Source organism: Mytilus californianus, unplaced genomic scaffold (genome assembly GCF_021869535.1).
Source record: "Mytilus californianus isolate M0D057914Y unplaced genomic scaffold, xbMytCali1.0.p SCAF_2, whole genome shotgun sequence".
NCBI classification, from domain to species: domain Eukaryota; kingdom Metazoa; phylum Mollusca; class Bivalvia; order Mytilida; family Mytilidae; genus Mytilus; species Mytilus californianus.
In genome coordinates this window covers 102,467,252-102,611,430 of record NW_026262668.1, presented here as the reverse complement: position 1 = coordinate 102,611,430, position 144,179 = coordinate 102,467,252, and the positions used below count along the sequence as shown (strand labels likewise).

At 32.6% G+C, this 144,179-nt stretch overlaps 4 protein-coding genes and 2 long non-coding RNA genes across 6 annotated transcripts in view; 3 read left to right on the top strand and 3 right to left on the bottom strand.

Moving 5' to 3' along the window:
* The window catches only part of LOC127730610 (testis-expressed protein 10-like), a 36,891-nt gene extending 24,162 nt beyond the window's left edge, over positions 1 to 12,729 (bottom strand). The window contains exons 1-6 of the mRNA XM_052239074.1: positions 12,649 to 12,729; positions 8,696 to 8,898; positions 5,058 to 5,728; positions 4,343 to 4,488; positions 1,565 to 1,749; positions 256 to 375 (exon numbers count right to left, since the gene is read on the bottom strand). Coding sequence (XP_052095034.1) covers positions 256 to 375; positions 1,565 to 1,749; positions 4,343 to 4,488; positions 5,058 to 5,728; positions 8,696 to 8,887 — 1,314 coding nt within the window. The 5' untranslated portion in view covers positions 8,888 to 8,898; positions 12,649 to 12,729. The remainder of the gene's footprint in view (positions 1 to 255; positions 376 to 1,564; positions 1,750 to 4,342; positions 4,489 to 5,057; positions 5,729 to 8,695; positions 8,899 to 12,648) is intronic.
* Positions 12,730 to 12,947: 218 nt separating this feature from the next.
* Positions 12,948 to 33,790, top strand: LOC127730630 (sugar transporter SWEET1-like). Its single transcript, XM_052239132.1, has 7 exons — positions 12,948 to 13,053; positions 15,839 to 15,948; positions 16,253 to 16,330; positions 17,281 to 17,404; positions 25,355 to 25,516; positions 27,625 to 27,744; positions 29,248 to 33,790. The coding sequence occupies exons 2-7, from the start codon at positions 15,881 to 15,883 to the stop codon at positions 29,353 to 29,355; spliced, it is 660 nt and encodes a 219-aa protein (XP_052095092.1). The 5' UTR covers positions 12,948 to 13,053; positions 15,839 to 15,880; the 3' UTR covers positions 29,356 to 33,790.
* A 150-nt stretch (positions 33,791 to 33,940) lies between these two features.
* Positions 33,941 to 39,967, top strand: LOC127730637 (uncharacterized). Its single transcript, XR_007995206.1, has 2 exons — positions 33,941 to 34,419; positions 39,278 to 39,967. It is a non-coding gene; the product is annotated as an uncharacterized LOC127730637 (long non-coding RNA).
* Positions 39,968 to 60,891: 20,924 nt separating this feature from the next.
* LOC127730624 (uncharacterized oxidoreductase YjmC-like) lies at positions 60,892 to 80,104 on the top strand. The gene is made up of 12 exons (XM_052239118.1): positions 60,892 to 61,117; positions 62,570 to 62,680; positions 63,297 to 63,377; positions 64,280 to 64,341; positions 64,781 to 64,834; positions 69,130 to 69,228; positions 69,655 to 69,720; positions 70,656 to 70,716; positions 73,009 to 73,127; positions 77,060 to 77,155; positions 78,566 to 78,673; positions 79,681 to 80,104. The coding sequence occupies exons 1-12, from the start codon at positions 60,952 to 60,954 to the stop codon at positions 79,726 to 79,728; spliced, it is 1,071 nt and encodes a 356-aa protein (XP_052095078.1). The 5' UTR covers positions 60,892 to 60,951; the 3' UTR covers positions 79,729 to 80,104.
* Positions 80,105 to 84,511: 4,407 nt separating this feature from the next.
* LOC127730632 (uncharacterized) lies at positions 84,512 to 87,396 on the bottom strand. Its single transcript, XR_007995201.1, has 2 exons — positions 86,004 to 87,396; positions 84,512 to 85,093 (listed from the first exon to the last, which is right to left on the bottom strand). It is a non-coding gene; the product is annotated as an uncharacterized LOC127730632 (long non-coding RNA).
* A 259-nt stretch (positions 87,397 to 87,655) lies between these two features.
* On the bottom strand, positions 87,656 to 143,677 carry LOC127730611 (elongator complex protein 2-like). Its single transcript, XM_052239075.1, has 20 exons — positions 143,472 to 143,677; positions 134,463 to 134,556; positions 127,311 to 127,384; positions 124,461 to 124,614; positions 121,633 to 121,713; positions 120,723 to 120,787; positions 111,409 to 111,475; positions 109,583 to 109,747; positions 106,856 to 106,951; positions 105,581 to 105,681; positions 105,186 to 105,308; positions 101,112 to 101,267; positions 97,235 to 97,426; positions 96,554 to 96,710; positions 94,802 to 94,932; positions 93,865 to 94,054; positions 90,876 to 90,997; positions 89,884 to 90,008; positions 89,016 to 89,120; positions 87,656 to 87,813 (listed from the first exon to the last, which is right to left on the bottom strand). The coding sequence occupies exons 1-20, from the start codon at positions 143,595 to 143,597 to the stop codon at positions 87,693 to 87,695; spliced, it is 2,445 nt and encodes an 814-aa protein (XP_052095035.1). The 5' UTR covers positions 143,598 to 143,677; the 3' UTR covers positions 87,656 to 87,692.
* Positions 143,678 to 144,179: the final 502 nt, after the last annotated feature.

Sequence of the window (144,179 nt, the reverse complement as noted above, 5' to 3'; positions counted from 1 at the left end):
AAAGAGATATCTAAACTTGATATGACAGTACTGATTAAAAGTATTTAATACTTATCTGATCTTTTCCTTTCAGTTTTCTCGTTTCTATCATGTACCACTTTCTGCTATCTTTGTGATACTTAATGTGAACAGTCATGACAGTTGTGCAGGTCTTTGTGGTATATGTGGACTTGTATTTTAATACTGCTTCACCCAAAAATTGATGGACATTATTCTTTCATTTCTAATCTGTTTTCAAACTATAACTATTCTTACCTGCATAGATTGATTGTCTAGCTTTTCTTTTTTCTTTGCTACGATGTGTACAGAATAAGGAAAGTCTTTCATTAAATGATTTTTTAATTCTGTGAAGTAGCATTTCCGCAACCAGCCTTTCTGTAATATAAAAATAAACTAAATTTTGTATAAAGAAAAGCTTTCTCTCAATCACTGATGTCTATTTCCTGTAACCTTAGCAGCAATCCTGAAAGAGACTGATGATATCAATTTGTAACAGTTATAATGTAACGTTTTTTTCTACAGAAAATAGTAATATCTAATTTTAAAACATGGAATTGTCTAATTTCAATCATGTTCATATTATTTTAATCTAGTATAGTAGATTTTTTCTGCTTTTCACGGTTGTTTAAATTGGTAAAAAATTGTCATTGAAGGGCAATAACTCCTATAATAAGAAGTAATTTGATGGTAATAGGCATACTGGCATTGTTGTACATCTTCTACTTCTGATTTTGTTGTTGTTCAAAGTTTCTGTCCATCTAGTATGGTTTTGAAGAGAGGAGACAAAAACACTATAATTGGTAAAATATTTTCATTTAGAGATTTAAACTCTGTACATTTTTTAATGCTAATGCAATTTTTATGCAAGAATGAAAAAAAATCATCAACATGAAACCACAAATAAAGTGGAAAACCCAATTCAATGTACCCTTCCTATTACAATGTAGTATTATGAACAAGTAAAATATGTGTATGTTTCAATGTTTAAGTTACTGAAATTATATCTGATAACCATGCAGTACTCTCAGATCTGTACTTAGTGTCTTTTTGTTGTGGGGATGTTTAAGTACCTGTCCACTTCCACTCTGTGTTTTTGTTAGATGTATTTCTATTTGTATCCATCTGATGAGTTAAGCCTTTTTCAACTGATTTTTATAGTTTGTTCTTATGTTGTATTGTTACACCACTGTCCCAGGTTAGGGGGAGGGTTGAGCGCTCACAAACATGTTTAACCCCGCCACATTCTTTATGTGCCTGTCCCAAGTCAGGAGCATGTAGTTCAGTGGTTGTCGTTGGTTCCTGTCTGTCATATTTGTTTTTCGTGAATTATTTTGTTATAAATTAGGCCGTTAGTATTCTCAATTGAATTGTTTCATATTTTTCATGACAGGGCCTTTTATAGCTGACCATACCGTATGGGTTTACTCATTGTTGAAGGACATACGGTTGCCTATAATTGCTTATTTCCACTTCATTTGAACTTTAGTGGATAGTTGTCTCATTGGCAATCATACCACATCTCCTTATTTTTATAGTGTATATGTTGAATTAACTAATAAAGCACCTGTGCCTTATTTGTGTTGTTTAAACGGTTGTCTGATTCACACTGGTTCTCCATTGAAGGGTTCACTGGCACATTGGTCATAGAACTTGGGTATTTCTTTATAACATACTGACATAATAACTGTATCACATTCACTACACTGGTTCTTAATGGCAGGGAATCAGCTGTAACCAGGGCATTCAAACCTAAAACGACATAATAACATAATAATGACATATTATTCACTACCAGTCAGGGGTTAAACTTATACAAGTCATGATTATTTACTTGAAGGTGTAAGTAATATTTACCTGTAGAAGTAAATTTATAAGATTTTAATTTTCATTTCAAGATTTGAATAATGTCCCCTTAATCTTATCCAAAAATTTACTTATACAAGTAATTTGTTTTTACAAGGTCTTAAATTCTCAAGTTTTGGTAGGTCAAAACATGCTTATTCATTTTTTTCTGGTTTGTTTATATGTATTTAATTAGAGTTCAACCTTTTATCTCAAGAACTAAACAAAGATATCTACTGGGCATAGATGTTAAGTAACTGTGCACGGCCTTCAAAAAGGGGACTTGTAAATTAAATGAACAGTGTTTTCACATCAACAGACAAATGAGATTTTCATTATCCATGAAATTATACATTTATGAATAGTAAAGACAACTATTAATGACAGACAATTAAACACTCATTTACAGCAATGTAATCAAAAGAAATTCAAGAAAAGAAGAAACTATGACTTTTTTACTTGTACAAGTTTTAAAAAAAATCTGAATGCCTAAAGAATATAACTCTCCTTCAAAAATAATTTACCTGTACAAGTATATAAAGAATGTGTCCATAGTACACGGATGCCCCACTTGCACTATCATTTTCTATGTTCATTGGACCCTGAAATTGGGGTCAAAACTCTAATTTGGCATTAAAATTAGAAAGATCATATAATAGGGAACATGTGTACTAAGTTTGATTAGACTTCAACTTCATCAAAAACTACCTTGACCAAAAACTTTATCCTGAAGCGGGACAGACGGACAGATGGACGGACGAACGAACTGACGCACAGACCAGAAAACACAATGCCCCTACTACTATAGTAGGTGGGGCAAAAAAACATTTGTTTATGTATTACCCCTGACTGACTACATTGATTCTTAGTGGTAGAGAATCAGCTGTAACCATGGCTCTCAGTCATAAAACTTTACTCAGTACTCAAGAGTACAAAACAAGCACTCAAAACACCAAATTAATATAAACCAATAAAATGCTCCACTGCGGCGCAGCTTGATATGACCGCAGAGGTCGAACCCTGAACAGTTGGGGCAAGTATGGACACAACATTCAAGCTTGATACAGCACTGAATTTGGATTGTAATTAAATATTTGACACAGCATAGGTTTCTGACACAGAATGAAAGTGGTCTAAGAACTTAAAAATTTCTAATTTACCTATTCAAACCATATCATTATTATTTGCTTTTATATATAAATCAGAAATAACCAATTTAAAATGGAAAATTTTTAAAGAAAAAAAAGAAAAAAAAAATCCCCCCCCAAATTTTTTTAACCCCCTTATGATTCATCACCCCCAAACTCAATCCCAGCCTTCCCTTTGTGGTATGGTACCTTGCAGTACAATTTCAGAGAGATCCATACACTTGAACACAAGTTATTGTCTGGAAACTAAAAAAAATGCTTGTTTTTTTGGCCCATTTTTGGCCCCAAATTCCTTAACGTTTAGGGCAATTACCCCCAATCTCAAACCCAGCTTTCCCTTTGTGATATGGAACCTTGCAGTACAATTTCATAAAGATCCAAACACTTACACACAAGTTATTGTCCTGAAACTAGAAAAATGCTTGTTTTTTTTGCCCTTTTATGGCCCCTCATTTCTAAAATTTTGAGGGAATTACCCCCAAAATCAATCCCAGCCTTCCCTTTGTGGTATGGTACCTTGCAGTACAATTTCAGAGAGATCCATACACTTGATCACAAGTTATTGTCTGGAAACTAGAAAAATGCTTATTTTTGGCCCCTTTTTGGCCCCTTCTTCCTAAGCTTTTTTGGTCAGTTACCCCCAAAATCAATTCCAGCTTTTCCTTTGTGATATGGAACCTAGTAGTACAATTTCATAAAGATCCATACACTTACACACAAGTTATTGTCATGAAACTAGAAAAATGCTTGTTTTTTGCCCCTAATTGGCCCCTTATTCCTAAAATTTGGAGGCAATTACCCCCAAAATCAATCCCAGCATTCCCTTTGTGATATGGAACCTTGTGATACAATGTCAGAGAGATCCATACACTTACACACAAGTTATTGTCATGAAACTAGAAAAATGCTTGTTATTTTCCCCTTTTTGGCCCCTAATTCCTAAAATTTGGAGGCAATTACCCCCAAAATCAATCCCAGCATTCCCTTTGTGATATGGAACCTTGTGATACAATGTCAGAGAGATCCATACACTTACACACAAGTTATGTCTGGAAGTTACAAAAATGCTTATTTTTGGCCCCTTTTTGGCCCTTAATTCCTTAACTGTTGGTACCATAACCCCCAAAATCAATCCCCACCTTCCTTTTGTGGTATTGAACCTTATGATTAAATTTCATTGAGATCCAATCAATTAAACTAAAGTTAGAGTGCGAAAATTAATGTGTCTTCGGACGACGACGCCGCCATTGTCATACCAATATACGACCACAAAAATTTTTTTGCGGTCGTATAAAAAGCAGATAAAAAGCTTTACAAGATATAAGATACATGTATAAAGATATTCAAGTTACCTTTTCCAGTAAATGCTCCAATACTGCTCGACTCTATCCAACATTCAATTAACAGTGGTATAATCAACTGAACAAATCTTTTCAAACCAGGCTCATCAGATAGTGACACTCCTGGGTTCTTCTGTGACACTGTGTTCACCTGCGACCTGAATATATATATACAAACAAAATGTCTAAATAAATCAATTATAACATGGTCAAAAGAAAACATCATATCATGTTAGTGTTTATATAGGTTTATTGTAATGAATGTTTGTATGGATATTTAGATATATATCAGCATGCAAAATTGACAATAGACCAACATATATTTTATTTTTAAATCAATTCATTTGTTACAAATTAACTGCACCATATTTATTATAGTACAGGGGAACAATTGTTCACTTTATGGTATTAGCATGAAACTTGGCAAATTGAAAGATTAAATGGAATAGACAATTTTCAGATATGGAACCATGTAAAAACAAATCCAATAAGGCCACCAAATTAAAGATGGCTAACATAAGGTACTGGGAATAACACAATCTATATGAGCCATTGCAGATAGCATCATTTGCATCATGTTCAAGCAATATATCATTACATTTACATAATGTTAAAAGGCCATGGGGAGAATATATTGATACTGATACTGCACATTTATATGTGTACAAATTCATTATAAAATAAATACAGATTTACCTTCATAGAAATGCCAATGAATTAAGCTTACCTTTGAACAAATGCTGGCTGCTGCCATCTTGATATAAAATGCTTTGGCCATGGCTGGATCTGAGTTATCACATCTTTCTTCCATCTAACAGATTTTATGCCCTGGTTGACAAAAACTATGGATGTTTTTCCACTTGCATCAGCATCATTCTCTAAAATAGCTGACAGTAATTTGTGCAATCTTGTCAACACTTTAGCTCTCCACTTATGAGATGCCATTTTAAGATTTGGGTTAATAGATAAAGCTGATGAACCAGATTTTGTGTCCAACCTTTGACGTGATATCTGTTCAATAAAATTTGGCAGAATTTGATTACTGTTGGTGATAACTAGCCTGGGGAAGTGATCTAGTAACAGATCCAAGATCTGCAATGAATCGGATTGAATATCCTCAAAAATATGTGTCATAGCACAACATAAATGAGCTCCAATGATGTGGAAGAAAGGGGAAATGTATTTTTCAGTCACCCCCTTGAAAAGGACCTTTAAAAGTTTGATATTTGCCTGTCTGACAACAGGATCTTTATCCACAAACAACTGGGCTGTTCTTTCCATCACTGTTACTAGGTTTTGGGTTACGACCTCTGGATGCAATGACAACAGCTCTCTTAAACCCATAACTGCATCATGTCTCGTGGTTGTACTGTAATGCTGAAACTGGTTTAATAATTCCTAAAATAACAACAAACAAACAAATAAATAAATAAAAGAAGTGTTGGTATAATATAGAAATTCATGCTTAAAAAAGTAAAATGTGAACAAGGCCTGGATAAATTTAACCACAAGAATAAACAAACCTGATTCGGTTTGGAAGTTTGGTTGTTACTGAAGAACACTTATTACAAAAGGGATATCGTATCCTCTTTTTATTGGTAATGTTATTTATATAGCCCATAAATTTGTTTTGAGCCATAACCCCCCAAAGCAAATCCTAACCATCCCTTTGTGGTATGGAAACTTGTAGTATAATTTCAGAGAGATCCATACACCGTTCCACAGTTATTGTCTGGAAACTAGAAAATGCTTATTTTTGGCCCATTTTTGGCCCCTAATTCCTTAACTGTTGATACCATAACCCCCAAAATCAATCCCCACCTTCCTTTTGTGGTATTGAACCTTATGGTAAAATTTCACAGAGATCCATTCACTTAAACTAAAGTTAGAGTGCGAAAACTAATGCGTCTTCGGACGACGACGCCGGACGACGACAACGACGACGACGACGAAGATTTTTTTTGATAATTTATAAGCTACAAACTGATACTAAAATTGTGTTTAGTTCATTGTAAGCAAAGATAAACTGTTATCACAGAGATATGTCTTGTCTTTTTGTAATTTTGATAATGCAAATGTTGAAATTAAAATAGCAATACTTTAACATGTAAGTTATGAAAATATTCAAAGTCGATGAACCATGACTGAAGGTACATGGCTAAACAATCTCCATGGAATGAGATGTGCCAATGCTAATACAACTGCATACCAAATACCATTGACTTATTATAAGTCGTTCCCTTTAAACAAACCTAAACACAAACATTAACTTGTAAACTATGTAAAAGTTTCAAAGTCAATAAACCATGGTCAGGGGTGGGGCTATATAATCTCCATGGAAACGATACTTGCAAATGCAAAAATCATTGACTTAACATTAGCAGTTCATCTTAAACTGATCCAATCACAAACTAATACATGTAAACTAAGCAAAAGTTTCAAAGTCAATAGACCATGACTGAGGGGGCGGGACCAAATATTCTCCATGGAAATGAGATGTGCTAATGCTTATACAACTGACCACCAATTAACATTGGCCTACCACTAATGGTTCCCCTTGAACTGACTTAATCACAAACTAATACATGTTAACTAAAGCAAAATTTTCAAAGTCTATAGACCATGACTAAGGGGTGGAGCTAAATAATCACCATGGAAATGAGATATGCCAATGCTTATACAACTGCATACCAAATATCATTGACCTACCACTAGTGGTTCCCCATAAATTGACCTAATCACAAACTAATACATGTAAACTATGAAAAGTTTCAAAGTCAATAGACCTTGACTGAGGGGGCGGGGCCAAATAATCTCCATGGTAATGAGATGTGCCAATGCTAATACAACTGCATACCAAATATCATTGACCTACCACTAGTGGTTCACCATGAACTAGACCTAATCACAAACTAATCCATTGTTGATGCTGCCGCTGCCGCCGCCAGAAACAGCATACCTATGTCTCGCTTTTTGACTCCGTCAAGGCGAGACAAAAACTGAGCGGTCAAATTACAGATTCAATCCAGTAAAATAGTACAATCCATGCGATAGTTAAATTCTATTTTATGCATTGTTCTGCATAAAGTCAGTTCCTTTTTTTACAATATTACATAAAGAACAAGAGCAAACATTGCATCAATATATTTAAATATAAAGAATGGTGATATTAAAAAACAAAGGAATTAAAATATACAAAAAAAGTTTGCAATGTCCTTTTTAAATCTGTATAATGAATCTGTTAGGCTCAATAAATCTGTATAATGAATCTGCTAGACTCATTAAATCTGTATAATGAATCTGTTAGGCTCATTAAATCTGTATAATGAATCTGCTAGGCTCATTAAATCTGTATAATGAATCTGCTACGCTCATTAAATCTGTATAATGAATCTGCTAGGCTCATTAAATCTGTATAATGAATCTGCTAGGCTCATTAAATCTGTATAACGAATCTGCTAGGCTCATTAAATCTGTACAATGAACCTGCTACGCTCATTAAATCTCTCTATATAATGAATCTGCTACGCTCATTAAATCTCTCTGTATAATGAATCTGCTATCTCATTAAATCTGTATAATGAATTTGCCAGTAGGTTTTTACCAAGAAAGTTGAGATCTGAGTAAATCTCCGGAACAATATGAGAATGACACTGTAAATGTTAATGTGCTATCATTTGTCAGTAGTTACATTGATTCATGTAACTAAATATAATATCTCCAAATTAGTACTCAAGTCTGTCTTATTGCTTTTCCAGAGTTGTTCAATCATTTAAATACTGTTTATTCATTAATATTCAATGGATACTAATTTTCGTGGATTTCGTGGGTACAGGGAAACCACAAATTTAAATATTCAACGAATTGCAAATGTTCTCAAGGAATGTATGCAGACTTTGTCAAAACCACGAAATTCAATATCCACGAATATGCAAGTTTTCCTCATACCACGAAAATTGGTACCAACGAAAATAAATGAATCCACCGTACACCATATATATATTGTACCCCCCCCCCCCCCCCGTATTAACAGCAAATGCTGTGAGAGAATTTAGCCGATTTAATGACCCATATACTCCATTGAGGAGCATAAAATAGTTTAGATTTCTTCATGAGAATTTTACAATGAGAGCCAGATGGTCCAAGTGATAAAATTCTAGATCTGTAGTTTATGTTTCCAAAAGGAAAATGCCAATATGACTGAATAATTGACAATAATCTGATCTGACTAAAAACCAAGTTCAAATTTTGGTAAATTGATTTGGCCTGTTGTAATAATATCAAGGGTACCAATTTGACTACACCAGATGCACATTTTAAGAAAAAATGTCTCATTAGTGATGCTCGAGGCCAATGTATACTTACTCCAGCATTCAGTTTACGTTTAGTGCTTGGCTCTGTGGATGTAGCAGTTTTTATTTTTTGTGTCACTTGTATTGTCCTTGTGTGGAAGCTTGTGTTGGTCACATTGTCAGCCTTCTGTATCTTCTTTCCTACTTTAAACTTGACTTTCTGAAAATCTTTTTGAGAATTTCTCTTTTTCCTACTCTTTGGCATTGTTTAATGATCTGCAAATAGATAAGTACAAATATTTAGATCTTTTAACTGGTACTGTATATCTGTAGTTTAAGCTTTTATGAGCTTTATCGGGCTACTACAAATCATCTTCCCTTGAAATTTTGAATGAAATTTCATTTTTTTCTCTCACTTATTTAAGTAAGTCTAATATCTAATATTTTGCTGACATGATAAAGAAGTACTGTTGAATATATTTAGCAATATTTTTTTGTGTGAACACATACTGGTGAGTTCTGATAGCTTCTATGGGCCATTCAGATACCCTCAGAAACAAGATTCCCGGAACGTCTCGAGAAGGATTGGCTTCATCTTAAAAAAAATATATATATATACATATCATGCATATAGTATTTTGAAAATTTATTTATACAGAATAACAAATAAACCTACCACTAAGTTCTTCAAAAAATTTCCAAAAAAAAAAATGAAAAAACAATTTCCAAAATATCATTCATCATTTGTCATTAATACAATGTCTTTAAAAAATCTATGAAAATTACCTTTTACCTTTAATCATCTTTCCAAATATTTAATAATGGACAGTCAATTACAAACTATATTTATATATAATTTTTAAAGTTAGAATTTAATGCTATATCTATTTTTGACTATGAATGTACTAACAATTTCTATCAATTGTGCAAAACAACTCGAAATTTGGATTGTGATAAAATATTTAACATGGCATAGGTTTCTAACACTGAATGAATGTGGTCCAAGAACTTAAAAATTAGAAATTTGACATTTAACTATCATGGTCCAATATCCAAAATCTAAATACATGGTTAGATATAGCATACAAAGAACCTCAAAAATTAAATTTTTTGCTGAATTCAAACAAAATTTAGTTTTGAAGCCTTTGGACCTCAACATGGACCAATCTGATAACGAGACCCAAAATCCAAATCTAAATACATGGTTAGATTCAGCATATAAAAAACAGAACCCAACAAATTCATTTTTTGTTGAAATCAAACAAAGTTTAATTTTGGACCTTGATTTGAACCAACTTGAAAACTGGGCCCAAAGTCAAAAATCTAAATACATAAAATTGAGAATGGAAATGGGGAATGTGTCAAAGAGACAACAACCCGACCACAGAACAGACAACAGCAGAAGGCCACCAACAGGTCTTCAATGCAGCGAGAAATTCCCGCACCCGGAGGCGTCCTTCAGCTGGCCCCTAAACAAATATATATACTAGTTCAGTGATAATGAACGCCATACTAAACTCCAAATTGTACACAAGAAACTAAAATTAAAAATAATACAAGACTAACAAAGGCTAGAGGCTCCTGACTACATGTTTACATTCAGCATATCAAAGAACCCTTGAAATCAATTTTAGTTAAAATCAAACTAAGTTTAATTTTGGACCCTTTGGACCTCAATGTGGACCAATACAATACGGGTACAGTCTTGTTACTATGGATGCCTTAATTGGACAAGATGTCAGACTGGTCCCACTGTTGTCAGAGTGTGATTAACACCTGCTCATCTGTGATATTACCTGTGCAATACCTGCTGGAAGGACGTAAATCAATCTGTACCTGCTCAATTAAATTTAACTTTACAGGTACAGATATTTAAGTATTTATGGAGTATAGATACCTGTAAAATATTGTATTGTCTTAATGACAAGAATTACAATAAATAAATTGCTTGGCCCCTAATTCCTAAACTGTTAGAACAATAACCCCCAAAATCAATCCCAAACCTCCCTTTTGTGGTATGGAACCTTGTGGTGCAATATCATAGAGATCCATACACTTATACTCAAGTTATTGTCTGGAAACCAAACGTCTTCGGACGACAATGACAACAATGACAACAATGACAACAATGACGCTAACAACATCATAATATCATACGACCACAAAAAATTAGTTTTTTGGCATAGGTTGAATATATATATCTCAAATGTTTTCATACATTAAGGTTGTGGACACCAGGCTTAATTGTCTTCATCTCCTTCTTCTTCAGAGTTTCAGCTTAGCTTCATATCAATGAAGATTACGAACTGTTACATTTTGTATATATATATATAAAGAGTATGTGATCAAAAAATAATTTTTGTAGATTAACTTTGATTAAGTGATATAATCAAGGTAACAAGTGATTAAAACATTTTTTTTTCATTGATATTGTTTCATTTAATTTGCGTTGAGAACATTTGGTGTCAACTGATCCTGTAAGGATTCATCTGTTGGACATGCTACAACATCATATGATTTCTCCCAAATTTGTTGTATCTGATTACCAAATAAAAACATTGAATCCAGGTCTGTTTGCCCAAAATCACCTTCGCTCCCATTTCACATTCGCACCCCACACGTTTGCAACCTGGGTCTGTTCGCACCGTACATGTTCGCTCCCATTTTAAAGGTTATGTTTTGAATAATTTTTAAATCATGCTTTAGTTAGTGTATTGCTATAAAATCAAGAAAATAATTATTTTATTGTATAAAGTGACATTCTAAAAACATAAACAGGTTTTGTTTTGTGAATTATTTTGACGAAATGAATAATAAATATTGTCATTATGATCAAAGGCCAAGTCGTTTGTCTCTAAAACTTGTAAAAGATAGGTGGAAGATACCAAACGGCTATCAAACTAATCATCATTACATTGCTACAACAACATCGAATAAAACAAAAACCATGCTACAAAGCACGTTTATTAGGTGCATTTCCATGAGGGTCTCAATGGGGTTTACAGAGAGAATAGAGGACTCATACTACAGAAAAATGGGCCCAAAAAAAAAAAGAAAAGATAAATAGGCCAAAAAAATTCCATTTATAAAGAATAATGGGGTGTTAAAACATAAAGAATACAGAAATGAAGGACCCAACATCCAGACCCTCTACCATGATTGGCGTTGTTGTATATATCATACATGTCTAAACACACACGAGATCAAAGAGGCCAAGCTGTTAAAACAATTATCTTTCATATTTTCTATTTAAAATCTTCATTGTGTTTATTCCTTCCAAGCTAACTAGTTATAACAGCAATCATGATTTTCAAACATAACACCAATAAATACATTGTGTACCAATTAATAGCAATCATAATTAACATTTAATTATCAATCATTTAATTACCCAAAAAAAATATTTCATATAAAAAATTCGTTATTTATAAAAAAATTATTACTTTGAAAAAACATCTAATAATTCAACCTAAATTTGTATAAAAATAGGGTGCACACAAACCCAGGGGGCTAACGTGTAGGGTGTGAATGTGTCTTGGGAGCGAACGGACCCAATACCATAAACAATATTGAGTCTCAAACATTGGCTGATAAACAAAGAAAATAAATTATGCATCATTTTAAAATGAGTCCAACTGCTTATTCAACATAAGATTTTATAGCATTCAAAATGAGATCTAATTAGGGGAAGCTCATCTGAACAATAAGGCAGATTTTGTATCTGATAAGGAATCAGATACACAAATGAAGATTAACCATGTTAACAATAAATAAGCTGACTTTCAATCATTATCGTGTATGGCTTTTTTTTATTAAATAAAATTATAATTTAATCATGTTAAATTATACATGTAGATTGTAGTACAACTGTATATATTAATGTATAATAATTATAAAGTATAAAGAGGCGTTTTACAATCCAGGTAGGAAAATGAACAAAAAACAATTACATTCTTGTGAAATAGCGTTTCTCTGTAATTTAAACTGTTAAATATTTCCCGACCGTGTAAATTGTCTCTTACGTACTTCTTTTATTCACTTTTTGTTAGAGGCTTATCTACTTTTCTTCATCTCCACGTGGGTATGATAGGAAATGGAAATGTCAAAATAAATTGACAAAATTCAGAATCGGTAAAAAAACGAAAGACTTTTTAATGTTCTTGTTGAAGAATTCACTAAATTAAATAGGAAGAATATATAATAAGAAGATATAGGTTAATTATTTTATAATTAATATCATATATGTATTTTATTATTTAAAAAACAGAAAGATATTTGTACTCAAATTCGTTTTATAAATTAGAGCTACAGTTTTAACTTTAACCACATAAACAAATGTTGACGCGGCACTTCCACCAGTTGCTGTAGCCAAACTATCACCCTATAGATATTAAGTTTGTCAAAATTAGACGATCATTTCAAGCTACAGAGGTATATTTTTTTAAGAGTTACGGTTTGAGGGGGTCTTTTAGGTGTTCTGATGAATAGTCGGAAACGTTCTTAGAATGTCAGGCTCGCTAAAAAGCCTAAACTGCTAAAGTTTAAACTATGATTAAGACAGTATTGATTTATGTAAACACTTAACAGGACATTCTTGATCATAGGTACGGAAACCTGATCAGACAAGTCAACATCATCAATTAACGTCTTCCCAAGCAACCTGTTCAACAGATATACATGTACTAGCTATGTTTCTTACATCGAAACCTCCACATCAGCCCATAATCCATCAAAGATCATGCCTATTAAATATTCAACTTGCCAGAATATTCATCATGTTGAAGGTGGGCAGTATTTGAAAGAAGAAGAAAAAGAGCTACCTTTATTTGGATCATTCTATCTTATTACCAGGGGTGGATTCAGGAGGCATAGTGGATGTACCTCCCTTTTGATTGAAAAAATATGTAATTTTTTAGGGTAAAATTGTTTTTTTAGCCTCGGCCTGCTCGGCAGTATATATTACACTTTCCAGAATTATGACCCCTTTCAAAATCCTGGATCTGCCCTTCATTACATGTATGTATTTTTATGCCCCACAAGGGCTCTCTCTGACAGCCTCTGCAGTCTGCGACATTAAGCTGTAGCCGGAAGCCCCTGTCTAGTTAAAGTTACCTAGAACTAGTGACCATAGTCCGACCAGTCTAGTGCATATCAGTGTGCACTTTTTAAACCTTTACCGTAACTGCAGGCCATGTCACACCATCAATATCAATGAATAGGTTGACATGTCTTCTTGCGGACGTTACCTTGTGAACTAGCAGTAAAGAATCCAGCTCAGCGTGTTGGTCTAGTACAAAGCAGGGTTAATATTCATAATACATTAATATGTTCTCATCCTGAATATGCATATTAATTTGCCGCTGGACGTTAAGCATCCATCCATCATCATCATCGATATCAATAAACTGATATTCCCTTCCTTGTAACAATACCATAAACCAGTTTTGAAGGTCTTCCTAATTACCAATTGTCCAAAATAAAAATAAATGGCTCGAAAACGGTCAGTACCACATGTTTTCCAAATGTCAAATTTTGGTATTCATTAATTGATTTTTGTTGCATTGACCAATAAAAATAAATTCACAACAGAAAATTTAAAATTTTCGAACAATTTTGATATGAGCTTTCTTCTTTTCTTGGTCTGCAGCAGAAAGGATGATCTCTTAAACTGAAGTCAAATTTGAATGAGAAATTAATTTAAGCAAAATGTAGCAACGAAATTTATAAACATTTAATTTACATGTACCCCGCGCCGGTACATGTATGTCTTAAATTCAAAGAAGAGAGTGAAGGTTTTTATTGAAGGAAAGGAGAATTTTTCACCTGTCCTGGAGAAAAAAAACACATTTTTTATTATTTATATACACTTCCAGATTCAAAAATGTAATCTCAGAATGCAGGATTTTACAACTAATTTTCCAAAATTGTCATGGGAGGGCATACCACCAAACCTCCCTAGCAGGTTCGGATAACTTCATGATCCTCATAGGTGACACAGGTTCTTTTAGGTCTAGTACACATGACTTCGTGGTAGTTTTTTTTTTATTCCACTAGCCCTATGGACAAGTGCTTCAAAAATTTTTGGCACAGACTGTCTCTGAATTGGAAATAAAATATGTTTAAAAGTAATGATAAACCAACAAACAACAAAAACCCAATTTAAAACCATGGTGGTCACTGGTGTTTTAATAGATCTATCACCAAAGATTTCATCATAGATCTAAACAAACTGTGAGATAGTGGCTTAAATATACGTAGGATATAGGAACAAATAGTTTTGTAAATTGAAAGATTCAGATGCACAAAAGCATTAATAAACCAGCCAATAGAATAACTTTTGTACTTAGTTCAAATTTTTATTCACCAAAAATTGGTTCAATAGCTACAAATTAATACAAGGAGAGCACAATACAGATAAACAATATGATTAAAATTATTTGCAGAACAATAATATATTCAATCTAGACAATAAATATGTAATAAAAAAAACAAACAAAAAAAAAACAACAGCATATTAATACAGATAAAATTGAGAATGGAAATGGGGAACGTGTCAAAGAGACAACAACCCGACCATAGAACAGACAACAGTAGAAGGTCACCAACAGGTCTTCACTGCAGCGACAAATTCCCGCACCCGGAGGCGTCCTTCAGCCGGCCCCTAAACAAATATATATACTAGTTCAGTGATAATGAACGTACACATTATTTTGTAATAAAATTAGTATTATGTTGACATTAACTCAAGTCCACCTAACAAGTGTATTGTGACTATTTAATTAACTAAAGCACATGCATAGTTGGTGCCTTAAAGAGTCATTAGCTGTCAAATTCATGTTCACCAATTCGACTCAAAATCTCATACAAAAAAAAACATTGTTTTGTCACTCTAGCCACTGGTAATGCTGTAACCATATGCAGTAACAAACAGACAATAGTAAATCAATATGCACATAGCTTATCTTAATGGAATAAGAATAGTCACTTATATTGATGGATTTGTGAAGTTACCAATAAAGAAATTTTCCAAAGGGACATTTGTATGCATTCAAAATTGATCAGTATTCCTTTAAGACATAGTATCAATGTTTTTGATGTGTAATGTAGTGTCAGTTGCCCACATTAGGTGACTAATAGTAACATGTAAACCAGGTAAGCATTTAATGCTTCTTTGAACATTTTAATTTCATATTTATTTCTTGTTGCATTTATCCAGTGAAATCATAGAAGTTGCAGTTTAATATATCCTAAGTTATTGATGGAAGTTGTAGAAGTTTTTGTATGGGTGACTACTATATCTACATTTCTTGTACAGCTGATGGGAATGTAAGTATTATGGTACAATAGTTTACTTTTTATCATCTACTTTATTTTAACAGTTTGAGAATACTTCAATTGATTATTTAATGTATTTGCATATTGCTGATTATACACAAATGGAACAACATCTTCTAGTACATGCTATTATATTTATCAACCTCTGACACAATTTTAATAGGAGCTCCATAATGTTATATTCTGTACATGTATCCTCTCATTAGCTTGGTAACGGAGTCGCTTACTTGGCTGTTACTCTAGCTTATATTAAAAAAATTCTGTTATTCATCTATAAGTATATTTTCCTTTGCAGAGATATTTGTTTTAAGATATATAAGAAAGGTTCAACAGGGGATATTTCAGCATTTCCATTTATAGCTAACTTTACAGCGTGAGTATACTGTACATTTTCACTTAATATATATAGCAAACAATAAGAAATAACGAAATTGAACTTTTATATGAGGTTTGGCATCTTAAGATATTATGTTGTTCATAATACGAAGTACATTTAGCACTTAGTGTTTAAAGTTTTGCTTTCAAAAGTCCAGATCTAATCAACTACACATGGTTCGTCATTAACTTTTTTAACCATTTGAAGACAACCAATGATAAGATGTCTGACTTGGAACAGGCACATGAACATGTGGAGCTAAATTATTTTTTAGCACTATTCAACCCTCCTCCTTTTGTACTGTATAAGCATCAGAGCAAACATTTGATTTAAATAGCCCATAACACAGTTGAAGAATTTGTTGCTCTCTAAATTTCTTTGGGTTGCTGTTTCATTGGCATATACATGTATCCTACTTCTTCTTTTGTACATAACAAAAATGAGAATACATAAAATGCACAAGTTATGTATTATAGAATGCTCTTCGTTACTAGAACAAATTAAGTGGTAAAACAGAAATAATGCTGCCCAACACTCTAATTGAAGACTACACTTCAGGAAGTTGATATCATTCCGACAGCAAATTATGTGGGCTATATGAAGAACAGCTACTTCTTTTTGGATAAATTAGTTATTTCTGAGTATTTAAAGCAACTTTTGAATATCCACGATTTGTGTGATCCTTCTATTAAATAAAAATGAAGTTAAACAACTCTGTTTGTACATATTTTGACTTTGCATTCAATTTTGGCTTACAAATTTCAACCACAACAATCAGGAAGAGGTGATAATGCTTATAATGTTATGAACAAGTTTACCTAAAAACATTACCACTAATTCTTATGTATGTTTACACAAAAATTAAAGATATCATTAAGGCATGGAGACAAATTTGTTCAACTGATAAAAATTTATGAAGCATGGTAAATTTTGTTTTTCTATTGTAGTGCCAGTTTATGGTTACGATATGGAATTCTTCAAAGTCTAGGGATGCTGATTTTGACTAACACTTTTGGTGTTCTTCTTAACTTTGTTTACTTGATGTTATTTTATTATTTCACATCTAAAAAGGTAAATATTATTGATTTTCATATCCTGTATAAAAAGATATTTATATTTGTTTAATTGGTACATGTAATTCATCAATCAAATTTAATTATGTTTGGTTTTAGTCACTTTTTGACATGAGAACTTCATTGACGCTGTACTTTAATTTTGTTTTCTGCAAATACAAATAATGAACTAATTATTTTATATAGTCGTAAGATTAACAGCTACGGATCAAATTTAAGTTTGTCTTGATTGAATAACCTTTTTCGTGACTCTGTTGAAGTCAGCTAATTATGTGAGTAATAATTTCTGTCTGTGCATGCATCATGGCATCTACATTTTAGTTTTTGGACATTAATATAATTTGAGTAATACACTAATATACCTTCACAGGTTGTCAATGTCTTTTGAGGACAAATAAATTCATAAATCTGGTTTTAGTTGTTTGGTCAACAATTTAGGTCACTGCAGCTCTATATGACTGAAATATTTGGAAAAATTAATATACACAAGTATATATACCTTCATGATATTATTGTTTGTCAAAGGGAATACAATTTCGGCACAGACATAAACTATTTGTGTAAAGCTTTATATTTCTATAGAAGACTTGCGTTTTAGTCTGTTTCTCAGATACTTTTAGCAATATATATTTGATGTATCGAATGATTGCAAGGTGTGCATATCTGTCTGGCAGAGTTCATCTCACCTCATTTTCATGGTTCATTGGTCAATGTTATGTTTTCAAGGTTAAGTCTCTTTCTAACATACTGTAAGCAATATGTTAACTATATGCAGTGTAAGGAATGTTTGCAAGGTATACATGTCTGTCAGGCAGGGTTCAAATGGCCTAGACCTCATTTACATTTAACATTGACAATGTTAATTGAATGTAATACTTGTTGTACATGTTTAACCCTTTTCTCCAAAACTTTCAATATAAATTCAATCATGTTCAGTAATGCACATTTTAGTGTATGCACTCTTGCGTTATTCATTCATGCAGTTTTCACTAAGCATGGAGAGATTGTATTCCTTGAGAAAAGGGAAAGATTCCACGATTCGAGATTTCTATATCAACAGTCAATTGACCTATTAAAAATTGCTAAAGACATTGGTTTTCAGGCTAGATATTTTTAATTTATATATACATACTTTTCTTAACTGTTTGGAATAAATTCTTTTACCTGTGATTATTTTAAGATCACATGGTCAAACAATCAAGTTGGGATCATCTATGTAACTTGTATGATCTTTAACTCAACATGTTTTTTTTAAGCTTCATGGCATTTGTCATGTGTGTGTATTTCTGTTAGGAAATGTGTCTTATACAATTTCAACTTTCCTTTTTATGCTGCTTATACAGCCTGATGGTCATATTTGGAAAACAAAATTGGAGGGGTAGGGGGGCTGTTTGTTTTATTTTATTTACCTCAACATTTTAAAGAACAGAATATTTTTTTACCTACTAATCAGACTTTTTTAAATAATGATTTTTATAATGTTCTGGTGGCAGGTTTGTCAATGCTAGTCCAGTGGTTTTTTTTTGTTATTTGGTGGCATCATGTAACTGTTCAAAGTAGATGACATTGGCCATAAAAAGTTGAATTTCTTTCTTATAATAATAACATTAATTTAATTTTTTTTCCATTTATATCACTTTATTTTATTTACTTACTTTTTTTATATTTTTTTTATGTACATATAAAACTTTCTCATATTATTTTTCTTTATTCACAAACACATATTTAGGCCTATTTGGGTTTATACAACACATTTGACAACTGAATTCACATACACAATTTGGCATATCAAATTTGTCAACTCTTTACCCTGCTGCTGGTGTAGACAATATTTGTGTTGCTTTGTCGTTTGTTTGGCTTTTTCTCCTGTTCTGGCTTTTGGTGGCATATATATTTTTTTTTCTTTTTTAAATTTTTCATTTTCTCTTTTTTATTTATTTAAGTTTTATTTATTTTCATTTTTTATTATTTAATCTACCAATTATTATTTATCAATTTATTTATTCATTTATTTTTTATCAAATTATTGTGCATTTTACTTTTTACTCTTGTTTTTACAATATCTATGTTATGTTTTTGTCTCTCAAGATTATATTAATTACCATAAGGTAAAAATGAATTATTTGAATGCCCAAAAACTTGTAAGCCAGGGCCGACCATGCGAGACCCTCTTAGTCAGCAGTATGAATGTGCAGAATATATAATCAACAAATACATATACCTGATGTTGCCTCATTTAAACAATACGTTATGTGTCCCAGATGTGTAAATAATATTAATTTTTTTAACCATCAATGTGCTTTTCTTTAATTTCAATCACATTCATATATTTTTAAAAGCTATAGTTTTTAAATAAATTTGTAAAAAACAAACATGCTGTTGTAGTTGATAAATAGTATAAGTCAATGTTTTGCTGAATGATAATTGGTTTGATCCGATTTAATTTAACAAGGTTTAATAGATTATAGACACATTATAAAACATGATCCCCATTATCATATCAAATAACCTTTACTGAATAAAGAAAAGTTGCAGGGGGATCTACATTGTCATCTTTTAAATTTTGTTAAGGAGTGTCATTTTTCAACAAAATGTGCACCTGCTATTATGGAATCGTTTTAAATGGTATGGTGATGTCTGTTGCTGTAGTCAAAAAACATTTGGTTTCCAGACAATAACTTGTGTATTAGTGTATGGATCTCTATGAAATTGTAATTTGAGGTTCCATACCTCAAAAGGAAGGTTGGGATTGATTTTTGGGGTTATGGCCTGAACCATTTAGGAATTAAGGGCCAATATACAGGGGTTTTCTGGTCTGGACAATGACTTGAGTATAAGTCTGTGGATCTCTATGAAATTGTACCACAAGGTTCCATACCATAAAAGGAAGGTTGGGATTGATTTTGGGGGTTATGGCCTTATCCGTTTGGGAATTAGGGGCCAATAACAATTGTTTGGGTTTAGTTGGTTAGTACCTCTCTTTGTGTAAATAGAAAGAAGTGTTTATATTCAAACTCTGTTTACTATACTGACTAGAAACATTATGCATACAATATAGCTTAATAATGATATGACGTTACAATATGTTCCTCAAGATAAGTTACAGTCTTTGAATAAAATTGAAAATTTCAAACATTAACAAGGAATAATAATCACTTTAAAGTCCATACATCTATCTACCTCTTCTATCTTGTGTTGTACCAATACATTCAACATGGTAGTTGATAATGTTGATCCTCCTGTTATTGGCATTGGTCCAGACAATAAATATCCCAGTTTTGACTTTACTGCAGTGATTTTTTCCTCGTATTATCTGGTTTTTGACAATGTCCCAGTAGTAATCTGCTCCAGTCAGCATAGATATTTCAAAATGTTCTTCCTCACTCACAGGATGGGCCAATTCTATACCATTGTAGATATGGCAACGATGATGCTTCGTAATGGATACAATTTGATAGCGGTGCTGCGATTGTTGGTACTATTAGAACTTCCATTGATATTTTACCTCCATATAGAGTCTCCAAATTGACAATGGCTTTTTCGATGCTCCTTACATTATGATTAGTATCTTCTATGGCAGCTAGACTGAGTGTAGTGACTCCACAGGGTTTTAGCTGTAACCTTTTTGCTAGATCCACTGTAATAAAAGATTTTTGGGACCCTTCGTCTAAAAGAATATTTGTTACAATGATATTATAACACGACTGAAACTGGTGATACAGCTGTCTTCAAGAGTACGTCGATTCTCTGTTTTACCGGATATTCATAGGAAGTGTTAACTGTAGCTGTGTAATTAGGACAAGTAGTGACCAAAAGTTATCCTGAGATTGTCCTAGTGACTTTAATCCCTGTATACTGGTTTCCAATTTGTCGTAAAAATGTCTTAAGGTTGGTTGGTGAGAGTGACAGATTTGGGAATTCCAATAAGTTTTGCATTTATGCGTTGATAATGTGTTATTTTTGTCCAAATGCTTCATTAATAGATGAATTGCTTGTTCATAGTTAACGCTAGTAACAGCTAGTCCTGAAATACATTTCTCGGTTTCCTGAACAATTTGAGATTTTAAGTAGCAGTCCAGCTAAGAATCATGCAAGGGGTGATACATCCATAGTGTAGGATACTTATCTGCTATAGTTAAATTGATTCCACTTGAAGCAGAATTTATATAAATGGCAATTAGCACACAAAAATTCAAGCTGTTGCTATGGAAACAGCTCTACCTAGCAACAAGGTGTTAAATGGCCATAAAAAGCTTAAATTTGTAAATTTTTTGTAATCAAAATGATACAATTATGATGAACTGTTTAGAAAATATATACTACTGGTAGGTCTTACAATCTATAATGCTCACCTTAAATAGGAAACATTTGAAAAAATGTATGCAAGCAAGGAAACTTGGTTACCATGGCAACCAAATTATCAAATATTTTCATGTTGGAAAAATGTCAAATATTGGAAGTTTTCAAACTTTATTATCTCCCTAGACAAGGGGGATAGAATTAATTTCTTTGACCATACTATTGCAGTTGACTCTTGTCTAAAATATATCAAAAATAAAAATATGTAGCCTAGTACAGAATTTTCAAAAAAGTGTTGATCATATCTTAACGCTTTTTTACAATATTTATGATCTTTTATCTCTTTTGACGTAAACTATAAGAGTATCATTAGTTAGTGTTTCTGTATTGCAGATAATTCATTATAGCAACATTTATTTAATACTTTGTATAAATTGCTTATTTCTTGACCAATTCCAATGGGGTTTAATTCAAAGTCTTGAATTCTTGGGGGTTCTTTAATATGCTGAACCTAACTGTGCATATTGGATTTTGGGCACACTTTTCAAATTGGTCCACATTAAGGTCCAAAAGGTCCAAAATTTAACTTAGTTTGAATTTAACAAAAATTGAATTCTTCGGGTTCTATGATATGCTGAATCTAAACATGTATTTAGATTTTGATTTTGGGCTCAATTTTCAAGTTGGTCCAAATCGGGGTCCAAAATTAAACTTTGTTTGATTTCAACAAAAATTGAATTTGTGGGGTTCTTTGATATGCTGAATCCAACTGTTCATTGAGATTTTGGATTTTAGACCCATTACGAAATGGGTCCAAAATTAAAGTTTGTTTGATTTCATCAAAAATTGAATTCTTGGGGTTCTATGATATGCTGAATCTAACCATGTATTTGGATTTTGAACCATATAAGGTAAATGTCCAATTTAAAATTTTTAAGTTCTAAGTTTAGTGTTATAAAAATATTACTCAAGTTGAAAGGTCAGATATTAATTGAAGTATATGAAAACATTTGAAATGATGATAGTATTTTATCAATTTCATTCTTTTGGAAGCTCTTCAGTTCTATGTTTTTATTAAAAGGTCATTTTCAGCATTCATTTATTTATAACAAAGAATGAACATGAAGATAGGGTAAGGAACTTTGGGAAGTTTTATCATAAATTGGAATCTGCTTACTGTTATGAATCAATTGTTATATATCATATGCATAGGATTAAAGTTTGATGTTCCCAGCCTATACATAAATTTTATATGCATGTTTAAAACCAATGTATGTTGTGTGTAAGTGTATGGATCTTTAAGAAATTGTACTACAAGGTTCCATATCACAAAGGGAAAGCTGGTTTTGAGATTGGGTAATTGCCTTAAACGTTTAGGAATAAGGGGCCAAAAATAAGCATTTTTACAGTTTCCAGACAATAACTTGTGTTCAAGTGTATGGATCTCTCTGAAATTGTACTGCAAGATACCATACCAAAAAGGAAAGGCTGGGATTGAGTTTGGGGTAGATGAATCATAAGGGGGTTCAAAAAATTGGGGGAGGGATTTTTATGCCCTCGCCGTAGCGGTGGGGGCATTAAGTTTTACCCTTGTCCGTCTGTACGTACAAACGTACGTCCTCCCGTACGTCTCAAAATTGGTTTCCGTTCTCTAATTTGAGTTTGCCTCAACCAGATGTTATGAAACTTATACACAATGCTTATTACCACAAAACACAGATCAAGTTTGAATTTTGGTGGCGTCACTATAACTGTTCTAGAGTTATGCCCCTTTATAAATGGAAAAATTGCTAAATTTTTAGTTTCCATTCTCTAACTTAAGTTTGCCTCAACCAAATGTTATGAAACTTATACACAATGCTTATTAACACAAAATACAGATCAAGTTTGAATTTTGGTTGTGTCACTTTTACTGTTCTAGAGTTATGCTCCTTTGTAAATGGAAAAATTGCAAAATTTTTATTTTCTTCTAAATATCAAGTAATTTTTAAAATTGGAGTTATCTTCCTTTGTCCATGATTATAGTTGAATCAACTACAATCAATGCTTTATACAATGCAATGTTTAATTTTGACTTCCACTGATAAAACACAGATCAAGTTGAATTTGGGTAGTGTCACTTTAAACATTATTGAGTTATGTCCCTTTATAAATCGAAAGATTGCAAAATTTTTAGTTTCCATTCTGTAACTTAATTTTGCCCCAACCAAACATAATGACACCTATACACAATATTCATTACCACAAAACTAACATTGACCAAACTTTCTTTGTCATTCAATTATTACTTTGTAATTACACTTAACCTATCCAAGCTGACTGCTGACTGGAAGTAAATGTGACTTGATTGTCTTGCTGGGGAGTTATTAATGGCAGGTCTGCCAAAATGTCTGTTTTTTTTTTCAGATTTCTGACAAAACAGTGACATATTCTTTACAGACCAGATCTTTTTTTGGCCATATAATACCTCCTTGTGTTCTTAACTACATTTGCATGCTTTTAGGATAATATTTAATATCTACAGTGGATACCATTAAAGTGGCCATCAAATGACTCCCACCCCACATGATTTTCTCTACTTTTCCTATTTTTAACTCCAAGAAGGGCATTAAGGTTGTCATATTTTCATAACAACACATCCGGAAAGAGTTTATGGACCATGTGTTGCAAGATTGAACTGCTGTCAACACTATTCAGCTGGGGCAGTTCTAAAAAAGTATGGAGGGTCATATTGGCTTTGAAAGAATGGTTGTTGTAATCACGACTACAAGAGGGATAAGGGGCGAAGGGGTTGAATGGAAATATGCTAAACAAAGGGGTAAGTCCTGTAAGGGCTGATTTTGGCCTCAAATTTCAGGTTCATCTGACGAAAGATTTTGGACACTTTTTAAACACTAAAGTGTCTATTTCAGTTGATTCAATTAGTTTATGTGAAAGATTTTAAATGATTTAGTCATTAAAACCGCTCCGATTCAAGCTTAAATATGAAAAATCTATCAAATATGCCAAAAAATGTCACTTTTCAGATGATTTTTGTCAATAATGAAAGTGGCCGCATCCGTGTTTATCCTCAACCTTTATCTATGTTATGTATTATCATCAAATACAACTTACATTTCAATATTAAGAATGAACACAAATGCGGCCACTTTCATTTAAGACGGAAACCGTCTAAAATTTAACTAAAATGCTAAAATTGTGAAGATTTCAGTAATTTAGCATGACTTAATGATGCTAGTACCTGATATATGTGCATTGTATTGTAAAAAAACAGCCCATATTTATGTAGCAGAAGCATTCTTCTTTCCAATAAATAACTAAAAGTTTACATTTTAACGATTTTGTAAAACTGCTATATTTTGAGGCCAAAAAGGGGTCTTACTGGACCTACTCCTTTAGCTGGTTGAGTTCATATTTCAATCTAGGAGCACTTTAAGTTTATCATTTTCTATACAAAGTTTTAATGGTAATCAATAGTAAAATCTTATCTTTTTAAATAAAAATATTTACCTTTACCCTACAGATATCATACAACAATGTATATGAGATTCATCTATATTACAATCACATCAGCATAAAACATTCTTTTAAAAAACACACAAAAGCTATTCCATAGAAGTGTTTATTTTCTATTTTTTTCTAATTTCAGATTCATTTTATTAGGACAATATTTATAAATATGACATTCATATTTTCTGTCCTGTATTATGTAAAGTATCAACAAATAGAGCTTAAATTAGCAGCCAGCCATCTGGGAAAAGTGTGTGCCTTATTATCTATATTAGCATATGGAGCACCATTAGCATCTTTAGTAAGTACAAAATTAATAAATTATAAGAACAAAAGGAGATTATGTCTGATCATTTTAAACTCCTGTAAAAATTGCTGGGGACCATACAGTTGTTGATTTGTCTGTCCATTAAGAAACAAATGTTTTCTGAACAGTCTTCCATGTATTCAGATTTTGAATTTTGGGCCCTGTTATTTAGTTGGTCTACATTGAGGTCCAAAGGACCAAAAATTAAACTTTGTTTGATTTCATCCAAAATTGAATTCTTAGGGTTCTTTTTTATGCTGAATCTAACCATGTATTTAGATTTTGGATATTGAACCATAATAGGTAAATCTCTTTGAAATTGATTAAAGAACAGTCAATTGATTTGTTTTTACAACGATAAGACTTCCTAATTGATATTAAATAAGAGTGTGATAATCCGGATTAAACGATTCAATGAGTATCAACAAACAATGAATACAATAAACAAAGATGATATTTATTTCAGCACTAATTTATCAACATAGATATTACAATTATTTTATTATTCAGAATATTTGTAATGGTTCTGTATTCCGTACAAGATTCACAGACTGCGATTTGCATTTAAACAACTTCCTGTTGCTCTCAATCAAACACATCCAACTTCCTGTTGTTCTCAATCAAACACATCCATGGAAACGTCCTTTGCTAACTTTATTATTCTGCAACAATATTTTCATTATCCTGTAATCAACCAGGACTGGAGTTTAATTTGTCTCTGAAAAAAATCACTTTTCAATGGACGCATTTTACCAAGTTTCAAGTTGGGATTTTCCCAGAAAGTCCCTGCGTGTGAAGTTAAATGCTTTGCAATTTTATTTAGATAGACCTGTAAACTATATAAACAAACCATACATTTGTAAATATCGTATATCAGCTCATAATTTAAGCATAGAAACAGGCAGATATTATAATGTTAATAAAAATAATAGACAATGTACAAATTGTAACACTACCTCTATTGAAGATGAATACCATTTTATACTTGAATGTCAAAAATAAAGTCAAATCCAAGAAAAGTATATTAAAAAGTATTATCATATACTTGTAGAAAATAATGGTATAATTTTACCCCTTGATAAAACTAATTTATACATATATTTATTCAATAAATTTGAGGAATTGTCTTAGCCGTGTGATATGACTTTTGTTATCAACTGCTTCTGGTATATATCAACTGTTTCCGGTTTATATCAACTGCTTCCGGTTATTATCGCATGCCTTTCTTTAAAGTAATCGCAAAGCATTTCGACGTCATTCTGCAAATTCCAGAAAATAAACCTCAATGGTACATTTAAGTGAAAAACATAGCTAAGTAGAATAACAGAAGGAATATTAGGAAACAGGAAAATATATTATTAAAAAACGCTAAACAAATAATACAATAAATGAATTTTATAAAGTTTTAAAAAAGTTTTCATGTCTGTATGGCTTCTGCTGAAGTATATGATAAAAAGAACATAACATGTCATTTTTCATATCAGACCCCTTATCAGCCCATGGTCAAAATCAGGACCTAGGGCTGATAAGGGGTCTGATATGAAAAATGCCATGTTATAATCTATATTTATTGGAAAAATCCATCTGCATACAAACTTATCCAGTTGTTATCTGTCAGAAATATTAAAGAATTAAATAACTTACATATATTTTTTAAATCTGCAGAAAAACTTAGAATTTAATTGCATTATATAGTATATTTGTTCTTATATATTTTGTTTATTAAACTATAACATTCTCCGATCGTATTTCGTAATTTGTATAAGGTATTATATTTTATTTCATGTACATCTTTATATTTATGTATTGTGTAACACGAATATTTTGTAAAAATTCTTATTATTGGTGCATATAAGATTATTATCATTATGTGTATGTATCCTGTAAGCTGTATTGCTTATGGAATAAAGTATAAGAAGTAACTTTTTTCTCAAGTTTCAAGGGCTAAAAAGGGGGTGCGTACTATGCATGACCGCATTTTATACACACTTGAGATGGTAACTTATGATTTTAAAAAAAATGTTTTGAAAATTTTTATGAAAGTTGTCGATTCTCTTTATTATTTCACTAAGATAACAAATTGTTAATGGTTATATTTACAGAAAGTGGTGATGCATACCAAGACAACAGAATGTTTATCATTTCCATATATCTTCATGAATTTTGTGGTTGCATTAGAATGGGTGATATATGGACGTATATTAAATGATATTTATGTGCAGGTAAGGGCACTTTTGGAATTACCAATAATACTGCTACACATATTCTTGAATTATTGATTACTGGTATGGGATGGCCGTATTAAGTCTTTGTATTCTCTGCACTTTTTAATTTTTTACGCCCCACCTATGATAGTATGTTTCTCGGTCTGTGCATCTGTTCGTTCATCCGTCCATCTGTCCTGCTTCAGGTTAAAGTTTTTGGTCGCTTCAGGTTAAAGTTTTTGGTCAAGGTAGTTTTTGATGAAATTGGAAGTCCAACCAACTTGAAACTAAGTTCACATGTTCCCTATGATATGATCTTTCTAATTTTAATGCCAAATTAGAGTTTTGAACCCAAATTTCATGGTCCACTGAACATAGAAAATGATAGTGCAAGTGGACTGTGGGGCATCCGTATACTATGGACACATTCTTGTTTCTTTAAATTTACAATTTAATATGTTTAAACTTAACTTGTAGATGGAATAAAGTTTATTCCTTCTACAAGTTTAGTTTAAACATATATTTTATTGTCCAAAAACAATGACAAAAGTTTTTAAACTTAGAAAGTTTTTCAACAAGAAACCATTTTAAAACAAACAAAAAGAAGACTCAGCATCACACATTGCTTGAATAAATATATCTACAATGTTTTATTGGATTATCCTTTATGCCAATGTAGACATATTTTAATGATTCATTAATAGAGAGCATCAACATGGGGGGAAAACATGAACTTATTGTCATTATTGGAACTCAAAAGAATTTTTTAACCCTCATTGAGGGTGATGTTCCCTTTGTGGAAACATTTTAAAGAGAAGGTTTCTCACAGCACATATTGTGTGTTGTTTTTCTTTGATATTTTTATCTTTCCATTTTAAATCTAACATATTTGGTTTCATGAGTAATTAAATCAGTTAACATGTCAAATAGTTAAGACACTCTGTATAGCTATATTGTGTAAGCAAACAGTGTTTTAACTGTCAGAATGGATTCAAGTAATAGGAAATAATTTGAAGCAAACAAAATACTAATTTATGCTAAAAGATTATTTTGATTTACAAAACAAGATCAAATTATAACTCATTGATAATGTGAATTTTGATGATTTGAATTATGATATATATGTTCTATTTATTGTTTTCCCAATCATTTAAAAAATTTAAGATTACAGCCATTTTCCAAATGCTTGTTTTACCTTGACCTCATAGACTTTCAACATTTATTTCTGTCATTTATAATCAATATTATTCTGCTATATTCTGTCTAAAAAAGGGGGAGATGATACCAAAATAAAAAAAACCAAAGCAAAACAGACAAACAGCAGTCCATGAAAAACTACTCTCAGAACTTTATGAAATTAGCAACACAAACCCTGTGAAAAGTCCTGGATTAAGTCAGTTTTAAATTATTTTAATAACTTCCAAATACTTGAAATTGTAAATATGTTTCATATGTTAATCTTATCATGTATGCAGAATATATGTTCATTTTTGATACAGATACATTTTTTTTATTTTTCAGCTGCCAAATTTTTTAGGTTTTTGTTTAGCAGTGATACAGCTTGCATTATTTTGTAAATATCCATCAAAGAGTACATCATTAGACAGGACAATTACAGTGACAGCATAGTTATTGTTTACAGTGAAGTCATTTTGTATTGTAACATAGACATGTTTACAGTGAAATCATTTTGTATTGTAACATAGACATGTTTACAGTGAAATCATTTTGTATTGTAACATAGACATGTTTACAGTGAAATCATTTTGTATTGTAACATAGACATGTTTACAGTGAAATCATTTTGTATTGTAACATAGACATGTTTACAGTGAAATCATTTTGTATTGTAACAGAGACATGTTTACAGTGAAATCATTTTGTATTGTAACATAGACATGTTTTATAATATAAACTTGCTTTAGGTAGTATGGGAGTATAAAAGAAAACTGTTGAATTTCTTTATTCTATGCAATAATGAAGTTAATATCGTGATAAATAAAAAGTAAAATGAAAAATATTATATTATTAAGCTTGTTTTAAAGCTAGAGGTCTTGCAAAATTTTCATAATAGGAAGGATTATATATCGTGAACAACACAATTACTAGAGGAAAAAAAATAATCTTAAAATAAATATTTTGAAATAAAGTATACGTAGGAAAGAGATTTTACTACAAGCTTATGAAAATTTAAAGAAATAAAAAAGGAGGTTACTATACTAGTTCTCTAGCTACATAACAAAATTGGTAAATTTACAGCAATATCATATAATTTAATTATCTGGATTAATTCCCTTCAAAGTTCAAATTCTCTATATCTTTAGCTCTTCTGACCCAAAGGGCCAAGTGAACTTTTCTCATCACTTGGTGTTCGTCATCGTTGTCTGTTAATTTTGAGAAAAATCTCCTCTGAAACAATTGATCCAAATTTAACCATCTAGTTTTAAAAATGTGTCTGATTTCCCTGTGCGCCAAAAAACATGGCAGACATGGCTAAAAATTAGAACATAGGGATAAATTGCAATTTTTTTCTATTATCTTGAAAATCACTATAAATAGAGAAATTTGAGGGCACAAATGTTCAAAATGTTGAGATCTACCTACTGTTCATTCTTGTATGATGAATTTTATCGTTTTTTTTTTCATTTTTGCCTATAATCATGAAAACTATAAAAGATATACAGAAACTTTATATAGCAAAAGTTATCAGCAAGTCAAGATCTACAAATAAGACAACATGGCAGAAATCATCAGACAACTCATTGGAATTATTGCCCTTTAATGACATTGTTTGTAGTTTTGCCTAATATCATACTATAGTAGATACATGACACTTTAAATTGCAAAATTGATCAGCAAGACAAGATCTACAAATATCAACATGACCTAAATTGTCAGTTAATTCCTTATTGGAGTTCTTGCTTTTAAAATGCAAAATATGGCAATTTTTAATATATTTGTCTGTAATGGTGAAACCATGATATATAGACTCTGTAAGTATAAAAAATGATCAGCAAGGTAAGGTCTACAAATGACTCAAAATCATTAGTTGACCCATTATAGGGGTGATTGCCCCTAAATGACAATTTATTTACCCTTTTTTATGTGTTTTGGGCTAAAAATATAGAGAGAAACTGTAAATAAAAAAAAATGATCACCAATAAAAGATCAACGAAAAAGAGATTTTTGTCATGAATGCTTTTCTAGTCTACAATGTTGGAGAGAGTCCATTGTTGAAGATGCACATAGACCTAGGTGAGCCACACAGGCTTTTTAGAGTCTCTAGTTGATGGGTAAAAGATTTTCTGTTCATGAAAAAGGTTTTGTATAAAATATAAAGATATAAATGTTTTCATTCCAAAGAATAATCATAAAAATTATTTGTATTTCTCTTTAAGAATGGTAAATTCAGTATAAATTTATACCAATTCTTTCAGGTTTAAGTTGAATCATTTGAGGTATAGATGGTGAAAATCTATACCAATCTTTTTAGGTTGAATTTAGAAAAGATCTTTACCAATCCTTTGAGACTCAAGATTGTAAAAATTTATTCCAACCTGTGAGATTCAAGATAGTAAAAATGTATACAAACCTATGTGGTTGAGGATGGTTAAATTCTATACCAATACTTTGAGGTCCAAGGTGATAAAAATCTATTACCAATCCTTTGAGAATAAAGATGGTAAAATCTATACCAATCTTTTGAGGTTCAAGATGGTGAAAGTTTACACCAATTATTTGAGAATGAAGATTTGGAAAGTCTATACCAATCCTTTGAAGTTCAAGGTGGTAAAAATCTATACCAACCCTTTGAGTTTCAAGATGGTAAAAATCTATAACAATCTTTTGAGGTTCAAGATGATCAAAATCTATACCAATCCTTTTTTGAGATGGTAAAAACCTATCCCAACCCTAAGGATCAAAGATAGAAGTTACAGTTTTTACTTATACTCCTGCATTACCTTAAGAAGAGATCTTGCCAAAATTAGTTCACACTGTGAATCCTTATCATAACACTTTCATATATTACTTCTTTTTTACAATAATTTAATTTAGAGAATCAATGTTTTTATCATTTTGTCTCAATTTCCACATGTGTAGCATCACTACTAGATATAGGTACTCCAGAATTGGTGAAAAGCAAAAAGTATCTATTCCTTGTACAGTAAAACACTATTTGCCATTCAATTTATCCTCTTTATTTACATGAATTTCTTGTGGAAACAATAGTATATTTCGGAAAACAGTGTTGTTCAAGCTTAAATATGATATAACTTTGTTCTGTGGATTGTTTTAAGTTGATGATAAGACACGTAAGACAGTGAAATAGAACTATTTTTGTATAGCTTTTCTTTTTCAATGTTTATATTTACATCGCAAATAGGCCAAAAGTAGAGATTTTTCTGAAATTTTACACAATCTTCCTGATTTCAACCAAATATAGGCCTAGGAAACATAGAGTGCAGGCATCGACAAACTAAATATTCAAGTCAGATATGTAAAATGTTATAACAAATTTTATATTAAAAAATCTTGTTTGTTGACCCCTGAGCTCTATGTTTCCTGTCCAAAAAGCCAATGGAAATTTACCAGTTTTCATTGAATTTTAGTGGAAATCAAAATGAGTGCTATTAGTGACGTCATGAAAAAAGTTTGTATATTATCAACAAAAAGACATATTTCCTATCTAGTCATTGTATTAGCTATGATTCATTGTGATATTGGTAATATAATCCTTATTTGAAATTAAAGCTAGAAAAAGGGGCCATGAATTTAAAAAATCAGTGCTAATTGATGATTTTATTGGTAGCTATTCTCTTTGAAATTTAAGTGATATTAAGTTCTCTGTAGCAGTCTTGTTTCTTAGGTTAATCCGAAGAAACTGTTCTTTAATTTTTATTCCTTTTCTAATTTTTGGTGTTTTTTTTATTTTTCATAAGAGTTTTGGTCTGACAATATGGAATTACCATAATTGACATTCTTTACTAAGAGATACTGACAGCCTGTCAGACATCATCATACATCATATGTTTTGCAACAACAAAAAACCAAATGTACACTATTCATTTAACCTTCAAATCTAACTCTTTTATATTGTTTTATTTAGTCCCCTTCCAGATATTTTCTTAATAAAGACATTGTATTTTTAAGATTGTGTAAATATTTTTGTTGTGCCATATATTTGTAAATGTTGAGGATGATTAGTTTTATAATGCCAAGTTGAAGATGAGATTTTTCTCAAAGGTCCATTGATCACCTTGTATAAATATATTAATGAATAATGCGTCTTTCACAGAAAAGCATTTATAAGTGCAGAAACATAATGTATTTTTTTAATCATAACAATCTGTTTTTATTAAAGGCACAATACAAGTAAAGGGATGATGTAGAAATACCTACAAACTTAACCCGTTTTGGTTATAAAACTCCAAGCAGATATAACTGAGCTGTAGGAATACTGATTGAAATAATTTGGGGAAATTTTTATTTTATTTATGCATTTTTGTCTTGCCTTGTTGGCTGCGGCATCAACAATTTGTAATTAATTGTGATTAGGTCAGTTTAAGGGTAACCGCTTATGGTAAATATATAACAATTGGTATGCAGTTATATAAGCATTTGCCCATTCATTTCCATGCAGATTATTAAGCCCATCTCACTCAATCATGGTGTTCATTTTTAATTTCAACATTTGCATTTTGCTATCAAAATACATACAGGTGAGACATCTCTGTGTCAACAGTTTATTCCTTTCAATTCCTCACTATTTCCCTACCTCTGTCTCTAAATCAAATTTCATATAGCTTTGATTGTAATTTAGAATTGGTTATAAGAGCCTAAAGGGACTGCGACCTGAAATAGTAACTTATTTTTTACTTTAACTCAGATATTTATGTGTTTTTCCATAGAATTCATACTTTTAAAAATTTTGTTTTGAACAGTTTGGATTTAGCTCTTACTGTTCTTAGATGTAGTGTTGTGTCATGGTATTAATGTTTTCTCCTCGGTCTTTTAGTAAAATGTACTAAGTATTCATGTAAGATGTAATAAACTTCTTTCTTTTTTTTGCTTCGATATCTTCTTCCCCAATTGTGGCAAAGATTTTTTTACTCAGATTGATGATATTCCTGCTTTTTATTGAAGACTTGTTTATAATTTGTAGTTATTATCAAATAATTGTTTCCAATTCTAGTCAGGAAGAGTTCTTCTAGTTATACGACCGCAAAAAAAATTTTGTGGTCGTATATTGGTATGACGTTGGCGTCGTCGTCGTCCGGCGTCGTCGTCGTCGTCGTCGTCCGAAGACACATTGGTTTTCGCACTCTAACTTTAGTTTAAGTGAATGGATCTTTATGAAATTTTACCACAAGGTTCAATACCACAAAAGGAAGGTTGGGATTGATTTTGGGGGTTATGGTAATAACAGTAAAGGAATAAGGGGCCAAAAAGGGGCCAAAAATAAGCATTTTTGTAACTTCCAGACATAACTTGTGTGTTAGTGTATGGATCTCTCTGACATTGTACCACAAGGTTCCATATCACTAAAGGAATGCTGGGATTGATTTTGGGGGTAATTGCCTCCAAATTTTAGGAATTAGGGGCCAAAAAAGGGGCAAAAAACAAGCATTTTTCTAGTTTCATGACAATAACTTGTGTGTAAGTGTATGGATCTTTCTGAAATTGAACTACAAGGTTCCATATCACAAAGGGAAAGCTGGGTTTGAGTTTGGGGGTAATTGCCCTAAATGTTAAGGAATTTGGGGCCAAAAAGGGGCCAAAAACACATTTTTTTCTAGTTTCCAGACAATAACTTGTGTTCAAGTGTATGGATCTCTCTGAAATTGTACTGCAAGGTACCATACCACAAAGGGAAGGCTGGGATTGAGTTTGGGGGTGATGAATCATAATGGGGGTTCATAAAATTTTTGGGGGGGATTTATTTTTTTTTCCTTTTTTTTATTTTTTCCTTTTTTGTTTCTTTTAAAATTTTCCATTTTAAGTTAGTTATTTCTGATTTATATTTAAAATCAAATAATAATGATATGGTAGGAGATACACACCAAACAGGATGTGTAAATTATTATATAATAAGTATTGTGCAATAGCAAGAAATTTTCAATTGCACAGTATTGCACAATAGCAAGAAATCTTCAATTGCACAGTATTGCGCAATAGCAAGAAATCTTCAATTGCACAGTATTGCGCAATAGCAAGAAATATCCAATAGCACAATATTGCGCAATAGCAAGAAATTGTCAATTGTACAGTATTGCGCAATAGCAAGAAATATTTAATAGCACAGGATTGTGCAAAAGAAGATACTTCCTATAAATTGCTTATTTCTTGACCAATTTCAATGGGGTTTTATTCTTGATTTCATGGGGTTCTTTAATATGCTGAATCTAACCGTGTATTTAGTTTTTATACGACCGCAAAAAAATTTTGTGGTCGTATATTGGTATGACGTTGGCGTCGTCGTCGTCGTCGTCCGGCGTCGTCGTCCGAATACATATTGGTTTTCGCACTCTAACTTTAGTTTAAGTGAATGGATCTTTTTGAAATTTGACCATAAGGTTAAATACCACAAAAGGAAGGTTGGGATTGATTTTGGGGGTTATGGTACCAACAGTTAAGGAATTAGGGGCCAAAAAGGGGCCAAAAATGAGCATTTTCTAGTTTCCAGACAATAACTGTGGAACGGTGTATGGATCTCTCTGAAATTATACTACAAGTTTCCATACCACAAAGGGATGGTTAGGATTTGCTTTGGGGGGTTATGGCTCAAACCGTTTAGGAATTAGGGGCAAAAAAGGGGGAAAAACAAGGTTGTCCTGGTTAATGGACAAATACTTTAGTACAAAACATAATTTAAAGCAGTGTAAGGGAGATAAATCAAATACATCATTGAAATTATCTCCCTTACACTGCTTTTAAATTATGTATAAAGTAATGGTTAATGAACAATAAAGATAATCTAAAACAGTGTAAGGGAGGTAATCCAAATACAACGTTTTGGTTACTTCCCTTACACTGCTTTTAAATTATGTTTAAAGAAATGCATATTTATAAAGGAAGACCAGTAAAAATATCTGCAAATATTTTCATCTTTTTTTTTACAAAAAAATCCATATGAAAGATTTGACACTATATTTTTATTAATTCTATTATAAAATAGATTAAGTTAGCACTATGGTAAATTTAAATGGGTAATTATGGTTGCCAACTCCATTGGAAATTTGAATTGAGATTATGACCATATCTTGAGGGAAAGAATTTTTTTGGGGGAAAAAGGGGGGGGGGGGATAAAAAGAAATTGTGGGGGGCCAATTTTTTCTCATTTCAGATTTCAGAAATTAAAAAGAATTATTCTTCAAATATTATTTTTTTTCAAATTTCAAATATTGAAAAATTTCAAGAAGTAATCTTTAATTGCACAGTATGGCGCATTAGATTTGTAAAATTTTTGATCACATTTATTTATTTGTTATGCCGAATCTAACAATGTATTTAGATTTTTAATTTTGGGTCCAGTTTTCAAATTGGTCTACATTAATGTCCAAAGGGTCCAAAATTAAACTTTGTTTGATTTTAGCAAAAATTGAATATATGAGGTTCTTTGATATGCTGAATCTAAACATGTATTTAGATTTTTGATTTTTGGCCCAGTTTTCAAGTTGGTCCAAATTGGGGTCCAAAATTAAACTTTGTTTGATTTCAACAAAAATTGAATATATGGGGTTCTTTGATATGCTGAATCTAACCATGTATTTAGATTTTTTATTTGTGGACCCCGTTATCTAATTGGTTCATATTGAGGTCAAAAGGGTCCAAAATTAAACTTTGTTTGATTTCATCTATAATTGAATTATTGGGGTTCTTTGATATTCCAAATCTAACTGTGTATTTTTGATTTTTGGCCCAGTTTTCAAGTTGGTCCAAATTGGGATCCAAAATTAAACTTTGTTTGATTTCAACAAAAATTGAATATATGGGGTTCTTTGATATGCTGAATCTAACCATGTATTTAGATTTTTTATTTGTGGACCCCGCTATCAAATTGGTTCATATTGAGGTCAAAAGGGTCCAAAATTAAACTTCGTTTGATTTCATCAAAAATTTAATTATTGGGGTTCTTTGATATGCCAAATCTAACCGTGTATTTAGATTTTTAATTTTGGGTCCTGTTTTTTAAATTGGTCTACATTAAGGTCCAAAGGGTCCAAAATTAAACTTAGTTTGATTTTAACAAAAATTGAATTCTTGGGGTTCTTTGATATGCTGAATCTAAACATGTGTTTAGATTTTTGATTCTGGTCCCAGTTTTCAAGTTAGTCCAAGTTGGGGTCCAAAATTAAACTTTCTTTGATTTCAACAAAAATTGAATATTATGGGGTTCTTTGATCATGATATGCTGAATCTAAACATGTATTTTGATTTTAGATTTTTGGCCCAGTTTTCAAGTTGGTCCAAATTGGGGTCCAAAATTAAACTTTGTTGGATTTCAACAAAAATTGAATATATGGGGTTCTTTGATATGCTGAATCTAACATGTGTTTAGATTTTTGAGTATGGGCCCAGTTTTCAAGTTGGTCCAAGTTGGGGTCCGAAATTAAACTTCTTTTGATTTCAACAAAAATTGAATATATGGGGTTCTTTGATATGCTGAATCTAACCATGTATTTAGATTTTTTATTTGTGGGCCCTGCTAACAAATTGGTTCATATTGAGGTCAAAAGGGTCCAAAATTAAACTTTGTTTGATTTCATCAAAAATTGAATTATTGGGGTTCATTGATATTCCAAATCTAACCGTGTATTTAGATTTTTAATTTTGGGTCCCATTTTTTAAATTGGTCTACATTAAGGTCCAAAGGGTCAAAATTAAACTTAGTTTGATTTTAACAAAAATTGAATTCTTGGGGTTCTTTGATATGCTGAATCTAAACATGTGTTTAGATTTTTGATTATGGGCCCAGTTTTCAAGTTTGTCCAAATTGGGGTCCAAAATTAAACTTTGTTTGATTTTAACAAAAATTGATTATATGGGGTTCTTTGATATGCTGAATATAACCATGTATTTTGATTTTGGACATTGAACTTATAATAGGTAAATTAAAAAAATTCAAGTTCTTAGACCACATTCTTTCTGTGTCAGAAACCTATGCTGTGTCAAATATTTAATCACAATCCAAATTCAGAGCTGTATCAATCTTGAATGTTGTGTCCATACTTGCCCCAACTGTTCAGGGTTCGACCTCTGCGGTCGTATCAAGCTGCGCCCAGCGAATCATTTTATTTTTATTTATACAAAGGTAGTGCCTATTTCCTCTGTTTCACTCATGGCCTCACATTTAGAACGTTGTTAAAAACCTATACAATGTATATTATTATTACAGGGTCTTTATAATATACTTAAAAAATCACCAATTTTATAGCACACTTCAATAAAATCAAAATGTTATTCAGGATTACATATTGCTGTTGATGACAACATTGCAAATTTTACATATTTTTGTAAAATATTGCTTCAAAGGACATCTTTAGCCAAAATGAATTGTGTCAGAAAGACATAACAGTAATTGCTTCATAAAGAATTTTAAGAAAGTCTTTTTATACATTTCCTGGGTACTAACTTAGATTTTGTGCCAAAATTTGTAAAAAAAATTGCAGTTTTGAACCAGCTTTAGGCATTTATGATTTTCAAAATACACTAAAATGTTGAAACATGAATCTATGAGTTCAGAATTAAAGTAACGATTGAATCACTTTTTATACGACCGCAAAAAATTTTTATGGTCGTATATTGGTATGACATTGGCGTCGTGGTCGTAGTCGTCCGAAGACACATTGGTTTTCGCGCTCTAACTTTAGTTTAAGTGAATGGATCTCTATGAAATTTTACCATAAGGTTCAATACCACAAAAGGAAGGTTGGGATCGATTTTGGGGGTTATGGTACCAACAGTTAAGGAATTAGGGGCCAAAAAGGGGCCAAAAATAAGCATTTTTGTAACTTCCAGACATAACTTGTGTGTTAGTGTATGGATCTCTCTGACATTGTACCACATGGTTCCATATCACAAAGGGAATGCTGGGATTGATTTTGGGGGTAATTGTCTAAAAATTTTAGGAATTAGGGGCAAAAAAAGGGGCAAAAAACAAGCATTTTTCTAGTTTCATGACAATAACTTGTGTGTAAGTGTATGGATCTTTCTGAAATTGTACGACAAGGTTCTATATCACAAAGGGAAAGCTGGAATTGAGTTTAGGGGTAATTGCCCTAAACGTTTAGGAATAAGGGGTCAAAAAGGGGCCAAAAATAAGCATTTTTCTAGTTTCCAGACAATAACTTGTGTTCAAGTGTATGGATCTCTCTGAAATTGTACTGCATGGTACCATACCACAAAGTGAAGGCTGGGATTGATTTTTGGGGAAATGCCTCAAAATTTTAGGAATGGGGGGCCAAAAAGGGGCAAAAAACAAGCATTTTTCTAGTTTCAGGACAATAACTTGTGTGTAAGTGTATGGATCTTTCTGAAATTGTACTACAAGGTTCCATATCACAAAGGGAAAGCTGGGTTTGAGTTTGGGGGTAATTGCCCTAAACGTTTAGGAATTTGGGGCCAAAAAGGGGCCAAAAAACAAGCATTTTTCTAGTTTCCAGACAATAACTTGTGTTCAAGTGTATGGATCTCTCTGAAATTGTACTGCAAAGTACCATACCACAAAGGGAAGGCTGGGATTGAGTTTGAGGGTGATGAATCATTAGGGGGTTCAAAAAATTTGGGAGGAGGGATTTTGTTTTCCTTTTTTTCCATTTTTTTTCTTTAAAATTTTCCATTTTAAATTGGTTATTTCTGATTTATATATAAAAGCAAATAATAATGATATGGTTTGAATAGGTAAGTTTAAAATTTATAAGTTCTTAGACCACATTCATTCTGTGTCAGAAATCTATGCTGTGTCAAATATTTAATCACAATCAAAAGTCCGTATGTATCAAGCTTGAATGTTGTGTCCATACTGGCCCCAACTGTCAGGGTTCGACCCCTGCGGTCGTATCAAGCTGCGCCCAGCGGAGCATTTTATTTAAAATGGCCCTGGTTAACTTTAGACATCAATACACTTACAGAATTTTAACCATTGTTATGTTAAGTTTATATTTGTGAGATATTAACTAATAATTAAACTTGTTTATATAAGCACAATCTAACCTATTTAAATAAAATTATTTTTTATATATGCAGGCTTTTTTTTTACTACTGAAAGTATAATGGTTTAATACGTCAAGTATACATGGTATTGTCATAAAATTTGCTAACAGGTGATCCATTTAGCTAGTTTTGGATAATTTTGTAGACTTGGTTCTGATATAATATCTAGTTGACAAATGATTCATTAAGATAATGGTTAGATTAATGATGTGAACTTTGTATTTTGTCATATACTAAGATTACAGAATATTCTTTAAAATCATATTTTCGGTCATGATGATGACTTAGTATTAGCATAAAACTTTCTAAACATTATTCACTAAGAAAAAAAATAAATTATGATGTAGTCATGGTTCTGTAATAAAATTCTTGACAGATGATCCATTCAGGTTATGGTCAGGCATGATGTAGACATTGTGTAGCCATAAAACATTGTTTACCATAGATTTATTGAAATATTGTGGTTTTGATAATGATGTTTACATGGTATTGTCATAATTTTTATGCCCCCGCCATAGCGGTGGGGGCAGTAAGTTTTACCCTTGTACGTACGTACGTACGTCCATACATCCCAAAATTGGTTTCCGTTCTCTAACTTGAGTTTGCCTCAACCAAATGTTATGTAACTCATACACAATGCTTATTACCACAACACACATATCAACTTTGAATTTTTTTGGCGTCACTTTAACCGTTCTAGAGTTATGCCCCTTTATAAATGGAAAAATTGCAAAATTTTTAGTTTCCATTCTCTAACTAAAGTTTGCCTCAACCAAATGTTATGAAACTTATGCACAATGCTTATTACCACAAAACACAGATCAAGTTTGAATTTTTTTGGTGGTGTCACTTTAACCGTTCTAGAGTTATGCCCCTTTATAAATGGAAAAATTGCAAAATTTTTATTTTCTTCTAAATATCTAGTAATTTTTAAAATTGGAGTTATCATCCTTTTTCCATGATTATAGTTGAATCAACTACAATCAATGCTTTATACAATGCAATGTTTAATTTTGACTTCCACTGATATAACACAGATCAAGTTGAATTTGGGTAGTGTCACTTTAACCATTATTGAGTTATGCCCCTTTATAAATCGAAAGATTGCAAAATTTTTAGTTTCCATTCTGTAACTTATGTTTGCCCCAACCAAACATGAAACCTATACACAATATTCATTACCACAAAACTAAGATCAAGAACAATTGTTTTGTTCCCGTTTTGTAACTTTAGTTTGCCTCAACCAAATGTTATGAAACTTATACACAATGCTTATTACTACATAATACAGATTAAGTACGAAATTTGGTGAGAACAATTTTACCATTTTTGAGTTATGTCCCTTTATAAACATAAAAATTGCTGAATTTTTCGTTTCCGTTCTCTAACTTTAGTTTGTCTCAACCAAATGTTATAAAACTTATACACAACCTTTCTAGAGTTATGCGTGTTTACAAATAGAAAAATTGCTGAATTTTTATACGACCACAAAAATTAAAAATTTTTTGGTCGTATATTGGTATGACGTTGGCGTCGTCGTTGTCGTCGTCGTCCAGCGTCGTCCAAAGACACATTGGTTTTCGCACTCTAACTTTAGTTTAAGTGAATGGATCTCTATGAAATTTTACCATAAGGTTCAATACCACGAATGGAAGGTTGGGATTGATTTTGGGGGTTATGGTACCAACAGTTAAGGAATTAAGGGCCAAAAAGGGGCCAAAAATAAGCATTTTTGTAACTTTCAGACAATAACTTGTGTGTAAGTGTATGGATCTCTCTGACATTGTACCACAAGGTTCCATATCACAAAGGGAAGGCTGTAATTGATTTTGGGGGTAATTGCCTCAAAATTTTAGGAATTAGGGGCCAAAAAAGGGGCAAAAAACAAGCATTTTTCTAGTTTCATGACAATAACTTGTGTGTAAGTGTTTGGATATTTCTGAAATTGTACTACAAGGTTTCATATCACAAAGGGAAAGCTGGAATTGAGTTCGGGGGTAATTGCCTGAAACGTTTAGGAATTGGGGGCCAAAAAGGGGCCAAAAATAAGCATTTTTCTAGTTTCAAGACAATAACTTGTGTTCAAGTGTATGGATCTCTCTGAAATTGTACTGCAAGGTACCATACCACAAAGGGAAGGCTGGGATTGAGTTTGGGGGTAATGAATCATAAGGGGGTTCAAAAAATTTGGGGGGGGGATTTTTTTTTTTTCTTTTTTTTTCTTTTTTTCTTTTTTATTTTCTTTTAAAATTTTCCATTTTAAGTTGGTTATTTCTGATTTATATTTAAAAGCAAATAATAATGATATGGTAGGAGATACACACCAAACAGGATGTGTAAATTTTTATATAATAAGTATTGTGCAATAGCAAGAAATTTTCAATTGCACAGTATTACACAATAGCAAGAAATCTTCAATTGCACAGTATTGCGCAATAGCAAGAAATCTTCAATTGTACAGTATTGCGCAAAAGCAAGAAATATCCAATAGCACAATATTGCGCAATAGCAAGAAATTGTCAATTGTACAGTATTGCGCAATAGCAAAAAATATTCAATTGCACAGTATTGTGCAAAAGAAGATACTTCTTATAAATTGCTTATTTCTTGATCAATTTCAATGGGGTTTTATTCTTGAATTCTTGGGGTTCTTTAATATGCTGAATATAACCGTGTATTAAGTTTTTGGATTTTGGGCCCCGTTTTTAAATTGGTCCACAGGGTCCAAAATTTAACTTTGTTTGATTTCATCAAAAATTGAATTATTGGGGTTCTTTGATATGCCGAATCTAACCGTGTATTTAGATTCTTAATTTTTGGTTCCGTTTTCAAATTGGTCTACATTAAGGTCCAAAGGGTCCAAAATTAAACTTAGTTTGATTTTAACAAAAATTGAATTTTTAGTGTTCTTTGATATGCTGAATCTAAACATGTATTTAGATTTTTGATTATGGGCCCAGTTTTCAAGTTGATCCAAATCGGGGTCCAAAATTAAACTTTGTTTGATTTCAACAAAAATTGAATATATGGGGTTCTTTGATATGCTGAATCTAACCATGTATTTAGATTTTTGGGCCCCGTTATCAACTTTGTCCACATTGAGGTCAAAAGGGTCCAAAATTAAACTTTGTTTGATTTCATCAAAAATTGAATTCTTGGGGTTCTTTGATATGCTGAATCTAACCATGTATTTAGATTTTGGATATTGGAATAATTGGACCATAATAGGTGAATGTCCAATTTAAAATTTTTAAGTTCTTAGACCACATTCATTCTGTGTCAGAAACCTATGCTGTGTCAAATATTTAATCACAATCCAAATTCAGAGCTGTATCAAGCTTGAATGTTGTGTCCATACTTGCCCCAACTGTTCAGGGTTCGACCTCTGCGGTCGTATCAAGCTGCGCCCTGCAGAGCATTTTATTAGTTTCTGTTCTCTACTTAAGTTAGCCTCAACCAAATGTTCTGAGACTTACACACAACGCTTATTACCACAAAACTCAGATCAAGTTCAAATTTGGGTAGCATCACTTTTACTGTTCTTCAGTTATGTCCCTTTATAACTATATGCTATGCAAGCAGGGGCATTATCTGTGTCCACATGTGGACACTATCCACAAAAGAGATTACCAATTCAGATAATGGTTTGAATTATGTTATAAACATGCTATTGGTCATAAAACTTGAGACAGATGATTCTATCAGATAATGGTATGAATTGTGATGAAGACATCATATTGCATCAAAACCTTCTTGACAGATTACTAGCCTTTCATTTAATGGTAGTATCATAAAAACTTTGTTTACAGATGCACCATTTAAATAAGGTTTGGATTATGATGGTTTCTTTAAAACTGTGTAGGCTGAAGACAGATAATCCTTTCAGATAATGGTGTTTGTAATGATGTAGACCATGCCTTAACTGCCATTGAGGCAAGTGAGGCAATTGCCTCACTAAAATTTGGACACTGATTTTTTTTTTGTGTATTTGTTTATGGTAATTAAATACGAAATATGGTATTTTTTTTATGACTCAACCTTAATTTGTATAACTTGACATCGTTCCTTTTAAATTATTCTTCCCAGATATATCTCAGCATCTCACTGGGTGATGTTTCTCGATTACCTGTTCACTTGTACTGCAACTCCCTCCTATGTCAAAAGAGAACCACCAATCTTATGAATCGGTGTAAAATCACTCATTCGGTTAAAAATCCTCAGAACTAGCTTAAAAGGTAAAACTCTTAAAACTATAAAAGATATATTAATCATCTCCTCTGGGGCATGTGACCCTATTACCATTATTTACACTAACTAAGTAACCGGTAATCATCATGGACCTCTGATTAAAAACAGGCTCTTGCAGAAAAAGGAAAAGCGATACTGAAGGTTAGGAAGGAATAATTCTAGTAAACTAAAGGATGTTATTTGTGATCCCAACAGGTGCTAAGAGCTCCAGCTTTCAAAATTTGAATATATTTTCATTGGAACTAATCCAAAAACTATAAATTGACCGTGACAAATCAAGCAATGGGGCATTGCACGGTAGCAGTCCTGTCTGAGTATTCAATTCCCCGTTTCCCCAACTTTATTCGTTCTCTTTAACGATAAACAAAATATAAATAATATGAAACCTGCATGGATTAGTTTTATCAGAGACATATAATACGTATTATATCCATGTTCAACGCGATAAGGATGTCAGCAGACCAAATATTCTGAAATGATTTGACGAAACCGGCCATAGAAAAATTGGCAAACTCCAATTCGAATAACAGTTGCTACTGAGTCGATGTTTGTTCTGTGTTCTGGCGGCAGACTCAAATTAATATTTGTATGTTTATCTGACATATACATTTAGATAAAGTTGTTAAAAAATTGGTGTTAGTACATGTCTTAAAATGTGAAAAATATATAAAAAGTGTCCAAAAATAAAAACTCCGGACAGCTTGTCTCAACGATGTCAAGCTCTCATGAAATCCAAGAACTACTGGTAACCCTACATATTCTTTAACATCATTTACAATGGACGAAATTTTACAAAATCACAAATCTGTCCTTCTTTCTTTTGGTATCAACATCAAAGAAAACGAAGAAAATTTACCATCATTATACTGGATACCAAAACTACACAAAACTCCATACAAAGAACGATACATAGCTGGGTCATCAAAATGTTCGACTAAACATCTTTCTAAAGTACTGACTACTATTCTTTCTACAGTTAAAGATGGGCTTCAAAAATATTGTGATGAGATATATTCTACCAGTGGTGTTAAACAGATGTGGATTCTCAAAAATTCGAAAGATCTACTGCTTAATCTTCGATCACAATCTTTGCAATTTTGCAGCAACATAAAGACTTTTGATTTTTCGACGCTTTACACTACTATTCCCCATGCTCAGTTGAAAGATCGACTTCACCATCTCATTAAACAGAGCTTTTTGTATAAAAATGGGAATCGTAGATACAAATTTCTTGTTTTGGGTTACAATAATTCATATTTTGTGAAAAACCACACTGAATCTACCAGAAAATATACTGAAGATGATATTATCAAAATGCTGGACTTTTTGATCGACAATATATTTGTTGAGTTTGGAGGATTTATATTTCAACAGACAGTCGGTATTCCAATGGGAACTAATTGTGCACCCCTACTGGCCGATTTGTTTTTGTACTCGTATGAAGCAGAATTCATTCAGAACCTTCTAAAAGACAAAAAGTAAAAGCCCCTTGCGAAATTCTTTAATTTTACTTTCCGATATATTGATGATGTTATATCATTGAATAACCCATATTTCAGCCAATACTTACATCTCATATATCCCAGTGAACTTGAAATTAAGGATACTACTGATACTAGAAGGACTGCTTCATACCTTGATCTTTTCCCCAATATTGACACAGATGGACGACTTCACACGAACATCTATGATAAACGGGACGATTTCAACTTCCCAATTATCAATTTCCCATTTCTCAGCAGTAACAAACCCTCTGCCCCTTCGTATGGTGTTTACATATCTCAATTGATACGTTATTCTCGTGCTTGTTCACACTATACGGACTTCATATACAGGAGTGTGCTCCTTACACAGAAATTTCTCCAACAAAGTTATGAGGAGGACAGATTAAAAATGACACTCCGTAAATTTTACGGACACCATCACGAATTGGTTAGTCCATACGATGTGTCTTTGTCCAAACTAACTAAGGACATTTTTACCACGTGTTAGATTGTGGTTTGTCATTACGTCGTCTGATCTTTTAATTACCGAACGTGACTTATTCCCGATTGTGACTGTTTTGCTGAGTGTGAAACCGTATTGCTATAAGACGTGTCACGGTACCTTTCTATCCCAAATTCATGTATTTAATTTTGATTTTATATTTGTTATTCTCGTCGGATTTTGTCAAATGTCTTTTCTGTTATATTCGTGTGTTATGGTAAAGATAATTAATCACCCCCTTCATTTATTAGATTTTAGTTTGGTTCAACGAAATTTATACGATATATTTGGTTTACAGTTTGATTCAGAAGAAACACCGACATAGCTAGATAATACAATTAATTATCTAATTACTACCACAATTTGATATTAATAAGTATTGTAATTTTCATTGTTATTAATAAATGTAATGTCAGTATTACAAATTTAATCTTGAATCAATCCTAATCCTATCTTATTTTTGGGAAATATTTTTACAAATTCAAATGTGACGTCACTTTGTGTGTTTTTTTAGAATTTCAAATGTGACGTCACTTTGTGCGTTGATGCTTTGGCTAACTCGGCTGTGTATTTTTTATATGTTGGATTAAGTTGTTTTATGTAATGTATCCGTTTTTATTCTGTAGTTAGTCCCCACTTCGGTTTTATCATGTATATCTATTATATAGTCATTTTATAAAATTTACTGTTTGCAAAATTATAAATTATTCTTAATAATAAGGATGTTCTTGTTCCAGGCAGAAAACCCTGGCCGTGTTAGGCGCAACTTTTTGGAAGTTTTGGTCCTCGGTGCTCTTCGGCTTTGTGCTTGTTTTGCCTTTCAAGCTTTTTTCATCTGAGCGTCACTGGATGGTCTTGTGTGGACGAGACGCACGTCTGGCGTATTGAATTTTAAGCCTAGTACCTTTTGTTAGCTATTATTCGAGTGTTTCTTTGTCCTATATGTTCTCCCATTTATTTGTATTGTGGTCCTGTCATGTGATGTTGTCGTTTTGGTGCTGTGTTTGACGTTGCCATTAAAGCGGGAGGTTTGGCATGCCACAAAACCAGGTTCAACCCACCATTTTTTTCTGAAAATATCCTGTACCAAGTCAGGAAATTAGCCATTGTTATATTATAGTTCGTTTCTGTGTGTGTTACATTTTAATGTTGTGTTTTTGTTGTGTCGTTGTTCTCCTCTTATATTTAATGCGTTTCCCTCAGTTTTAGTTTGTAACCTGGATTTGTTTTTATCTCTATCGATTTGTGAGTTTCGAACAGCGGTATACTACTGTTGCCTTTATTTACACCATTTATCCCAGATCCCCTGCCGAAATTTTTCGCCTTGCTTTACTCGGCTCTATTCTTTTGGCCTCGCTCTGCTCAGCGATCAGCTCTGCCTCACTAAAATAATATGCCTAGTTAAGGCCTTGGTAGAGATGGTACTGTCATATAATTTTGTTGACAAGTTCAAAAAATAGAACTAAATACCTGTCATACAAGTTAGAGGTTCAGCTAGCTATAAAACCAGGTTTAAAGTATAGCCGAAAGATACCAACGACAAGTTGAATATATTTCACAACGCCATGGTTAAAAAAGAAAAAGACCAACAAACAAACAACAGTACTCAAAACACAACATAGAGAACTAAAGACTGAGCAACACAAACCCCTATCAAAAATTGGGGGTGATCTCAGGTGCTCTGGATGGTAAGCAGATCTTGGTCCACATTTAACTATCCATTTTCGTCGGGAAATGGCTGTACAAGGTCGGGAATATGACTGTTGTTTTTTTAGTTCAGTTGGTTGATAAAGTCTAACGTTTGGTTTTGTCAGTTTTTATGGATTTCCCCTTTTGAATTAACCATGGCGATCGGTATTTTTGTGAATACTTATTTAGTAGAATGGTTGGCTAATGCTATCATACAAATAGTTGATAGATTGATGACTGATTAAGATAATGGTTTGGGTTATGATGTCTACATGGTATTGTCATAAAACTTTATTGACCAATAATTCGTTTAGATAATGTTTTGGGTTATGATGTAGACATGGTTGATGTAGATACAGTATATATTGTCAACAACAAAATGTTGACAAAAATTCCATTCAGATAAGGGTTTGAATTATGATGCAGACATGGTACTGTCATAAAGCTTGGCTGAATATGGTTCATTGATATATGATTTATTGATATATGGTGTGGATTATGATGTAGACTTGGTACTGTCATAAAACTTGGCTGACATGATTCATTGATATATGGTGTGGGTTATAATGTAGACATGGTACTGTCATAAAACTTGGCTTACATGATTCATTGATATATGGTTCGGGTTATGACACAACTTTTTGGAATTTTGGGTCCTCAATGCTCTTCAACTTTGTACTTGTTTGGCTTTATAACTATTTTGATCTGAGCGTCACTGATGAGTCTTATGTAGACGAAACGCGCGTCTGGCGTATTAAATTATAATCCTGGTACCTTTGATAACTATTATGATGTAGACATGGTACTGTCATAAAACTTGGCTGACATGATTCATTGATATATGGTTCGGGTTATGATGTGGACATGGTACTGTCATAAAACTTGGCCTACATGATTCTTTGTTGACATAGTTGTTTGTTTATAGTGATTAGGATTATAACACAATGTTGACTGCTGTACCCAAATTTTTGACATTTTTACCTATTAAGGGAGCTACCATTTGATTTTTATGGGGGGGGGGGGGGCTAGGATGAAAAATGTTGTCCTGTATTTTTTTAGTTGTAATCTCTAACCTGCCTTTTTATTTTTCACTATATTCGGTCCTGCCTTTTTTTTAATAGTTTATCCTGACTTTTTTTACATAAATTGTCATCCTGCCTTTTTTTTGCCAAGTTGCTCATCCTGCCTTATTTTTTACTCAAAACTCCTGTCCTGCCTTTTTTTCAAATTTCATCCTAGCCCACATAAAAATCAAATGGTAGCTCCCTAAGTCTTTTTGTTTCGCTCACATATTTTTGTCAATATAATGCGACTAGCATACAAGTGAGAGGTTTAGCTAGCTGTAAAACCAGGTTTAATCCACCATTTTCTACATAAGGAAACGCCTGTACCAAGTCAGGAATATGACAGTTGTTTTCCATACGTTTGAGCTTTTGATTTTGCCATTTGATAAGGAACTTTCCGTTTTGAATTTTCCTTGGAGTTCGGTATTTTTGTTATTTTACTTTTTATATGACCGCGTATATTGGTATCACGTCGTCGTCGTCGTCGTCCTCGTCGTCGTCCGAAGACACTTGGTTTCCGTACAATAACTTTAGTATTAGTTAATAGAAATCTATGAAATTTAAACACAAGGTTTATAACCACGAAAGGAAGGTTGGGATTGAATTTGGGGGTTATGGTCCTAACAGTTTAGGAATAAGGGGCCAAAATAAGCTTTTTCTAGTTTTCAGAAACTAACTTGTGGAACGGTGTATTGATCTCTGAAATTGTACAACAAGTTTCCATACCACAAAGGGATGGTTAGAATTGGCTTTGGGGGGTAATGGCTCAACCTGTTTAGGAATAAGGGGCAAAAAAGGGGGAAAAACAAGGGTTTCCTTGTTAATGGACGATCACTTTTAAGTACAATGTTAAATTTGGATTACCTCCCTTACACTGCTTTAAAATTATGTATAAAGATATTTTGTATTGTCTTGAGGTAATTAGCTGTCAGTTTATTTGTAGAAATTACTAATAAAAATGCTGATTAAAGATATATTATTTTTAGACATGATTATGTATGTCATTTTCTATTTTAAGACTTTTATGATGTATTTAAATGGGTAATTATGGTTGCAAACTCCATTGGAAATTTGAATTGAGATAATGACCATATCTTGAGGGAATGATTTTTTCTTTGTAAAAAAAAAGGGGTGGGGTGAAAAAAAAATGTTTGCCAAAAAAAAATGGGGTGAACTTTTTTTGGGGGGTATGTCAATTCGCAACAGCATAGTGTATTGCACAAAAGCAAAACAAAAAGGGGGGTGTACTTTTTTTTGGGGGGGAGGGGACAATTCGTAACAGCATAGTGTATTGCACAAAAGCAAAAAATGGAATATAAATTCAAATCATATAACCAATTCTAAGGTCTTTGACTACAGTTATTCTGTGTCAGAAACCTATTATGTGTCAAACATTTAATTTCAATTCAAATTCAGACCTGTATCAAGCACGAATATTGTGTCCATTTTTGCCCCAACTGTTCAGGGTTGGACCTCTGCGGTCGTATCCAGTTGCGCTCGCCGAACCATATTGATATATGGTTCGGGTTATGATGTGGACATGGTACTGTCATAAAGCTTTGCTGACATGATTCATTCATATATGGTTTGGGTTATGATATGAACATAGTCCTGTAAAGAAATTGTTGACAAATCAAGGTCAGGATTTTGGTGTACACGGGGTAATGTAAAAATAAACTGTCGACAGAAGATCAATTAAGATACTGTTTTATGTTTCAGACATAGGGATGTCATACAGTTATGTTAACAGATAATTCATTCAAATTGTACTTGAATCGTATTAATGTTTGAAAGGTATTGTCATACAGTTTGTTGACCGATGATCCATTCAGTTATGGTTTGGATATTATGGAGACATGTTATTGTCATAAAATTTACTGAGTTGGCAGATGATTCATTAAGATGATGTAGTCACTGTACTATAACACTTTTCTGACAAATGATTCATTCAAATAATGGTTCGGATTTTTGTTGAAGACATACATTTTTGTTATAAATTTCTGTCAACAGATGATCAATTTAGATAATCTTTTGGGTTATGATGCAGGCATGGTTTTGTCATAGAACTTTGTTAAGAGATAATCCATTCATATTGTGCTTGGACATAATATACACATGGTAATTTCAAAATAATAATTTCGAGAAATGGTTTGGAAATGATGTAGAAATGGTTCTGTCATAAAATTTTGCGAGATGATTCATTAAATAATGTTTTGGGTTATGATGTACACGTAATGCAATAAAAAAATGTTGATAGATGACCCATCAGATGTTGGTTTTGATTACGATGTACACATCGAAATGCAATAAAACTTTGCTGACAGAAGATGCATTTATATGGTGGTTTTGATTATGATGTACATATACATCGTAATGACCTTTGTTGAAAGATGACTCATTTAAATGGTGGTTTTGATTATGATGTAGACATCGTAATGTCATCAATAGTTGTTGACAGATGATCCATTCAGATTATGTATTTGATTATTATGTACAAATCGTAATACTATTGAATTTATTTGAAAGTTAACAAATAAGGTGGTGCTTCTGATTATTATGTACACATCGTAATGCAATAAATATTTGTTGGTAGATGACCCATTCAAATGGTGGATTTGATTATAATGTACACATCGTAATGCCATCAATATTTGTTGACAGATTACCCATTCAGTTGATGCTTCTGATTATGATCTACACATCGTAATGTCATCAATATTTGTTGACAGATTACCCATTCAGTTGATGCTTCTGATTATGATCTACACATCGTAATGTCATCAATATTTGTTGACAGATTACCCATTCAGTTGATGCTTCTGATTATGATCTACACATCGTAATGTCATCAATATTTGTTGATAGATTACCCATTCAGTTGATGCTTCTGATTATGATCTACACATCGTAATGTCATCAATATTTGTTGATAGATTACCCATTCAGTTGATGCTTCTGATTATGATCTACACATCGTAATGTCATCAATATTTGTTGATAGATTACCCATTCAGATGAGGCTTCTGATTATGATGTACACAATGTAATGCAATAAAACTTTGTTGACAGATGATACATTCAGATGGTGGTTTTGATTTTGATGTACACATCTTAATGCCATAAAAATTTGTTGACATGTGATTCATTCAGATGTTGGTTTTGATTATGATATTCACAGCTGATCCATTCAGATAATTGTTTGGACATGAGGTATAGACATGGTTATACGTCAAAAAAGTTGTTAGCAGATGAGCCATTCATATAATGGCTTAGATTATGGATTATGTAGAAATGGTATTATCATGAAACTTAGTTGACAGACGATTCGTGCAGGTAATGGTTCTGGTTATGATGTAGACACTGAATTATCATGATGCAAAGTTGGCAGATGATACATCAGGTAATTGTTCCGATAATGATGTAGACATGGTATTGTTTACTTTAGTTGAAACCTATTTTATTCGCTTAAGGCAAAAAGAATCAGACACAAGTAAAACATACTTATGATGTCTTCTCCACAATACAACATGTATAACAATACAAAAATTGAATTTGAGCATGCCTTATATAATATAAATAAAATAAATATTACTTACTTATACTGAAAAAGGGAAGGGGTTACAGAAAGAACGACACAGATTAGGATAATGATGATGATGTGCGTTTTATAGAGGATTGCTGTCACAAGGAAGCTATTAAACCAAGATTTCCAAGTGATGAAGTTGAAATGATCCCTTCGTAAATTTTACGGACACCGTCACGAGTTGGTTGACCGTTATGAAATATCCGTTTCACAGATGACAACGGATATGTTCCAATTCCAATTAACTACAATCCCGTCCTCTTTTCCCCGAATGTGACCTATCGAATTAAAAATATCACCGTGTTTGTACTAACATGAGCAACACGACGGGTGCCACATGTGGAGCAGAATCTGCTTACCCTTCCAGGGCACCTGAGATTACTCCCAGTTTTTGGTTGGGTTCATGCTGCTCAGTCTTTAGTTTTCTATGTTGTGTTTTGTAAACTGTTGTTTGTCTGTTTGTCTTTTTCTTTTTCAGCCATTGCGTTGTCAGTTTATTTTCGACTTATGAGTTTTAATGTCCATTTGGTATCTTTCGCCTCTCTTTTACTTATGTTGATATTATACCACGAGGAATCTTTTTGATATTTTTATAAAATTTAAGACTTGTTTAATAATTTGCACATTTTGATCATTGGGAAGAGTATCTTTTCCAAAAACAATAGTTTGATGTCCAAATTGCAGCCTCGGGAAGCCAACTGATACCGTTAAACAGAATATCCCTTTCATTTAAATAGAAAGGACATGGTACTTTCATGGTGAATAAGTTGACAGATGATTCATTCGGGTAGTTGTTCTGGTTATGATATGTAATAAAACATAGTTGTCAGATGATTCATTACGATGATGGTTTGGGTTATGATTTAGAAATTTGCTGACTGATGGTGTGGACTTTTATTTATCAGGTAGATATGTTACTGTCATACAATTTCATTACGGGATATAGTATCCATTTAGATAATGGCTATTGGGGTTATGATATCCACCGGATATCGTCGTTATACAATTGTGTCAACAGATAACCTATTCGGATGATGGTTTGAATCGTGGTGTAGACATGGTTTTGAAAAATCTTTATTGACAAATGATCCATTCAGTTAATGGTTTGAATTATGATGAAGAATTGGCATTTATATTAAAACTTTGTTAACATGTGATAGTCTAAGATAGTCGTTTTGGTATTGATGTCATAAACTTAGTTTACTACTGATTCATTACAATGATGCTTTGGTTTATTGTGTTGAAATCGTTTTTAACTTTTGACTGCTTTAAAGACAATGCGTTTTCTTTGCCACCTACAAGATAAATACAAGGAGCGCAGTATCATTTAGTGAACTTTGCCTGAAGTACCTATAGTTTCCATTACAATATGCCGTTCATAAAAAAAACTCTATAAGACGACTTATCCTAGTGGGTAATACTTCAAATTTGTCTACTTATGTTTTTTTAATATTTATTCATTCCCTGCTATGACTAGATGCTTGTGGCAAAACATACTAAAGACCTAACGACACACCACTTGGTAGGTTTTTTTTTACAATACCTAAAATTGAGAATGGAAATGGGGAATGTGTCAAAGAGACAACAACCCGACCATAGAACAGACAACAGCAGAAGGTCACCAACAGGTCTTCAATGCAGCGAGAAATTCCCGCACCCGGAGGCGTCCTTCAGCTGGCCCCTAAACAAATATATATACTAGTTCAGTGATAATGAACGCCATACTAAACTCCAAATTTTACACAAGAAACTAAAATTGAAAATAATACAAGACTGACAAAGGCTAGAGGCTCCTGACTTGGGACAGGCGCAAAAATGCGGCGGGGTTAAACATGTTTATGAGATCTCAACCCTCCCCCTATACCTCTAGCCAAAGTAGAAAAGTAAACGCATAACAATACGCACATTAAAATTCAGTTCAAGAGAAGTCCGAGTCTGCATACATTTAGACAATATATTCTTCGTGAGCAAAACAGAAATTCATCCCTATCAACTTCCTCACACATAATCAAACTTTAATAGTGACCACTTTCCTTCTTTTCCATCTTTACATATTGATACACTCAACTTTTTCTCCGCGGTTACAAAGCTCGTTGTCGAAATCAACATTAATTTGAATCAGTAGTCCCCAACTCCGACAATAAAGTACATTATTCTTTGATGTTGATACAGATACATATACAGATAACAACAGTGTCCTAAAACTATGACATGTCATTTTATAAATTACATTCGTTTCAAGCATCACCGTACGTCAATCTACGCGCGATAGAACAGTTCATTGGATACTAGCAGGAGTCCAATACTAGGATTTTTGATACTAGTGACAGTTTGATCATCCCCAGTTTTTGGTGGGGTTCGTGTTGTTTAGTCTTTAGTTTTCTATGTTGTGTCATCTGTACTATTATTTGTCTGTTTGTCTTTTTATTTTTGGCCATGGCGTTGTCAGTTTGTTTTCGATCTATGAGTTTGACTGTCCCTCTGGTATCTTTCGTCCCTCTTTTTTTGACATGCCTTCATAAAATGATGAATTATCATGCAGCGGCATGTCGACGTACTCTAAATATGCTTATTGTAATATACTGTAATGTAGGTCTTTCTTCGAAAAACTAAATTTGAAATGATTTCGTAAAAATATTATAAAGAATCAGTGCACTGTGTGTGTAAATGAAGCCGTGAGATATTCGGCAACGTATTTCACGTCAGACAAACTTCTTCGAGCATGTACTTCATTTTCGATTTAGTATTTTCAAAAGGGAGTGGAATGCCCATCGATAAAAAAAAATGGGACCGTAAAAAATGATAAAATTAGTCCATTACATAATGCAAACTAGGATGCAATTATCTTTCTCTGTATATGATCAAGATATGTAGGACACATGTAAAGGGGGCAGTAGACCATCAATACAAATTAAAAAAAAACATTTAATGAATTACACTATTTTCATTTAAGATATTATAATCAATTTTCCTTAAAAAATATGATAAATGAAAAAAATATGAATGTTTCAATCTTAAATTCTCTATCGTTGAAAATAAAACAACGATTAAAAAAATGACCGCAGGTACAAACTGGCTTACGCTGGGAAACAGACACAGTCATAGCGGGTTTTTTTTTCAGTTTCTTGGAAATCTTTATTTTTCTTTTTATTTTGACTTGAAAGTTAAAAAATTATGTTATGCCTGGAGTTATGAAATTGTTCAAATCTTGAAATTTTATTAATTTAAAAAAATTTGTTCAATGTAAGACAGAAAGAAGAACGAGCAAGCGAAATCTTAGTTTGTTTCTTTCTGAAGACAATTTCGATTGGAACTAATTACTTTATTTAGCAGTAAAACAACCTAATCAAAATACAGACCCAATCTCCATTCTTCTTGGAATCGAAAGAAGATATGAATGTTTAACTGGCTAAATTAATCAATAATATATGGTCCAAACTGCTCCCATAGCACATGAATTATTCGATGTAAAACAAAACGAACAAACTTCAATTCACATGTATTTTATTCCTCAAATCTGAATAATTATCGACTGGAAAAGAAGGAACATGGTGTATAAATAATTAACCCACAACACAAAATCCCTACATGCAATTGGCAATACCAAAGGCAAGGAACAGTGCTTTTATTTTCCTTGCTTTTCGAATTACAAGTATCAATTCAATTATACTCTGAATTATTCTAAGTCGTATGTAAACCACAACTTTTAAACATAAATCAGTCTTAGATAAAATTAAGCCTTATAAAAAACAAAATGTTAACATTTTTGCAATTAATTTTTGTTTGCTTCCATTATCGATCATTCTAAAGCTTATGTATAAATGTATATGTTAATTGAATATTGTGCAGTGTTTTAAGTGATCAACAGGGAATACCACTTGGTGAAAGTCACAAATGATGGCCAAAATATATCATGAAACAATAACCGTACTTCATTTTACTTCTCGGGTCGGTGTGCCATGAAATAATGTATTAGAAGTAATTCGGGATAAGAAATGTCTAAATTGATAAGTTTTACATTGCATTTAAAAAAATCCTTTTCAAGAGTATTATATGATTAATAATCATCGCTCGCTGTTGGAAGTTCAGTTTCGCCACTTTTCGTTCTGGTCATGAGAAGATATTTAAGGGGTTTCTATTGTTTACCTCAGAAAATCAAATAACGGACATATTCCATCTCAACCTGAGAACGAGTAGCTCATTTTCTTCTAGCAATGTTTATCTTTTGTTAGATGTTGTACTTTCAATGGTATTTATAAACGCAGAGTAAAATTTTAAATGTTTGGTATAAATTTGTTAAAATAATTTATCTTCAAAACAAAATTTCAGAACATAATGGGAAATATCAGAGAATAATGATATAATTTTAAAAAAAAGAAAAAAAAGAAGAAAACCCAACACATCTTTGATTAAAATTGAAAATCCAACAGTTTTAAAGTCAAATTGACCTCTAAAATTATATACACACTGAACAAGTACATTACCGAAACATCTCAACATGTTCAAATAGAGCCCATTTTTAATCGCGTACTGGACATAATTTTTATATTTCTATTCTACATTTTATCAACCGTTAGTGAACTATTATTTAAGGTTATGAATCCGTGGCTTCATTGCATGTTCAATGCCAAATAAATTGAATTGTTTAAAAAATACAGTTACTTGTGTGTGAAATACCGGTAATTTTAATGAAAGCTTTTTGAAAGTCGTTGATAGGACGCCAATTCACGAGGGCGTGGCAAATTGTCCCTAGTGTCCAATCAGCTTTTTCTGTTGTACAAAGTTTGACGTGCGATTATGCTTGAACAGTGTAAATAACATTGTCATAGTTTTATGACATTGTCTTATATAGAACATCAAAAGACTATTTACTATACTATTGTGACTGTGTCAACCTGTGTCATCCTGATTCAAAACTAAATTGATTTAGAAAAGATACTTTGCAACCGCTGATAAAATGTTGAGTGTAAACAATCAAAATAGAATCATGGAGCATGTGGAAAAATAAGTGAGATGATAGAGCGATGTACATGTATACATGTATTTGCTTTTTGTTTTTGTATTTTCCATGCGTTTACATTTGTTAACCAAACTTACTCATTACATTTATTCTATTATAATTTCTATCAAATATAAAAAAGAAGATGTGGTATGATTGCAAATGAGACAACTCTTCACAAGAGACCAAATGACACAGAAATTAACAACTATAGGTCACCGTACGACTTTCAACAATGAGCAAAGACCATACCGCATAGTCAGCTATAAAAGGCCCCGAAATGACAAATGTAAAACAATTCAAACGAGAAAACTAACGGCCTAATTTATGTACAAAAAAATGAACGAAAAACAAATACATGTATGTAACACATCAACAAACGACAACCACTGAATTACAGGCTCCTGACTTGGGACAGGCACATACATACAGAATGTGGCGGGGTTACACATGTTAGCGGGATCCCATCCCTCCCCCTAACCTGGGACAGTGGTGTTACGGTACAACATAAGAACGAACTATAAAAATCAGTTGAAAAAGGCTTAACTTATCAGATGGATACAAATAGAAATACATCTAACAAAAACACAGAGTGGACGTGGCAGGGTACTTGTACATCCCAACATCAAAAAGACACTAAGTACAGATCCGAGAGTACTCGCAGTTACTGACAGCTAGTTCAAAGACAATAACAACTAATAAAAAAAATCATGCATCTAAGACTAAATTATCAATCATTGCACATCCAACATCCAATAGATTTAGTGTAAAGACGTCATAAACAGTCAGAGAAAAACATGACTTTGTACAATGCCAAGATACAGGTACCGACAGATTGTAGATCCATGAATGTGCATATGAATATAACAATAATATTTAGTTTGCTTTTAATTTACTGATAACAAAATCAATATTAATACCAATAAAAACAATATTCAAAGATCTAATTTTGTTTACCTTTTTTCATCACAGTTTACCTTTTTCAATCACAGTTTACTTCACACTTGCTCTGTGCCTTTGCTGAATATCTAACGAAAGGTGTCGTGGTTACGGTCCCTGCATACAGAAAAGCTGTCGGCGAATTAGATTACGGGAATACAAGCATTAGATAGAAGTAAATATCTGAAGATTTGGATAAATGTACACGTGTTTTATAGTAAAACCATTCAAGTTTATAAAACATAATACATTTTTTGGGGAGGTTAAATATGAAGTATCATATGACTGCTATTGTTTTATACTACATTTATAATTGTTTTTAAGATGATATTTGATCAAATAAATCTGTCTATCTGTATGACTTTCGGACAGAGGCGACACGTATCCGTACAGGATTGAGAAAGTACTGAAAATGAATTAAAAAAATTCTCATTGAATAGTTATCGACTATTAGTGTCTACTTACAAATCAGTGGGTATATGAGGGTCTAGATTGTAGTCTTTCTATTCTGTAACTTTCAGACCATTTTTCTCTTTATATTTTTAGCTCATAATTATGAATGATGAACACTAGCCTGTCAGCACTAAGATTGCGTGTTTCAATTTCGCTCGTGGCAAGTAGTGCTGTCAAGTCTCTTGCGTGAGACTCACGCATTTTCATGTTTATTTGGCGGCATTTTCCTTTGATCTATTGTTTTTTTCTATTTGATCTTTACAATTTTTGCAAAATCTCACGTATTTGCTTCATGAAAACTTGACAACCCTATCTAAGGGTCTTTCCCTTCAATTTTGATCTTAATTGACCCATCGAAACAACATCTGATACACAAATTTAATAATACTTTTAGATATTTGGATGATATTTTGGCTCTCAATAATGACGACTTCAGTATGTATACTAAAGAAATTTATCCTGTTGAACTTACTTTAAATAAAGCTAATACTAACAATGACCACTGCCCTTTCCTCGATCTTGATATCTATATCATTAACGGAAAGCTTATTACTAAAATATATGATAAAAGAGATGATTTTTCATATCCTATCGTTAATTATCCATTTTTAGATGGTGACGTTCCCTTGTCACCATCTTATGGTGTTTATATATCTCAACTTGTACGATTCGCTCGTGTATGTAACAATGTTTTAGATTTTAACGAGAGAAATTTATGTATTACTGAAAAATTATTACACCAGGGTTTTCGATATCACAAACTAGTCAAAACATTTACTAAATTTTATCATCGGTATAAGGACATCATTCGTAAATATAGCTCAACATGCAGACTTCTTATACGTTCAGGTATTTCACATCCAATTTTTTATGGAAATATTCTTTATAAAGCACAAAAATGTCAGTATTCACCTCTGAAACTAACAAAACCTTTAAATAGACTTATTAAGAAGGGATATAGTTACGATACTGTTGTCAGGTCATTAAAGATTGCATATTTTGGCGTTAATATTGATTCACTTATAGGGTCTTTGCATCGGCACTAAACACATTTATTTAAAAACCATTTGTTGGCATGACACGGGTTATGTTCTTCTCATATATGTTATGATGGTATGATACTAAACCCCTAACGGGAAGGATTGTGCCTGATATTCATATGATGAAGACATAATCTTTCAATCAGTTTAATTGAAGTCTGGAGCTGGCATGTCAGTTAACTGCTAGTAGTCTATTGTTATTTATGTATTATTGTCATTTTGTTTATTTTCTTTGGTTACATCTTCTGACATCAGACTCGGACTTCTCTTGAACTGAATTTTAATGTGCGTATTGTTATGCGTTTACTTTTCTACATTGGCTAGAGGTATAGGGGGAGGGTTGAGATCTCATAAACATGTTTAACCCCGCCGCATTTTTGCGCCTGTCCCAAGTCAGGAGCCTCTAGCCTTTGTTAGTCTTGTATTATTTTTAATTTTAGTTTCTTGTGTACAATTTGGAGTTTAGTATGGCGTTCATTATCACTGAACTAGTATATATATTCGTTTAGGGGCCAGCTGAAGGACGCCCCCGGGTGCGGGAATTTCTCGCTGCATTGAAGACCTGTTGGTGACCTTCTGCTGTTGTCTGTTCTATGATTGGGTTGTTGTCTCTTTGACACATTCCCCATTTCCATTCTCAATTTTAATTTTATTGGATTGCTTCCAGCGGTAGACAGTAAACACTCCGGGTCCCCGGCTTCTTCCTCCAATAAAAACTGGCCGCCACGAATAGCCAAGAGTGCTGAAATTGTCTTTAAACACCGATAATCAATCGTTCATCTCTATTCTTTGTTTTTTGGCCTATTATTCTCTATCCTGTAAACCCAATCTTGACCCTATTAAATATATGATTGAATTTTATTATTTTGCTCGGGGTCAGTATTTAGGATAAATATCTACGTGTTAGTGCATTCATATTTAGTTGATACCTTATCTCCGAATAAACACAACCTAATACATCAATATCTAGCACGCTATTATTGCTTCTTTTGTACAACCTAGGTAATCAGGATGGCGACTGAAGAGTCAATTGTTGTCACCAAAGAAGAAGTTCATAGTTTTGTCATCCGTTCTATGGAAGCTGTTGGCCTTAAACTGAAACATGGAACAGTTCTTGCTGATCTTATTGTATCCGCTGAATGTAGAGGACACGCCAGCCACGGATTAAACAAACTAGGTAAGGTATGTGGTTATCGCATATATGTACAACTCATTGTCTCACAATGTACCATTTGTAAGGAATATCACATTATAAAAGAATATATTATGACGACATTATAAATATGCCATAACTTCAGTGGACAACACTATTGATGGTGTATTTTATATTTGAAATATAAAAGAATATATGGGCATTTGAGTAGTTCCACATGAAACAGTACATATCACATAGTCAAATCAGACAAAATATATTTGGAAGAGGGTCAATTTCCCCTGGATTTATTTCACATAAAGGCCATTTTCTTTAAATCTTAACTCAAATTCAAGGTATCACACACATGACATATGTGTACTTTAATGTTCTAACAATAGTATGGCTTATTCAATCTAAACAGGGCATCAAATTATAAACGTATAGAGCTATCATAAAACCGCTATTTAGGAAAATTTGAAGTATTTATCACTAAAATTTATAAAAAAAGGGCATCGTATACGTAAACTGAAAAATAAATTATGTTGGAACTTCGAGGTAGACTACTATGTATTATATAATGTAGATAGAATGGATAAAAATGAATCTTTTTTTGGCATTTTTAGTTAGATCCTAATGTTTGGTGAAAATGAACATAACATGTTTATAAATTTGGTGAAGCGCTGTTCATGGATTTACCTTCGGCTGGAAAGCTCAAAACCAAAATTTGAAAGCTGTTAAACTAATAACAAAAACAGTCTAACAATATTTTGGCAAGGCTCAGGAAATAACACTCTCGCCATCATAGTTTGAAGAATTCCTTGATGGGGACCATTTTCCCGTGCATCGACCTGAATAAAGATTAACTTTTCATAACAAGTTTTAAAAGGTTGGTGTTTGGCCAAAAACCGTACACTGTGAATCATTTCTTTGAAATTTAAATTGTCGTTTTTCCCACAATAAAAATATATTTTTTGAATTTCATATCAAATTTGGGCTTATCACTTCCGTCTTAATCAAGCAATTAATAAAAAGGGTTAACATTAAAGGCAAAAAACTGCACAACACAAAAACCCACCTCAATCACCAACACTCGACTCATAATTATATCCATGTAAAGGAAGGCATTTAGTTGAAATAATTATTTGTTTTTGTATGGTGATTAACATTATAACACAATGTTGAATGCTGTACCCCAATTTTTGACATTTTTACCTATTATGTCTGTTCGATTTGCTCACACAAATGTTGTCAATATAATGGAATTCTATGCGACTGTCAAACAAGTTAGAGGTTTAGCTAGCTATAAAACCAGGTTTAATCGACCATTTTCTACATCAGGAAATGCCTGTACCAAGTCAGGAATATGACAGTTGTTTTCCATTCGTTTGAGCTTTTGATTTTGCCATTTGATAAAGGACTTTCCGTTTCAAATTTTCCTTGGAATTCGGTATTTTTATTATTTTACCTGTTATATTCTATTTACTATTTTCACAGAACAATACATGAATGAAATAAAATCCGGAATGACATCAACAGAAGATCTAGAACCTAGTGTACTGAAAGAAACATCGGCTACTGCTTTGGTAGACGGTAATAATTTAATAGGTACGTATGCTTGTACAGTAAACTATTCATATGCTTCATATAATACCTACGGATATTGAACATTTTTGCATTGTAGAAAAGCTTCGTATGCACAGTTTGTTTTACTTTGCACAAACTGTGTTTTTCATAATCGAATTATATGAGAAGTTGTCGCTCAAGTAGTGCATTTTACTAGATTCTGACGAATACATTTCCAATGAGAAATGAACATGTATGTTGGGCACACCGTTTGGCGATAAGCACTGAATGTAATCTAATTGGTATGCCTCGGTATATTCAGAATATAAACTAATAATTGATACTTAACTAGTTTGTGTTACTTTGAAGTACCAACACATCATCTTTCGGTGACCGTGGGTATAAGAACATTACATGGACCGAATTAAAAATATTTCAGTGCAACTATTCTATAATCAGATGACTGTGCTTTTATTTCAACACATATAAAAAAAAATATCATTTTTGATGGAGCTTTCAATTGAGAATAGGAATTTATAGTTTATATAATCCACGATAAAAATATGCTAACTTGGTAAAAATGGAACCACACATACGCATGTAAAATAAACAATTTGATTTATTTTATTTGAAACTGATTTTAGCATAAATCTTTCAGGGCCTTATGTAGCTAGATTCTGTATGGACTTGGCAATACAAAAAGCAAAATCAGCCGGTATAGGTATTGTCTCATGTCGAGGTAGGATCATAGTACTCTAAAAATCAGTCGGTGTAGGTATCATCTCATGTTGAGGTAAGATCACGGTACTCTGACAAAATCAGCCGGTATAGGTATTGTCTCATGTCGAGGTAAGATCATAGTACTCTAAAAATCAGCCGGTATAGGTATTGTCTCATGTCGAGGTAAGATCACAGTACTCTGACAACATTAGCCGGTATAGATATTGTCTCATGTCGAGCTAAGATCACGGTACTCTAACAAAATCAGTCAGTATATGTATTATCTCATGTCGAGGTAAGATCATAGTCCTCTAACAAAATTAGCCGGTATAGGTATCGTCTCATATCGGGGCGGGGTAATAGTTCAAATAGACAAAATCAGCTGACAAATGTATCATCTTAGGTCGAGGTAAGATTAGATTAACTCAGCTGACATATGTATCGTCTCATGTCGAGGTAAGATAATAGTTCTCAGACAAAATCAGTTGACAAAGATTTCTGTTATAACCAGCGAACAAAATCAATTGGTTTATGAATTTTGGTTTATTTGTTATATATAGTTCATATGACCTGCTCAATTCATTCTATCTATCTTCTAACTTTTAATTATAAGATAAGATATTTTATTTCCAATTATGGGCCCCAAAGGGCATAAACATTACAACATCAATAATTTTTCATAATACAATACAAACAATGAGATAAAAAAGTATGTTTTTTTTAATACTAATGCATTTTATTGCAAGTGTGGTTGATATAGATAACAAACAAGCAGCCCAAAAAGAAAAAAAGAAAAATAGATATCCACATATGTATAGTACACAATATTATAAGAAAGAAAGGAACATATATTAAACGTATATGTGATACTAATAAGCTTGATCACATATATGATTATAAACGGTCTGTTCTTTTTTGCAGGTTCTAACCATTTTGGCACAGCTGGGTGGTACAGTTTACGCGCAATAGAACAAGGATTGATAGTAAGTTATTACTAGTATTAAAAGCATGTTAAATGTTCATGCAAAGGTTTCGATTTGACTTTACATGTTTGGGATAGGTACTCCATGTATCTAAGTAATAAACATATCATGTGTTAAAATTTCATGTGCTAGCCGTATGAAAAGAAAAAATATTTTAAATAAGTTTTCGAAAAGGTTAGTGATCAATCAGTAGATACAGAACACCATTCTGCAGTCACCTTTAAACATGGGCTCCTTGTAAAATTATCATAACGGAGAAGTCGTAGATGGCTTATTATAACAATTCTTTCTAAATAAACGTCGAGGGTGATCGGTTGCAATCATTTATAAGGATAAGCAAAACTTTTGTTCAATGCTTTATAGATGATTTAAAAATAACTGTTCATTAAAAGTTTTTAGATTTGTTTTATACTTAAACGCTAACTTTTTTTTTATTTAGGGAATGACATATACTAACACCTCTCCGATGCTGGTCCCAACACGAGCTAAGTCAGTAAGTAACGTTTTATTTCACCACACATTGCTGGTTCCAACACGATCTAAGTCAGTAAGTAACGTTGTATTTCACCACACTTGCTGGTCCCAAACACGAGGTAAGTCAGTAAGTAACATTGTATTTCACCACACTTGATGGTCCCAACACGATCTAAGTCAGCAAGTAACATTGTATTTCACCACACTTGCTGGTCCCAACACGAGCTAAGTCAGTAAGTAATATTGTATTTCACCACACTTGCTGGTCCCAACACGAGCTAAGTCAGTAAGTAACATTGTATTTCACCACAATTTGCTGGTCCCAACACGAGCTAAGTCAGTAAGTAATATTGTGTTTCACCACAATTTGCTGGTCCCAATATCGGTTCAGTTAGTATTCATATTGCAGGTAACGTTATTGTATATTATATAGAGTTCACAGGACCCACTTAACCCAAACTGTATGACATATAAGCAGTCAATGAAAAAAAAAGTTGGATGCTATTCAATCGTGCGGCTAGTTTTTACATGCTTTTACCACTTTGGGTGGTACAGTTTATACTAATGCAATAGAAAATGCATGTCTTAATGCAATTAATATATGTCACATGGACTAAAAAACATTTGAAAATATTTACACTCAACTTTTTCTCCGCGGTTATAAAGCTTCTTGTAGAAATCAACATTAATTTGAATCAGTAGTCCACAACTCCGACAATATAGCAACAGTGTCCTAACACTATGACAATGTCATTTCACAAATTTCATTGTTTCAAGCATCACTGTACGTCAATCTATGTGCGATAGAACAGTTGATTGGATACTAGCAGAAGTCCATTGCTAGGACTTTTGATACTAGTGACAGTTTGAAATAATGAATTATCATGCAGTGTCATGTCGACGTACTCTAAATATGCTTATTGTAATATACTGTAATATAGGTCTTTCTTCGAAAAACAAAATTTGAAATGATTTCGTAAAAATATTATAAAGAATCAGTGCACTGTGTTTGTAAATGAAGCCGTGAGATATTGGACTACGTATTTTCACGTCAGACAAACTTCTTCGCGCCTGTTCTTCATTTTCGATTTAGTATATTCAAAGGGAGTGGAATGCCCATCGATAAAAAAAATGGGACAGTAAAAAATGATAAAATTAGTCCATTACATAATGCGAACTCGGATGCAATATCTTTCTTTACATAGGATCAAGATATGTAGGACATATGTAAATCAAAAAAAATGAATGTTTCAATCTTAAATTCTCTATTGTTGAAAATAAATCAACAATTAGAAAAATGTCCGCAAGTACGAAATGGCTTACGCTGAAAAAAAAGACACAGTCATAGTGTTTTTTTTCTTCAGTTTCTTGGAAATCTTTATTTTTTCTTTTCTTTCGACTTGAAAGTTAAAAAATTATGTTATGCCCGCAGTTATGAAATTGTTCAAATCTTGAAATTTTATTAATTTATAAATTTTGTTCTATGGACGACAGAAAGAAGTAAGAGCAAGCGAAACCTTAGTTTTTCTTTCTGAAGACAATTTTGATTTTAACGAACTACTTTATTTAGCAGTAAAACAACCTAATCAAAATATAGACCCCATGTCCATTCTTCTTGGAATCGAAAGAAAATATGAATGTTTAACTGGCTAAATTAATCAATTATATATGGCATAAACTGCTCCCATAGCACATGAATTATTCGATATAAAACAAAACGAACAAACTTCAATTTACATGTATTTTATTCATCAAATCTGAATAATTATCGACTGGGAAAGAAGGAACATGGTGTATAAACAATTAACCCACAACACAAAATCCATACATGCAATTGGCAATACCAACGGCAAAGGAAAAGTGCTTTTATTGCTGTTCTTCATCTGAAAGAAACACTTTGAGGCCTGCTTAATTTGTATTTCCAATTTTTTTTCATTATATACGCAAAACGATGAGCCTCATAAAGTCAATAGCTGAAATTATAAATGCAGTTTTGGTTCTTGAAAACTCTTTAGTTTTTGACATTCTGAAATTGAAAATTTACTTTGCTTTTCATATTACAAGTATTAATTCAATTATACTCTGATTAGAATTATTCTAAGTCTTAAGTAAACCACAACTTTTGAATACAAATCAGACATAGATAAAGTTAAGCCTTATAAAAAACAAAAGGTTAACATTTTGCAATAAATTTTTGTTTTCTTCCATTTTAGATAATTCTTAAGCTCATGTATAAATGTATATGTTAATTGAATATTGTGCAGTGTTTTAAGTGATCAACAGGGAATGCCACTTGTTGAAAGTCACAAATTATGGTCAAAATATATCATGAAACAATTACCATACTTCATTTTACTTCTCGGGTCGGTGTGCCATGAAATAATGTATTAGAAGTAATTTGGGATAAGAAAGGTCTAAATTTATAAGCTTTACATTGCATTTAGAAAAATCCATTGCAAGAGTAATATATGATTAAAAATCATCGCTTTTTACATCGGATGACCGTGAGGGCATTCCGGTGGAAAGTGACTTTTTTTCGTTTTTGACTGATAACCGAACGCAAAATAACATTCCTTATCGCTTGTTAGATATCAATTTCATCATTAAATATTCATGAAAATAATTTTTAAGAACATAGATGAATGATATGAAAATGTTTTGTCGTGAGAAATATATATATATATATATCAATAACAAATAAAGAATACCGAAAATTTGTGTTAACGCATGCGGAAGAATATCTCAAGAACGTTTTGCGGGAAAATATGAATGCCTACTCGACTCCAATCTATTAATCTATTAGAAAAATCGAATTATTACAGAAGGTTTCCACCATGCAGTTGCACTGCAGTATTATTAGAATAGTAGAATAGAATGATATACAAATGGATGAAAATTATATATACATGTAACTGTTATATACAAACATGTAACTGTTATATACAAATATTAATATAATATATAACAACAAACCAGAGTATACTGATTTGTATCACTACAATATAATAGTTGTTTGAGGCGGATTTAGGGGGGGGCAGGGGCCCGGTCCCCCCTTTTTTGGGAAAAACTTGGTTGATTCAGGGAATCAGTGAAGCATGACTGGAGCGGGCCCCCACTTATGAAAATTTCTGGATCCGCCACTGGTTGTTACGGTGAGGTTGAATTCCCTACCATATATTCATCATCCACGAACGAACTTGTCTCAGAAAAAAATATATCTATGTACCTTAACCTCACTTTCAGGTATAGAGATGTGATTTTTTTTTCTGAGACAAGTGCTTGTGACCATCCACAAGAACTTGCGGTCATCCGATGTTCAGTACTGCAGTACTTTGATCGTTCTTGTCATGAAAAGATATTTAAGGAGTTTCTATTGTTTACCTCAGAAAATCAAATAACGGACATACTCCTCTCAACCTGAGAATGAGTGGCTCATTTTCTTCTAGCAATGTTTATCTATTGTTAGATGTTGTACCTTTAATGGTATTTATAAACGCAGAGTAAAATTTTAAATGTTTGGTAAAAATTTGTTAAACCATTCATCTTCAAAACAAAATTTCAGAAGAGAATGGTAGAATAATGATATGAATTTAAAAAAGAAGAAGAAAACCCAACATATATTTGATTAAAATTGAAAATCCAACAGATTAAAAGTCAAATTGACTTCTAAAATTCTTTACACACTAAACAAGTACATTACTGAAACATCTCAACATGTTCGAATAGAGCCCGTTTTAAAACGCGTACTGGAAATAACTTTTATATTTCTATTCAGAATTTCTGTATTTTATGTATTAGTGAACCATATTTTAAGGTTATGAATCCTTGGCTTCATTGCATGTTCATTGTAAAATAAATTGAATTAATAATTTTGATTGTTTAAAAAATACAGTTACTTGTGTGTAAAATACCGCTGATTTTAATGAAAGCTTTTTGAAGGTCGTTGATAGGACGCCAATTCATGAGGGCGTGACAAATTGTCCCTAATGTCCAATCAGCTTCTCTGTCGTACAAAGTTTGACGTGCGGCGATGCTTGAACAGTGTAAATAACATTGTCATAGTTTTATGACATTGTCTTAGAACATCAAAAGACTATTTACTACTTACTATACTATTGTGACTGTGTAAACCTGTGTCATCCTGATTCAAAACTAAATTGATTTAGAAAAAGTGCTTTGCAACCGCTGAGAAAAAGTTGAGTGTATTAAAAACAGAAGAGGGTCACGTGAATATCCTTCTCTGTTTTGTTCGTAAGAATAACTTGTTGCTGGCCAGTGAAAAATGACAATTTTTTAATTTTTTTTATATTTCAGAAAGTATTAGGTACAAATCCCTTAAGCCTTGGTGCACCAGCAAAAAATGGTGACAGTTTTGTCCTAGATATGGCTACTTCAGCAGTAGCAATGGGAAAGGTAAAGAATATACAATAATTGCTCATGGATATTTCAACAGTTTAACTTCATCTGTAAAAGCATATAAATTACTCTTGAACTGCCACGATCGTGTAAAGCAAATAGGTTGCCATATAGATTTTTTTCTCAGATTATTTGATTTTAATTTTTACTGATTTATTAATTGATAAAGCTATATAATTCACGAAAAACTGACGAGTTTAAAAGTATGGTACCTCCTTTCCTCTTTATATTTGGAAATCATTCTAGCTAAAATCCATAATTTTTCTGTAAACATGATACAAATGCATATTTTCTAAAATGTATATAATCAGATAGACTAATTTTTGTCTACTTTGTTTAAAACTGGAAACAAACAAACACACAGAGTAAAAATATAAGTATAGTATATTTATATCAAATAACTATTGTTTATTTCAATTATAGTGTGAACTAAAAGGTAGACGAGGTCAACCACTTCCTACAGGCTGGGCAGTTGATGTAAATGGACATGTAAGTTGCTGCTCTGTTTATGTAAACGGACAGATAAGTTGTTTGTTTGTTGATTTAAACGAATATGTTAGTTATTGCTTTGTTGATACAAATGGACATGTAAGTTGTTGCTCTGTTGATGTAAATGGACATGTTAGTTGTTGTTTTTTGATGTAAATGGACATGTTAGTTGTTGTTTTGTTAATGTAAATGGACATGTTAGTTGTTGTTTTGTTGATGTAAATTGACATGTTAGTTGTTGTTTTGTTGATGTAAATGGACAGGTAAGTTGTTGTTTTGTTGATGTAAATGGACAGGTAAGTTGTTGTTTTGTTGATGTAAATGGACATGTTAGTTGTTGATTTGTTGATGTAAATGGACATGTTAGTTGTTGTTTTTTTGATGTAAATGGACAGGTAAGTTGTTGTTTTGTTAATGTAAACGGATATGATAATTGTTGCTCTTTTAATGTAAATGGGCATGTAAGTTAAAACTTTGTTGATGTAAATGGAAGGTAAGTTGTTGCTTTGTTGATGTTAATGGTAATGTAAGTTGTTGCTTTTTTTTATGTAAATGAACAGGTAAGTTGTTGCTCTGTTGATGTAAATGGACATGCAAGTTATTGCTTTGTTGATGATAATGGTCACAAATGACATCTGTAGAAGGGATATCTCTGTAACTTCACATATTGCAACTCGGGTGAAGGTCATAAAGAACTAGCTTCTAAATTAATGTTTACTTCGTCGTTTTTAATTATTCTGAACAGGTCCATCTTATTGTATTTCATTTCTGATCAAGAATACTATTAAAAATGACTTAGACCATAAGTGTCTGGTAAAAAAAGACAAGAAACGTGATTTCGTTAATGACACCTATTTAACAGTTTTTAAATTGTATTATGGATTTGATATGCGTGTTTTTAAGTATCGCGCTTAGAATTATTTTTTTTTACATAGGAAACATACCAATTCAAAACAATGGCAGGGTTATCTCCACTAGGTGGTACTGAAGAGAGCAGTAAGTCATATTGTACAGTTAAAACAATGCTAATTAGTATAGCGTACGCATACAGTTATGGTATTCTTGTATTGTATGTCAGATTCTGCATTTATTATTTATTTTTAAAAAGCTTAAACTGCTAAGCACTTGTCTACCTCCATGACAGTTATGTTGTTGTTCCTGCAGACAAAGCTCCAAACAGTACACACATCATATTCACTTGATAAAGGAATTCGGAGTTGACAATTCACTTGGAAACACAACATTCCCACGACACTTACAAAAGAGGTAATCCTGAACAATCAAAGGTTTTATGTTCCATCGGAATTTTAACCAAATATGAAGATCTGGGTCTTCCTTTACTCTACTGGATACCAAAATGACACAAGTTTCCTTACAAACAATATTGTATTGCTTGGACTGACAAATGCTTCACAAAACCTTTTTTCCAGATAATTAACATATATTTTACCAGCAATGAAAACCGGGCTTCAGAGTTACTGTGAAACTAAATAAGAGTGATGTCAATCAAATGTGGATATTAAATAATTCAAATGGCTGATTAAGTAAATACAATCACATTCCCTCTTCTCATGCAACATTTAACTTCTGTAGTCTTTACAATAGTATTCCTCGTTCGAAACTTAAAAAGACATGTTGAAAGAAGTAGTTCAATTTTGTTTCATAAAATAGAATGGCCAAATGCGGATACAATATTATGTTTTAGAAGGACAAACCATACATTGTAAAATAAAACCACCCTAATACGAACAAAAAGTGCATCAAACTGACACCATCAAAATAGAGGGTTTTTTTTTTATTGGCATCATATTGGTTACATTTGATTTCGAGGATGAGTTTTTTAACAGACAATCGGCATTCCTATGGGAACCACTGTGTTTGTCGACTTGTTCCTTTATTCTCATGAGGCAGACTTCATACAGAAGCTTCTCAATTAAAAGAAAACTCTGGCATTATCCTTTACCTTCACTTTCCACTTATAGATGATATCCTTTCACTGAATAGTACAAAGTTTGGTGAATTTGTTGACTACATATATCCCAAAGAAACTTGAAATAAATGATACCACAGATACAGTTAAGTCTGCCTCATAGCTTGACTTGCATCTAGAAATTTACAACGAGTATTGGTTGAGAACTAAACTTTACGAGAAAGGAAACGCTTTAAATTTTCCCATTGTGAACTTTCCTTTTCTGTGTAGCAAAAATTTTCGTAGGGTCTGCATATGGTATATATTTCCCAATTGATATGATATTTCAGAGCCTGCGTTTCCTGCCACGACTTCCTTACTATCAATGAAGCTATTTCGTCAAGGGTTCTAAAGAGTAAGGGTGAAATCATGCTTTTGTAAGTTATATGGACGCAATCATGATTAGGTTGACCGTTATTGAATATCTTTGTCACGGATGACCACTTTTTGTAACCACAACCCCGTCCTCTTTTCCTTTACTGTGACTTTGCCGAATGCGACTTATCACAGGATGTTTACTTGCATGAGCAACACGACGGGTGCAACATGTGGAGCAGAAACTGCGTACCATTCCGGATCAACTGATTTCACCCCTATTTTTTTTCCAAAGGGGTTAATGTTGTTATTGCTTTCAGTGTTACTTTGTGCAATTCATTTTTCAACGTCTGTGCCGTATCTACCGGTAAAAGTCTCGTTGTCCTTTGTCATGGAAACCTTGTGTTCATTTCAAACTTTCACATTCGATCAATTCATAGGGTTAAATAATTTACATGTTAGAGTGTTATAAGGCAAGATACGTTTTTCAATCAAGTATTGTTATACGTAAACACTGGATATGACTCATCAATGTATTTTAAGAGTTGCACGACGGATGTCACTGGTAGAGCAGGTAGTGCAGACACTTCCGGAGCACCTGAGTTTGGGGTTCGTGTTGCTCAATCATTAGTTTTCTGTGCAATGTTTTGTTTTTGTTGTTTGTGTTTTCGTCGATTTTTCTTTCTGCATTGGTGTTGTCTGTTTCTATTGGACTTGTAATTTTTATTTTCCCTTGGTATATTCTCTCTTTTGGTATGAATTTACTACTCTATACCTTATGTTTATTTAATGGACAATTTACCGTTTAAAATTGAATGTTGTATTTGCTAACTACTAATCCAGATAAATAATTACGATCTAAATGTTTATAGCAACTAGAACTTGTGTTTCTCTGAAATCAGCACACCTATACGTGACATGTCTAATTAAAAAAAAGATACACATAGTATATAAAGAATCATTTCAATACAGTTTACTATACAAGTTTATAATTTGCTGGATAGGTGGATACAAAGGTTATGGCTTAGCTATGATGGTAGAAGTGTTATGTGGGGTCCTCAGCGGTGGTGCATTTGGGCTAACTCACAGACCTGCAAGGACACATGACAAACCAGCAGACTATGTATGTATCTTATTCAGCCCAGTGAACAGCACTTCTGTGTGAACATGAATTAACATTTATATGGTCATAGTTATAAATTATCTGTTTATAAAACTTTGAAATTTTTTTGGAAATACTAAGGATTTTCTACCACACGATTAGATTACCTTAGTTGTATTTGACAAAACCTATCGAAATTTTGGGTCCTCAATGATCTTCAACTTCGTACTTTACTTGACCTTTTTAACTTTTTTGATTCGAGCGTAACTGATGAGTCTTTTGTAGACAAAACGCGCGTCTGGCGTATAAATTTTTTATCCTGGTATCTATGATGAATTATTTTTTGAGTCAGTAAATATTTCAGAATATTATTAAAAGAACCCTTCTATACATAAAGGTATTCCTATCAGGTTCGAATATAATTTGTTTAATAAATTTTGAATTATATCAAGAATAAATTAATCTGTAAGCAGCTATGTTTATCGATGGTGTATTGCTTCAGATTTATCCTCCTATGTTTAGCTCACTTGGCCCTAAAGCCATGTGAGCTTATGTCATCACTTGGCACCCGTTATGAATCTTTGCAGATATGATGTGACATGGTTCGAATATAACTTGTTTAATAAATTTTAAATTATATCAAGAATAAATTAATCTGTAAGCAGCTATGTTTATCGATAGTGTATTGCTTCAGATTTATGCTATGTTTAGCTCAATCAAAATTGTCAATTGACGCCTTAAGGACCCCTTAAGGAGTTATTGCCCTTTAAGGACGATTTTACACAATTTGTTTATCATGTTTTCTAACTTTAAAAAATCTTCTTCTCTGAAACTACTGAACCAATTCCAACCAAACTTAAGCTGAATGATTCTAAGGGTATCTAGAATAAAGTTTGTGTTTTATTTTCTGTTTCGTAAAAAAACATGGCCGCCATGGCTGAAAATAGAACGTAGGGGTAAAATGCAATTTTTGGCTTATATTTCAAAAACCAAAGCATTTAGAGCTAATCTGATGCGCGGTAAATATGTTTATTAGGCCAAGCTCTGTCAGCCCTGAAATTTTCAGATGAATCTAACAACCCATTGTTGGATTGCTGCCACTTAATTGGTAATTTTAAGGAACTTTTGCAGATTTTGGTTATTATCTTGAATATTATTAATGATAAAGATGAACTGTGAAAAGCAAAAATGTTCAGCAAAGTAAGATCTACAAATAAGTTCGATGACCAAAATTGTCAATTGTCCCCTTAAGGAGTTATTGCCCTTTAAAATCAATTTTTACAATTTGTTCATTTAGTTTGCTTACTTTAAAAAATCTTCTCCTTTGAAACTGCTGAATCAATTTCAGCCAAACTTTCAGAGTATCTAGTATAAATTTTGTATTCTATTTTTTTGTACGTCAAGAAACATATAGCCACTATGGCTAAAATGAAACATAGGTGTAAAATGCATTTCTTTGATTTTGAAGAAAATATGACAGATACAAGGAACATTTCAATGGAAGTTTTAAGCCATTCATTAATATATATTGAAAAGCAAAAATAATCATTGATGAAAGATTTAAGCAAAAAATTACAGGTGAGCGATTCAGGCGCTTGAGAGCCTCTTGTTTTGTTTTTGTTGTTGCTACAATCTTGAAAATTACAATTGTTTCTGAGAAACTTGAAAATGATAATAGTTTCTGAGAAATGATACACAGTATATTGATCAAAATCTACAAATAAATCAATATGGCCAAAATCACAAATCAACTCCTTATTAGAGTTATTGTGTTTAAGTTATAATTTTAACCCATTATGTTTTACCATTATGTTTTTGGCGAGAGAAAAAAATGACGATATAGAAACTGTAAGCAGCAAAAATAATGAGATAGAGATTTACAACAGGACTCGACAATCGACTCTTTATTTGAGTAATGGTGTTACCCTTATTTAAAGAGATATTTTTTTTTTTACAATTTTTGGATGTTTACTGAAACCTGGAAATATTATGTCCCAGCTGAAACTATTTCCTTGAAAATATAATAGATAGAGAGAAACTGCAAATGAGAATTCAACTATTAGCAAAATAAGTCACATAACTGAAATTGTCAATCGACACCTTGTAGAGGGTATTGACCTAAAATGATGATTTTCACTCGTTTTTGTGATTTTGGCTATAATCTTCAAAACTATGAGATAGAGAGAAATTGATTGGCGCTAAAACGACCTGCTAGATAAAAAATACAAATCAGTCAACATATAAGCAGAGACGTATTGTATGTCTCTGACATAACTTAAATGTTCAATAAATTCCTTGTAGGAGTTATTGACTTTCAATGGCATTTTTGCGTTATTGGATTTTGTCATGAAAACTTTAAAAGATAGAGAGAAACTTTGAACAGTTAAATTTTTTAAGATAAATTTACAAATAGGTGAATATAACTGAATTTGAGGATTACTGTCCCTAAATGACAGTTTTGCACCTGTATAATAGAAGGAGAAAATGTAAACAGCAAGACAATTTCTATAAAAAAAATGGTGATGGAAATCAATTGAATCCTTATTAGGGCTATTGACTTTAAAACGACTTGACAATTGTTTTTCATCCTCCGAGTGGATAACGATTACAACTGGACGCATTCTTACTTAGCATTCTGATCTGTTGTGCCATTTATATATACTCCCTATATTACACAAACATGAGTGCATACGCTGAAAATGTCTCGCCTTATTTACTATCCATTGATTTTATGTTGATAGTCCTAAATTCAAAATAAAGCTTTACTACAAGTATCACATAAACTTAACATGATCCAAGAAAATGAGGCCAAGGTCAGATTAACCAAACAAGAAATACATGTCATGGCGGATGTATGTACACCTTACAATCATTCAATACACTAAATATAGTTGACCTATTGCTTATAGTTTCTAAGAAACAGACTTAACCAAGAAAACTAAATATTGACCAATGAACCATGAAAATGAGGTCAAGGTCAGATGAACCGTGCCAGGCAGACATGTACACCTTACAATCCTTCCATACAACAAATATAGTTGACCTATTGCATATAGTTTAAGAAAAACAGACCGAAACACATAAACTTAACACTGAGCAATGAACCGTGAAAATGAGGCCAATGTCTAATAAAACCTGCGAGACTGGCATGTACATCATTAAATATTTCCATACACCAAATGTAGTTGACCTATTGCATATAGTATTAGATAAAAAAAGACCAAAACTAAAAAACTTAATTTTGACCACTGAACCATGAAAATCAGGTCAAGGTCAGATGACATCTGCCAGATGGACATGTACACCTTACAATCATTCCATACACCAAATATAGTAGACCTATCGCATACAGTATAAGAAAAACAGACCTAAACACAAAAACTTAACTATAACCACTGAACCATGAAAATGAGGTCAAGGTCAAATGACACCTGCCAGTTGAACATGTACACCTTACAAACCTTCCATACACCAAATATACTAGACCTATTGCTTATAGTATCTGAGATATGGACTTGACCACCAAAACTTAACCTTGTTCACTGATCCATGAAATTAGGTCGAGGTCAAGTGAAAACTGTGTGACGAGCATGAGATCCTTGCAAGGTACGCACATACCAAATATAGTTAACCTATTACTCATAATAAGAGAGAAATTAACATTACAATAAATCCTTACTTTTTTTCAAGTAGTCACTGAACCATGAAAATGAGGTCAAGGTCAATAGACATGTGACAGACGGAAACTTTGTAACATAAGGCATCTATATACAAAGTATGAAGCATCCAGGTCTTCCACCTTCTAAAATGTAAAGCTTTTAAGAACTTAGCTAACAGCGCCGCCGCCGGATCACTATCCCTATGTCGAACTTTCTGCGACAAAAGTCGCAGGCTCGACAAAAACTATTCCCCAAAACTTGGATGTATATTATCAATTCTGTCATTGATTGCAGGGTCAGTGTTTTATAGCAATCGATCCAGACAATTTTGCTGAAGGATTCACGGAAAGAATGCAGTCATTAATAGATAGTTGCAGAAACCAGGAACCGGTAAATAAGTCTTATAGTATATCTTAACAGAGAAATGTCTCAGATCTTAATTTATAATTTGTTCATTCATTTTGATCCTACGTCCAGATGTCGTCTTTATTTGTTTCAGATAAATTAGTGTGTATCCTCTTTTAAGTTTGTTTCATACATATCTAAGAATATATGTTCCATTGTGTCTTTGGATGTGTTTAAAATAAATTTCATAGGATATTGGCCATTACTCTGGTGGTTTGGGTTTAGGATAGATTGGTGAAAACTGTTCATTCCTTATATTTGGTAGGCGATTTTACCAACCGTACGTATTTCCATTGCCTTAAATGCACAGCATATCTGTTTACAAATCTCTCAAAGTCCTATCTTTTGTGAGGAAACGAAATATCTTCAGAATATATAAATAAACTGTTGCCACAGATATAGCTCGTCGGTATGCGATTTTGATTGTGAAATACAAATGTTGAAATTTAAATTTTGGGCATTTTTTTATAATGTAAAATTTGAGAAAACAGTCAATGCACCATCACTGAGGTGCAGAGGCGAATAGTCTCAATGGAAATGAAATATGCCCATGCGTAAACAACTCTATGCCAGATATCATCGACTTACCTTTAATGGTCCATCTTAAGCTGACATCATCACAAACTTGCAAAAGTTTTAATGACCGAGGGGATGGGCTACATAATCTCAATGGAAATGACATGTGCCAATACTAATACAACTGCATACCAAATATCATTCAAATTGACTTACCATTGCGGTGGTTCCTCTGAAACTCGCCAAACACAAACTTTAACATTTTAAGTTTCAAGTTCAATAGACCATGAATGAGGGCTAGGGCCAAATAGTCTCTATGGAAATGAGAAGTGTGAATGCAAATACAACTACATACCAATTATCATTGACTTACCATTAGTGGTTCCCCTTAAACTGACCTTTTGACTTGGAATTAGTTGTCAGTAACTGTGAGTACTCTTAGATCTTTACTATGTGTCTATAGTCTTTTGTTAGTTGGGTTTTTATGTGTTTTGTGTGTGACTGTCTTAAGTCAGGCGCCTGTAATTCAGTGGTTGTCATTGGTTCATGTCTGACATGTTTGTTGTGTTTATTACACAAATCAGTCAGTTGGTTTTCTTGTTTAAATTGATTTACATTTTGTTTACTAAACGATATTTGCTCATTGTTGAAGGCCTACGATTACCTACAGTTGCTTAAATATAAGTTCATTTAGTCTTTGGTGGAGAGTTGTCTTATCGGCAATCATACCATATCTTCTTACTTTTATGCTAATCATAAACCTTAACAAATTTATGAACCGTGGCCGTAAACAGCACACCTGGCGTTTGCAACTTCTTCGATGCGAGACAAAAACCATCTATAAGAAGAAAATATATAATGCACAATATGTAATTATAGGCAGACCAAGATCCTGTTTTGGTAGCTGGTGACCCAGAACGACACCATCAAGCTTTGTGTGACAAGTTAGGAGGCATACCGTATCACCCAGCTCAAATTAGAATAAGTGTAAGTAGATCGTTAAAACATCCAAGATAATAAACCCTTCAGTTTAACATATTCAGATTTGAATCATTCTAGAACAGAGAACAAAAACAGGGAATGTGTCAAAGAGACAACAACCCGACCAAAGAGCAGAAAACAGCCCAATGCCACCAATGGGTCTTCAACGAAACGAGAAAATTTCTTGCATTGTTTAATCATCAAATCTTACGTACAGGACTATGCAAGTGTAGCATGAGATGATTTCTATGCCTATCAAGAGTTTTTCGTATCTTACCAATAGTAGAATCAGCATTATTGTAATCGTACCACCCAAAACAAATTTCAAACTTTTGAAAATTAATTGACCAAACAATTTTATATTGAACTGATAATTTGGCAAATAGAATAAATTTTGATCGACCAGTATCTTCCCAAGTGTTTTTCGTAATGGGTTTTATTGCATTTCCAAACAAGAGAAGATTTGGTGTTAACTGGTTCAGGTGAACTGAAATAAGATTCTTTAGTTACATGGTAACATCTTGTGAAAAACGTCAATTGAGCAATACAGACTTACAGTATCATCTTCTTCCAATCAGACATAAACAAAAAGGTAAAGGACAACTTTATACTGTGGAGGTAAACAGATATTGGTAAAAACCAATAACATACATCCCTTACAGAATTATTTTGGGTTTGTTTCTCCATATATTTGTTAAATATGCAAATATATGATGCTTCTCTTTATTTACTCTAATAGTGCATCAGTTGTACTGTATGATGTTCTGTCAGCAAAAAAGGAAAAAATAATATTTCAACTTTAAAAGCAAAATTATTCCCTTATTTTTCCTCTATTTCATAATAATCTGAGTTAATTGTATCAATAAAAAATACTCAATAAGACAGATCACCAATAGACCCCCACAACAGGAAATGAAAAAAGTAATAAAGAACGAATACTTGCATTATGTACATAATCATTGTAAAAAAGTACAAACTTTTGGAATATAAGTTTTCTGTTTTTCATATTCCAGAATGATCTTGCAAAGAGATACAAAGTGACACCAATGAAAACATTGTGATGACGGACTTTGTTTATTGTTATACTGCACAAAACTAATGATTATTGTTGGTCCTGACAGTGATACAGACAATGAGTATTGAAGGCTATTTGGACTCTGTTTTTTAAAAATTGCAGAGCACTTGGACCTGATGAGGATGAAAAATATTTCAACTCTTGACTTACAGTAACATTTATTCCAGTGTAGTTTTGGGAGTCTTTATTAATATTCTCTTCCATCTTACTGCTGTTTCAAAAATGTTAGACCCTTTTGTGCTATCATCCAGTATCAGACCAGGCAGATATTGTTATTTAGGACAGTCACCATCTTATATAATACCAAAAATACACATGTATTGGCCCTTTTGTTTGTTTCATTAAAATATGTATTAATAAAATGCTTCGCTGAGCGCAGCCTGATACGACCGCAGAGGTCGAACCCTGAACAGTTTGGGCAAATTTGGACACAATATTCAAGCTTGATACTGTCTGAATTTGGAGTGTGATCAAATTTTTGACATAACATAGGTTTCTGACACAAAATAAATGTGGTCAAAGATCTTACAAATCTATTGCGCAATACTGTGCAATTGAAGATTTCTTCTTGAAACTAATCAAAAATTCGAAATTTGAAAAATTTTGAAAAAAAAAAATATGAATCCCTTAAAAAAATTGGAAAAAAAAATCCACCCCCCCCCCCAACTTTTTGAAACCCCCCTTGGAGCAATAACCCCAAAACTCAATCCCAGCCTTTCCTTTGTAGTATGGAACATTGTAGTACAATTTCAGAGAGATCCATACACTTAAACACAATTTATTGTCTGGAAACTAGAAAAATGCTTGTTTTTGGCCCCTAATTCCTACATGTTTGGGGCAATTAACCCCAAACTCAATCACAGCCTTCCCATTGTTATATGGAACCTTGTGGTACAATGTCAGAGAGATCCATACACTTACACACAAGTTATTGTCTAGAAACTAGGAAAATGCTTGTTTTTGGCCCCTTAATTCCTAAATTGTAGGCCCCATAACCCCTAAAATGAATCCCAACCTTCTATTTGTGGTATTAAACATTGTGGTACAATTTCATAGCAATCGAAATACTTATACAAAAGTTATTATCCTGAAACTAGAAAAATGCTTCTTTTGGGCCCCTTTTGGGCCCCTAATTCCTAAACGGTTGGGACCATCATCCCCAAAATCAATCCCAACCTTCCTTTTGTGGTATTGAACCTTCTTTAAAAATTTCATAAAGATCCATTCACTTAAACTAAAGTTATTGTCTGGAAACCAATGTGTCTTCGGACGATGACGCAGACGACGACATCATACCATTATACGATCCCAAAATTTTTTTTGCGGCGTATAAAAAGGTATTACAACCAATTTTCTGTCTTATTGAGTTTTATAGTGTATAAATGCATGATTCCACACTAAAATGACAAAACTATCATATAATCATAATAAAATGCTTCGCTGGGCGCAGCTTGATACGACCGCAGAGGTCGAACCCTGAACAGTTGGGGCAAGTATGGACACAACATTCAAGCTTGATACAGCTCTGAATTTGGATTGTGATTAAATATTTGACACAGCATAGGTTTCTGACACAGAAAGAATGTGGTCTAAGAACTTCAATTTTTTTAATTTACCTATTATGGTCCAATGTCCAAAATCAAAATACATGGTTAGATTCAGCATATCAAAGAACCCCATATATTCAATTTTTGTTGAAATCAAACAAAGTTTAATTTTGGACCCCAACTTGGACAAACTTGAAAACTGGTCCCATAATCAAAAATCTAAACACATGTTTAGATTCAGCATATCAAAGTACCCCAAGAATTCAATTTTTGTTAAAATCAAACTAAGTTTAATTTTGGACCCTTTGGACCTTAATGTAGACCAATTTAAAAAACGGGACCCAAAATTAAAAATCTAAAAACACGGTTAGATTTGGCATATCAAAGAACCCCAATAATTCAATTTTTGATGAAATCAAACAAAGTTTAATTTTGGACCCTTTTGACCTCAATATGAACCAATTTGATAGCAGGCCCACAAAATAAAAAATCTAAATACATGGTAAGATTCAGCATATCAAAGAACCCCATATATTCAATTTTTGTTGAAATCAAACAAAGTTTAATTTTGGACCCCAATTTGGACCAACTTGAAAACTGGGCCAAAAATCTAAAATCTAAATACATGTTTAGATTCAGCATATCAAAGAACCCCATATATTCAATTTTTGTTGAAATCAAACAAAGTTTAATTTTATACCCCAACTTGGACCAACTTGAAAACTGGGCCCATAATCAAAAATCTAAACACATGTTTAGATTCAGCATATCAAAGAACCCTAAGAATTCAATTTTTGTTAAAATCAAACTAAGTTTAATTTTGGACCCTTTGGACCTTAATGTAGACCAATTTAAAAACGGGACCCAAAATTAAAAATCTAAATACACGGTTAGATTTGGCATATCAAAGAACCCCAATAATTCAATTTTTGATGAAATCAAACAAAGTTTAATTTTGGACCCTTTTGACCTCAATATGAACCAATTTGATAGCGGGTCCACAAATAAAAAATCTAAATACATGCTTAGATTCAGCATATCAAAGAACCCCAAGAATTCAATTTTTGATGAAATCAAACAAAGTTTAATTTTGGACCCTTTTGACCTCAATGTGGACAAAGTTGATAACGGGGCCCAAAAATCAAAAATCTAAATACATGGTTAGATTCAGCATATCAAAGAACCCCATATATTCAATTTTTAATGAAATCAAACAAAGTTTAATTTTGGACCCCGATTTGGACCAACTTGAAAACTGGGCCCATAATCAAAAATCTAAATATATGTTTAGATTCAGCATATCAAAGTACCCTAAAAATTCAATTTTTGTTAAAATCAAACTAAGTTTAATTTTGGACCCTTTTGACCTTAATGTAGACCAATTTGAAAACGGAACCAAAAATTAAGAATCTAAATACACGGTTAGATTCGGCATATCAAAGAACCCCAATAATTCAATTTTTGATGAAATCAAACAAAGTTAAATTTTGGACCCTTTGGACCTCAATGTGGACCAATTTAAAAACGGGGCCCAAAATCCAAAAACTTAATACACGGTTAGATTCAGCATATTAAAGAACCCCAAGAATTCAAGAATAAAACCCCATTGAAATTGATCAAGAAATAAGCAATTTATACGAAGTATCTTCTTTTGCACAATACTGTGCAATTGAATATTTCTTGCTATTGTGCAATACTGTACAATTGACAATTTCTTGCTATTGCGCAATATTGTGCTATTGGATATTTCTTGCTATTGCGCAATACTGTGCAATTGAAGATTTCTTGCTATTGCGCAATACTGTGCAATTGAAGATTTCTTGCAATTGTGCAATACTGTGCAATTGAAAATTTCTTGCTATTGCACAATACTTATTATATAATAATTTACACATCCTGTTTGGTGTGTATCTCCTACCATATCATTATTATTTGCTTTTAAATATTAATCAGAAATAACCAACTTAAAATGGAAAATTTTAAAAGAAAAAAAAAAGGAAAAAAAGAAAAAAAAAGAAAAAAAAAAATCCCCCCCCCCAAATTTTTTGAACCCCCTTATGATTCATCACCCCCAAACTCAATCCCAGCCTTCCCTTTGTGGTATGGTACCTTGCAGTACAATTTCAGAGAGATCCATACACTTGAACACAAGTTATTGTCTGGAAACTAGAAAAATGCTTATTTTTGGCCCCTTTTTGGCCCCTTTTTCCTAAACGTTTTGGGCAATTACCCCCAAACTCAATTCTAGCTTTCCCTTTGTGATATGGAACCTTGTAGTACAATTTCAGAAATATCCAAACACTTACACACAAGTTATTGTCATGAAACTAGAAAAATGCTTGTTTTTTGCCCCTTTTTTGGCCCCTAATTCCTAAAACTTTGAGGCAATTACCCCCAAAATCAATCCCAGCCTTCCCTTTGTGATATGGAACCTTGTGGTACAATGTCAGAGAGATCCATACACTTACACACAAGTTATTGTCTGGAAGTTACAAAAATGCTTATTTTTGGCCCCTTTTTGGCCCCTAATTCCTTAACTGTTGGTACCATAACCCCCAAAATCAATCCCCACCTTCCTTTCGTGGTATTGAACCTTATGGTAAAATTTCATGGAGATCCATTCACTTAAACTAAAGTTAGAGTGCGAAAACCAATGTGTCTTCGGACGACGCCGGACGACGCCAGACGACGACGACGACGACGACGCCAACGTCATACCAATATACGACCAAAAAATTTTCAATTTTTGCGGTCGTATAAAAACAGCATGCATCCACGGGACACAGATGCAGCAAAGAAGATTTAACATGTTAAAAGGTGATTATATTCCTTAATGCACATACTCAGGTATTGTTCTACAGCTGTGTAAAGTTTAATCAATATCTGTCCATTGTTTAGAAGGAGTTAAGGTTACAAGGAACATGGAAAGGCAGATAGATGGACAGATTCCTATATAACCCACTGCAAACTTTCAACTTTGGGGGTACAACAAAACTTTGTTTGCTTTGGGGATATTATAAATAATAAATCAGTATATAATTTGTTCCTACTAATGTTTGTATAGCATCAAGTGGCAAATATAACTTGCATGAAGGACGTACGGTGACCTATAGTTATTTATTTCTGTGTCATTTGGTCTCTTGTGGAGAGTTTGTCTCATTTGCAATCGTACCACATCTTCTTATTTTTATATATATTGTGGCATATGACCATAGTGGTCTCATTGTGAATAAAATGCTCCGCAGGGCGCAGCTTGATACGACCGCAGAGGTCGAACCCTGAACAGTTGGGGCAAGTATGGACACAACATTCAAGCTTGATACAGCTCTGAATTTGGATTGTGATTAAATATTTGACACAGCATAGGTTTCTGACACAGAATGAATGTGGTCTAAGAACTTAAAAATTTTAAATTGGACATTCACCTATTATGGTCCAATATCCAAAATCTAAATACATGGTTAGATTCAGCATATCAAAGAACCCCAAGAATTCAATTTTTGATGAAATCAAACAAAAGTTTAATTTTGGACCCTTTTGATCTCAATGTGGACAAAAATGATAACAGGGCCCAAAAATCAAAAATCTAAATACATGGTTAGATTCAGCATATCAAAGAACCCCATATATTCAATTTTTGTTGAAATCAAACAAAGTTTAATTTTGGACCCCGATTTGGACCAACTTGAAAACTGGGCCCATAATCAAAAATCTAAATACATGTTTAGATTCAGCATATCAAAGAACCCTAAAAATTCAATTTTTGTTAAAATCAAACTAAGTTTAATTTTGGACCCTTTGGACCTTTATGTAGACCAATTTGAAAACGGAACCAAAAATTAAGAATCTAAATACACGGTTAGATTCAGCATATCAAAGAACCCCAATAATTCAATTTTTGATGAAATCAAACAAAGTTAAATTTTGGACCCTTTGGACTTCAATGTGGACCAATTTAAAAACGGGGCCCAAAATCCAAAAACTTAATACACGGTTAGATTCAGCATATTACAGAACCCCATATATTCAATTTTTGTTGAAATCAAACAAAGTTTAATTTTGGACCCTGATTTGAACCAACTTGAAAACTGGGCCCATAATCAAAAATCTAAATACATGGTTAGATTCAGCATATCAAAGAACCCTATATATTCAATTTTTGTTGAAATCAAACAAAGTTTAATTTTGGACCCCGATTTGGACCAACTTGAAAACTGGGCCCATAATCAAAAATCTAAATACATGGTTAGATTCAGCATATCAAAGAACCCCATATATTCAATTTTTGATGAAATCAAACAAAGTTTAATTTTGGACCCTTTTGATCTCAATGTGGACAAAGTTGATAACGGGGCCCAACAATCAAAAATCTAAATACATGGTTAGATTCAGCATATCAAAGAACCCCATATATTCAATTTTTGTTGAAATCAAACAAAGTTTAATTTTGGACCCTGATTTGGACCAACTTGAAAACTGGGCCCATAATCAAAAATCTAAATACATGGTTAGATTCAGCATATCAAAGAACCCCATATATTCAATTTTTGTTGAATTCAAACAAAGTTTAATTTTAGACCCCGATTTGGACCAACTTGAAAACTGGGCCCATAATCAAAAATCTAAATACATGGTTAGATTCAGCATATCAAAGAACCCCATATATTCAATTTTTGTTGAAATCAAACTAAGTTTAATTTTGTACCCTTTCGACCTTTATGTAGACCAATTTGAAAACAGAACCAAAAATTAAGAATCTAAATACACGGTTAGATTCGGCATATCAAAGAACCCCAATAATTCAATTTTTGATGAAATCAAACAAAGTTCAATTTTGGACCCTTTGGACCTCAATGTGGACCAATTTAAAAACGGGGCCCAAAATCCAAAAACTTAATACACGGTTAGATTCAGCATATTAAAGAACCCCAAGAATTCAAGAATAAAACCCCATTGAAATTGATCAAGAAATAAGCAATTTATACGAAGTACCTTCTTTTGCACAATACTGTGCAATTGATTATTTCTTGCTATTGCGCAATACTGTACAATTGACAATTTCTTGCTATTGCGCAATATTGTGCTATTGGATATTTCTTGCTATTGCGCAATACTGTGCAATTGAAGATTTCTTGCTATTGCGCAATACTGTGCAATTGAAGATTTCTTGCTATTGTGCAATACTGTGCAATTGAAAATTTCTTGCTATTGCACAATACTTATTATATAATAATTTACACATCCTGTTTGGTGTGTATCTCCTACCATATCATTATTATTTGCTTTTAAATATAAATCAGAAATAACCAACTTAAAATGGAAAATTTTAAAAGAAAAAAAAAGGAAAAAAAGAAAAAAAAAAGAAAAAAAAAAATCCCCCCCCAAATTTTTTGAACCCCCTTATGATTCATCACCCCAAACTCAATCTCAGCCTTCCCTTTGTGGTATGGTACCTTGCAGTACAATTTCAGAGAGATCCATACACTTGAACACAAGTTATTGTCTGGAAACTAGAAAAATGCTTATTTTTGGCCCCTTTTTGGCCCCCAATTCCTAAACGTTTCGGGCAATTACCCCCAAACTCAATTCCAGCTTTCCCTTTGTAATATGGAACCTTGTAGTACAATTTCAGAAATATCCAAACACTTACACACAAGTTATTGTCATGAAACTAGAAAAATGCTTGTTTTTTGCCCCTTTAATGGCCCCTAATTCCTAACATTTTGAGGCAATTACCCCCAAAATCAATTACAGCCTTCCCTTTGTGATATGGAACCTTGTGGTACAATGTCAGAGAGATCCATACACTTACACACAAGTTATTGTCTGGAAGTTACAAAAATGCTTATTGTTGGCCCCTTTTTGGCCCCTTATTCCTTAACTGTTGGTACCATAACCCCCAAAATCAATCCCAACCTTCCTTTTATGGTATTGAACCTTATGGTAAAATTTCATGGAGATCCATTCACTTAAACTAAAGTTAGAGTGCGAAAACCAATGTGTCTTCGGACGACGCCAGACGACGACGACGACGACGACGACGACGCCAACGTCATACCAATATACGACCAAAAAATTTTCAATTTTTGCGGTCGTATAAAAACCTCAATACAAATACTTCGTAACTTCTCTGAAAGTTGGGATAAGATACATGTATGATGGTATTTGAAAATTGCTTTGGTAAACAACTTCACTTTTTTTTAGCATCAATGAAATAAGATTTACTTTTAATTTGTTCTTGACTCACCTATTTTCCCATTGAGTCCCAAATAACTACATTATTAAATCATGTTGATGACATACAAACAGTAATTATAAATCTCAATGTAAAGAGTTATCTAAATGTGCAACATTAGTGAAAAAATAGTCATTTCAATTTTTATTTTGTTAATTTAAATTAAGATCATAGACATATCTTAAAAATTTTAACACTGTGATCAGCACTACAACTGGCTAACTGTATTGTCTTATTGTCCAACACAGGCTTGAATCGGAGTTTCTTTACTGTCAAATGGTGAGATAATCTGAGGAAGTTAAGGTTAACACTGTAATGGAACGACATGTATAAAACTCATGTAAAATATTTCATATGAAGATTCTTATTTTCACAGTTGTTGCAGTTTATGTTGATTTTTTAAATCATATTTCAGACTTTTACATAATAGATGAATTGAATGCAGTAGAACCTTTATAAAGACAAGGTGGTAGAGACTTAATATAACTAACAAAGCCCAGTCCAAATAGTAAACTGATTCATGATCATGTCTACTTTTGAAGACCATATGATGACTGACCTCTTGATGTCTTTATTGTTTCTTTGAGTCATTTGGGTTGCTGTCTCATTGAGATATACCTACTCATTTAATTTATACTGTCATAATGTTTATATTCAATGTTAAAAACATGTTTTATATCACATTACATATGCATTGCTAATTTTAAAAAGTATTTATTTTCTATAAACTAGATTGATTGTTGCTTGTTTAATCTCCAGTGGCAAGTGTTTCATGCATACTCATGATGATAACAAATTAACAATAAACAAGTATTCTGAGAGTATTGCATGGCAATACATAGTCCCCTACCTGTTAAAAATTCATTGTACTGGAACAAAATGCTAACTTGATCTATAACTTGTCATGGTGTAAACTATATAACAAATGTCAAGTCAATATCTTCAAGCATGACGAAAAAAAGTGAGGAATACTGATTTGTCGGACTGACGGATGGACAGACAGCCAGATGGAGTGCAAACCAAAAGCCCCCTTGACTTTGTCGGTAGGGGACTAATAAAATAGGTAGGTTATGCAGGTCAAATCCAATGGGGGTTGGATTGTTGGACTACTACTTGAAAATGAAAGTATGTTGGATAGGGGCAGTATCAGTACCACCTTCGCCTCAGGGTGTTAAAATCTAAAAATAATAACGTAGATAACTAGTAATAACAAATGATTCATTTTCCAAATTGATGGCCATAAGCAATCTGACAAAATTTACTCCAAAGGTCTGCTTTGTGTGCAATATATCTGGTATGAGAATTTCATTTAACTCTTTTAAAATGGTAATTTTAGAACCATGCTAAGCAAAATAGTCTTTAAGACTATGCTATATATTATTCAGCATAATTTTAAATTGACCTTATCTTTCATCCTAAAAGAGTCAATTACATCAAAAATTGTACAAAATGCAATTACTGCTGTGTTAGTTTTGTCCAATCAAAGGATACTGTTGATCTAGTTTTGTTATCAGTGTCCAATCGTCTTGATTATCTGATGGTTTCCATGTATACAGAAGTATTTCTCCACTTTCTACTCCAACAGCTACCACATATCTACAAAAAATTCAGAAGTAAATTCAAGATTAGCATTTACGACTTGATTAAATTCTTGTTGTCACTGAATTAAAGCCTAGCATATATCAAATTAATCATAATTGGGTTGACACACAAGTTCTTATCTATTTCAAGATAATACACATCGGTCAACAGACAAGCATAAATTTACAAATTGCTACATATAGATATAAATGTTTTACTTTTTTTACATTTTAAAACTATAGCAGCATAATCTTATCTATCAAGTTAAGACTTCTATAGGATAAAATGTCGGGAATAAAATATTTGTTTCTTATGTCAAATTTTAATTAAATTTTTAACATCTGTTCCAAGCAAGAACAAACAAGTTAGTTTAAACTACTGCAAGCATTCATATTCAGTTTTATGAATTATTTTGAAATTAAACATTTATTACAAAGCCTACAATAAAGAAATTATTTAGGAAGGTACTTACTTTCAAAACAAAAAAACAAAAAACTTTTATGTGTGTGGTGATTTCATTTATGTTTCTGCTGACCTCTGTTATTCCAAAAAGCAAAGACTTGTTTACAATAAAAGATGATTTATCAAAATGACTGGATAATGGATCTGCCATTATTTAAGTGCAGATACACTTAAAACTTGCATTAAAATTAAAAGTACTTTCCAAAGAACCTGGGACACACAGTACTCAGGTTTTGTTTTTTTTTTATTTGAGACATTAGTATTTTTTTGGCAGATGTACAGTTGTTATGTAGGACAAGAAAAATAATTGACATACTTATCTGTATAACAAGCTATAGGTGGTAGATGTATAGCTGTTGCTGCATCACCAACATCTATTACCGACTGTGGTTTTAAGGGTATATCTCCTGATGACAGGTCTGGTCTTAACCATACCATTACCTATAAACAAAGCCTCATTTATATTGGCTGACAAACTTTTATCTATTGGTAATATGACAAAAAGATTTTAATTTCAAGAACTTTGTACTTAGGGTGAGAAGTAGTAAGACTGCACAAATATTTTGTTACAATGTCATTTCAATGACTTTAAATTGCTGACTTATAAATCCAACATTTACATAACATCTATTACAACCTAAAATAACTCTCCATATAAAAAAAAAAAATATTTTTCTGAAAATGTACCTCTTCTGTATATCATACTGTCTGCAGCTATATCTATAGAAATGGAATTATTTTAAGTGCAAGAGGCAGAATTTTTTGAGAAAAAAAAATATATTGACATTGTTTAACTTGATCCATACTTTCCAATAACAATAATATATTAAATAAAAATTAAATGCTTTAAATGGATACATAATTCACAACACAGTAAACATGGTCTTTTTCTTCTCTACTAATAATTAATATCTGTATTTCTTCAATGCTATCATTTTCTTGTCGGCAGACAAAAATTACAACATTGATTGTTGTGAACTATGTAGTTATTTCAAGCATCACTCCAGTCTTTACTGAGGCTTTGTAAACAATATTTATCCACTTCTCATGGTTAAACTTTCAAATTTTAAAATGTGTGGTTTACTGAGCCACTAATAATTTAATTATCAAGAGTTGATAAACGTTGAAGTCAATGAGTAAAGTGGTAGAATCTGTTAAACTAATGATTTAAGGGAAAATGCTGGATGCAATGTTAGGAAAATTATATGGTATAGAAAATTAAATAAACATGTGGAGTATCAAAATTGATCAAACTGGCATTAACTGGCTAAGATGCATAGAGTAGTAGAGTAATGTATGTTATCAAACCTTTTTATCTCTAGATGCTGTTAAGAAATATTTATCATCATGTGACCAAGCACATGCCCATATAATCCTTGTATGGGCTGTATTTGACTTATTTGTCCCAGATATTCTTGTAAACAGTGGCTCTGAAATTAAAATCAAAGAACTGCATTTTAACATTATTCATAATTGTTTTTGTTTTATGATACATTTCCTTATTTTTATATCCATCCGCGCTGGGACTTAAAGTCATCACTTAATGACATCTTCGATTTTAGAAAATTTACTGTTTCAAGTAACATAAATTTTTAAATCAGTTCATATTTAGCGAGAGGAAGAAAAGCTTGGGAATTTTGGACGGGAGGAAAATATGTTTGGTTTATTTGACATCAACCTTCTCTTCTTACCATAGAATATCAAAATATGAAACTATAGATCAGATTAAGTGAAAATTTCTATTATTAAGTAGCCAGATTCTGAAGTGATGGTAACTGGTCCTCATACTCGAAAAATTTCACACAAAAATCGCCACAATAACACCCAGCTTTACCTTAGATATAAGAGGATTTGAAGTCTGAGTCAATGGTGCTAGAACTGACTTTTGGTAACCCGTCATATGTTAAAATAAAAGAAGAATGTGTCTGAGGACACAAATGTTTGCTTTTCAAACGAAAATGAGGCAGACAGAAAGATGGAAAGACTGATCGTCAAGGGTAACACTTAATGCCCCCTTCGCCTTGTGGCTGGGGTATAAATATATGTGCAAAGGAAATTCCTGTTACAAAATATTTAAGAATAAAATGCTCCACTGGGCGCAGCTTGATACAACCGCAGAGGTTGAACCCTGAACAGTTGGGGCAAGTATGGACACAACATTCAAGCTTGATACAGCACTGAATTTGGATTGTGATTAAATATTTGACACAGCATAGGTTTCTGACTCAAAATGAATGTAGTCTAAGAACTTAAAAATTTTTAATTTACCTATTCAAACCATATCATTATTTTATGCTTTTATATATAAATCAGAAATACCCAATTTAAAATGGAAAATTTAATGGAAAAAAAAAGGAAAAAAAGGAAAAAAAAATCCCTCCCCCAAATTTTTTGAACCCCCTTATGATTCATCACCCCCAAACTCAATCCCAGCCTTCCCTTTGTGGTATGGTACCTTGCAGTACAATTTCAGAGAGATCCATACACTTCAACACAAGTTATTGTCTGGAAACTAGAAAAATGCTTGTTTTTTGCCCCTTTTTTGCCCCAAATTCCTAAACGTTTAGTGCAATTACCCCCAAACTCAAATCCAGCTTTCCCTTTGTGATATGGAACCTCGTAGTACAATTTCATAAAGATCCATACACTTACAAACAAGTTATTGCCTTGAAACTAGAAAAATGCTTGTTTTTTGCCCCTTTTTTGCCCCTTATTCCTAAAATTTGGAGGCAATTACCCCCCAAATCAATCCCAGCCTTTCAATTGTGGTATGGTACCTTGCAGTACAATATCAGAGAGATCCATACACTTGAACACAAGTTATTGTCTGGAAACTAGAAATTTTTTTTATTTTTGGCCCCTTTTTGGCCCCTTATACCTAAATAATTTGGGCAATTACCCCCAAACTCAATTCCAGCTTTCCCTTTGTGATATGGAACCTTGTAGTACAATTTCATAAAGATCCATACACTTACACACAAGTTATTGTCATGAAACTAGAAATGCTTGTTTTCTGCCCCTTTTTTGGCCCCTAATTCCTTAAACTTTGAGACAATTACCCCCAAAATCAATCCCAACCTTCCTTTTGTGGTTATAAACCTTGTGTTAAAATTTTATTGATTTCTATTTACTTATACTAAAGTTATTATCCGGAAACCATCTGTCGTCGGACGACGCTGACGACGCAGACAACGTGATACCAATATACGACCAAAAATTTTTTAATTTTTACGGTCGTATAAAAATAACTGAAGACTAGATAGTACCAAATAATAATACAAATAAAATTCAAACATTTCTGCACCCTTCAACACCTGGTTTTGTAAAAATCCAAAACACAAGAGCCTTCACAGTAACTTTTTTAATGTCTATTTATCTTCATCCATATTTTAGTCATGACAGGGAAAGTTGGCTGTGTGCCTTTGCTATGCTAACTTTTGGCCCCTTTTTCCTTAACTGTTGGTACCATAACCCCCAAAATCAATCCCAACCTTCCTTTTGTGGTATTGAACCTTAAGGTAAAATTTCATAGAGATCCATTCACTTAAACTAAAGTTAGAGTGCGAAAACCAATGTGTATTTCGGACGACGACGACGCCAACGTCATACCAATATACGACCGCAAAATTTTTTTGCTGTCGTATAAAAACTGTGAATTTCTGACAAATTTAAAACCATCATTTGTCAATAATTCGTGAAATGGCAGGACAGCGGTTGTACAATATGCGCCCCTCCACTTTTTGTGCAATGGTATAAATGCATTTATCTACTTGGTAGCACAAAAGAACTGTTCATGATGGTTATAAAGACATGTGTATTCTACTATAAACACCTTTGAAAGTTAAAAGCTGGTCATAAACAGTAGCACTATATTTTCATAAAGTGGAAGAAATATCTCATACAACTTATTATAGTTAACTGTCAGTATTACTTAAAGGTTTGTTAGTAACCTATGTGATATTAGCCTATACAGTTAAACCTGTATATAAAAGAACAGGCTCTTGACCAGAGAAAACTGACCTTATAATAAAGGTGACCTCTGAATTGCGGTTCCAAATACATTACTACAGCTGGACAAGAATTTGGGGACCTAAAAAACAGCTTTTTGCTTAATAGAGGTGACCTTTATAGCAGTTTCACTATATATATATGTGTGACATTACAACATCAATCATTGAATTATTTGATTTCTCAGTTTTAAACAATAAAATCCTAAATGATTGGTGGAACAGCAACATAATTGATATTTCACAATGAAACAATATATTGCACAAACATAGTTTCCAGCTGTACATACCATTCTGACTATTTTCATTCCTCTTCCTATATAACATCCACGTCCTGTCTCTAGACACTGTTAGTAGGTAATTACCATTGTGAGAGAAGGCCATTTGTGTCACTGTTAATGTGTGACCTTCCAACGTGCAAATCTGATTCCATGTTGTTGTATCCCATAATATAACTCCAGCAAAATCTACCTTGGATGCCTAAAACACATCATGGTGAAATATCATTGTCTAGGAAATGAAAAGTTTTCCATTTGACATATAACAGAAAACTTCAGGAGAACAATTTCTCATCAAATAGATAGAACAATCATGGCAGAATAATTGCTACAGTAGATGGACATAAGTATTCGTCGCTTGTGATTTTTCACTATATTATTAATATGAAACCATATTTTCTAAAAAAAAATATTGTGAGGTCATTTCTAGTCGGATCCTTATTCAACTTTGTACAAGTAGAGAGAACATTGTCATATATTTATTTGTTTATTAAGTTAAATTTTGTTATAGAATGTTTTCTCTTTTCTGTAGATTTAAACACAAGTTTTATTTGTTGTGAGAATATTTGCTATATATATTTCAACTAAAATAAATTTGTAAATTATTATCAATATCATTACATCAAGAGAAAACAAAAATAACTGCAGACTAGTTAGTACCAAATAATAATACAAATAAAATTCAAACATTTCTGCACCCTTCAACACCTGGTTTTGTAAAAATCCAAAACACAAGAGCCTTCACAGTAACTTTTTTAATGTCTATTTATCTTCATCCATATTTTGGTCATGACAGGGAAATTTGGCTGTGGCCTTTGCTACATACAGTGTATTCACAACATGAAAATAGCTTTTACAATAGAACTAGAAAAGAGAAACCTACAACATAAAATTACATATCATACACACCACCTTTACACAGTGGTATAACTATGCAGTCATTATTTACCTTACAAGAGGATGCCAAAATTTTGCCCTCAGTATCACAAGCCAAGGCAAATATTTCATATCCATGTCCATATAATTTCTGTGTTTCTGGCCATAGTGTGTTCTGTAGTAAATGTTCTTCTGTTGGAGGAGCTGTAATAGATAAGCAATGTATATAAATAGTGAGTAGAGTAAGCAAATGGGAATGAATTGTAAAGAAACAATTATGGAAATACATGTATCTATATACAATGTACAGGTCGTTTAAAGTAAAATTTTCATATTTTTTTCTCTGCCCTTCTGAAGTTGTCGATGATTTAGACACTTGATGTGTTTATATCATTTTGAGAACCAAAGACCACTATACTCTTAACTCAGAGGACAAGAAAAGCTTTATTTACTTGTTTAGACAATCCCTAGTTCATGTCAGTAACTGAACAATACATCAGTGTTCTCCCAAGGGCTTTATAGCACCAAGGTACCACAGTACTATATTTTTTACCATGGTGCTATCTGAACAGATTTTATAATAGAATGCATTATGAATGTGGTGCTATAAATTTAGGGAAACAAGTGTTATTTTCAAATCCCATGGTGCTATATAAAAAAATAAAGAGCAGTTCCATGAGTGCATGATACGCCCGTCTCTTTTTCAAAGAATAAAGTTCCATAGCTCCTCAATGTCATATCAGAAATTTATAAAAAACTAAAGGGTGGTTATTTTAATAGATATAAAACAGTCACCAAAGTTTCATGAAAAGCGGTCACAGCACTTTTGAGTTATTGTCCGAAAACTTGAAAATCACCCCTTTTTTATGAATAAAACCCCATAACTCGTAAAATCTAAAATTTATAAAAATCGAAAGGGAGCTTATTTCAATAGATATGAACAATTCACCAAAGTTTCATGCAAATTGGTTAAAGCATTTTTGAGTTGTTGTCAACATGTTGATGACAGAAGGATGGACAACAGCATAAACTGGAGAGAACACTGAATGCATGCTGAACCTGAACAAAATCATTAATAAATTAACAGTCATAAACTGGAGAGAACACTGAATACATGCTGAACAAGAACAAAATCATTAATAAATTAACAGTCATAATGTGAAAATATGTGTTTATTCTATTATGCATATTTGACAATACAGAGGTATTAGAAAAGAAGATGATGTTGTTCATTATAATTTCACAGAGAAATCAATGTATTAAAATAATTCAACTGGTAAAACACTAAAATATTAAGAATAACAGCCTTTTTGTTTTTGATAAAGTACTTACTTTATCATTGTAAGCATGCATGGTGGCAAAAAAAAATTAGCTGGCATGAGTATTTATTTCCATCCATCAGAAGGAAATAGTTTTCTTAGCAATGCCACAAAAAAAAACCTAAACAAGAAGGGGGTCCTGGCAAAACATAGTTAACTGTACCTGGTCTTGATTCATTTTTGTAAAACACTATCTATCGATCTAGAAGTAAGGTGAAGGATATTGATACTGTTATTATTCATGGGATACCGATTTTTGTGGAATTCTTTGGAAAAGAAAAACCACATATTAAAATGTTCAACGAAGATTACATTTTCTTAATGCTTGAATGACTTTGGCAAAACCACAAAAATAATGGATCCACCAATATAATTTTTCCTCGATCTCACATGAAAATTGGTATCAACAAAAATAAATGAATCAACAGTATTATACAAATCATATGAAACATTAGCAGTTGAAATTGTATCTATAAATTCATTTGTATATCTTAATAAGATCATACATTGTAAAGAAACTGGTGTAAAGTAAACTTCAGGGTATTGGTCATTAGGGTGTTGCTCTATTTTTCTGTTTATTTTTTCTACTTCTCCAGAGTATACAGCCTTGTTTGACAATCCCAAAGCAGGAACACTGGCACCAGCTGGTCTGTTCTGAGCTTCCTAACAAAAAATCACATATTAAAACAATTTACTGTTTTTGTAGAAACTAACTAAAAAGTCTTGCAATTTTTGGTCATTGCATTTTCTTTGTAATGAACATTTCTAAATAGATAATTGTAAGGAAGCAACATCAGAAAATACTATGAAAGGCCATTTGCATGTAAAAAATGTTCACATATAGGTTTTAGGATCTTACAAATTTTTAAAAATGATTTTATAACTCAATTTTAACAATCAGAAAAAGACTACAGAATCTATCATATATTTGATTTAATCGTAAGCATAAAAACATTGTTATATTACAAAACAGGAAACTCAATATGGATTAAAATTGCATTTAGAAGGTTATTCTTGGCTTACAAATAGCATTTTGATGATTAAATATTAATTTAGTTGAAAACGCAAACCTTTCAATTAACAAAAGATAATTTTCATTGGATAAAGGGAATAATAAATGCTTATGTGATTTGACAATTTTCAATTATGTAATCTTGTCTCTACAAAACAATTCTATTATATGTTACCTCTTTCTTTAACTCATCTTCCAAACTAAAACTACAAATACTGCAGAAGTTTTCTATAAAATTCTTTGGAGCATCAAAAGATCTGATAACTTTTTCATCTGCTCCTGAGGCAAATTTATATCTGTTAATAAGAGCTAAACACTGGAGGTCATACCCATGAACCTGTGGACGAGCTATCTCATACCAGTCTGCCTATAAAACAATAAAAAATAAAAAAAACTTCAATAAGGCCAACTAAAATTAATTAGTAGATTTTCATCCAGATTTTAAAAAATAAATGGGAAATGTGTCCATGGGACACAGATGATGCCCCCGCTTGCATATCATATAAATTTATAAAGGGACATAACTGAAGAACAGTAAAAGTGACTCTACCTAAATTTGTACTTGATCTGAGTTTTGTGGTAATAAGTATTGTGTATAAGTTTCATAACATTTGGTTGAGGCAAACTTAAGTTAGAGAACGGAAACGAAAAATTCAGCAATTTTTCCCTTTGTAAAGGGGCATAACTCTAGAACAGTAAGAGTGACACCACCAAAATTCAAACTTGATCTGTATTTTGTAGTAATAAGCATTGTGTATAAGTTTCATAACATTTGGTTGAGGCTAACTTAAGTAAGAGAACGGAAACGAAAAATTCAGCAATTTTCCCATTTGTGAAGGGGCATAACTCTAGAACGGTTAAAGTGACGCCACCAAAATTCAAATTTGATCTGTATTTTGTGGTAATAAGCATATTGTATAAGTTTCATAACATTTGGTTGAGGCAAACTAAAGTTAGAGAACGGAAATCAACTTTGGGACGTACAGACAAGGGTAAAACTTAATGCCCCCTCCGCTATGGCGGGGGCACAAAAATGGGGCGGGTGGGAGGATTTTATTTTTTAATTTTTATTTCCTCCTAAAACCTTTTGTGACATGTTGTTCATATACAATGGTAATAATAAGCTTATATCATGTATATATAAGGAATTCTACATTATTTTTCAAATTCTTTAATTAATATTTCTGATTGGCAACCACTGTTGCAGCTTTAGAAACCTATCTTAGTAAATAGCAAAAACATGGAGAAATGTTCTCTTTTAGACTACCTAGATCAAATTTATTTTGCTTTCTGAGCTATGATTTGTAGTGCCCATAAAATGAAGCATATGCATTGGTATGCAACACAAATCTTATGAGTACAGAGTAAAATGAAAATTCAAACTGTGTTGAAAATACTAGGGTTGATGCTTTAAGATTCTTATGCAAGGTGCAAATATATTTACAATGTAAAACATGAACTGAACCAAAAAGAAGAAGTTGTTTAATTACTCTATTGAGGGGCTGGGGACAGAGGGTGTTTGCTGTTTGTCAACAAAAACGATAGCCTTGGGGTAAATCTAAGGGCTTGCTATCATACATGTTGTACGTTGGTCGACTCTATGTACTCAATATACGGTCATCAATTGCACAAGTTCATGCTTGTGTCTATTATTTTATTCCAGTCAAGGTTTTGTACCAATGTGTTCCAATGTATAAATAAACTAGATGTGTCGGAACGACGCGAATGGCCCGTCTCAAAAAGTTGAAAAATCTGCAATTTCAACAACACATGTGGACACAAACATGCATGGATAGTATCCAGCTCTCAAGACCAATACTAGTTCAAGTTGATGAAAAATTTCCTTGATCAATGAGTAGTTAAATTTCAAACTATCAGCAAACAGGAAGTGGATGTACTGCAGATCTAACAAGATGTGTTGAAACGACATGAAAATCAGCATAGCGGAACAAAACATAAACTTGATCTGTGACTCATCATGGTAGTCTCACATATAAAAAATCAGCGCAAAATCTGAAGGCATATAGAAAAGAAGTCCGTATAACTGTGACTTTCAACAATTTTCGAAGTCCAAAACCTGTAATTTCAACAAAAATCAGCAGAGCCGAACGAAACTTAAACTCGATCTGTAACACATCATGGTTAACTCACATACCAAAAATCAGCCCAATATCTGAAGGCGTTTAGAAAAAAAGTCTAGATAACTGTGATTTTCAACAATTTATCAGAGTCCAAAGTCGTAATTTCGGCAAAAATTAGCAGAGCAGAAAAAAACTTAAACTTGATCTGTAACTCATCATGGTTAACTCACATACCAAAAATCAGCCCAATATCTCAAGGCGTTTAGAAAAAAAGTCTAGATAACTGTGATTTTCAACAATTTATCAGAGTCCAAAGTCGTAATTTCGGCAAAAATTAGCAGAGCAGAAAAAAACTTAAACTTGATCTGTAACTCATCATGGTTAACTCACATACCAAAAATCAGCCCAATATCTCAAGGCGTTTAGAAAAAAGTCTAGATAACTGTGATTTTCAACAATTTATCAAAGTCCAAAGCCCGTAATTTCGTCAAAAATTAGCAGAGCGGAACTAAACTTAAACTTGATCTGTAACTCATCATGGTTAACTCACATACCAAAAATCAGCCCAATATCTGAAGGCGTTTAGAAAAAAATTGTGTATAATGGTTTGTTGCGGAATGACAGAACTTTGTTACTGGGCCATAAAAATTCCACTGTTTTCTAATCACTGAAATTTGTGACATACTGATGATGATACAGCCATTTAATAGCGTTCTTGGACACCGCCTATTACTCGTAACCCGAATATTTCATGCCCTTCTAGTAAATCAATCTATATTCTCAGAAGATAATGTTGTCATCATTGAGCAGAAGAATATGACGACTTATATTACTCGAAGAAATAAGAAAACCGTAATTTGAAACAGGAAGTTTTGAATGAAACGAAATTAGAGGCGATTACCGGTAACGGAAATGAACAAAATCCGGAAATAGTAAATTTTTAAGAATAAAAAATTCGGGGCGGGACAATTTCAGAGGGGCGGGCGGGGATGAAAATCTATCTATTAATTTTAATTGGCATAATGGACCTGGAAGTAACCTATCTAATACCATTCTGCTTATAAAGCAACATCATTCAAGCATTTCACCATGAAACAGTAGGTGATCTGCCTCATTCCACACTGTATAGAAAGCAATAATAACACCACAGACCTTAATCTCACAAATGACGGTAGGTAGGCTATCTATGAAACAACTAGAGATTCTAATAAGCCTGCATCACTAACATGGCTTCCTTGCAGTCTCATCATCTCAGAGTCAACATAGAGCTAAAGCTAACATCTCACTACCATTTCAAGACCCTTGATAAAGTGTATATTGATGACAGATGGAGAATGACCTGCAGTTGATAGAAGCTGAGCAATTACAATGTCCCTCCAGGATAGGTACACTAAACAGGTATTTTCAGCTTTGTTGAATGTATTTTTCATCTTAGCTGTAGAGATAATATTATTTTGTTCATCTGTTTCATCATATGTTGCACTTGTCATAGCCACAATTTAATGTCTGTCCCTTGTTTATGACATCACTGAATGCTATTTAACATCATACTCTGACTTACCTTGAGCAACACAATGGATGCCACAAGCTGAGCAGGAACTTGTATCCTTTCAAAGCACCTTATTTCAATATGAGTTTTCTGTAGAGTTTGTGTTGTTGAATTTTTTGTTTTGGTGTAGTGCATTTTGGACAGTTTTCCTGCTTGTCTTATTCACTTGGACATGGTGGTGCTTGTCTTTCTTTGACTTATGGTTTGTAATTGACCTAGTATCTCCTCCCACTTTTTTTACAAGTGCTACAGCAGTAACTAGCTTTCGTCATAAAAATTTATTGTTTACAACTTTCCTTAAAATAATCATACTGCAGGAATTACTGTGAAGGCATAGCATGCAACTAATAAGAAGTTCTAACAAAGAAAAGCGTCACCTTACCAGTATATGGATTTGAAGAGAATACTGCAATAACCCATACCTGTCCATTAGATTGTTTCCATGGAGCATGAAGTCTGGTTGTCTGGTCAACACTAAGACTAACAAGATACTGACCACCACCTTTATCCCACTCTACATCACAAACTACATCAAAATGACCACTAGCTGTCACTTGTGGTTCCCATGTCCCTTTACTCTGAAATAAACAAAAGTGAAAACGTAAAAAAAGAAAGGAATTCTGTCTAAAATTAGTTTGAAAACACACTCTTTATGTAATGATGAAAAAGATATCTAAAAACCTGAGTTATTTCCAGTAATAATACTGACCTGGTTCTAACCAGAATAAATCTGGTACCCATCACCCTGTCACTAATTTGAGGCAGTTGACTTGTTACATCAATTGGTTCGAAATAAATAATAGTAGAATACTTGTTTTTTTCTGACTTTCAGAATATAGGTGCTCTTAAATTAATGAAGAGCAACTATTTGTCAAAATAAACATCTGGTACAGTAAAACATGTACCATTTAAAGCTTTTTTATTACACATGTAGTATATAACACTATTGCAAGAACATCCAATATTTCTTTTCATTACTGAACTGCAGAGAATATTTTATAAATGTTATGTCATGTTTTATCATTAGGATTCTTTTTAATATGTTTTTGTTACAATTTTTAATTATAGCTATTAATATTTAACCATTTTTACATATTGAGTATATCAGCTTAGGAATAAAAGGATTGACACTTCAAATAATATGATAGAGTAGAGAAATTAAAAGAGCCATTACTGTAAACAAAACTTAATTTGAACAGTAATTTATTTTGCACCTGTCTCAACATTAGATTACTGAAGTTCAAATCTAATAATTTATTAAGAAGACAAATCAAGGTAACAAGCAAAAACTGAGGGAATCACATTAAGTTCAAAAGAACAATGCCTCAAGAGGATAAGCATCCCCTGCTAAGCATACATCACCTGCCATGCGAGTCCATACTAGTCAAAATAACACAATCAGTAGTTGATCGCTATCAGTAAAATTACATATTAGACAACTATTCTGGTATCTAAAGAAATAAGACTGTGTAAAACTTATTTTAGTGTCAATTTCAGTAATTTTTTTCATAACTCTGTTTGAGCAGACACATTCCTTCTAATAACTACAAACCAGTAAAAGTCTGAAATGGGCAATTTTTGTACTTGACGGTACTGATTTTTACTCCACCATTCTAAATTGGGTCTGAATTTCACTTGATATACTCAACTGTAGTCTGAACCATACTAAACAGTCTGAACTTGTTCTCAACCAGTACTTAAAACCATTTTTGTGAGTCTGAATCATACTCGACTCAAGTCTGAACCATACTCAACCAAATCTGAACCATACTTGACCAAGTCTGAACCATACTTGACTAAATCTTAACAATCCTCAACTTATTCTTAATCTATCTCTCTTATTTCTTCTATTTAGAATCTATTTTTTACAAGATTTGTTTCCCTTGGCTTGAAATTTGACCAAGAAGTACCACTATAAGAAAGTTTAAAAACTCAAGTTGAACAAATTAAAGTTATACATTCAAGATTGATAAAAAAGAGGTTTATTGTTTGGACTATGGTTCAGCATGATTCAGACCTTGAAGTCCTTTGGTCGTGTATTGTTAAGACATTGAAAACAGGTGGAAAACTGGTTGAGTACAGGTTGTGTACAGGTGGAGAAAGGGTTAAGACTGTTTCAGCCTTGTCAAGTAAGAGTTCAGACTTTTAAGTGTGGTCTAGATAAGGCTAGAGTAAAAATCAGTCCAGTCGAGCACAAATACTGCCCATTTCAGACTTTTACTTATTTGTATATATATATAGTTATTTCACCGTCAATAGCTTATATTATAAATAGGAAGGAGTATCACTGCTGGTATATTTCCTTCTGAGCTTAAAAATGCCCGTGTCATGCCAAGTCATAAAAAGGGTCCTAAAGATACTGTCGACAACTATAGACCAATATCAATTTTGCCTACTCTTTCAAAGATTTTTGAAGAGCATGTCTGCAAACACCTATACCGATACCTATTAAAATATAAGCTCCTTCATGCAAGTCAGTCTGGATTTAGAAGCCACCACTCTTGTCACACTGCTTTACTAAAACTTATTGATCAGTGGTTGAAAGCCATTGATGATGGAGAAATTATAGGTATTATCTTCCTAGATTTTAAAAAAGCATTTGATCTGGTAGATCACATTATCCTTCTTCAAAAACTGCAGTGCTACAAAATTTCAAATTTATCATGTAACTGGTTTAAATCATATCTATCTCATAGATTCCAACAAGTTGAAAATGGGACAATCAAGTCAAGGGCACTAGAAATAAAATCTGGAGTACCTCAGGGCTCCATATTAGGCCCCCTTTTATTTTTATTGTTCATTAATGATTTGCCCCTTCATATAACCTCATCTCAAGCAGACCTCTATGCAGATGATACTACCATTCACTGCACAGGTCGTAGTCTCAATACCATCCAGGACAGCATTACAAATGATTTAGACAGAATTGAAGAATGGTGCAAGGGAAATAAGATGTATATAAATCCAACAAAAACTACATCTATGGTTATTGGTTCTAGACAGAAACTAGCAAAAACAGACCATGTTCTTAATTTGACTGTTGGTAACTCCCACATTAGAGATGTTAATGGCGAAAAGCTCCTAGGGGTTTTTATTGATGAAAATCTTGAGTGGACAGCCCAAATTGACACTTTGTGCACAAAAATCAGTACCAGGCTAAATCTTTTGTCTAGGATAAAGAAATCCCTCCCCCTGGAAACACGAAAGTTATACTTTAATGGTTATATTCTCCCTATTTTGGATTACTGTTGTACAATTTAGGGAATCACCAGTGACCAAAATACAAATAGATTAGATAAACTTCAAAAACGAGCAGCTAGAATTATTCTTGAACTTCCTTATGATACCCCATCTAATACAATGTTTAAAAAGTTATCATGGCTTCGATTTACTGATCGTGTAATTTACCACAAGGCCTTATATGTTCATAAATGTTTATATGGATCTGTCACAGAATATTTGTCTAACAAAATCTCCTATGTTACAAATAAAAATGGAATGCAACTTAGATCAAATACTACCCAATTACTTAATATACCAAAGGCAAGAACAAACACATTTAGAAGATCTTTTTCATATTCTGGCCCAACTTTATGGAATAAACTACCAGAAGCACTAAGACACATGTCAAACATAAATACTTTTAAAACAAACTGCTTTAAGTTTTTACTTGAAAATCCAGGAATTATTTAAATGATTATGTATCAATTTTGATTATGTTTTCTTATGTTTATCTTTGTTATGAAGAAATTGTGTGATGCATTGTGAGTGGAGTGTGAGGGCCTCAAGGGAGAATAGTGTTTGTACTAATTGAGCATACCCTCTTGAAATAAAGATTATTATTATATATATAGCCATACAATGGCACAGAGGGTATGTTACTGCTAAGAAATGGGAAATTGACATTTTGAAAGTTGAAATCATCATATTTGTTCTAGACTCTAGTTTGAAGTAGTCCATCTGTATTAATATTGAGAAAAAGATCCAGGTATGAAGCAGTTTTAGTAGTATCCTGAATCTCAAGATAACTGGAATATATGAGATGAAAGCACTAACTGAAAAATTTATAATATAAAATGAATTGATTTTTGTATGTCTAACTTAGATTTTTCTTTAAAAAAAATAAGTCACACTGTTATAAAATAGCAAAAATAATTTTAATGTAAGATTTTTCATGAAAATTCCTAATATATTACATGTACAGAAGTGAATACAATAAGTCCTTCAAAATTTCTGTGTTTATATTCAGTCATACATGAATTACATAACACATAATCAATTCTGAAATAATTGTTCTATAAATAATAAATTTCTAGGTGTTGATGGAAAAGTAGCTGCAATATGGTCCGCAAATTATCAAAAAATATCATAAGGACCATAAGAGCTATGGTTCTGCAGCTAATGGAAAGGATAACCATTTTTTTTTTACATTTTATGTAAGTTATGGGCCATTATAGACATACCATCAGGACTGAACATTCCACCATTAAACCTACCTTTGTAAAGGACCAGTGATGAAAGGCTCCTTGGTAACCATGGGCCATTATTGACCTACCATCAGGACTGAACATTCCACCATAAAATCCCAAAGTATTTCCACCAACCTCACCTACCCTGACCTGTCAAAATACATGTGTAACCTAAAAATATCTTTGTACCAAAGAAAATATAAACAAATAACTGAAAAGATGGTATCCTGCAAACATTAATACTATTTTGAAAGTTGATCCCAACAACCATTCCATGGAAGTTTGATTCTCACTTGCACAGCTAAGAAATAAACTTTATATGAATCAATTAAATTTCTGTCCCCCCCACAAAAAGACTTTGCTTTAACAAAATTAAAATATGAAACATTTATACAGACATTGACAGACAGATAGTTTCATACCTCTTCAACCCAAACTCCTGATTCTTTATCTGGTTTCCATAAAATCATTGTTTTATCCATTGAAGCTGACAGCAGGTGCATAGGCTGGTGCCATCCTGAACCTAAATAAAAAGAATGGTTAATTCTGACTTTGCAACAATTTTTTTCTTTCATTTTGATACCATATGGAAACTCACAATACAGGAAAACACAGTGCTAGTGAACACTGAAGGGTAAAGATTGCTTTATTTTGCAATTTTAGCTAGGTAAATTAAAATTTGTTCTTGACTAGATTTAAACACCATGCATTACTTATGTAATCCTAAATAAATGAAAAGTTTTTGATTGCATTTCATGCAGCCTTTAACCCCAAAATATACTGTACTTTTGTATGCTTATCATGCAAGAATATTTTTTTTTTCTTACTGCTATTTTCCTAAGTAATGTTTGTGCCCTTAGGAATATTCTGCATGTATTGTGCTAGAAATTAGCATATTCTCAAGCTAAACTTTTTTTTCTAAATCTTATCAAATAATTCTTACCATTCCCTCTAACATCATTTGCATGAGTTTGATGAAAGTTAATTGTTCACAGTAATATTTTTCTATTTTCTGACAGATAAACATTTCAATTATAAGATAATATTAATGTGATATCATGGATATATTAACTTTGTCACAGACTCGACTGTGAAATGACAATCACATAGATACTTAAAGAGGCTCAACTGTTTTTTGTTGCAAATTCTATTGAAACAAGAATGTGTCCATAGTACACGGATGCCCAACTGTACTATCATTTTCTATGTTCAGTGGACTGTGAAATTGGGGTCAAAACTCTAATTTGGCATTAAAATTAGAAAGATCATATCATAGGGAACATGTGTACTAAGTCTCAAGTTGATTGGACTTCAACTTCATCAAAAACTACCTTGACCAAAAACTTTAACCTGAAGCAGGACAGACGGATGAACGGACGATCGAACTGACGCACAGACCGAAAAACATAACGCCCCTCTACTATTGTAGGTGGGGCATAAAAATGAGGATTTTGCAAAACATAAATCAGGTGTGGCAATAACTATGGTATCACAAATTCAATTTTACATAACAGTTTGTAAAAACATACACACAAGAATCTCATGCATTTGAAGCTCTGGAATTTGTTGAAAACTTATATATTTATAGGAAAAATAAAGAACGTACAAGAAGAAAAACAAGAAATTGAATTTAAAAAGATTAAATAAACTCTTGTGGTCTTCTGGATAATTTAAGGTAAAAAGTATACTATTTATACCTGTATTTACTGGAGGCTGCCATTTAACACTGTAAATCCAGTTTTCATGTCCACTCAATACAGACTCCAAACTTACTGCATATACTACTGTTTCCTCTACAATATAATTTCCACAGTTTGTATTTATACAACTGTATAAGAGTAGTGAACATTTAAATTGAGATTATTTTTTCATCAGATGGCTGACACTTGCAAGGGAGTGGTAAATTAATTTAAAACTTGTTATACAGTGTGGAAAATTGCTAATTATTGAAGATTGTAGGGTCACCTCTAAATGTGGTCTTAGGTGTTGTCTGGTACAAATAGCTCTTCATTAGTAATTCCCCAAGGGTGATTGGGAAATAGAAATATGGTCACCATTGGTCTTCCTTTGATTGGCCGTAAAACCCTCGCTAAAGTGGGGCGTCCATTTGGCTGTGCCAGATGCACTAGTTCGTCGCAATGTCCTGTCAGAATGTTAAATCTGATGCCTTATGTAAAGAGAGTGCCATGCTCCTTGCCCGTTAAGAACCCTTGCAACAACTCTTTGAGGGGTCCGTAGGTGGCCTGTTGCAAGGCTAAATTTCTGTCCCTATCCAATATATCCCTATTTTCCCGTAGCAATCCAAATTCCCTTACCTCAATCTGGATGGCCTATATTACAGGACCTACCTATCTCATTTATTGTTAATTTGTTCTTGTTCTGATCATGCATGAAATATTTGCCACTGGACGTTAAGCAACCAACAAACAATCAATCAATCATTAGTATTTCAAAAAGTCCAACCAAATTTGCTTGAAGATTAGGGATGACATGATAATACATTCTAATGCAATTATTTTGTATTGATGGTTCTGATTGGATGACAATAAGCGTAAAATTCTCTATCTCCTTGTCTGTAACTAAGGAAGCCGACATTTTGAAATTCGGAATGTATTGACATGTAATTTCTTCAATAATAAACAAACAAGAGTGCACACGCTGAAATGTCTCGCCTTCTTTACTAATCATTGATATTATGTTGATAGTCCTAAATATAAAGCATTATTACAACTGTCACATAACTTAACATTAACCAAGTAAACTAAACATTGACCAATGAACCATGAAAATGAGGTCAAGGTCAGATGAACCATGCTAGGCAGGCATGTACAGCTAACAATTCTTCCGTACAACAATTATAGTTGACCTATTGCTTATAGTTTAAGAAAAACAGACCAAAACACAAAAACTTAACACTGAGCAATGAACCTTGAAAATGAGGTCAAGGTAAAAAAAAACCTATGTGACTGACAAATAGATCATAAAATATTTCCATACACCAAATACAGTTGAACTATTGCATATAGTATTAGAAAAAAAGACCAAAACTCAAAAACTTAACTTTGACCACTGAACCATGAAAATGAGGTCAAGGTCAGATGACACCTGCCAGCTAGACATGTACACCTTACAATCATTCCATACACCAAATATAGTAGACCTATTGCATACAGTATAAGAAAAACAGACCAAAACACAAAAACTTAACTATAACCACTGAACCATGAAAATGAGGTCAAGGTCAGATGACACCTGCCAGTTGGACATGTACACCTTATAGTCCTTCCATACAACCGAATATACTAGACCTATTGCTTATAGTATCTGAGATATGGACTTGACCACCAAAACTTAACCTTGTTCACTGATCCATGAAATGAGGTCGAGGTCAAGTGAAAACTGTCTGACGGGCATGAGGATCTTGCAAGGTACGCACATACCAAATATAGTTATCCTATTACTTATAATAAGAGAGAATTTAACATTACAAAAAAAAAATTTACTTTTTTTTCAAGTAGTCACTGAACCATGAAAATGAGGTCAAGGACATTGGACATGTGACTGACGGAAACTTCGTAACATGAGGCATCCATATACAAAGTATGAAGCATCCAGACCTTCCACCTTCTAAAATATAAAGCTTTTAAGAAGTGAGCTAAAGCCGCCGCCGCGCTGCCGGATCACTATCCCTATGTCGAGCTTTCTGCAACAAAAGTCACAGGCTTGACAAAAACTCACATTTTGCACCTAGAAATCTTCTTTTTATCATATTTTATTACATTCTGAAGCGGACAAGAAGCCAGAAAAAGCCCTGTGTTTACGTTTGATGCCGGAAGAATACCTATGACGTCACCTAGTTTAGGCGCCAAAGTGGATAACATCATTTCGCGGAATTTTTGTTTAATGAAAATTTTACACTGAAATAATGACTAAAATTTAATGATTTGTTTATTTTGCATTAGAATAGAGAGAACTGTGTTGTATTTGAAGCTTTGGGGACGTCCATCGCCACGTAAACTAAATTTGCGACAGTAAAACTACCGATGGACGTCCCCAAAGCTTCAAATACAATACAGTTATCTCTAAATTTTAAATAGTAACAATAACATTTAAAAATTTTCACATGTTTTGTATGTTTTCTATTCTAAATTCAAAGATTTTTACAATAAATTTAGTTACAGATGCTTCAACACAATTTGAGGGAAGTGCCTTCCTAATTATAAAATATCCAGTGTTTTGTCATATTTGCTTGCCAATGAGACAGATGAACAGGGGTAAACAAGTATACCCTTGCCCCTTCTTCTAAATTGGGGTATAATTTATAAATACTATGTATTCACTTTCATAACAGAAAATACACAAAATGGAAGATAAAGGATAATTTGGTAGCTATGGAAATGCAAAACAACTAATCTACATTGTACCTCCAATTTTAAATTGAAATGTGTTTTCTCTCATCTTTATTTCCTCATCTAATGACAATTCCTTGACAGTCTTTACAATATTATCTTCTACAGAACGTCTAGAAAATCTCCAGATTCTGATGAAAAAGTCCTGTGCTGCACTGGCCAATACAATATCTCCTGTATCTAAAACAAACAAACAAGACAATGTTCTTTGTTTTTATTTATCCAATTATGTGTCACGTGTCTATCATTTCTTTGCTTTTCTAAAGCAAATTACTGATGATTTAAAGAATCTATAAGGATTGTCAATTTCTTACTTTGAGTAAATGTAAGGTATCATCACATTGATACAAGATATTACTAGTAAAAATATATTGAAGAGCTAACATTCAACACTGCACAAGTTTACACATACTCTCAAAAGATTTACATTTTTTCCATTCCAAACTTTTGGTAGGTTCAGACAAACCTGATTAAGGTTATTCTAGAAACCCTTGTTGTATGCACAGAAATCTAACAATACGTTTCTTTACTACCACTTGATTATTACCAATAAAAACAAAAGCCAAGACACAGGGACTGACAGATTATGTATTTATCACAGCAAGACATTGTTCTAAATAATAAAATCAATATGTAGTAAAATACAAAATCAAAATTTCTACAAAAATCTGTAATATGATTTAACTATCAATAAAAGAGGCCAAACTAAAATATTTTGAGAGTAAGTTAATTCATTTTGTTGACAACTACACGTTTGACATTATGGATAATGTTGACTTCTTTGATAATTTGTTATATTACACGAATCCTTGAATCATATTTTTGTTTTTCTACAATGTTGGTTTGGTGAGATTTGTGATGTTGACAGGTGAAAAGATTGAACAGGCTATCATATCTTGATAAAATTTTGCTGAGCAACTCATAATGAAGACTTTGTAATATTTATAATTTTTAACTGTTTACATTTTCTGTCTACCTATCATAGTTTTAACTATTTACATTTCCTGTCTGTCTATCATAGTTTTAACTGTTTACATTTTCTGTTTATCTATCATAGTTTTTAACTGTTTACATTTCCTGTCTATCATAGTTTTTAACTGTTTACATTTCCTATCTATCTATCATAGTTTTTAACTGTTTACATTTCCTGTCTATCTATCCTACCGGTAGTTTTTAACTATTTACATTTCCTGTCTATCCATCATAGTGTTTAACTGTTTACATTTCCTGTCTATCTATCCTACTTTTTAACTGTTTACATTTTCTGTCTATCTATCATAATTTTAAACTGTTTACATTTTCTGTCTATCTATCATAATTTTTTAACTGTTTACATTTTCTGTCTATCTATCCTAGTTAATAAGATAAAAGGCACATATGCACATTTATCAGGTCTTTATTATTAACCCAAATTTGCTATTCTATTGCCAAAATTACCAGTTGTCAGAAATTATAACTAAATTACAAAAATGCCATTATATTCAGCCTCATGATTCTTGAAAGACAAGCATGGTAACCTATGTTTCCCATTTTTTAAAAGATGACAGATCAGCAGACATCAGATGGAAGGGAAAAGTGATATATTTATTTATATAAGCTTGTCAATACTTATTAATATATATATGTATATATATTTTACATCTAACGAAAGCTATATTTTTTATATAGCCTAGTTGGTAGAGTAGTCCAGGCAGTGTTGCCACAATGTCTCAGATGCAAGAGTTCGAATCCCGCTGAGGGAAGAACAAATTTCCAGATCTAACATTGTTGAGCTAAATTTGAGACAAATATATATATAATTTCATTATTACAATAAAAATTTTTTATAAAAAGATACAAACCATCAATTGTAAAATCTATTGCTCTAATCCAGTCTTCATGTCCTTGAAGAGACATTATTCTTACAAACTAAAAAATAAAGCAAATTGATAATACAATTTTTTTTCATAAGTTGCATAAGAAACACATAATATGGATTAGTATAGTGGAATTGAAAATGGAAACATGGAATGTGTCAAAGAGACAACAACCCAACCAAAGAGCAGAAAACAGCCCAAAGTAACCAATGGGTCTTCAACGCAGTGAGCAAATCCCGCAAACAGAGGCGGGCTTCAACTGGCCCCTTAACAATAATGTATACTAGTTCAGGCAAATGGACGCCACACTTAACTCAGAAACATATAAATGAACCAAAATCAAAATAAATGGAGAATGTGTCCATGAGACACAAATGATGCCCCTGCTTGTATATAACATTATAAAGGGGTATAACTTGAGAACGGTAAAAGTAAAGTAAATCGAGTTTTAAGATTGCCATTGATAAAAAATGTGCTGATGTCTGTTGATTTGTGCCTGAAGATGTATGCTTTGAAATCAGTCCATTCATTTTTAATAACTTCCAGGTCACAACCATTTCTGTTGAGAATGTCCTGAAAATATTGAAGGAGCAGGTTCAGCTGGTCTTGCCCAAATGTTGCCAAGTTTTCAATATCCCTTGGCCAGTCGTTAAAGTCTGTTAGTTTTGCAGCAGCAAGCAACATTGGATCTTTTACAGTTGGTCCAAATCTGTCATCCAAAGCTTTGCAGATAAGGTCCAGCATTGCTTGCTTAATAGTTGCATAGTTTTCTCCATGTTGAACATTTTTAAGACTAATATCCCCAAAATTTTCGCCTTCAACTTCAGAAAGTAAATTTGACAACTGTTTTCCATTTGTACGGCATTATTCTGCAAGGGAAAGGTGAGCTGTTGTCAGTGAATCAAATAGTTGTGACAAGGTCAAATCATCTCAATATATATGTTCCTGGTTTTACTAAGAACACTCAACACCTTTAAAACATTCAAGACAAAAAAGGTAAAGAAACTTGTACTCATTCAGTTTCTTGCTTATAAAATGGGCCTATCCTTGAATTTCAGCTGAACCAGTTCAAGATTCTACAACATGTTCAAAATATGCCAAAATCACACGGAGGTCAACGACCTAGACATGCAGAGCACTCTCAATAAACAGAAGCCAACATGTCCCAGACAGGCTTGTAGGTTTCAATATCATTTCAAGTGCTTCAGCCAACTTTCTCAATTCTCGAAGTACTTTTGGCGAGTAATGGTAATGTTTGTACATATGTTGCAGAATGTCCTGTATCTCCCACATGATCTTGTGATGCTTTATAGCATTGTTGGATGCAAGTTCTAGACGGTGGGCAAAATAGTGAGTTATGATGAGACGGGGCACTTCATCTTTGATCTGCTTGGCAACTCCTGAACAGTTTCCCAAGTTAACCGATGCGCCATTTGATCCAAATCCAATAAGCTTTTCTTTTCAGTCTGGCAATCCATGTCGATCAAATGCATCATTTATGCTGTTCAAAACACCTGCAGAGTCAGCACTTTCAACATCTTCAATACTAAAATATCGGTTTGTAGGAATTCCATCTTGTAGTAATCTGATATAAATCAACTCATTTTCGGTAACAGAAACATCAGTTTTCAGCATTACAAGTGGTGTTGATACAATATCATCATAAACTGTCTTCACAAACCTAAAAATGCAAAATTATTTATTCAATGCATTATTAGGATTCCTTGTCCAAGTTTGGTTTCACTTTTGGTCCTTTTTGGTTTTATCAGCTCTTCAAAATTTATATTACGTGTTGGACTTTTCAATATTTGGGCCTCCAACGTCACTGTCTGATGAGACTTTATTATTTGTTGATTTAGGCATTTGCAGCAGTTAAAGAGAGTCGAAAGATACCAAAGGAACATTCAAAATCATAAGTCGAAAATAAACTGACAACGTCATGACAAAAATAAAAAAATACCAAAAAACAAACAACAGTATACAAAACACACATAAAAACCTAAAGACTAAGCAACATGAACCCCACAAAACACTGGATGTGATCTCAGTTGCTCTGAAAGGGTAAACAGATCCCCCCTTTTTTATGACGATCAATGCATTTGAATAGGGACATATAGTTGGAACCCCCATTTATCCTGGGTTAGGAACCCCCCTTTTATAAATGGCTGGATCCGCCCCCGTTCAGCTCTAACTCTGTAAAGCAATCATACATCTTCTTTATTGAAATGTCATTATGAGTTCATGTCCACTTCATAAATCTAAATCGTCTAAATTTCTTTTATTTTTTTTTTACCTTCTACATGAATTATCACTTCTGTAAAATTTTCCCATATCCAGCCCATTTTTTTCTTGCAGCATTATCAGTTTTGAATAATCAGTAAATGGACACTCAAATTTACAAAGTGATAAGCTGTGTTAATCAGTAAATGGACACTCAGATTTACAAAGTGATAAGCTGTGTTAATCAGTAAATGGACACTCAGATTTACAAAGTGATAAGCTGTGTTAATCAGTAAATGGACACTCAGATTTACAAAGTGATAAGCTGTGTTAATCAGTCTCTTTATCTTCTTTTCATTCGTTTTGTCAATCTTCCTTGCACAATCTACTATTGGCCCAACTGCCATGATATCTGACTGGTCTTCCTTGCTTGTAGTTTGTTTGGGTGCAAACAGCTTAGCCTTTTCTTTGAGCTTCGTTCTCTCATCACAACTAATGTGTGGTCTACTCTTCCAATGAGCCACCAATGTATCCTTTCTGAAAACAGAGGTGCCAATCACCAAGGAACTGGTTTTATCAGAGCATTCTGGTACATCTAGTCACGTTTTACAAAACATGACATTACTGCCAGACTCTTCTCCCGTTTCTGATACAGGCATGGCGTACATAAGACCTGAAAATTTGTCAAGCCAGGAGGACTGGAAATTTCTTTCACCCTTTTTCTCGTACTCTTTCTTCTTTTCTGTTCTCTAAGCTTCTGTTTTCTTCTTTCCCGGAGCTGCAGCTACGGTGAATCTGAATTTTCTTAAATCCATTTAAACTTTGTTACCGTCTCGCAGGTAAACAATCAATGCGTATGTAAATATACCTTGCGAATTCCAACTGATTAAAACATGTTAAAGATCGCGATTCTGGCAACCGGGATCTCTCTGGATTTATCTTTTTCAATATGAAAGCTTCTGTCAGCCAGCATATTCAATCAATGAATATTTACAGAGTTCGCGAAAATGGTCGGTCCTGTCGGTCAAAATGAGGCTTGGACCAGTATTTTGAAGGCTAGTGCCGGTCCCAATGACCGATGTAAAAACGGCCGTTGTAGTGCATATTTCGGCACTTTTTTACATCGGTTATTAGATGTACCGCAACTGTTTCCAATAAGTGTTTACATCGGTTATCAGATGTAACCGCTGCCAATTTCTGGTACTGGATTACGGATTACCGTATAGCGGGTTATTTTCGCGGGGTGTTTATTTTCGCTTATTTTGGCGGATAAACGAAAATCGCGAAAATTTATGCATACGTTTGGTAGTTTTGAATTTAACATGGTGAAAGGATTTTGTAAACGATCTATTTTTCCCTGTTGGCAGGTCAATGACGGTATATGTTAGTTTTAACAAGATAAATGCCAAAGGGCATTGTACATAAATGTATTTTATAAAATGACTGTCAGGTGTGTATACCCTTATTAATAAGTGTCAATTAGAATAAGAGTGTTAGGTACTCTTATCAGGTAATTACCCCATATTAATTAGTGTCAAACTATATAAGAGTTGTAAACACTCATGATAATTTTGTAACCTAATTAGTAAGTACATCAAAGGTCCGGTCAAATCTAATCAATCGTAAAATTTACAAGACGTTTGAATACCTGTAACAAATAATTATCTAAGTTAGCGGTATTCTAATGATTAACTGTATCAGAAACTAATCAATAAATGAGAGGTCATTTCGATAAAAAAATAATTAATCAACCATAACAATAGACACTTGTTTGTCAAGTTTAAAACTTTTTAACTGCAACAATTTCAGTATCCACCAAAATATTTAATTGGGATTTAAGAATCCACCAAAATAAAAAACCGCCAATTTTTTTCGTATACTTTGTTGCCCCCAAATCGCGAAATTTTACATCCGCGAAAATAACCCGCTATACGGTATTATAAACAAACCAAAGCGGCAATCTACACGTGGCCTACTAAATTTGTTCATAGAGCCATCCCTGGCAAACAATCAGCGATTGAACCCTACAATGGAGCAAACAAATACTGTAACAGCCGAGAAAGTTATTCAGATGATGAAATGGATAGTGAAGATGACTTTAAATAAGAACAATCAGAAGACCTGAACTGGTCCTTCATTGTTAATTTGCCTGTGGGTGCGAAGAATAAAACTAATATTAATAAAGTTATTTTTCAATAAAATATGTTATTACGGTAATTTTATTTCAGGATAAAATTGACAGATTTTGTAGGACTGGCTAAAATTTTGTAGGACTGACAAATAATCATGCTTTGTTGGTCCCATGACCGACGGGTCAAAATAAGTTTTCGCGAACTCTGTATTTATTTCATTTCATGATCAATAAAAGAATCGTTCAATTTTTTGAAATTTATAAGTCTTGAAATCTGATATGTTTTATATCACTGATATTTCACTTGTCCCGTCAGACAAGTAGTATGGTGAATCTACTTGTCAGATGTCTGTGCGCACAATCGGCCAAACGGTAATTTTGAGCCCTGAATGCCCCCTCAGATGATGGCAGGGGCATAAAAACACACAAGACTAACAAAGGCCAGAGGTTCCTGACTTGGGACAGGTGCAAAAATGTGGCGGGGTAAAACATGTTTTGTGATAACTCAACTCCCCCCTTATACCTTAAGAAAATGTGGAATAAACAAACACACAGCAATACCCACAGTAAAACTCATTCCAACTAATTTTGCTTATTAGTTTTAAATAAAATGCTTCGCAGGGCGCAGCTTGATACGACCGCAGAGGTCGAACCCTGAACAGTTGGGGCAAGTATGGACACAACATTCAAGCTTGATACAGCTCTGAATTTGGATTGTGATTAAATATTTGACACAGCATAGGTTTCTGACACAGAAAGAATGTGGTCTAAGAACTTCAATTTTTTTAATTTACCTATTATGGTCCAATGTCCAAAATCAAAATACATGGTTAGATTCAGCATATCAAAGAACCCCATATATTCATTTTTTGTTGAAATCAAACAAAGTTTAATTTTGGACCCCAACTTGGACAAACTTGAAAACTGGTCCCATAATCAAAAATCTAAACACATGTTTAGATTCAGCATATCAAAGTACCCGAAGAATTCAATTTTTGCTAAAATCAAACTAAGTTTAATTTTGGACCCTTTGGACCTTAATGTAGACCAATTTAAAAAACGGGACCCAAAATTAAAAATCTAAAAACACGGTTAGATTTGGCATATCAAAGAACCCCAATAATTAAATTTTTGATGAAATCAAACAAAGTTTAATTTTGGACCCTTTTGACCTCAATATGAACCAATTTGATAGCGGGCCCACAAATAAAAAATCTAAATACATGGTAAGATTCAGCATATCAAAGAACCCCATATATTCAATTTTTGTTGAAATCAAACAAAGTTTAATTTTGGACCCCAATTTGGACCAACTTGAAAACTGGGCCAAAAATCTAAAATCTGAATACATGTTTAGATTCAGCATATCAAAGAACCCCATATATTCAATTTTTGTTGAAATCAAACAAAGTTTAATTATGGACCCCAACTTGGACAAACTTGAAAACTGGTCCCATAATCAAAAATCTAAACACATGTTTAGATTCAGCATATCAAAGAACCCCAAAAATTCAATTTTTGTTAAAATCAAACTAAGTTTAATTTTGGACCCTTTGGACCTTAATGTAGACCAATTTAAAAAACAGGACCCAAAATTAAAAATCTAAATACACGGTTAGATTTGGCATATCAAAGAACCCCAATAATTAAATTTTTGATGAAATCAAACAAAGTTTAATTTTGGACCCTTTTGACCTCAATATGAACCAATTTGATAGCGGGCCCACAAATAAAAAATCTAAATACATGGTAAGATTCAGCATATCAAAGAACCCCATATATTCAATTTTTGTTGAAATCAAACAAAGTTTAATTTTGGACCCCAATTTGGACCAACTTGAAAACTGGGCCAAAAATCAAAAATCTAAATACATGTTTAGATTCAGCATATCAAAGAACCCCATATATTCAATTTTTGTTGAAATCAAACAAAGTTTAATTTTGGACCCAACTTGGACCAACTTGAAAACTGGGCCCATAATCAAAAATCTAAACACATGTTTAGATTCAGCATATCAAAGAACCCCAAAAATTCAATTTTTGTTAAAATCAAACTAAGTTTAATTTTGGACCCTTTGGACCTTAATGTAGACCAATTTAAAAAACGGGACCCAAAATTAAAAATCTAAATACACGGTTAGATTCGGCATATCAAAGAACCCCAATAATTCAATTTTTGATGAAATCAAACAAAGTTAAATTTTGGACCCTTTGGACCTCAATGTGGACCAATTTAAAAACGGGTCCCAAAATCCAAAAACTTAATACAACGTTAGATTCAGCATATTAAAGAACCCCAAGAATTCAAGAATAAAACCCCATTGAAATTGATCAAGAAATAAGCAATTTATACGAAGTATCTTCTTTTGTACAATACTGTGCAATTGAATATTTCTTGCTATTGCGCAATACTGTACAATTGACAATTTCTTGCTATTGCGCAATATTGTGCTATTGGATATTTCTTGCTATTGCGCAATACTGTGCAATTGAAGATTTCTTGCTATTGCGCAATACTGTGCAATTGAAGATTTCTTGCTATTGTGCAATACTGTGCAATTGAAAATTTCTTGCTATTGCACAATACTTATTATATAATAATTTACACATCCTGTTTGGTGTGTATCTCCTACCATACCATTATTATTTGCTTTTAAATATAAATCAGAAATAACCAACTTAAAATGGAAAATTTTAAAAGAAAAAAAAAGGAAAAAAAGAAAGAAAAAAAAATCCCCCCCCCCAAATTTTTTGAACCCCCTTATGATTCATCACCCCCAAACTCAATCCCAGCCTTCCCTTTGTGGTATGGTACCTTGCAGTACAATTTCAGAGAGATCCATACACTTGAACACAAGTTATTGTCTGGAAACTAGAAAAATGCTTATTTTTGGCCCCTTTTTGGCCCCCAATTCCAAAACGTTTCGGGCAATTACCCCCAAACTCAATTCCAGCTTTCCCTTTGTGATATGGAACCTTGTAGTACAATTTCAGAAATATCCAAACACTTACACACAAGTTATTGTCATGAAACTAGAAAAATGCTTGTTTTTTGCCCCTTTTTTGGCCCCTAATTCCTAAAATTTTGAGGCAATTACCCCCAAAATCAATTACAGCCTTCCCTTTGTGATATGGAACCTTGTGGTACAATGTCAGAGAGATCCATACACTTACACACAAGTTATTGTCTGAAAGTTACAAAAATGCTTATTTTTGGCCCCTTTTTGGCCCCTAATTCCTTAACTGTTGGTACCATAACCCCCAAAATCAATCCCAACCTTCCTTTCGTGGTATGGAACCTTATGGTGAAATTTCATGGAGATCCATTCACTTAAACTAAAGTTAGAGTGCGAAAACCAATGTGTCTTCGGACGACGCCGGACGACGACGACGCCAACGTCATACCAATATACGACCAAAAAATTTTTAATTTTTGCGGTCGTATAAAAAAGGCTCTTATCATTAGTGTTTTCATTAATTAGTTTTAAGATCTTCTACTTTATACTTATATTGTATATCATGTATATTGTGTACAGTTTGTTATCATTGGCCGTTTTTATTGGTGGTGCTGGTCAGTAAATTGTCATTTGCAAACATCAAATTAGACTCATGATGTCACAAATTTGATACTGTTAGCTCACTCAAATACAACAGTAAAGAAAACTATCATTTTCGTATCTGGTAATAACTCAAATAATGTACATTATTGGCATAGCCATAAAATTATCTTTTCTGAAATCTAGTCTGTTACAAAGCAAGGATGTCATGTTCTAATGCTCAAAACGTCTCAATGATTGGAACTTCCCACTACACTTAAAAACAAAAAAAAATGTTTATAAGTATATGCATTTATTTTCTGTTTCTATTATTACTTATAAGCAATTAAAATTCATGTGAATATCAAAACTTGTTAATATTACATGGTATATTGCCTAAATATGTATCGAGAATAAAGAAGAGACAACTATTTCCAAATATCTATAAGTTATATACTTTTTTACAGTCAGTTAGTAAAGGACAAGGTACGATAAGGCCCGTTTTTGGCCCCCCTATTTTCTCATTTTCTAAATTTTGTTTTGGAAAGCTACTTATCGCGTTAAAATATTCCATTAGGTTTGAAGTTTGTTTGGATGAACTTCAAAACCATTAATTTCAGAAAATGGGTAAGGTGAGGGGGGTAAAAGGGCATCAAAAACGCCAAAAGAAGGAAAAAGTACGATTTTTGGCCATTGTTTCCTAAGATTTAATAGCGTGTGCCTACGTGACCCAGAGAAAATTATGGCGATTTAGACAGAAAAAACAACTCTCATGACATTGGAATAAAAAAATTCCTGGGTCACGTTGGCGCAGGCACTAAAAAACTAAAAAATAGTTGTAAGGAACACCTGCAAAGTGAATAATAATTACAATATTTGAATAATAACAGAAAGTTTACCCCCCTCACCTCACCCAGTTCCAAAAATTAGTGGTTTTGATGTTCATCCAAACAAACTGCAAATCTCAGGGAATATTTTAATATAATAAGTAGCTTTCCAAAACAGTATTTGAAAAATGAGAAAATAGGGGGGCCAAAAACAGGCCTTATTGTACCTTGTCCTTTGAGTAAAATCACTTCAAGTTATGTTTTCCTTGATATCAAAATTTAAAAGTTATCCCTTTATCTTTAGTAGTGAACTTGTAAGAGATCACTCATTACTATTTATTACATATCTTATACATATATAACAAAATCAAATTATATGAGGTTTATAGCAGTATGTAGTAGTAATGCAACAGCCATGTTTTTGAATGAAATCACATGTGGCTGGTTCTTGACCAAAAGTTGTAATTTGAACAATTGCAAGTTATGGTCAACAATATGGGAAAGTTCTCATTTATATTTCAATCGAGTATTATACTATGAGCAAGTTAATATTTAACTATTGTTAGTTGTTCCATCTGTAAGTACCTTTTCATTTTGTTCAATAAATATGTGTATTTTCTGATCATCACAACCACATGCCAGCATAGGAACTGAAAAGTACAAAATATTTTAAAAATCATATAATAAATAAGCATCAATATAACTATTAAAAAAGATTTGATACATGTGAGATTTAACCAATTGATTTACATTCAAACAGATGTCTAATAACAGTGATATCCACTATACAAATCTTAAAACTTCGACAGTTTAGAAATACAAGCTATAAATGAAGATAGTTTAGCTAACATATAAAGCTTTAAACTCTAGTTAACCTTGTAACTTTCTACACTATACTGTTCACTTAATCACATGACCCTTAATTGCATAACTTTCTCCTGCACAGAACCATTTCCTATTCATCTCTAGTAAAAAAAGAATCCCAGTTATTTGCATAGCCTGGAAAGTGGCCTTTTGGTTTAGTACACAATTTTTTTTTTTTTTTGGATAAGGCATACTCAATTTCATTGCAAAAACAAATCCTGGAAAATAGACTAAATCATAATGTCACCATTTATAGCCTTCTTTTTCCAATAAATTAGTTCAATATCTCCAGTCATAGCTGCAAATGTCCTATACAGTTTGAACTCATTATTGGGAAACTTAACTAAAGTTTAATAATTTTTTTCAAAAAGACCAAAAACTTAGCAACAAACCAGTATTGATATATGTGTACATCAAATTTATGTTGATGGGTTGCTGTTTTATTGACTGTTAACCTTTACTTCCTTTAAGCTATAGTCCAAAGCATCACAAGGTTCTTATCATATGTCTGACTTGGAAAATAAGTAAATCAATCAATATTTTTATAACATGTTTAACCTCAGAATTTATGTACAAAAGTCATCATTTCATACTTAATGTCTTACCTTTGGTATCATACTTAATGTCTTACCTTTGGTATCAGGTATAACAGTAAAACTCAGATCCAGAACAAATCCAGTACCAAACTTGTGAGTCTGTAGTAACTGATAATCTGTATTGAATTCAAAAAATCCATTATACATTAATGTGTATAAACATGATAAAAAACTGTAATTAATACATTTTAATTAAAAAACCAAAAAATTGTTATCCTATTATTAATAAACTGCTTCGCTGAGCGCAGCTGGATACGCCCGCAGAGGTCGAACCCTGAACAGTTGGGGCAAATTTGGACACAATATTCAAGCTTGATACTGTCTGAATTTGGATTGTGATCAAATTTTTGACATAATATAGGTTTCTGACACAAAATAAATGTGGTCAAAGATCTCTCAAATCTATCGCGCAATACTGTGCAATTGAAGATTTCTTCTTGAAACTTTTCAAAAATTCGAAATTTGAAAAATTTTGAAAAAAATATGAACCCCCTAAAAAAATCCCCCCCCCCCCCCCCAACTTTTTGAAACCCCCCTTGGAGCAATAACCCCAAAACTCAATCCAAGCATTGCCTTTGTAGTATGGAAACTTGTAGTACAATTTCAGAGAGATCCATATGTAAGTGATAAATTAGTCCTGGTAAAATGTGTCCGGGCGGACAAATATTACTAGTATAAAAAGTCCATGGTTACAGAATTTACTAGTATATTTAGTCCGATGTCAGTAATTTATGTCCCCAGACTCATTTTCCTAGGAATTTATGTCCATGTCATCAATATTCCTAGGTAAAAACGTCCATGTCCTTTATTCTAATAGGAAAATGTGTAATAAAAGAAATCATTTAATGGTAAACAATGGAATTTTTAATTCTTATGTTTTAATGTTGTTTAACAGTTGTGCATTAATCTTTTAATAAAATTTATGTACCCAGACTAAATTTCACAGGAAATCCTGTCCAGGCCATTAATATTGTTAAGTAAACACAACCATGTTCATTATTTTGATAAGACAATTTGTAATGAGAGAAATCATTTGCATGTGAACAATGGAATTTTTAATTATATTTCAATGCTGTTAAATAGTTGTGCATTCATCTTTTAATAAAATTTATCTGCCCAGACTAATTTTCCTAGGAATTCATGTCCAGGCCATTAATATTCGTAAAAACGTCCATGTCCTTTATTTTTATAGGAAATTTTGTAATGAAACAAATAATTTACATGAAAACAATGGAATTTGTAACTTATATGTTTTTAAATTGTTTAACAGTTGTGCATTGATATTTCACTATTTTATCAAAATATGGGTGTTTTTTAATAATTAAACGGACTTTTTTTCGTAGGAAAATTAATATCACAGACTTTTATGATGTACATAATCACAAATGTTCCTTTCTTGATTTTGATATTGATTAATTCAAATAATGTCTTAAGAAATAAACTTCTAAAGGGACTTTTTTTCATACAAAAAAGGAGAATACAGAAATATAAAAATTTTCCTAGGAAAATAGGTGCCAGACATATTTTACTAGGTATGGACTTATTTTCCTAGGAAAATTTATCCAGGGACTTAATTTCCTAGTAAAATTATGGTCACGGACTTGATTACCTAGGAAAAAAAGTCCAGCGGACAAATTTTACTACCGGACCAAATTTACTGTTACACATACACTTAAACACAAGTTATTGTCTGGAAACTAGAAACATGCTTGTTTTTGGCCCTTTTTTGGCCCCTAATTTCTACATGTTTTGGGCAATTAACCCCAAACTCAATCTCAGCCTTCCCTTTGTGATATGGAACCTTGTGGTACAATGTCAGAGAGATCCATACACTTACACATAAGTTATTGTCTGGAAACTATAAAAATGCTTGTTTTTGGTCCCTTTTTGGCCCTTAATTCCTAAACTGTAGGCCCAATAACCCCTATAATGAATCCCAACCTTCTACTTGTGGTATTAAACACTGTGGTACAATTTCAGAGCAATCAAAATACTTATACACAAGTTATTATCCTGAAACTAGAAAAATTCTTGTTTTGGGCCCCTTTTGGGCCCCTAAATTCTTAACGGTTGGGACCATCATCCCCAAAATCAATCCCAACCTTCCTTTTGTGGTATTGAACCTTCTTAAAAAATGTCATAGAGATCCATTTACTTCAATTAACGTTATTGTCCGGAAACCAATGTGTCTTCGGACGACGACGACGACATCATACCATTATACGTTTCCAAAATTTTTTTTGCGGTCGTATAAAAACAAGTGAGAAAACACTAATATGGGGTTAACTGACAGTCTGAAAATTCAGAAAATAAGACATCTGTATACAAGATAGAGAGTATCCAGCCCTTTTGAAGTATAAGTTTTATACAAATTAAAAACTTTGCTCTTAAAATATCTAATGGGTTTTGTATGCACTATATATTCCCCCCTTCCAAATTTTTACCTATACATGTATTTGCAAAAAAAATCATTTTATTATGCCATATTTTGACCTTTAAATCTTGGTATATTCAAAAGACTGTACATATGTATTTGCCATATAGAGTTTTAACTCCATTCTCCAATTAAAAAGATTGGTCCATTAATACAAAAACACACAGAAACAGAACAAAAATATTTACACAGAAAGTCTCCACAGATGAATGGCAACACATATAATGTCATAATTTGACAGTTTTAATTAAAAATATTGAAGTCAAATAAACACTTTACTTGAATTAAAGCTGAGAAAATTGATATAATATTTGAGAGTGTTGTTAATATGCAATCTTAATACTTGTTTATGGCATGATATCTATAAACAAGCAAACAGATACCTTGTACGTTCATGTTAAACACAGTAATGTTCTATCTTTAATTTACCTCCTTCATTTTCTTGCTTCCATATGTTGACAGTCGAATCAGCAGATGATGTTGCTACATATGTTGTCATGCCAACAGTACTTGTCTGTAAACACATAGCAGCTACCCCATTCACTGGACCAGAGTGGTTCTTTAGTGTTGCAGCAGGCTTCAGCTTTAATACAAATGTTATTTGATAATCAATAAATTAAATAAATTGATATTATCCTACACCATGTTATTACACATAATAGTTAACATTGCAACTGTGTGGAAGATGTTTTCTGCTGAAAATCAAACTACAACACTGTCATAATTGATACAATAGATAGTGCATAATCAAATTATTGTAAATGAAGAAAAGTTTGTGTGTTTCTTAAAGACACAAATTCTTAGACATAGATTTTTTGATCGAAATGCTCCTGGAATTTCCATATATACTATATTTGAATCAGCGTATTTTAAAGTTCTTTTTACCAAAGAATATAGAGTTTTCTGAGCAAAATTTAGCCTAGGAAAAAGTTATCGTGTCTATTTCCCACGCCATTGTTTTTTGTTGTAAACATCAAAAAAATAAAAAGCGATCGTCAGAGCATTTTAGTCAAAATGAAATCAAGACCCTTTAAACTGTTTCGAGCATTAACACAGATTTCTTATCAAAGTCAAGGACGATTCTTCACCAAATCATGCCGATTTTCGTTGTTTGAATAAAGTTGTATGTGCTAATACAGACACCTATAATCAAAACTATCCATACCCGCTGCATTTTTAAGAACCTGTCCGAAGTCAGGAGCCTGTTGTTCAGTAGTTTGTTGTTGTGGTTCATATTCATAGGTGTTTCTCGTTTTGTATATAGATTTGACCGTTGGTTTTCCTGTTAGAATTGATTTACACTTGTCATTTTGGGGCCCGTTATAGCTTGCTGTTCGGTGTGAGCCAAGGTTTCGTGTTGAAGGCCGTACTTTGACCTATAATTGTTAACTTTAAATACATTGTGACTTGGATTGAGAGTTTCTCATTGGCACTCATACCACATCTTATTTATAATTCAAAGTGCCAAAAAGACAAAGAACAAAAATGAGAATACCAAAACGACGGAGACACAGACAACCAACATATAACACAAAAAACTAAAAAGTACACACATCAACGAACAGCATGAACCCCTAAAAACTGGAGGTGAACTCATGTGTTCTGGAAGGCTGAGTAGTCCAAATAGTTATGACATTTTGTAAGGCTTTTTGATAATTTTTTTTGGACGCCTTCAGGAAGGCGTAACAGCAAAATCAAAAATAGCCTTTCTTAGACGGCATAATCATTTGGACTAGAAGGCTGAGCAGTTCCTGCTTCTTGCAAGACACCTGCCGTGTTGCTAGTTTTAAGTCATGTCAGGTGAATGAGGAAAGACATCTATGACAATTCAATGGAGATCATTTTAGGCAGTTGAAATAATTATTCAGTTCAAGATCTGATGTCCTCAGGAAGTAACAGTATTACAAGAAGTCATAGATATGCTGCAATTAAAAGTGGGCATTACATGTCTTGGTGAACAGGATAAAAAACACTTCAGCAGTTGATAAATTAAAGAAATGTTAAAGTACAAGTGGTAAATAAAGGTTTATACAATCTTGTTTTGATCAATATTGTCAGAACCTATGATTTTATGTTTACAAAAAAAAAATAAAATCGCTTGCCTTTACTTTTCAAGCTTTGCCTCAAAAATTTGCAAATTAAATTTTATTTTATTAAAATTTTCCAATTGCTCGCTCGCTCCAATTTCTGGAGTGAAAAAATCTGTAGAACAAGAAATTAAATTGGTGTGGCCTTACTTCAATTTCAAAGGAGTAATGACAGAGTAGTCAGGACTTAGTGAAATGGACATCTTCATATAATCGTTCAAACTGAGATTCTGAATGGGAAACCAATAGCATACTAACCAATTGTCAAACATAAGTACCTTTTTCTCATGAATACTCCAAATCAGATAATAACATATGAACAATTTAAAAAATCACAAAGTAACTGAAGCAGAATAATGGGTCAGGCCAAACAATTTGCCTACAATTGAGATGCAGTTTAGTTGTACTACTGAAAATAAACAAATATCAGTGGCCTTTTATGATGATTATTAGCACTATTTGAGGTATATGCCTAATGCTGGCAATTCTACTGCTTGTTGTATATTATTTTGCCAGCTTTTAAAAATTTGTTAACAAGAATGTGTCCATAGTACACGGATGCCCCACTCGCACTATCATTTTCTATGTTCAGTGGACCGTGAAATTTGAGTCAAAACTCTAATTTGGCATTAAAATTAGAAAAGATCATATCATAGAGAACATGTGTACTAAGTTTCAAGTTGATTGGACTTCAACTTCATCAAAAACTTTAACCTGAAACAGGACAGACGGACGAACGGACGGACAGACCGATAAACATAATGCCCCTAGATGGGGCATAAAAATAATTAATATCGCAAAAAGTTGTTTGGAAAATACAAGTTACAATACAATACTGATGTGACATCATCTATTTTATGACCTTCTTGATTTACAAGAACTTAACAAAGTCATATATGAACTGTTTACTCATTCATATTTCTCCCCTGTGTGCAATTTTAATAGCATAATGCAAAGGTTTAACAGTCATGGACCTGACATTTAACATATGGGCTTTAATACATGGAGATGTATAGAAAAGCAATTAAGTGGTTGAGAATTCAATATTGTTTGTATTGTAGTCTATATTTTGGATTCTTATATTTATCTAATATATTGCTTATATCGTTTTACTTTTCTATTGAAAATGACAGATAGTAGAATTTGTGTAACTTCAAAACAATGTTAATCTTATCAAAGCTACATAGTTCACCTTTCCATCAATGTATTTCCATACTATAGCTGTATTATCTACAGAACCAGATACCAGACCAACAGCATTGCTCTCTGAAATAAAAAACTCAGTATTAAACAGTAATATATAAAAGTACTACATTACAGTACAGTACATGTGTCAATGAAGGTTGTGAAAAATGAGGTATGTAATCAATAGACCACTTTCGAGTTTGTCCGTCACCGGAAAAAACTCGTCAATTATGCACGCCTTTATGACGTCATTTACCAGATAGAGGGGATCGCCTGTATCCCTGCACTATAAACGTTCATCAAGCGTCTTAGTGATCGTTATTGTGCAGGATAAACTAGAAATAATATTTGTTCTGTAGGTACTTAATCACAATTCCCTAATGACAGCAGTGCTGAAAGACAATTATGAGAATTCAATTTGCCGAATAATTCGTGCCATATAGCTTTATAATTTTCCAACCACTCGCTCAACATTGGAACGGAAGTGATGACGCCCCTAAACGCACGGATGATGTTCACTAAAACCAAAGTTTTTGACGGAAGTGCATCGAACTCGAAAGTTGTCTATTGTATTTCATTTAAAAAAATAATGGTTGAGATTTATATTCTTTCTCATTTATATTTGAATTAAGAGAGGATGACAGTTACCATTGAGCATTTCACTGTATAAGCATGGAAAGTTGTCAAATGATTTTTTTTATGGAAACTGTTTATATTGAAAGTTAATGAAGGAAAAAATCACTGAAAACAAAAAAAAGTTATGTTTTTCTCTCAATTTCATTAATAAACTGATTTAAATGTGATAATACAGTTAAAATCGAAAATCGTTTTCGCCTTATTTTCACAATTTTTATTCATATTTAAAAATCTCACTATTGATAACCTGATTCTGATTGATGTATCTACATTTTTCAAAAAAATATATGCATATGAGTGTCATGGTAATTTTTTCTTCAGTTTTAATATTTTTTTATGCTCTGAAAAGTATGCAATTGTGACTCAATTTTCATGAGATTGTCTTTTCAAGATGATCAAAACTACAGAAATATGACTTAAGGGCATCCGATACAGTTTCAAGGGAGTTAACTCTTGGCGCGACGTTAAGCGTTCGAATTCCCGCAAAACGTCACTTTCTGCGGGACGTTATGCGTGTAATTTTCCCTAATTAGAACGATATATTGTACAATCGATGCACCAATTTATGTTTCTCATGCATGCTAACTTCTACACCATTAAGATTAGTGCATTTGATTCTAACAGGATAAAAGTTTAATAAAATTATAGAAATTAAACACATTACTGTTTCTGTTGTTCCTCATTTTGAAGTTTCTGTGAGATCTTCAACAAAATATCGTATAGACGTCGCGTACGGTGTTGGTGTTAGTTTTGGTAACGTTAATTTGACGTTATTTTTCATGCATTGTACAAATAACGGATCATAGCGTCGTAAAATTTCATTTCGTGCAGCTCACCACATAATTTGTATGAGCTGTTTGCTTGACTTGCTACGTATAGAACCGAAAAGCAAAAGCAGCACATATTTCTTAAAGTGCAGATAAATTATATTTATTAATACAGTATCACCTTGGAGCAAAGATATTTTCTCTTTCTTTTGATTGTAACAGGATATTTTAATTTTTTTTAAACCACTGTCTTTACTGCTGCTTTCTTGTATCCGCTTTTGATAGTTTCTGGATAAAAATGTTATTAGTTGAATCGTTTATTTCATTACCTGTATTAAAGGTTGAGTATGACTATCTATTGTTGAAAGCAAATTCAAAATTTACAACAACAAACATAATTTAATCTGATTTCTTGCCCGGCGCGGGACGTTTGCGCTTTTTCATATCACATTTGCGCTTTTTTTAATGGACATTTGGCCTTCAATTCATATAGGACATTTGCGCTTTTTAAATGTGAACATTTGCGCTTTTTGTATAGGACATTTGCGCTTTTACGGTTTATGGTTAAAAGTTAAATAGTCTTTCCATATCACATTCGTGTTTGAAGAATTTTGCTCTTGTAAGTTGTCCTGACTGGTATTTCGCCCTCATTTCAAATATATATTCTTGTCTCTATTTCTCAATTTTTGACTGAGACGCGTGTTCATTAATATATCAAATTTTAATGTTATAAACTGTTCTATAATGATAAGAAACCATTGTGACATAGACATTTTTTACCGTACCTGTCTCTATAATCTTATACTTTTATGTTTAAGACTGTGTCAATGTTAACTAGCTAACGACAAATACAAGTTGAATTTATTTACGTATCTCATTAAAATGTAGAAGATTAAGTCCCAGGTTAGGGGGAGGGTTTGGATCCCGCTAACAAGTTTAACCCCGCCACATTCTGTATGTATGTGCCTGTCCCAAGTCAGGAGCGTGTAATTCAGTGGTTGTCGTTTGTTTATGTGTTACATATTTGTTTTTTGTACATAAATTATACCGTTAGTTTTCTCGTTTGAACTGTTTTACATTGTCATTTCGGGGCCTTTTATAGCTGACTATGCGGTATGGGCTTTGTTCATTGTTGAAGGCCGTACGGTGACCTATAGTTGTTATTTTCTGTGTCATTTGGTCTCTTGTGAAGAGTTGTCTCATTGGCAATCACACCACGTCTTCTTTTTTATATTAAAGTTAAAAAGCGTAAATGTCCGGTCAATTTACTACAGGTGTATCAAAATTTAAAGCGTAAATGTCAATAGTGTTTGAAGCGCAAATTCCTATCGTGTTATGTGTGAAAAAGCGCAAACATCCTGTGCCCAATTTGCCAACTGCATATACAAAAGTAAATCTAATCTCAACTATGAACAAGTAAACCGATACAGTATATATATAAAAAATTATAAAAAAAGTTATGGTTTTGCATGAGATATTTGCGACGTAGGGCACTACATGTCAAGTTATACAGAACGTAACGTCAAAACGAGTAAAAAAGTATGATGTGACATTATGACTTGACAAAAGTAGTCGCTGACTGTGACGTTAATACTTTCGACATGTAGTCTAAAATGGGTTCAAATAAATTTCTGAAATATATATTTTAATGTTAATATATAGTATTTTTTGTGCTATTGTAATTTCAAAAATTCCCCCGCCAAAACTGTATTATATGACTTATCATATTTGTAACAAAATTGTAAAAAACGGCGTTTTGTGACATTTTGACTAGACACAAATAAAAAGCTCGCGTTTATTTTCTTTTTTAATATTTTCCCTTGAAACTTCGACTTATTTTTTTTTCTTTCACTTGAAAAACATCTTTTCACGTTTAAATAAATTTTCAGATCGGAGAAAAGACCGCAAATGCCTATTGTTTTTCATTAGACACTTAACAAATACGCCGAAACGTCAAAAAACGGCAAGTGTGACATTTCAACGGATTTGATAAAATTAACAATTTAGGACATAATTTAAACAATATCTACTTTTAGAAGACATAGAAAGTTTTATAGGTATTGTATAATTTTGACACTGAAAGGGTGGATATGTAAATTGTGATTTGAGTCTGCAGCATTCGTTCGAATTTTGAAGAGCTCTTTATGAAATGAGAGATTTGGGTTTTGTGACAGAAATAAAAATTTCCAATTACCATAAATTCTGCCACGATACTTTGAAATATTGTAGCAAAACTTTTTCTTTTTTTTCCCTTGTCATATACGGAATAAAATGATATATTAATTTCGGAATAATCTATTTGAATTGTTTTTTAATATCACTCTTAACTTCTATCGTATTCATATTTTCTTTTTACAATTTTCGGCTTGGCCACAAAACAAAGTGAACTATTCGTTCTGGTCAGACGCGTCCAGTTAACGATTACGTCATAAATAAAACATACGCCGTTAACACAAAAGACTGCTCTTTCTAGGGATATAGCAATCTCAAGACGACTGACCCTTTCGGTGTTACTAATATAATGCATGTCAATTATCATTTTTATTATCATTCATCATACATGATCAAATTTTGATTTGAATCCAATTTTCTGACATTTTATTACAGCGCAGAAAACCAATGATTTTATTAAAAACTAATACCGAAAGTTTAGGTACATGAAGAAGTAACGGAACAATTAATTCCATTTATTATGTTAAATAAATAATGGTATGCCGCTAATATTTACAATGATACAACTTTTATAAAAGAACAAAGTTCCAATTTCCTCCGCGTTGCACGTATTTTATCCAACAAAATGCAATAACCAATATTTTTTTTTTCTTCAAAACTTTTTACAAATATGTTAGAAAAATGGCGGATTGACAGCAAATACAATGCAATTTCCAATATAATTAATATTTCCAAATGGCATAACTCTTTTAAAAAATAGTTGATAGGCACTGATTTTCGAACGTGTCCATACGATATAAGTTTTATAAAAATCTTGCAAGAATTGTACACTTGAAAAATTCAATAACCCCCTCCCCCCCAAAAAAAAGCATTAAATACTGAGGAGAAAGTATATAATAGTACAAGATTATGAATGCTTTAAGAAGTGACTTGCTTTAAAATCGTAATTTGGGAGTTGGGAGAAGAATAAAAAGAAACAAAAACAAACCCAAAGTTATGGAGGATGTATAGGTAACATGTACAGTCTTCCAGATATTAATTCAACCTTTTTTGCCAGATCAAAAATTCTGAAAAATTCTGAAAAATTTCATGATTATGGTACAGTTTCTCTGTCTGGTAAAAGCCTCCTTTAGCAAATTGAAGATTCTGCTTTATAAGATTTTTTTTTCTGACAAGTTCCGTTTGCAGGAAAAGACCTCATGTAAGCAATGGTAAGTAACCTTTGTGCTGTGATCTAGTGAAAATAAGTATGTACAAGTGAACTTTATAACTGGTTAAAAACAGTAGGAGCCTCCAAATTTTATTCAACTGTAATCATTGACCCGAATAAAAGTTTGATTTTTATTAATACATTTAAATTCTTAAAAGTGTTTAAAACGTGAATAAAGGATTTTAAGGGGTATGATAATGAAACAGCAGCCCACCAAACAAAACAAAACAAAAACATCTAGAGGTCAACATATGGTATAAAACAATACACGAGTGTGTACAGTACATGTACCTGCATGTCAAGTTCTAAATTGCCGCGAGTCTTAAAATTTTAAAAGCCGTAAAAAATATCAAGTCCGTAATAACTTGAGATGTTTCTAACTTGGACCACAAACAGAGAGAGGTATTTATGATTCACATGATTTTATTTCCGAAAACAATATTACCAATTTATAGGTAGCTCTTTATAAGCAATATTTATGCATCTGAAAAATGTCGCCGATAACTTGCAGAGATAATTTGCAGGAGACGTCGAAATTGTCTGCCAGCGACGTCGTGCATTTTCGCGCTAACGTTGAGGTTATCAAGGGGAGACGCAATTTTTAGGATAAATTGCGTTTATCTTCGAATCCAGCACGGTGACATATATTTTTTATTTGAGATTTGGAGAAAGCATGACAAAATGCAGTTAATGTAGAAAAATGAGAAAAATGACATTTTCAGAACCAGTTTATTTCCATATTTTTCGGTTAAAAAATATGCCACTTTGAGCATCTTGTCCGCAATGTCAAGCAAGGCTTGAATAAATATACAATCATTCTTGTAGGGTTTTATTTTTCCCTTTATGTAACTTACCACAGCTTCAGATTGAACCCATTCTTACTAATTTACGACGAAGAATATCTTCTCAAAAATTTTTATAATATTGTCTAACTTTTTTACAAATTTGCACAAATCCCCAATTTTCAGCCTCAATTTTCTCGAAAACAAGCACGGTGACCTATGTTTTATTTTGTGTTTTTTGTTATAACTCGCCAAGGCCTACAACATATTTCAAAATTATGAAAATGACATTATATCGAGAAACTGTATCGGATGCCCTTAAATTAGATATGTGTTGGTATGAGAGAAATAACCTCACTTGCAGCCTAATCCTGAAAATGGGTTCACCTGAACGTAATGCAAATTCAATCTGTCAGACAGTCAGTCATCATTATTAAATAATGTACCAAATTTCAGCTCCAGCTCTGCAGGCATTACATTGAACTTTCAAGAAAGAATAAGGAGCAAATAATGCCAATAATGACAAAACTTGCATATTTTGACTCAATATTTGTGAGTGGCAAATTGCGCATGCAAGTACCACAAATTCTTCAAATTTTTTTTTCAACCAGAATGAAACATGAACTCAAACTGTTAAGTCATCCAACATGCTAGTTTATTATACTTCATGTCAAAATGCCAGATTTTGATTGGTTAATACGAGGGAGCCAATTTACTCTATCCCATGGCAAATACTCTATTACCCTTCACGGAGACGATTACTCAAGTGTGTGCTTTAATAAATATGGATGATTGTTATGTACAAGATGACATAGTTTATTACTTTGAATTTGAAATTTAATAGACAGTAATAACAGAACATTCAGTATAATAAATTAAATAACACATATCTGAACTTCTGAAGAGGATGATAGAGCAGATTGCTACCCCTCGAAAAGACATTGTCAACCTTGGCTTCGCCTCAGTTGACAATGTTTTCTCTGGGTAACAATCTGTTCTATCACCCTCTACGCTATGTGTTATTTATATAGTATCAAATATCAGCTCCAGATATGCAGATTTAGTAAAAAAAAAGTCAAGACAAGTACAATTTTCGTGGATTTTTTAAGTCTAACATGTCCAAGGGATGCACATTTTGTTGAAGTTACAAAATATTTGGTGAACTAATAAAATTATACCCCAATATACACCAAAGAATCAGCTCAAAATCTTCAGGCATAACAAAAAGTCTGGACCAGTTAATTTCTAACTCCAAGGTCCATAATCTGTGAAAATTTAGTCCGTTGGAACAGATTTATTTTATGCCATAAAAGCTACAGTTGTTCATTTTTGTCTGCCATTTTGTAGATGCTGATCATTTTCATAATATGAACATTTTTTTCTTTTTTTCTATGCATATGTTAACAAATGAAAAACAGTCCTTTTTCATAAATTTCTATAACAAATATGCAGCAGCTGCTTTTACAAAAAATCTTAAGAGTAAAAATACTTTTAAGTCATACACAATTTTAATTGTAAGATTTTATGTGAAAAGAGTACATAAACCATGTTCCAATGACATAAATAAAATGCCATATCGGCTGATAGGGTACCTGAAACTGGTAATTTCTTGATCCATGTGACACAGTTTACTCTGTCTTTATGATGTACATGTGTCTGTAATATTTTGGCAGATTTAGTTTCCTCCTGTAAAAGAACATCATTTATTAATTTTGTAGGAATATATAGCTTTCAACTTGTTTGAGAAAACAAATAAAAGCACTGAAGGGTAAAGATTGCATTCATTTTGCAGTGGGAGCTAAAAATGAAACATTGCATTGTATTAAAACTATATATTGATTCAACAACAATTATGGACAAAGGAAGATAAATCAAATTTTAAATATTACTTTAACAATGACCTCATTGATATTCATACTAGATTCCTGCACAATTTTTGCATTTTTCTTGACAAGAATGGTTATACAAATACTTATCATTTTGTAACCTGAATATCTGTGTATATATTTCATTGATAAATTTCTTGAAATGTTCATGGATAAGATGTACAGAATGTTGTGGTCAATGCACTATGTTTTGTTTATCTTAAAATAAGTGATAACGTCTGGAAAATTCATAAGTATCATGCCAGTCACATAAAGGTTTTAATTGTATGAATGCAATCTTAACCCCAAAAACAGTAATTGAAAATATGTATAATTATAACATTTATCAATGACTCCATTTCATTATATTATATTAATTTTACTCCTAAATGTATTGTTTGGTATTTTAAAAGACAAGCATAAATTATTTATAGTTTGAAGCAATAGCTTGTTTATAGTTTAAAGCAATGATTAATTAATAATTTAAAGCAATCCGATGGCCAATTTATAGTTTGAAGCAATGGCTCATTTATAGCTTAAAGCAACAGCTCATTTGCAGTTTGAAGCAATGGCACATTATAGTTAAAAGCAATGGCTCATTTATAGCTTGAAGCAATGGCTCATTTATAGCTTGAAGCAATGGCTCATTTATAGTTTGAAGCAATGACTCATTTATAGTTTGAAGCAATGGCTCATTTCTAGTTTGAAGCAATGGCTCATTTATAGTTTGAAGCAATACTGTTATTCTATACATTTTTTTGGCTGTACATAGCACAAGGTTGTGATCATATTGCTAAATGTAAATGGATATGAAGTACAGCATCCAACTCTAAAGTGCATGATTCTAATTGCTAACCTCTGTCTTAATGATAGAGTAGTTTATGGATATTTAATTATTATAAATCACTATTAAATGCTTCGCTGATACGACCGCCGAGGTCGAACCCTGAACAGTTGGGGAAAATTTGGACACAATATTCAAGCTTCATACTGTCTGAATTTGGATTGTGATCAAATTTTTGACATAATATAGGTTTCTGACACAAAATAAATGTGGTCAAAGATCTTATAAATCCATTGCACAATACTGTGCAATTGAAGATTTCTTCTTCAAACTTTTCAAAAATTCGAAATTTTGAAAAATTTTGAAAAAAAAATATGAATCCCTTAATAAAATTGGGAAACCCCCCCCCCCCCCCCCCCCACTTTTTGAAACCCCCCTTGGAGCAATAACCCCAAAACTCAATCCCAGCCTTTCCTTTGTAGTATGGAACCTAGTAATACAATTTCAGAGAGATCCATACACTACACACAAGTTATTGTCTGCAAACTAGAAAAATGCTTGTTTTTGGCCCTTTTTTGGCCCCTAATTCCTACATGTTTCGGGCAATTAACCCCAAACTCAATCCCAGCCTTCCCTTTGTTATATGGAACCTTGTGGTACAATGTCAGAGAGATCCATAGACTTACACACAAGTTATTGTCTGGAAACTAGAAAAATGCTTGTTTTTGGCCCCTTTTTGGCCCTTAATTCCTAAACTGTTGGCCCCATATCCCCTGAAATGAATCCCAACCTTCTACTTGTGGTATTAAACATTGTGGTACAATTTCAGAGTAATCGAAATACTTATACACAGTTATTATCCTGAAACTAGAAAAATTCTTGTTTTGGGCCCCTTTTTGGGCCGCTAATTCCTCAACCGTTGGGACCATCATCCCCAAAATTAATCCTAACCTTCCTTTTGTGGTATTGAACCTTAAGTAGAGATCCGTTCACTTAAACTAAAGTTATTGTCTGGAAATGAATGCGTCTTCAGACAACAACGCAGACGACATCATCATACCATTATATGATCCCAAAAATTTTTTTGCGGTCGGTCGTATAAAAATAACTCTTCGAAGTCATACCCCTGAGTTGTCATGAAATAAAAGTTCCTTCATAATAGAAGTTCCAAATGGAACAAATATTATGTAATATTATTTCCAATGGAACAAAAAGTTAAGAATTTGTTCATTACAGAATAAAGGGTATATAATATTTGTTCCAACAGGAACATGTATTATGGCTTTGTTTTAAAAAAAGTTTCCAGGGGAACTTCTGATAGGCGGAACAAATATATGTTGACAGACTGATATAAGCTCAACCAGGCTATAAAGCAATTTCTCCCTTTGAAAGCATTTCAAGAAATTACAATTTCTAACTTATTGTTTGGAAGTGCAATCTAAAACTTAACAGGAATTATCATGATTGTAAAAAATTGAACATTTTGTGTAATAAAAAACATCTTTTATCATGAATATTGTGGAAAATTTTTTTTTCATTAAAAGTAACTAGAGGCTCTAAAGAGCCTGTGTCGCTCACCTTGATCTACTATGTGCATATTAAACAAAGGACACAGATGGATTCATGACAAAATTGTGTTTTGGTGATGGTGATGTGTTTGTAGATCTTACTTTACTGAACATTCTTGCTACTTACAATTATCTCTATCTATAATGAACTTGGCCCAGCAGTTACAGTGGAAAATATTTTGTAAAAATTGGGTTAAAACTTTATATACTGATATTCAAACATGTATTATTAATAATGGGTGGATTTCAGAAATGTTTAAGAATTCAAGAGGGATTAGACAAGGGTGTCCTTTATCTGCTCTACTTTTTGTAATATCCGTTGAAATATTGGCACTGAGACTTCGAAATAACAAAGATATAAAAGGATTTCAGATAAAATTTGATAGAAAAACACATTGTATTAAAATAAGCCAATTAGCTGATGACACAACTTTATTTTTTAATGATAAAAATGACATCGAACTAGCATTGAATGAAATTGAAATCTTTGGATCTTATTCGGGATTAATTATAAATAAAAATAAAACAGAAGGGATATGGATAGGAAAACTCAAAAATAGTAAAGACAAAATCGCAAATATTAGCTGGACAGATAAACCTGTAAAAGCTTTAAGGATTTATTTTGGACATGATAATGAAGAATGTGAGAAATTAAATTTTGAAAATAAAATAGATAAAATGGATAAATTACTTACTCTTTGGAAAAAGCGTAATCTCACTATATTAGGGAAAATTTTGATAAAGTCTTTGATTATACCACTCTTCACCTTTTTTAGCTAGCTCATGTGTATTTCCAGAAAAATATAAAAAAGAAATAGAAAGAAAATGTTTTAAATTTATCTGGAATGACAAACCAGATAAAGTTAAAAGAAATATGATGATTGGTAGTTATGAAAACGGGGGTTTGAATATGATTGACATTGAAAGTCACTTTGAATCACTAAAAGCATCATGGATAGGTAGAATCTTAAATAAAGATATTGCCAGATGGCAACTTATACCTTTAAAATATTTACAAGGCTCAGGAAAAAATTGCCTAGCAGTTTATATGAATATGGATTATAATAAAGTTGATCAATATCTACCTAATATTCCAAAATTTTATAAAAATGTATTAAAATGCTGGATGAAAGTAGGAGGAGGACAGACAGATATACCAAAAACCTTTTACGAAATTAGAAAACAAATTATTTGGGGGAATAAATACATTAAATTTAATAACAAAAGTCTTTTTTTCAAAAATTGGATAAAAGGTAATTTGATTTATATAAATGATATTTTAGATGAAAATGGGGAAATTTCACAAGATGTAATTTTGCAAAAGATTGAAAATAAATCCAACTGGATAGCTGAGTTGACATCCATAAAAAAAGCAATTCCAAAAGATTGGTTACAATGTCTTAGATCAGAGAATTCCACGAGAAGTATAGTCAATGTAAACAGACAATGTTTGTCAATAAGTGGTAATTATATTGACATTTCTTTTTTGTCAAATAAGTTATTATATAACAGATTAGTAAAGAAAAAAGTTGTGAAACCGATTGGTATAAATGTATGGTTAAATGTACTACCATTACAGACAGAATTTCATTTGAAACCATTGTACAACTTTATTTTTCACTATTTAGAAGAAAATAAATTGAAGATGTATCGATGGAAAATTTTACAAAGTATATTACCTACTAAAAAGTTAATGTTTAGATGGAAGGTAACAGACAATGATTTATGTAACAAATGCTTTACTGAAGAAGATTATCAACATTATTTTATGTCATGTTCTTTTTTAAACGATTTTTGGAGAAAAATTCATAATTTATTGCAAAAAGTAAATATAGAAAAAGCTATCACATTGAAAGATATTGTTTTTGGCTATAAAATATCTGATAAATATTATTTTGGCTTTAACTATCTTATTACTATTATTGGGTTTTCAATTTATAAATCCTACTATGTATCTGATCAAAAAATGAAAAGACTTGATGTTTTTTGTCTATTCATTAGAGAATTTACAAAACGAATGTATTATTCAAAAAAGTTAGAAGTTAAATTTTTAGTTAATGTTAAGAAACATTTATTAGATTGATGTTTTATTTATTAATATAATAGAATTGAAAATTATATTTATTCTTCACAAGAAGCTTGGACTTGTTGAAGACAATGTAACAAGCAACTGATGGAAATAAAGAAATTTTAAAAAGAAAAAAAAAAAAAAAAAAAAAAAAGAAAAATTTACAAAAATTTATAAAATTTATGAAAATTGTAAAAAATTGACCATAAAGGGCAATAACTCCTTAAGGGGTCAATTGACAATTTTGGTCATGTTGACTTATTTGTAGATCTTACTTCGCTGTACATTATTGCTGTTTACAGTTTATCTCTATCTATAATAATATTCAAGATAATAACCAAAAGCTGCAAAATTTTCTTAAAATTACCAATTCAGGGGCAGCAACCCAACAACGTGTTGCCTGATTGGTCTGAAAATTTCAGGGCAGATAGATCTTGACCTAATGAACAATTTTCAACTGACAGATTTGCTCTAAATGCTTTGGTTTCAGAGATATGAGCCAAAAACTGCATTTTACCCTATGTTCTATTTTTTAGCCATGTCGGCCATCTTGGTTCGCAGGCGGGGTCATCGGACACATTTTTTAAACTAGATACCCTAATGATGATTGTGGACAAGTTTCGTTAAATTTGTCTTAGTAGTTTCAGAGGAGAAGATTTTTGTAAAAGATTACAAAAATTTACGAAAAAATTGTTAAAAATTGACTATAAAGGGCAATAACTCCTTAAGGGGTCAACTGACCATTTTGGTCATGTTGACTTATTTGTAGATCTTACTTTGCTGAACATTATTGCTGTTTACAGTTTATCTTTATCTATAATAATATTCAAGATAATAACCAAAAACGGCGAAATTTCCTTAAAATTACCAATTCAGGGGCAGCAACCCAACAACGGGTTGTCAGATTCATCTGAAAATTTCAGGGCAGATAGATCTTGACCTGATAAACAATTTTACCCCATTTCAGATTTGCTCTAAATGCTTTGGTTTCAGAGATATAAGCCCAAATCTACATTTTACCCCTATGTTCTATTTTTAGCCATGGTGGCCATCTTGGTTTGTTGGCAGGGTCACCGGACACATTTTTTAAACTAGATACCCCAATGATGATTGTGGCCAAGTTTGGTCAAATTTGTCCCAGTAGTTTCAGAGGCGAAGATTTTTGTAAAAGTTTACGGATGAAGGACGCAGGACGCAGGACGACGACGCCAAGTGATGAGAAAAGCTCACTTGGCTCTTTGGGCCAGGTGAGCTAAAAATGTATTGTAAAATTATTTTCAGCAGTACTTCTTAATTTTGTCTGCAATATTGAAGATAACTCTTACACATGTACACATAATACATTTTTTTATTAATATGAAAATAAGGACTCTTAGGAGATATGGTATGATTGCCAATGAGACAACTATCCACCAAAGTCCAAATGAAGTGGATGTACGCAATTATAAGCAACTGTGCGGCAATTTTGCAGTCGTATAAAAACCCATATTGTATAGTCGGCTATAAAAGGCCCTGACATGAAAACATGAACATGATGAAACAATTCAATTGAGAAAACTAACAGCCAAATTTATAACATATCAATTTACGAAAAAACAAATATAACAGACATGAACCAACAACAACCGCTAAACTACAGGCTCCTGACTTGGGACATGCACATATAGAATGTGGCAGGGTTAAACTAGTTTGCTGGCGCCAAACCCTCCCTCTTACCTGGGACAGTGGTGTAACAGTACAACATAAGAACAAACTATAAAACTCAGTTGAAAAGGGCTTAACTCATCAGATCAATAAAAAGCAGAAAACATCTACTGAAAACACAGACGGGAGTTGGCAGTGTATCAATACACAACAAAAAAGACACTAAGTAAAGATCTGAGAGTACTCGCAGTTACTGACAGCTAGTTCAAAGCCAATAACAACTAATATAATAAAAGAAGATTGTGTCTGAGGACACTTATGCCCCCGCTCAAGCTTTGCAACAAAAATTAGACAGACGGATGGAAAGAAGGAAGGTCACTGAATTACATTGTAATGCCCCCTTCACCTACGGCAGGGGCATAAAAATCATGTATCTTATAAGACTTTAACATCAATCAGTACACATCCAACATCCAATGGATTTAGTGTAAAGACTTCATTAACAGTCAGAGAAAAACATGACCTTGTGCATTGCCAAAATATAGGTATCTACAGATTGTAGTACTGTGAATGTGCTGTGTATACATGTATGTGTATAACAACAATATTTAGTATGGTTTAAACTTACTGATAAATAATAAAATCAATATTTATACCAATAAAAACAATATTCAAAGATCTAATTACAGTGTTGAATTAGTAACCTTTTAGGATGAGTTGATTTAAATGATCGAAAAGTTTACCTGGATTGTCATGATTGTATCTAAATTTCTGGGCTTGGTAAACATGGTAAACAACATTCCCGTAAAAATTAGGATGTGCTATTCCGTTTGAAATAAATTTTCAGTGATCGGGAAGGACGTGCGCCTTGCGCCAATTGCGCTTATCGACCAGAAATGGTGCATGGAGTGACAAATGTAAGCGCCCGCGTGGCGCATGATATTTTTCACTTCGTTTTGAAACGTAGAGATATCGTCAAATGGATTTCCGATCGTATTTCGTGCCGCCATGTGTGAGTACACAACTGTGTAGTGTTTACTCCAATGATAGGAGCACTTATATATTTTTGGGACGTCTCGGGTGTTTTCCTATGGTAATAATAGCAACATGCGGTATGACTGATTACCCAAAAAACGTAATTAACCATCATTCATGATATAATTTTTTATAAACAACTTTAAATTTGTGAAAATTGGCTAGTACAGGCGAGAATTCGTCTCTAATTATAATCTTTTAAGTAAGCTTGCTATTATTTCGATTGAAAAACCCAAAAACCTTTTTATGAATGGTATAGTATTTGTCTCCATAAAAGGGGCTTAACTGTCCTTGACAATTTTTTTGGTCTTTGGCTCGTTTTGACATTTTGTAAACATGCCTTCAGCAAATTGTTGTTGTGTCTTATCAATTAACGTTGCTCTCTACTGTTATTCTTGTCATCGAGATGAAGTAATAATAATAATACAAGTGCAGAGGAAATGCCAGAAACGTCCTCTAATACGGAACGTCTGGAATAAGTATGGTATCGACGAAGACCCAAATTTAATGTAAAAAAAAACATGAACATGAACAAGGGAACAGTACCAGTTTTAACATTGTAAATAAAGGTTATCGTAAATATTGCCCGGTTTGGAAGAAGTTATTGTATATTCATTGAAATTGAAATTACAAAATCACAGGAACAATATCCATGATATTAATTAGAATCATACTTGTAAGTACAGTGAAATATACACTTTTTTTATTTTTTTTTATTGTAAACGAATGTCCCACTCATTTGACAACATGGCCCATTAATTCTAAAAATGGCCCATTGAATTTATTTTTGGGGGGCCCTGGGCCCATAGAGAAAAAATCCTTCCAGATCACTGAATTTTCTGAAGGTACAGCCAAACTTGCACACCAAATCTTTGTACATATATCTATGGAAGAATTTGGTACAGGTTTTAAGTGATTTGTTGTAACAAAATCCCTGACTTAATAATTTGCCAGTAATACATACAAAATGTAGATTACGCTCATTGAAATCCAAAACGTTGCTACAGACACATAGCACACGAGTTGTGACAGTGCCAAAGGACCATCACTGTAAGTTTTCAAGTGAGATACTGAAATTTCATCTGATAAATTGTTAAATAGCCCATTTGAGCTTGTATAGCAGGAACAAGTTATATTTATTAGTTTAAACTGCTGACGTACAAAACCTGATGGAACTGTGAATTAAGGGTCTTAATTCTATGTCATATGGTTAGGCTCTTCAACAAAAGCAGTTGAAAACAAAAAAACATGATTCTTAATCAGGTTGGGGAAGATCCTCATAACTGGGTACTATCCCCATTTATTGGTTTTATACCGAAAATCAGTTATCAATTTAGTCTTTCATCATAATGGTTGTCATGGCGCAAAGGATTTTGAGATTGTTGAGTATGAGTTGTCAAACGTACAAGTTGTTGTGTACCCGGCACAAATTATTGTCAAGTATTCATATAAATGACAACATTGTACCTTTAAGACCATAGTTCAAATGAGAACTAAATACAAAGTATTGGGGGTCAGTAGAAGCAATGTCTTGTTTAAGGACCCGAAGATAAAGGTATAAAGGTATAAATCAGCCCTCCCCCTATCAGCCTTCAAGGCTTCATGCCTTTTCCTCAAATTACCCCTCAATATTTTACCTCTGGTTGGTAAATCGTTACAGAACGACATGATCCGAAACATATAAATCCATTTAGTCCCCAGTCTGCACAATGAGGGGTGCGATTACACCCTGTGCTGATGTAACATGTTTCAATAGCTGTCATGCTGTCAATATTTGCGAAATTTTTGTATCTGGTGTCATTAGTTTTTCTTTGATAACGTGCAAAGTGGGAAGAAAAAGATAGGAACCAGTAAATTAAGAAAATAATTGCAAATAACGGAGAGAAATCGACAAGAAATCCGGATATTTATACTTAGACCAAAGATAGGTACGAAATAACTTTGTACACTAGAAATATATGCGATTGATTTAAATTTGTAATAATTGCGACAGAATTTGATCTTGTGGTTTTTTTTTTATCAAACATGCTAATTGAAAAGAAAACAAAAAGGCCACCTTGAATAGATCTCGAGCCGCTTCGTTTCACCTTGGAAGTGTATAAGTAATTTATGTCCTAGGTTCACTCACGGTGTGTAACGGAGAGTCTATATTTGGTAGAAAAATGTGACACCCTTTAAAGTAGACTATTGTAGAATAAACAAATTATTGTCACTGTTTATATAAATTATTGTCACTGTTTATATAAATTATTGCATGATAACAATGATTGTTTGACATGTTAAAATGTGTAGTAAATTTATTGAATACATTCACATATTTTGTTAAATTTGCAACTTATCCTTTA

Excerpts from the sequence above, each read along its gene's own strand:
- LOC127730611 (XM_052239075.1), bottom strand. The coding sequence starts at position 143,597 with ATGACAGCTATTGAAACATGTTACATCAGCACAGGGTGTAATCGCACC. Across the intron at positions 105,309-105,580 it reads CAGGAGTTTGGGTTGAAGAG|GTCAGGGTAGGTGAGGTTGG; the intron begins GTATGAAACTAT and ends GTATTTTGACAG. Across the intron at positions 90,009-90,875 it reads CAGCATCTAGAGATAAAAAG|GTAATGGTATGGTTAAGACC; the intron begins GTTTGATAACAT and ends CTTTGTTTATAG.
- LOC127730630 (XM_052239132.1), top strand. The coding sequence starts at position 15,881 with ATGGAAGTTGTAGAAGTTTTTGTATGGGTGACTACTATATCTACATTT. Across the intron at positions 16,331-17,280 it reads TTTATAGCTAACTTTACAGC|TGCCAGTTTATGGTTACGAT; the intron begins GTGAGTATACTG and ends TTTCTATTGTAG. Across the intron at positions 17,405-25,354 it reads ATTATTTCACATCTAAAAAG|ATTCATTTTATTAGGACAAT; the intron begins GTAAATATTATT and ends TTCTAATTTCAG.
- LOC127730624 (XM_052239118.1), top strand. The coding sequence starts at position 60,952 with ATGGCGACTGAAGAGTCAATTGTTGTCACCAAAGAAGAAGTTCATAGT. Across the intron at positions 61,118-62,569 it reads CCACGGATTAAACAAACTAG|AACAATACATGAATGAAATA; the intron begins GTAAGGTATGTG and ends CTATTTTCACAG. Across the intron at positions 69,721-70,655 it reads CAGTTGATGTAAATGGACAT|GAAACATACCAATTCAAAAC; the intron begins GTAAGTTGCTGC and ends TTTTTTACATAG.